This window comes from Haemaphysalis longicornis, unplaced genomic scaffold, assembly GCF_048455015.1.
Source record: "Haemaphysalis longicornis isolate Haplotype H1 unplaced genomic scaffold, Haemaphysalis longicornis Haplotype H1 scaffold_2, whole genome shotgun sequence".
Lineage (NCBI taxonomy): Eukaryota > Metazoa > Arthropoda > Arachnida > Ixodida > Ixodidae > Haemaphysalis > Haemaphysalis longicornis.
In genome coordinates this window covers 64,609,280-64,730,325 of record NW_027526295.1, presented here as the reverse complement: position 1 = coordinate 64,730,325, position 121,046 = coordinate 64,609,280, and the positions used below count along the sequence as shown (strand labels likewise).

The 121,046-nt window shown below is 49.6% G+C and overlaps 1 protein-coding gene across 1 annotated transcript; it reads left to right on the top strand.

Moving 5' to 3' along the window:
- Nucleotides 1-8,595: 8,595 nt before the first annotated feature.
- LOC144168012 (calcium-activated chloride channel regulator 3A-1-like) lies at nucleotides 8,596-103,644 on the top strand. The gene is made up of 13 exons (XM_077697108.1): nucleotides 8,596-8,751; nucleotides 12,806-13,103; nucleotides 27,638-27,744; nucleotides 35,882-36,058; nucleotides 36,784-36,890; nucleotides 47,255-47,369; nucleotides 67,688-67,915; nucleotides 69,634-69,933; nucleotides 72,388-72,606; nucleotides 73,680-73,962; nucleotides 77,079-77,252; nucleotides 82,638-82,928; nucleotides 102,991-103,644. The coding sequence occupies exons 1-13, from the start codon at nucleotides 8,596-8,598 to the stop codon at nucleotides 103,476-103,478; spliced, it is 2,943 nt and encodes a 980-aa protein (XP_077553234.1). The 3' UTR covers nucleotides 103,479-103,644.
- The last annotated feature ends 17,402 nt before the right edge of the window (nucleotides 103,645-121,046 follow it).

Sequence of the window (121,046 nt, the reverse complement as noted above, 5' to 3'; positions counted from 1 at the left end):
TTTGTTGGAGTGGGATATTGTATGGGCTCAAATTGCGCGCACTGAGTGTCCCCTTCCGAAGGCGATGTTGGGAAAGTCATCCCCACCCCCCCCCCGCCCGCGATTAGGCAAATTTGTTTAGTGGTATTTTTTCCTAACCTAGGAAACTGGAGAACAGCGGGTCGACAAAAAAGGCGCGCGGCGGCTCGACGAGCCAGTCCCAGACTTTATCCTAAACGTGCAGGCACGACGGTCACCAGCCCTGCGACAGACAGACGGTGTCGCGACAGTGACAATTGACCCGGTGGCCATCTTCGACCTCGATCACAAATAAATCCCCTCCATTGCGTCCACGGCCGCTTTTTTTTCTGGACGGCGGCTGCCCAGAGCAGTGTATATTCAGGGGCCTGAGTCACAACAACAGCAATATGTCGCAAGGATAGAACCGCCCCTTGCTTTGAGAAGCTCATGTTCCAAGAACCAACACCCAAAAGAGGCCTCGAATTGTAAGTCATTTTCTTCCACTGATCAATCCTTGCACGATCACTGATGTCTTTTGACGATGGAGGTTGCATTGTGCGTTAAGTTGTGCGGTGTAGACCAACTGAATTGTTTGATATTTAAATAATATTCCTAATATTTATACGATGTCACAGCACCTTGTGCCCGCGAGCTGAAAGATGTGTATCTCGTTTTATTTCGAATGCAGTATTTGCGTTTCCATTCGTCGTTGAAATCCCCCACGGGGGTGCGGATAGGTAGCTTTTAATTAAAGAAACCGTAAATTCAACTCGTGTAAACGTCTAAATATTTTATTATGCACGAAGTTGGAGAAAAATAAATTTGTTCTGGCTGCAGTTTAATCTTTTGCTTTTACTGGGCGCAACTCCACGTGAGGTAGCCGTTGTCGCATGGTGTGCCCGTTATCGGGACTTTGTTACCGCGTTTCATACCGTCGTGTTCATCCACTGCTACACCCATTTTTAAAATCATCGTAGCAGCATGTGCAAATGAAGGACCTTCGTACTGGTGGCGAAGAAACGAATGTGCCTTTCTGGTAGAATTTTCCTTTAACTGTTCCTGGCTTTCTTTGAAGTTCTGTGGGGCGCAGGATTATCGTTCTTTCAATGCTCAATCGGTGTGGCATGACAACAGAATTTCATATTTCAATAAATAGGCTACAGACCACCAGCACAGCACGCCCCCCGCATCAGCACAGCACGCCCCCCCCCCCCCCCCCCCACATACGGTGCTCGCTGATGTGATTCATTCTGCCTGGATCCACAACTGCTACGTAACATGCGACATTCTAAAATGTCGCATGAAGGACATTTTGAGCAATCGTCAGCATTTCATAAGTAACCGAACTGACCGAGGAATTATCACGGTAAACAACTTTGCAATTTTTAACCAATCTATCACGTTCTAGCCTGAAACCATGCTTCTGTTTGAACATCACGGTCTCTGTCAACCAAGGGGATACTTTAACTGTGTCATTACTGTCCACTTCATGCTGAAGCATGTTAGTCTTTGGTCTTTCTGTATGCGGGGCCCAGCCAGTACGCATGTTCTCTTGGTACACTCCGGAAAACAAAATGCTGATTTGTTTCGGACATCGCACCATGCCCGAAGGTCATGCTGGCTCTGCACAGCTGCCCAATCCTCCGTTTTCTGGTGGACGAAGGAGATTCCCAAGAATCCCAAAATAATTTCTATTTCCCGCGTCTCTAACGAAAACTACAATCTCCTGTACGCCTTATAGACGGTATTCGTTGAAAATTTTAGCGGTCAATTTCTTCGCTTAGCAACACTGGAAACGGCCACAGACATGGCCGATGCGCCACGGATACGGCGCAGCCTGGGCCACTGCGGCCGCACGCCGAAGGAAAAAAAATACACCGGCGTACGACACCTGCTCCATTCCAATCCGATTCTAAACTGTGGCGCCAACAGAGATGTTATTAATCGCACTCACAGTGAACTCGACGCAATACTTTGTGTTCGGCAAAGAATACGTAACGTGAAACACAGCCATGTGTTTCACAGTCGTGCTTAGCACGGACAAGTGCCGCCATCCCGCGGAGCCCGACGTAACGAGTGACGGCGCACCGTGGCCTTCGCGATCGGCTACCGGCGGCGCGCCGCCGGCAGCAAATCGCGGACGCCACGGGCGCACTCACACGGTTGCATGGAGGAGAAGAGGGGTGCCTGATCTGCGGGCCGTGCACGCAACGTCGCCTAGCAACAGACGCTTGGCCACAGATATGGCGGCGCACACTTGGTTGCCTGCATACATTTCACGCCATTGAATACCGAGGATACATTCCACAGCCACCCATTCTCATGCACTGCAAATGTATATTTATCGTTTAGCTTTAAAACCGGCAGTGGGTACTCGGTTGAAAAATGGCATCCCACATGCCAGCTAAAAAAGTATGTCCCTTCATTAAAGTTTGAAACCAAAATAGTAGGACCTCATTATAACTCCTTTCACAGATCTCATGACAAAAATCAAAACGCAGCAATATTTTCCTCAACTTACACAGAACACACCCAAACGCAAGAGTAAGGTCAGACATCGCCGTCTTTGCGTTATTATTTTTTCTTGTTAAATTTAAAGTTCGATACAGCATTGAATGGTGAACTTTGCAGTGACTTGCTCTACCTTATCTGGGAGTGGTAACTACACCTAAATTGGGTGGCCGCTCCAAAAAAGTTACTGGATAGTGCACATCTCCAGGCAGACTCCAGAGCATTTATGCACAAAGCATTGAAAACTTGACAGAGAATAATGCAACTATTTGAGAACACCAAGCTCATTACAGCAGATTCGACATTTAGGCTGTGCCGAAATGTCAACCAGATTCACTATGTTACAAAGCACAAGCTTCTCATGTCCGCCCGGTGTCCTGATAGAAGCTAAGAGATGGACTGCGTTGAGACGCAAAAGCGAAGCGCAAATTTAAACTGGCATGACTTAACAAATACCGATGGCTGAATTATTCCGCTTTGCGTGTTGGCTAATCCTGCCATGTTCATGTAATTTTCGCCCTTAACAGCGCTGTTCTTGCGCGTGATGTCTGTGTGTTTAGGGTTGGTATTTGCTGAAAATATTGCTAATGATACTCGCTTCTTGTATGCGGAATTCATACTCTCTCGTTGTTTTTTTTTTTTAAGATAAGACCTGCGCTACACACAACGTAAGTGCATAGATTCGATGTATACTGAACAGAATGAGCTCCATTGGCCTTACACAGCTACTGTACGGGTGTTGAATTCTTATACGCAGAACATTTTCTTTTGCATTTTGGACATGAACAACTACTAAAAAATGTCATTCTTACGGCCTACGTCATTTTATTGCGGATGTCACACCCATCATACTCCACACGTTGAAATAAAGCAAGTAATCGCATGAAACTGGCCGTTTAATGCAATGCCTGCACAAGGTTCCCGTGCGTGCAATGTACGTCCCGTATCTCGGGCACAGATTTGCACCACGCGGTCTCCCGATTTTCGCCCAGTTTACAACTTTACCTGGCACAAATACAATCATAATCAACCCCAATATCATAAGAGAACCTCATAAGAGTCATATGAAGACAAAATACAACCTCGTTCAATTTTGATAAAGCTAGCATTTGGTAACTCACAAAGCTCGATTCCAATCACATACGTTTTTTCATCCAAAGCAATGCAACAAATGTCAAAAAGTTTCAAATTTAGCGCTGCAGGGATGTAATATCGGAAGGAGTGATTTATATATATATATATATATATATATATATATATATATATATATATATATATATATATATATATATATATATATATATATATATATATATATATATATATGTATATATATATATATATATATATATATATATATATATATATAGTATAACTAAAGAGTCGGATACACAGCAAGAACAATAACAAACAATGTTTACTTACGTAGCGGCAACGGGACTTGCCTTCATCAGAGTAAAGTTACATGATTTTGCAAAATCATGTAATCATGTAATTTCGCAAAATCATGTAACTTTACTCTGATTAAGGCAAGTCCCGTTGCCGCTACGTAAGTAAACATTGCTTGTTATTGTTCTTGCTGTGTATCCGACTCTTTAGTTATACTATTTCTGCACGCTTTGTGAGTTTATTTTTCTCTAGATTTATATATATATATATATATATACATATATATATATATATATATATATATATATATATATATATATATATATATATATATATATATATATATATATATATATACATATATCCCAGACCTAAAACGTAGTTATGAGATTATGAGAGTGTTAACTGCATGTTAGAATTCAGATAAGATCAATGCAGGACCCTCTACAATCACGCAATCATGTTCCTTGGCGGTGACTTTGGTCGTTGGGCGCCAATCGTACAAACAATATCCTGTGACGTCATAGTGAAATTGCCGCCGGAAAGTGAGCGGGGATTCGCCACTGCTTCAAATGTTTAATTTCATATATCGATTATTCCTTTACAGCTTGCGATAAAACTGGTATCATTGTTATCAGGGCAAGGCAGTCTTTTCAATGAACCAAACATGTATTTTATCTTCATAGCCTTTAAGGGCGCTACAGCGCTTTTTTTTTCTTTCGGGGGGGGGGGAGAGACAAACCTTAGCCCCCCCCCCGAACAAAACTCCTGGCTACGCGCCTGGTCTTGGGGTCGGCGGGCTAGTGTTGGACCCAATGTAAGGCCGGTACATACCCCACTCGCTTTCCAAGAAAAGAGATAATTGAGCGGAAACATACCTTGCTATGTAGGTCTCAGTTATATCACCAATTATCATGGTGAATTTACTAATGTTGGCCTCAGTACTTGTCTTGAAAATAAGTAGAGGGACCCTAAGCATTCACTACATCCACCGTCATTTACCCAGTGCCATCGAGCTGTTGTGGCGTTGGAGAAGCGTGGTCGCCTTGCGCTCCCAAAGTCCTAAGTTTCATTCCCAGCAAAACCTAAATTTAGCCTACTTTGTTTTCGGCACAATTTACCTTGTACGCAGGCGTTTCTTCTACCCGACCATTATTTGAGCAGAGTTTGAGCTCTCTGTTCTGTCAGCCATTCTGACTGCCATATCTCCGCAAAGATGTCGCCGGATTCTCAACTCGTGGAACAATACAACTGTTTCGCATTAATAAGTACGGACACCCCAAAAGGTCGCAATAATGTAGTAACTTGCAACGCTTCTGTGAGCGTGTATCAGTGGTGTCGTTCATTTGTGGGAAGGTGATAGTGGATACATTGCGATATCCTGCATTGATATTGAGGGCCATCAAACTCGAGTAAATCTTATCAGCGAACTTCGTGACGAGTCGCTGCTGTGCCGCAGATATCGAACGAGTACTTCCTGTTGCCGGGAAAAAATGTTATCGATGCTTTGTTGTTCGCGCTATATCACCTAACCCCGGCCGAACGTTTAATTAGTCACGTGCGCTGTAATATTAATGCCGGGGGCCATATTAAAGCGACAATGGGGTGTGCATAGTGAGGCCCGTTATCATCAAGCGCTAATAAAGGTGAAAAAAGAAACGGGCAGCGGTGTCAAAAAAGCGTTCACCCGAATTGCCGTGTGCTTACAGCGAGGAGTAAAAAACAGTGGTGCGAAGGGGCCTATAAGCATTGGAAAGGTAAGAATGCCGAAGCTTTGTTCTGTTGCACGAAACTACTTTTCCTCCGACCGTCTCCGTCACCATGCAAAATAATGAGCTTTTACCGTAACCCCTGCTACGATTATTTAAATTATTGAATCCACATGTTTTTGTGTGTGTGTATGTATGTATGTATGTATGTATGTAGGTATGTATGTATGAATCGATGGATGAATAGATGAATAGACGAATGGGTGGATATAATTAAGAATAATGAGTGGCTGGGTGGAAAACCACCATAGCAAATGTCGGCAGTTAAGAAAAATGATTGAGATGTTTAAAAGTTAGGGACTCAACTGACGACCTGAGGAGGACGCGTCAGATGCCTTAACAACTCGGCTACGGCTACTTAACTCTGCATTCTCCACCACCTTCCAGGCACTTACGTTAATTCTTATCTATATGCTTGTGGGTGGTAGCCAACGGCGTTATGCCTAGTCCGCATGAATGGAACCTTGTTTTAAACCCCCGTTCTCTGACTCCATCGTCTACAGCCTGTCAAGAGCAGTCACATGGCGGGAAAGCCAAGATTGCCAATGCCTAAACCGAAGCCTTGCATGTATATTGTCAATAATTAGTAATGAGGGAGCTCATTAAATGAACCCAAGAAGGAAAGCGGGAAACCAAATATTGGAGGGAATTGGGACTAGGAAAAGCAGCTCGTACATTTTTCTTGCAAAAATGTTAGTTTTTCAAGTATTTGAAAGAAAAAAATAGAGTGGATCAAAACGTGCACACAGGGTGTGGACAAAACCACGACATTCTAAAAACGTGACCAGTGTGTATCTGTGTGAGTGAGTGCGTCAGTGCGTGCGTGCGCACGCGTGCGTGTGCGTGCATGTGTGTGCGTGCGTGAGCGCGCGTGTGTGTGTGCGCATGTGCGTGCGTGCACGCGTGCGCTTACGCGCTTGTGTGTGTGCGTGTTCATGTGTGTGTGCGCACGTGTGCGTGTGTGTGCGCGCATGTGCGTGTTCGTGTGCGCGCGCACGTGTGCGTGCGTGTGTGTGCGCGCGTGTGCGTGCGCGCGCGTGTGCATGTATGTGTTCGTTCGTGTGTGCGCGTGCGTGTGTGTGTGCATGTGTGCGCGTGCGTGTGTGTGTGTGCGTGCGCCTGCGTGTGAGTGCGCGTGCGTGTTTGTGCGTGTGTGTGCGTGCGCCCGCGTGTGAGTGTGTGTGCCTGTGTGTGCGTGTGTGTGCGTGCGTGTGTGCGTTTGCGTGTGCCTGTGCGCGCGTGTGTGCGTGGGCGTGGGCGTGCGTGCGGGCGTGCGTGCGGGCGCGCAAATTGTCATACAAATAGTCTCTTTGAGAAATGTGGAAAAGTTGGGTGAGGCATTTTAACTATTCCATTATAGTTTTCTTTTTTACCGAACTTTAAAAGCGGGTATGGCTCTCGAAAGCAACTTATATGCAGTGCTCAAACTGTGACGACCGTCAGAACTGAAGAAAAAAATCGAATATCCAAAGGTCGAATCGAATCGAATATCTCTGAGAATCCGTGAGCATCTCGTCCCTCTACCTCGCGAACTCGGAGACTCGGAAAAATAAACACGCCTTACCCCTACTTCCGGCACGTCCCTCGCAAACCGTGCCAACCGTGCTTGGCGCTCTAGCCATCTCAGTGGTCACGTTTGCATGCTTCAGGAGCAACCTTACCGGCGCAGTACTGCTTTTTTTTTGCATTTGGCAGCCATTGTTCCCATTCCTTCTTGTTTTGCATCACTGTATTGGCTATAATATGGGTACTGCAATGCGTTCGGACAGAGGTCGAGTGTCCAAGCGTAGTAATGCTGCCTCAAGGTTCTTTCGCTTACTAGGGTAGTTTGGACAAGCACTAAGCAAATCTCCGACAGTCTCAGGACAACCGCACAGAAGGGAGTGCGGGATGTCGTCGCGTCCGATTGTGTGGCGATACTTCCGGGTCAATGCTAGATTTTGGGCACGTGGGTTTACAACAGGAAACGAAGCCTAGCCGTTAAAGCCCTGATTATATTTCTTAGAGACTCTCTCTGGAGTCTCGGCTCAGGTTGCGACAAAATTGCGACAAACAGACTGCGGAATAATGTCTCAATTTTTTTATGGAGAATAATCATGTGCTGGAAAGTAGGCTGTATTCATCTGATTCGGCGCCCCGTTGTATGTGCGACATTTATTGGTTTCACTGCTTGTAAATAGTTCATTTGTGGATTTCATTGTCATTCCTCATACTTTCCCTATTCATTTCTTCCTCGTTTTGTCCCCAGCACCCTCCCCCAGAGGGAAGTAGCAGAAGGAGCAAGGTCAGTTTCTCTCTCTCTCTCTCTCTCTCTCTCTCTCTCTCTCTCTCTCTCTCTCTGCACTCTATGACTATGTTCTTTCTCTCACTGACTGTGTTACATAGCAACGCCGATCGACGCAAAAATTTTCCTTACATCCCCTATTTATTGTTCACGCAATAAAAATAGATTCCTAATTAATGAACGCACAAATACCAGACCCGTAAATTATTTATAATTTAAGTGAATCGATAGCCGGATTTCGACATTTTCACAAAAGTCATTTATTAATTCTTGATATTCTAGATACGTGAAAGGCTACTGCGTAACACAGTTGTCAAAAACTGGCAAGTTAGTCATTACTGGTGTATTATTACTTTGTCAACGGCTTTCAACCAGCGAACAAATGGCCACCTCTTTCTTGAATACGTACATAACCAATCAATAAATATATAAAACAATTGAACTAACTGATTGCATTCGTTGATCCCGGTCACAGCTGAATGCATTTTTAGCTTCCGTTTCAATAAAACAACACGACCGCTCAGAAGAATCTTTTATTACAACCGTAAATAGTTATTTCAACATTGCATGTCTACCACTCTTTCGGATGGCCTGTATTTATCACTTCCGTCTCGATGCCAGTTTCCTCCCAGGCTCGGGACAATGGGAAGGATGCTGCCCACTGCGGGTGCACTGCTGTGTCTGCTAAGTGCTGCTGCATCCGTTCACATCGACACGAAAGACGGTGGCTACAAGGACATCAGGGTCTCCATCAGTAAGGATGTTCCTTACGACGAGTCCATCCTTGATAACATCAAGGTCAGGAGACATTTTCCCTTCGTGGCCTGTATTGCGACACGTGGCATTTTAGCTGCGAAGGCTCCACATTTTCAGACATTAGCGCATCCACCGGGCCAGCGCAAAGGTTTCAGTCGCTCTAACGAGGACATGAACGAGTTTGAAGCGCTCAGCGCTACACACCCACATCACATGCCAAAGCTTTATTTGATTTGTGTTCAACCTCTTACAAAAGGGTATTCGCGCCTTCATGCATGTTTCCCATTTTTTTGCGTTAAGGCATACGAAGTTGTAACAGAACTGATTGTAGCAGTTGCTGGCTTATTTGGCCCATAGAACTAAAATGTTGGACCTCATATACTGCGGACTGGGCGGATTTTGATCTTTTTAAAGTCGATTGCCTCAAGCGCAGCTCTTCTCATAATTTGTTCCTATAACATTCCTAGCTGATCTTCCTCAACCTGTCGATCGTGTTGGACGCTCGTTTTTCTGTAAACTTTATTTTTGCTGTTTCAGCACCAAAGTTTTAAATATCTTCATAAAACGCACTTCAGCCCTTAGTACGCTTGCTGATAGGCCGATACACGCATTGAATGTTTTCCCTGCCTGTTGCAGACATGCAGAAAGCTATATAGTTAGCTGGTTACACCAAGGGTTTTTCGTATTAGCTTGTTTCAACCAATGCCTCCTTCGTTTTCTGTATTGCTTCTGTTGCGATTCTTTTAAACTGGCTACCGAATGCGCTTACTGGCGCAACGGAAATCAAGTGGGTCAATAAAAACTATAATAACTGTGTGACGTACCCCACGAAGCTAAGCACCGCGAATACTTCGAAGAATAACGGGAAAGCAAAATATTTGGGGTGAGTTTCTGTCATATAATTTGGCTACAGCGTCGATGTTTCCCAAGGCTATTACGTGGCCACCGAATAAAAGTGCTCTATTCTCTTAATGACCACTTTGTAAAAGCATTGCAGTTGCTTCACATAGTTGGTAAAAGCGTGCAAAGGGCAATTTAACGCATCCAGCTTTGGCCCATAGCTGCTCCTTCCTATACTTCATGTCCTCTTTCAAAGATTCAGCTCGTTATTGGCACCTTTTTTGCAAGGGTAAAATGGGCATGTTCGTCTCCTTTATGTAACACAACACAGGAGCGCGAATCTTGGAGGTGACCCGCCGCGGTGGCTCAGTGGCTAAGGCGTTGCGCTGCTGAGCACAAGGTCGCGGGTTCGTTTCCCGGCCGCGGCGGCCGCTTTTCTGATGGAGGCGAAAAGCAAAAACGCCGGTGTGTGCGAGATTTCGGCGCACGATAAAGATCCCCAGGTGGTCGAAATTAATCCGGAGCCCTCCACTACGGCGCGCCTCATCGCCTGCGTTGCGTCGGCGCGTTAAACCCCACAATCAATCAAAATCAAAATCAACGAATCTTGGAAGTGTAAAATAAAGAAATATAAAGCTGATTAGTGCAGACGAAATAGAATTTCAGCTCTCCAAGAGGCGGTAGAATCGTGTGTAGGTGGCAGCTGGAGCTGAAAATAGCTTCAATTTGTGTGCCAAGGGAAGCGCGTGTTCCATTCTTTCTTTCTATGCCGCCTGTGTTATCTCTTCTGATAGGGAGAGCATTCCGAACTTACGTGAACAGCCTAGAATAATCTTCTTTGTTCTGGATGTAAATCGACGGTTCGAGAAACACTCGCGCCGAAAGATAAAAGCCTGCAGAGCAGACGCCGCGGCTTTAATTCCGATCGTCGACGCTCGCCCGCACACGTCACTTTGTTGACTGCTGCTTCGCCGCCTGTGTATTTTAAATGCAGAGCATTTCTTAGCCTCGCCTCTTCCTGCGTCGGACGGCGTCCACAGCTCCGCGTCCGCAGCAGGTGCGCCTCTCCTCCTTCCCTCCTATCTCTCAACAGCAGCTGGCGCGCGCATTCGTCGTAGTCAGCCCGTTCGCTCCGTCGCGGTCTCGGCGTAACAGGTGCGTGATAGCAGCGCGGTGGGGCGTGGAAGGGCGCGCGCTGCTTGCGCATGCGCGCTCTCCTCCCGTACTGCTCTCCCTCTACTGCGTGCGCTGCAAATATAAAGCGGCTAGCGGTCGCTCGTGCTTCAGTCACTTCGTTGCTCCTTCCTTCCTTGGTTGACGCTCACTCCACCCTAACGCGACTTTACTCTCCTCTCTCTACCCCAAACCAACACCAACGCAACTACGACCCAACTACCCACCCTAACGCGACTTTACGCGGCGTTAACGACCCCCAATGTTCTGCATTTACTCGTGTTCCCCTCGCGGGAAGGCGCGGGAATTTTTTTTAATGCGGAGCATTTCAGTAACTCACGATGTCACCCGCGTTGACGTCCGTAGTCCGCATCGCTCCCCCTACACTATATAAAAAATAATACTTACCGGCGCCAGGTTTCTAAACCACGACTCTGCGGGCGGAACGCAAGGTACATGGTACTCTACCCACTGCGCCAGAAAGCCGACACAGAATGGAAGGTTACGAACACGCCTTATATATCCTTGACTCATTCAACCGTCGGCCACAGGTGAGCCCTCTCCCCCGCGTCCTCCTCGCCTTCTCTCCGCTCGCAACGCCCTCTCTCGCCGCGTTCGGTTCGGGCGCACAACAGGTGGGGACGTGCGCAACACCCTCTCTCGCCGCGTTGGGTTCGCGCTGAGCAACAGTCGGTTCGCGTGCAAGAACAGGTGGGGGCGCTCGCATCGCGCTCTCTCACCGCGGTCGGTTCGCGCTTAAACCACATATGTCGTTCGCGCGCGCTCCGGTCGCTAACATCTGTGGCGTGATCGTGACGTCAACATCACGCGTTCGTGTGGTGGCGCGATTTCGGCGCTATAACACTCTCTCGCGAGGGGCATTGGATTGGATTGGCTTGGATTGGCTTGGCTTGTCTTGGATTGGATTGGTTTGGATTGGATTGGACTAAAGTGGATTGTGTTGGATTGTGTTGCGTCATAGCCGCGCCACGTTGCGTCATAGCCGCTCCACGTTGCGTCATAGCCGCGGCAGGGGGTTCACGGCACGTTTCATGTTTCACCATCGACTTCATCGACAATGTCTACGCTGGAAGACAACAATTACAACAACCAATACGTAATCCACACGACTTGCAGGCGCGCCCCCCGCGGAAATGCTCTGCATTTGATCGTGTCCCTCGCGAGGGGGATGTTTTTTTTATTTTCAGAGCGGTCCCACGTCCATCTATCTGTCCGGGGAAGCTTTCGTCGCTTGTCATTGGCCCGACCGGTGACGTCACGCGGCCGTGACGTGTCTGCCCCCTCGTCCCAGCAGGGGACCTCCACTGGCTGCTGTAGACACCGCTCAATGCCTCGTTATTGGATGGTTTGTTTTAGGCTCGGCGCGTGTGACGACGCGGAAGGTCTGGTGCTCCCCTTTGACGGGCCAGCGAGACCGCAGCGCGCCCCTTGGCGCAATCGTAGACGGGAGCGGCGCTTGCCACGCCCCCTTCGCGAGCGTGCGCTGTGGCAGGAACTGGTCCGACGAAGAGAGTCTACGAGAGCCAGTGCCAACGATTGCCGACAATCCTCGAGCTTTTTTTAGTATAATTTGCCCACGGTTTTTACGTCGGAAAGCGAACGTTTGTTGAGGCTTATAACCAGGGGTGCAGTCGCGTGGAGCCCGCACTTCATGAAATCCTCAATGAGAAACGGATTTGCGTAGCTCCTGGAAGTGCGAACAAAGTTGTTTAGTTGCTAGGGGAGCACAAGTTCGCTCCAATAAACGTGTTTTCCTTCAAGACAACTGCGTCGTCTCTGGCTTCGTGACAATATTCATGCTTGCTATATACTGCTCATGACTTCTGACGCATTCAGTCATTGAGCCTTCCAGGGGCCGTATTCTTTGTCATTTTTTTTCTCTTGTGCTTGGTTGGAAAGGCGATCTGTGGCCGCTTCATTGGCCGCCAGGGCAGCTGTGTTTTTTGTGCGTTGTGTGGACCACAAAGTGCTTCCAGGTAGCTTAAGAAAACTTGATACCCTCGATTACCGTGCTATTCCGCACATATATGCTCCTGTTCTGAAATGATTTGGAAACACGCAGTCGCTGTTCCGGTCTTCCTCCGAGTTCCTCCACCGGGCCACCAACGGGCGCGTATACTTCAAGCAAGTAACCATCGAGGTCCCGCACACGTGGCCCATGAGGGACAGCGCCCGACCGCTGTCCCTCACCAGGTTCGACAGGAGCGACGTACGCGTCGACGTCCCCACCGAAGCACAAGGCGACATGCCGTTCACGCAGCAACTGATGCCCTGCGGCCAACCCGGGGATTTTATCCAACTTACACCAGGATTTTTGGCCCTGACACAAAATGCGACGGCTCAGGAGGCGCTGAACCCGGGTAAGTTGTAATTTCTTTGCCTTCATCATTTTTAATGACTGCAATCTTTCTTGGACTCCTTAGAACCCAAACATTTGGTGTCTGTCTGTCTGTCTGTCTGTCTGTCTGTCTGTCTGTCTGTCTGTCTGTCTGTCTGTCTGTCTGTCTGTCTGTCCTTCAATTGAGTAGTCTGACCAAAAGTTAAAGGAATACTTGAACGAAAGGTTTGTACAGGCAAACCTTTTCCAAACCCCTAAATCTGAAAACAGCACTTCATAGTTGTCAACTATGTTCAGCAAAAAGAAAGCATTCAGCTTAGTGAGGCAAAAGATCAATGCATAAGCGGTATTCGCCGTGTTCTTTCAATTGAAAATAGATGTATGCTTGATATTTGCGACAGCAAAATAAAAAAAGGCGTACGCGTTGAAAACCATCTGTGACGAAAAAAATACAAAAAGGGTTAGCGCTAGAGGTCGGGCCTCGTGGCGGTATCCCAATTACAGCAGTAACAGAAGGTTCCAAGAAATGACTCGCGAGCAGTGGAACTCAGGAAAGTTGAATTTACTTGAGCGAACCTCCACCATGTTTATCGTGGGAGAAACGATACGGGGGGAGCGTGAGAGGGGGGGGTGTAATATGAGGAGCGTTTTTGTGGCCGGAATGCCAGAATACTATCGTCCATCGACGGCATTTGCAGCCGAGTGAGCAAATACACTGTCACAGAATTGAGAGGTAATTGGCCGATGCTTCGGACGGGAGGAGCGACGAACAACTCCCCCGTATGTGCGAATTCGATGAGGTGGTTCGGACCTGCTAACCGGCGATAGGTCCACGCCTGATTGGCCGCTGGCGTGAGGCACGAGACGGGGCACGGGATAACCGTTTGAAAACAAAACACATTTACTTTCTCCACATACACAGGAAATCAAGAACAGGCTGACACAGAGGGTATGACGACTAAACAACTTACTGAAGTTGACACCCCGTTGGGGTCAGAGCTTCCAAGAAACCGACCCAGAGTACATTGATCACAATGAAGGAAACGGTACCCGCCGTTACGAGCCCAAGAAGGAGACGACACTAGATGAAGGGGATAGTAAAGTGCACAATAGGCGGGTTTGAAGGCTTCCCCCAGCTGCTAACAAAGGCCCGCGAGGACTGAAGGAGGCGGATAGAGAGGCCCGTGCAGTCCACTTAGAGAAGTACATCAGATAAGACGATTAGAAAGAGTCCGAAGAAGGGGGTGGTGGTGGTGGTGAAAACATTTATTGATCATTTGTTAGCCGAAGAGCAGCCTCTATGAGTGGGGTCCTCAGTCCAGGACTCCAATGGCGGACGCTATCCGGCGGGCCCGCTCGATCAGCCGTTGTTGGTCTTGCGGGGCAGTGCTGGACAGAGCAGCCTCCCAAGAGGAGAGGGTGGGGATGCTTATAGGGGTGAGCCCGTCTGGTGGACGCGGACACTCCCATACAGAGTGGTAGAGGGTGGGAGTGGGGCTCTGGCAAGCCGGGCAGTTGCCAGCGTATTGGGTGGGGTAGAAGAGGTGTTTGTGGTGTAAGTTTGGGAACGTGTGTGTCTGGAGCTGCCGCCATGACGTGGCGTCGGCGCGGGATAGGGAGTGGTGGGGTGGAGGTAGTGTTTTTCTTTGTGTGCGGTAGTAGGCGAGTGTGAGTGTATAGTTGAGAGGTTCGTGGGATGGGATGATGGAAGCTGATGTCTTGGAGCCACCCCGGATCTGTCTGTCCGCTTCCTCTGACGCCCGGTGGGTCATTTCTCGGGCGAGCGCGTGTGCGTGCTCATTTCCAGGAAGGGAGGCATGGCCAGGGGTCCAGACGATACGGATGAAGGGAAGCTTGGATGGATCGGAGTGTCGAAGAATGTTGTTTGCTTGGATGGAGAGGATTCCAGAAGAATATGCCCGGCAGGCGGCTTGCGAGTCTGTTATAATTGCCCAGGTTTCGTCGTCGTCAGCTTCCGCGGGTCGAGCGGTGGTGATGTGGGACACAGCCAATGCTATGGCTGTTTCCTCGGCCACCCTGATGGAATCGGTGCGTACAGAGCAAGTTGTTTGCGCATTGCCAGCAACTGCAGAGGCCACTGCCACTTTAGCGTTGGGGTTGGCTGGATAACTGGCTGCGTCGGTGTAAATCACATGTGGGTCCTGACCGTACCGGCGGGCTAGCGCTTCGACTCGGGCGCGGCGTCGGCCCTGGTTGGTTTCCGCGTGCATGTTCTTGGGGAGCGGGGCAACTTGTAAACGTGCACGAAGGACAGGGGCGAGAGCCACAGGGTTTGGTGGGAGAGGTGACGACGGCTCGGGGTATCCCAGGCTGGCGAGCACGTGACGACCGGTGCGGGTGGTGCTAAGGCAGATAAGCTGACCAGCTCGTTGTGCCTCAATAATTTCCTCTATCGTGTTGTGGACACCCAATTGAAGGAGACGTTGTGTAGAAGTGTAGGGGGGAAGACCCAGGGCTGCTTTGATTCCCGTCCGTAAGGCAGTGTTGAGGCGCTGGAGTTCGGAGCGCAGCAAATTGTGAAAGAGGACGTGGTAGGCAAGGCGGCTGATGAGTAAGGAATGAACTATGCGGAGGGTGTCTTCTTCCTTGAGGCCGGCCCGTCTATTGGAGATGCGACGGATCATGTGCGTGATTTGCGTGATTTGAGTTTTGAGGAGGTGAACTGTGTGCGTGGCGCGGCCGTTAGACTGTAGATGGAGTCCTAGGATTCGGACTCGGGTGACGCACGGGATCAAATTACTGGTAAGGTAAACGGATATTTCTGGCTTGGTTACTGGTCGCATGCGGGGAGGCAACACAAGAAGGCCGGACTTCTCCGCTGCGCAAGGCAGGCCCCCCAGAGAGGCATAGTTCAGAACTACATCTGCTGCCTCTTGCAGGGCGTCCTGTATTTGGCCGTCCGATCCGCGTGTTGCCCACATGGTCACATCGTCCGCGTACAGCGCGTGGCGAAGCTCCGGAATTGCGTTTAGTAGAGGAGGCAGCTTAGCCATGGCCACATTGAAGAGTATTGGGGATAGAACTGAGCCCTGGGGCGTTCCTCTTCCAGTCATTTGAAAGGGTGGTGAGCGGTGCTCACCTAACCCTATGGTGGCTGTCCTATCAGCCAGAAAGGCTCTGACGTAATTGTATGTGCGTTCTCCACAATTTGATGATGCCAGATTGTCAAGAATGAGGTCGTGTGCGACGTTATCAAACGCACCTTTTAGGTCGAGTGTCAGGACGGCGCGTGTTTGGGCTCTGTTGGGATGATCCAGGATGTCGTGCTTGAGTTGGAGGAGCACATCCTGTGTGGCCAGGTGGGAACGAAAACCGAACATTGTGTCGGGGAAAAAGTGGGTGGCTTCGAGATGTGGTTGCAGCCTAGCAAGGATTATATGTTCGAGAAGCTTGCCCAGACACGACGTAAGTGAGATGGGGCGGAGGTTGCCAAATGAAAGAGGTTTGCCCGGTTTGGGTATCAGGATGATGTCTGCGTGCTTCCATTCCTGTGGTAGAGTGCCCTTGCGCCACGCATCGTTGTAGTAAGTCGTCAACTGGGTTATGGCGCGGTCGTCCAGGTTGCGAAGTAACTTATATTGGATGCCGTTCGCTCCCGGTGCAGTGCTTTTTGTGAGGTGTTGAAGGGCCGCTCTCACTTCTGCCTCTGTGATGTCAGCATCGAGCAGGACATTCGTGTCAGAGGTGTCTGGGTAAGGCCGATACTGGAGGCGGGGACCGACGCTGATATAGCGCTGTTTCAGTGTAGCGAGAAGGGTATCTTTGTCAAGGTTTTCCCTGTGCAGTAATGTACGGATGGCTTTCGTGGTTTCTGTTTTGGTCTGCTTGGGGTCGAGGAGACTGCGTAGCAGCGACCATGTCTTTTCTGTTCCAAGTGTTCCTTGTCCCCGCACGGGGCACCTTGAGCAATCTTGGTGACGGTACTGGCGATACCGCGGACCCCCAGCCCCCATACTCACGCTGTATCCTACCGTGGCTAGGAGTTTTAAGGTGAAGGGTAGAAACCACAAACGGTGGCTGTCGGAGCCGTGGTCAAGCTCCGGCGGATGGGCTCCCTGTCTGTTTACCAGGCAGGGAGCTCCGGGACCTCTCTCGGCATCAGGGTAAACCGAGCGAAGGAAGTACCCCCGTTCCCTGCTTTTTTTCCATGCTGCATGGTTCTTTCAAAATTTTCTAAACCCATTGATCGGCCCCCCAAAAGGGGCCGCACCGAAGCGGACTTTCCCCCATTGCCTGCCCTATCGTTCCAAATACCTGACAACTTTCCCCGGTTCTTGATCATTGCATCCGAAGACAATCCAAAGCCAGTGACATCTACATCCGTTTTCTTAATAGCTAAGTGCATTGAACGTGTTGTGGGAAAACACTACAAAGCCAAGAAACTGACCTCTGGAGAGATCCTTGTAGAAGTAAACAACCCGGCACAATCAAAAAAGCTTTTTGAACAAACCCTCATTGGCGACCTGAAAGTCAAGGTCACTCCCCACCGAACGCTAAATACATCCCAAGGTGGAATATCCGAATCTGATCTCTGCAATGAAACTGACTCTGACATCCTCGAGGGCCTGCGCGACCAGGGCGTCATTGCAGTAAGGAGGATCACTATGCGTCGAGAAAATCAGGAAATCAAAACCAAACACGTTGTCCTCACCTTTGACCGCAGTACCTTACCCGAATTTGTGAATGCAGGCTTTCTTCGATGTACCGTCCGACCATATATCCCCAACCCGCGTCGGTGCTTTAAGTGCCAACGTTATGGGCAGAGTACTAACAACTGCCGTGGGCGTTTAACGTGTGCGAAGTGCTCAGAGCACGACCACGCCAAAGAGAATTGCAACAGCACTTTGATTAAGTGTCCGAACTGCAGTGGCCCGCACACAGCGTACTCAAGGACGTGTGAAACATTCAAACTTGAGAAGAAAATGCTCAGTCTTAAAGTCAGCGAGAACATCTCTTACCTAGAAGCGCGTAAAAGGCTCAGCGCCTTTGCTTCTGCGAAGTATGCCGACGCAGCTCGCCGGGGGGCGGAGCGGCGTCTTGTCACTGCGGCCACCCAGTACTGCGAAGCAGACTTGGTGCCGCCCCAGCCCCCCAAGGGGCTACCTAAGGCAGCCCAACCAGCTGACACAACACCTGTGGCACCCGCAAGTGTTGCGTCGGCCACGAACGCCAGGAGTGACGGCTCTGCCGTTGGTCCCCTTCTTCCGGCTACCAGACCTCAGGTGGCCACGGATGTAGATGTGGCGGGTCCTTCGACCGCCTCTGCGTCCAACACGCAACAAACGATGGTGGGAGGAAATCCTTCCACCACTTCGAACATATTCCGTGTCGGGGGCCGCAAGGACTCCATCTCGTCGCTGTCCCAGCACTCAGACGAGGACATGGACATGACACCGTCTCGGCCAGCACCAAAGGTGGTGAAAGAACAGCGCTCCATGGCGGGGCGGGGAAAAAAGCCAGCAGCCCCCCGTGTCACTGGCCCAGATCATACCTGAGTGTGGTAGGTGATACATCCATCCCTAGTCTTCACCAGCCAAAATCTTCTTTAAACATTTATGGTAGCACAAATAGTTACGCAGTGGAACTGTAGAGGATTAATTAAAAACCTAGATGATATATATGAAATCCTACACAAAACTCAAACAACTGTCCTGTGTTTACAAGAGACTCACTTGAACTCTAAGCATACCAACTTCCTAAACCAATACTCAGTATTTAGAAAAGACAGAGACAGCTGCTCGCACTGCTCTGGTGGCGTGGCAATAGTTATACAAAAAGCTGTCCCTTGTCAATCTATCCATTTGCGCACCGGCCTAGAAGCGGTTGCTGTTCGGGCAATTATCTTCAATAAGTTAACAACAATTTGCTCACTGTACATTCCCCCTGAATATCGTCTGTCCAGTTACGAATTTGAGTCCCTTATAGATCAACTGCCAGAACCGTTTTTACTAGTTGGTGACCTTAATGCGCACAGCCCACTATGGGGATCGGAACGCACAGATTCCCGGGGCCGGTTGATAGAAAACTTTCTCTTGTCATCCGGAGCTTGTCTCTTTAACAAAAAGCAGCCGACATACTACAATATAGCACACCACACATATTCACACATTGATCTTGCTATAGGCTCCCCCGTTCTTTTTCCATCCATCGAATGGGAAGTGGGTACGAATCCCTACGGGACCGACCACTTCCCTGTCACCCTCAGATATTTAGAAAAATGCCCCTACAGTTACACTTCACATGAAAAGTTTAAAGAAGCTGGTGCCGACTGGGCAACGTTTAAAGAGATGTCGAAACTTACTTACACATCAATAACACACTTAGGTATTGGTGAAGCGTGCTTCTTCATCACAGCACATATACTTGATGCTGCTAGCGTTTCTATTACCCAGACCTCCGGTACCACACGTAATCTTCAGAGGCCCTGGTGGAATGACGATTGCAAGAAGGCCAGAAATGCTCAGAATAAGGCCTGGGGGGTCCTCCGCAGGTATCCTACTACAGAAAACCTAATTTCCTTCAAGCGCGCAAAAGCCATGGGACGGCGAATCCGACGTCAGGCAAAAACAGATAGTTGGAGGTCTTTTCTATCATCAATAAATTCCTACACAGATGCGCGCAAAGTTTGGAACAGGATACGGAAACTGCAGGGGCAGAAAACATATGTCACACCTCTTGTCAGCTCCACTGGCGATACACTTGAAGACCAAGCAAACACCCTGGGGCAGCACTTTGAACATATTTCCAGCTCCTCCCACTACACTGAGACATTCCTGCGATACAAAGAATCTATTGAAAGAAAGCCTACTCGTGACAACAAGAAATCGAATGACGGGTATAACTCTCCTTTTTCGCTGCGGGAACTTATGGTAGCCCTCAACACATGCCGTGCTTCGGCGCCAGGAGCTGATAAAATAACATACACAATGATTCAGCACCTGCACATGGATACCCTCAATACTCTTCTCTTCTTGTACAACAAGATATGGTGTGCTGGGTACTTTCCTCATGCTTGGAAAGAGGCAATTGTGTTTGCTGTATTGAAAGAGGGGAAAGATGCCTCTTCTGTGGCAAGCTATCGCCCTATTGCTTTGACAAGCTGCTTGAGCAAGCTCTTTGAAAAGATGATCAATAGACGGCTTATCTATTTCTTGGAATATCATGGTGTCCTTGATAGCTGCCAGGCAGGCTTTCGCTTGGGCAGGACAACAACTGACAATCTTATAGCTGTTGAATCTTATGTTAAAGAAGCTTTTGCCCATAAGCAACACTGTATATCTGTATTTTTTGACATCGAAAAGGCCTATGACACCACTTGGCGGTATGGCATCCTGCATGACCTTAAATCTTTCGGCATTTGTGGAAACATGTTAAACACAATGGAAAGCTACTTATCAGATAGAACATTCCGGGTACGAGTTGGTGCAGCATTATCCAGGACGTATACACAAGAAAATGGCGTTCCCCAGGGTGGAGTACTTAGCTGCACACTTTTCATTGTAAAAATGGATACGTTAGGGAGAGCACTGCCACCCACCATTTTTTATTCAATCTATGTAGACGATGTTCACATCAGCTTCAGGTCATGCAACTCCTCTATCTGTGAACGGCAGATCCAAGTTGCAGTGAACAGACTAGCCAAGTGGGCAGACAAAAATGGTTTTATCCTAAATCCGCAGAAAAGCACTTGTGTTCTCTTTTCCAGGAAGCGTGGGATCCATCTGCAACCAACCATACAACTTAAGGGAGTTGACATACCCGTAAAAAGAGAACACAAGTTTCTTGGAGTAGTTTTAGATGATAAACTTACATTCATCCCACACATTAAACAACTTAAAATGAAATGCATGAAGACTATGAACATCTTAAAAGTCCTTTCCCGCCAGTCATACGGTGCAGATACAACATGCCTTTTACGTGTTTTTAACAGTCTTGTCAGGTCCCGTATAGACTATGGAAGTGTAGTGTATGGGTCTGCCTCAAAAACAGCTCTAAAAATGCTGGACACAGTGCTGCACTTGGGGCTCCGCCTGGCGTCCGGGGCTTTCCGGTCAAGTCCTATTGAAAGCCTCTATGCAGAAACGGATCAGTGGTGCTTAGAGCACCAGCGTACATACATGGCACTTTTGTACTGCGTAAGGGCAACATCCTTAAATAGTCATCCGCTAAATGCTATTCTTGAAAACAAAGCGTCCGAAAGGCTGTTTTTGAGCCGTCCGTCGCTTCCTCTGCCTTTCTCTATCCGAGTGAAGGTGGATGCGGAGGAACTTGGGGTTATTTTATCAGAATCTTACAAAGCTGACTTCGTTGAGTTCATGCCGCCTTGGCAACTGCGCCCTGTCACCTGTGACATGTCGTTCAAGGAAATTTACAAAAAACATTCACCCGCAGACTCATCCGACAACACTTCCTGCACTTGCAAAACAAATTCCCGTACACTGCCTTTTACACAGATGCCTCCAAAACTGCCACTGCTGTGGCATGTGCTGCACACGGTCCCAACTTTGCCAGCACAAGGACACTAAACAGAAACACAAGTATATTTACGGCTGAGGCACATGCTATATTAATTACGCTAGAACACATATTACAAACAAAGACACAACAATCCATTATATACACAGACTCATTGAGTGTTGTGACAGCACTGCATTATGGAAAACCTAGTAGGAACATTGTGCTGAACAGATTAGTTAAAGAGATAATGGCAGCCTACGCTTTAAAACAGGTCATAGTCGTGTGTTGGGTGCCTGGACACAGTGGCATTCCTGGTAATGAACTCGCAGACCAGAGCGCCGCTGCGGCAGCACTTCGCTGCAGCGTCGACGTTCAGCAGCTTCCCTATCTTGACTGGAAACCATTCATTCGAAGGGCAATCCGACAACGCTGGCAGCAACACTGGGACACTCAGACAGATAACAAACTCCACACTATAAAACCCCAATTAGGCAGCTACTACACAGAAAAACACAACTGAACAACGGAAGTATACATGTGCAGATTACGAATAGGTCATACATACGCTACTCACTCGCACCTTCTGCAGGGCAAACCACCGCCACAATGCGACAGGTGCGGACATCGCCTATCCGTCAGCCATGTCTTAGTTGAGTGTGGGTACTTCCACAAGGCAAGGAAAAAGCACTTCCGGGAACTTTACACTCACATGATTCCTCTTCATCCCTCGATGTTTTTAGCTGATCAACCCTTAATTCCAAGTAAACGCCTTTTTGCTTACCTGGGAGACATTGGCTTTTTAAACCGCATATCATACCACGTGTAACCTCGGGACCCCTCAGAGTGGGAGGACGCTATGAGTGTCTATTTATTTTTTACATTCTTACCCTGCCATTCCCATTTCCCCAATTTTATTGTTGTTTTAAATGAGGGGCTGTATACACCCCCCCCCACTAACCTCTTTTAAAATCGTCACATTTACAGCACCATTTTATTAAAACATCATTAAAAATGATCAACCATTGCATTGGCGCTCTTTGGCCATCGTTGCCCTTGCGCCATAAAACAAACAGATACAGAAGTGTTCCTTGTAGCTGGTTGCAGAAATTTTGCCAGTTGGCCCGTGTCAACTCTGCTGCGTAGCGTTCGGCTTCGGCGGTGAGCAAGGCGATCCGTTTACGAAGTTTCCGATTGTGCCTTTGCCCTCGCCATCGTTTGCTGAGGCTACGGCGGGCATCCAAAATATGAAGAAGGTGGCTGTCCACGTCTGGCATGTGAGCTGTTGTTTGTACGGTTCTAGTAGTGTCTGCCAGATCACTTTGAATTTGTTTAATCCACTCTGGGAGGGAAGGAAGAGGCGATTGCTCGGGGTCTCCAGTAGTTGACGCAGGGTCAGTGTCGGGTGAGCTATCGCCACTCGGTTGGGCACGACGCTTTCGGAAGGTGACCCAGCCGGTGATTGCGACCGATCTGTTGGAAACCTTGGCGCCGAAGTCCGCTATCTCAGTGAAGAGGATGCAGTGATCACTGCCGAGTGTCTCCCCAAGGTTAGACCACCTGTGGCTGCTGAGGCCATGGGTTAGAGTGAGGTCCGGACATGTATCCCGTGTAACGCTGTTACCCATGCGAGTGGGCTGGCCAGGTTCTGTAAGAACCGTAAGATGGCACCTGGCTATTGTCAGTGCTAGCTTTCGTCCCTTGGGAGTTTCTGTCATGTAGCCCCAAGTAGGGTGTGCCGCGTTGAAGTCGCCCACTATAAGCACGGGGCTGTTGGTCCGTTTTGCTAAAGAGAGGGTGCTGTCGAAGAGGTGGTCAAATGTGTCTCGTCTGGCCTGGGGCGTACTGTAAATGTTAAGGACCTATACACTTGTTTGCTTGGAGGTATTCGGGATGATTTCTAGTAATACGTGCGGGATGTGATGGGGACTGCTTGGAGAGTGATCAATGACTGCAATCCTCTTGTCTGCAAATGTCGTCACTAGAGGCGCCTGGTCGTCATTTCTGGAGTTCGAGTACGGAGAGTAGCCTGGTAGGGTGGGATCGCTTATGACTTCTTGAAGAGCAATTACGTCCGGCGAATTTGAGTGCGTGGCTATATATTGCAAAAGTGACCCTTTCTTGCGGCGGTAGCCTCTACAATTCCATTGCCAAATGCGCAGGGGTTCAGGCGTATGACGGGTGTGTGGCTTTGGTGGTCTCGACTTGCTAGCCGTGTTGAGGGGGTGGCTGGGCGTAGTTTAGAGCATTGCCGGGGCGATCCGTCGAGGGTGTGAGGCAGGGGTGGACGCGGCGTAAGTCTCGGTGATCTCTGTCTACTCCATGCGTGTCTACGGGCAGAGTAAGTGGGAGAATCGGCTGGGGTTGAGCTTGTTTGAGCACCTCGCGGATGGCATCAGTTACGAGGGTTCGGAGTTCGTTCTGAAGGGACTCGTGATGCTTCCGCAGCTGGCTCCGGATTTCATCAATGGTGGCGGTGTAGTGCTGTAAGGCTCGTGTGTGTTGTTGACGGAGCTCGTCGACGTCTGCCTGCAGTTTTTGTATGGTGGCCGTGAATTGGGCCTGGAGATCGGTTCGCATCGCCTGGAGCGCATCGGGTATTGGGGGTGCGTGTGTGGGTGTGGGGCACGGTGTTGTGATGGGGTGGGACGAGGAGGTGTAGTTAGAAGGGAGGGGAGGAAACTGCTCTGTCCAGCTCACCTTGAGGTTGGTGCTCTGCGGCCGGAAGTTAGGTGGAGCTTGGTTTCCGCGGCTGTCGCTGGCCTCCCGGCTGCACCCTGGTACCCTGGATTGGCCGTGGCTCGCTGACCGGCCTCGGTCCCCGCGTCTCCGGTCGTGACTGTTGCTGTGACCGCACGAACGGGAATCCGTGGACGGTAGCTCCGAATCGGCAAGCGGGCGCTCGGTGGTTGCACAGGACTGCAGGGATCCCTGGGTTTGATGGGCAACAGTTTCACCGGTACAGTCAGTGGTGTTACACTGTTGGGTAGTGGCGGGAGGGAAAAATGGTGGCGAGCGGTTTGTCGATGCCAAGGATCGAAGAACATGCGTCTTGTTGTAAGGGCGTCGTTGGCGGACCGGGCAGCGGGGATCCGTGGCCGGGTGGTCTGCATGGCAGTTGGCGCAGCGGGGAACGCACACGTGATCTGGCACTGGGTTCACCGTCCCACAAGCGCTGCACCTGTGCGTGTCCGGACTCGGGCAGACGTCACCTCGGTGGCCGAGCTTAAGGCATATCCGGCATACCTGGTGGCGAGGTTGAAATACGCGGCAACGGTATTCTCCCCCGTAATAGTTGACGTAATGAGGCACACGAAGACCCGCGAAGGTGAGAAGGGCGGTGGTAGATTTTCCCATCATCCTGGCGTGGATTATTTCAGCGTTTGGTGACCGCAGATGCTCTAAAGTTCGTCGGTGGTTGTGTTGGCCGCAATTCCCGTGATTATGCCTTTGCTTGAGTTGTCTGGGACAGCAATGTAAGCGGTGACTTCATACTGCTTGCTCTCCATGTTAAGGGTGGTGATTTGCTGGATTTTCTTAGCGATGTCCAGGTCCGGGGTACTCACTACGACCAGGTTTTGGTCCCTTCGGATGCGAAAAGTGATGCGGTCTTGTGTTGCGTCGGATATCTGCGCTGCGGCACTTATTGCGTTGGTGACACACTGAATGAGCCACTGGGCAAGGATGAGGCCAGTACGGGGTCGAATGACCACTTTGTAATCCTCAAGCGGGAGAGGTGGCAGTCGCGGTTGGTGGGGTAGGCGCTTGTCCGTTCGGGAATGATGCTGCGGAGTGGTGCAATTCGGTAAGGATCCGTGTTGCTGGTGGGAGGGTTGACCAACAAGATGGGACTGCTGTTGTCGGAGGCGCCTCTGGTTGTTACGGCTTACGACTTCGGTTCACGTGGGAGCTATACGTGCCGGCCGATCTTCAATACCAGCGGGGTCATCGGATAAAATATGAGGATCAGAATTTCCGTGCTCAGTTTCCATTTCCGCAGGGCGCTGGGCGTCGGAGGAGGTCCCGCGGAGCGCGCGGACGGGAAGGCCGCGCGGGGGAGCCTGCTCGACCGGTTGGGTCACTGACCCTGACGGAGGGGACGGAGTGGGCACCGCCGTCGCCGCGCCCGGTGGGGTTGTGGAATGCGCCGAGGCTCCGTCGGCTCCGTCGGTAGAGCCGATGTCGTGGGTAGGCTTAAGGGAAGCGGCGGCACACTCACACTTGTTGCAGGTAAAACGCCGCTGTCCAGACACCAGCATGGCCAGCTCTTCATCTGGCCAGGTCACACACTTTACATGCACTCGACTTTCACAGTCGGCACATCGGAGAAACTTTTGTTTCCAGTAAAAACACTTCGAGCACAGGGAACACGCATCCGTGCTCGGCGCCATCTGGCGGGCGCTCCTTCGAAGAAGGGTGGAGATGGGGAGGACATCTTAGCTGCGGTCCGGCTGATGATCTCGCCGGGGTGACGAAGGCTGTCGGCCGTCTGTGGTGGGGCGCCGCTCATCAGCGACGCAATTTGGGCGAACTTCGGCAGTGCAGTTTCACCTTCGGGGGCCCGGAGTTCACCGCCGTCGTCGCTCGGCCTCCCCAGCGCAGCCCTCAAGGCCGACGCCGCGTCCCGGCCGTCCGTCCGGCCACCGCCAGTTACCCCGCGCTGCATCGTGCACACAGTCCCTCGGGCCGCGCGTCTTCCGAGAATCCGCGGGGCGTAGGCTTCCGTTGGCCGCGGCATCCTCGCCTACGTCTCTTTCCGAAACACATGGCCAGCCGACCCGGGTGCGGCAATGGAGGCGAAAACACTCGTTTGCTACGCCGTACGCCTCCCCTCGGCCCAAAAATGGCGAGCGGTAAGAAAACCAGTCAAAGAGGGACATGAATTTCGCGACATACACAGCCATTTTTTTCTTTTTTTCATCTTCGACTTCATAAGCTTGGGCGCGCAATCGTTTGCTTCTTCCGCCTAAAAAAAATAAGTTTTCTTTTTTTCTAAAAAAAATTTTCTAAAAAAAAAAGTTTTCTTTTTGGGAGTGCGTGTTCACAGGGAAACATTTTTGTCTAAACACAGACGGCCGCGGCGGCCGCTTTTCTGATGGAGGCGAAAAGCAAAAACGCCCGTGTGTGCGAGATTTCGGCGCACGATAAAGATCCCCAGGTGGTCAAAATTAATCCGGAGCCCTCCACTACGGCGCGCCTCATCGCCTGCGTTGCGTCGGCGCGTTAAACCCCACAATCAATCAATTGTCTAAACACAGCTTTGATATTTTCCAGCCTTACTATGCCTCGAAAAAAAAAAACAACTACTGCGGCGTGATGAAGTCTAAGCCCGCCCCTTCTGCCCCCAATATTTTTGTAGTTTGTGTTGGCAGTTTTCAGATGTAACTGGTTGAATTTGAATTCGCTGTTATAGGCAAGTGAATTGCGCACTGTACGTGCTCCGTCCACGCGTTAACTTTGCAATTTCGGCGGCATTCTTCGTTTACAAATATATGCCAATCGCAGCTTGCTTCACGGTTCATTAACTCATAAGCTGCCAACGCGTATGTCACACGAGTAAAGCAACGAATTGGGCGAGTTGGTGTAAGTTCATATCGTACAGCAGCGCAAACACACACGGACGGAAGCAAGGAAAGACACACGAGCGCTTTCCCTTCTTTCATCCGTTGGTGTTTGCGCATGCGTACGGTTTTTGCGTGGTTTTAAAGGAACAAAGATACTCTATCTCGTTAATTTGTGTTAAAGCCCCTAATTTCCGTATTAGCTTGGTAGGAGAATTTTAAAGATTTTTAAGATTAGTAGTTTTTATTCTTAGATACCAAATGTCCTTTTACTTAACATATAATTTTTCTTGGCGCTGTTTTATTCAGCTATTCACATGCCGAAGTCAAATGACTTGCCGAAAAATGCGAAGACCTTCTCCAGTTCAACGTCGGAGTCTACCGCTGAAAAGCTTGAAGATGTGTATAGGGACGCACGCTTCACAGGTTTTAGCTAAGCACGTTCTTTTTCGAGAAAATAAGGTGTCGCTAGCTAGACGTCAGTGCAATGCTACGCTTGACACAGCACTTCATCTTACAGCTTACGTGTTCGTCCAAGAATGGGCCCACTTCCGGTACGGAGTGTTCGATGAATACGGAAGCCTCGAGGACAAGAGGTATCCGCTCACCTATTGTCACAAGGGCATGGTGAGTAAAACCTGTGCTCCGAGTGCGTTAGCGGAATGCAAAACGCGCCTGCCATACAAGTAATTATTTGAAGAAAAAATCAAATTCCCCCTCTCATTTTCTTAGACCCACTCCTCAGCGGAAAGAACTAAAATATGTCACAAATACCATTGGGACGAAAAACCAATGTTTCGTGAGAGATAACAGGTCTGTGTGAATAGAAAGAAAAAAAAACGCGCCAGCAAAGCAAAGTGTCTGGTAACTTTAAAGTTATGTTATCAACTACGTACTCCGCATTAAGGGAGAAAGTAGATTACACGCTGCACAGATCAGTGCACTTGCAAAATAGTTGAGTGAAGCCTTGTAGGAGCCGCCTTTATGAAACTTTTATGTGCACGCAGACAAAATGGTGGGCGGGAAACTTCATATGATGGAAAAATGTGTTGCGGTTTCGTTGTGTGGCACGGATGCACGAAACAAAACACTACTTATGCGCGGTAAGTGGAGAACTTGTGCAAAATAAGTGCACGAAGCTCCGGGGTCTTGCCGGCTGGCGGCGTCCACGTGACTGGCGGAGGGAGCAGCTGTGTCACGTTCGACACCACGCTCTACCCTCCCTCGAATTTCCGCTCGCCCTCCGCCGTGCTCTCTGCGCGGCTGCAATCGAGGGTCAGTTATCGGCTTGGTATTTTCCCTTCTTTTTAAGGCTAAAAGGTGCAAATTTGGTGACCAAAGGTGCAAATTAGGTCACCATAATTGGTCGTTCAGCAGTGTTGCGGTGAAGCCCACCTGCGGCGATTTTGAGGTGTTTTTAGATGCGACGCTGAGAGCATCTCTTGTCGGCGGCCCTGTGTTACTTCCGCCAAATAGGCATTTTGTGCAAATGCAGGGCGTTCCACGGTTCGCCATTTTCGCTATTTTTATACGTATCTTGAACGTTTTTTTTTTGGATGACCTTCTTCGTTCATTCTTCGGTTTTGGGGGTAGATGTATAATATGCATATTTTTTATTTTGTCAGATTGGTTTTTGTTGAAATTTTATATTTCATTATTCTTTATTTTTCAAAATGTTGTCGGACCCATTATCCCTAATTACGCAATCATGATTAAAATCTTCCTTTCGTGAAATCTGCGTTTTTGTGGAAATCCAGGGCAACACCGTCCTGGCTCTCTGGATTGATTTGCAAAAGAAATTACGCCCACCTCCCCTCGCGGGAACCCTGGTGTGATGCGACGCTGAAGGGGTTCCATTGTGCGTTTCCGTTGGGTCGATTACTCGAATTACGTGAGCAATCGTCGGGTAATATATATATATATATATATATATATATATATATATATATATATATATATATATATAGAGAGAGAGAGAGAGAGAGAGAGAGAGCAAGCGTAGCGCGGACGGCCGTCGACTGAGAGACCGGCCGGAGTGCGGCACTCCGCTTATATGCGCAGCGCGTCCGAAGGAGAGGAGACCGCTGAGAGAGAGGGCGCTGAACATGCGCACAGCGCGCTTGCGCCGCGCGCAGCGCCGCCCACCGGCGGAGTGAGAGAGCCGGTGTGCCGCTCTCCGGCGGCCTTTCGGTCGACGGTTGCTCTCCGCTTGCGCTTGAACCCCCCTCAGCGTCGCATCACACCAGGGTTCCCGCGAGGGGAGGTGGGCGTAATTTTTTTTTCTGTCTGTATTCCTCAAGTTCTAGCTGCTTTCCACCACTTCAAAGGGAAAGCTTGCGGGACTGAATGGGCAATAATTTGCCGCAAAGAGCGCGCGAGGAGAGAACATTGACTTATTGTAAATGATTAAAAAAGAAACCGCATTTCGTTACCTATTTTTTCGTTCTACCTTCACGAACGTTTGCGCGAAGTTCGAAACACGGAGAGCTGTAAGAAGTTCCATGAATAAAACAACTGGAACTTAACGATTATAAAAGATCTTTTTATTTCTCTTCCAACGGGAAGGATCGCTGGCTGACACTCCGTAGCCTGTAGTGAACTTGCGGTAGTCAAGGTCAGATAGGAATCGCTGTTTCGGCGTCAGTTCAGGGGCAACAGATAGGGTGCTTAACGTGAAGAAACGAATGACAGCCTCGCAAGCGCCCGGGGAGGCACTTGCTAAGCGCGTGCATCCGAGTTGTACCAGTTGTACACGTTTTGCACGCACGCAGATCTGAGCTGTAGACTGAACACACACACTGCGCAAGTCAGGCGCAAGGGCTTCGACACTTTCTAGCACACTTAAAAAAAAGTCGAAACCAAAACTGAACTACGCACTTACTCTTTCTTCGCTAATTAAAGCTTAATTACACTCAAAGTTTTTTTTATAGAGCTAGTTTTAATTACTGCGGCAATTATTTGTAAATATTTTTCTTCAGTTCTTTGTTTTAGTTAAATAATTACGGAACAACTTTTTAGAGGGCTGAATACAATTGATCTGGCAACCGGAGTAATTGTATCATGTCAGCGCCCACGATTCGTATGGTCTCGGAGCTCGCTTTACCCCCCTGGGGACATTCCTCGTTGTTGCAACACAGAATTTGAAGGAGACATTGAGTTGCAGAAGAGTTTGGTGCCATTTCTAACCTGCCGCAGACAGGCCTGGCCTGATGCAGCGCTGTGTTTCAAATATCGCGCTTCCAAAAACGCGCTTCTCGATACCATAGTATCGATAAGCGCGTTCGCAGGATACCTTACCGATGAAGCGAACGCCGACGCCGCGCAAGGCGCTAGCGGAAGCTCAACTAGACTAGTACACTCTATAGCTCAATTGCACTCTTTCGCCATACAGAATTCTATGCCTTCGTTGGGATGCTTCCCTTCTACCTACCTCCCTTTTTCTCCTTGCGCCCCCTCCGTGATCACCGTCACCCATTCTCCCCCGCGCTCCCCATTCGCTCGGTTACGACGCCGCTCAACAACATGAACTGGCGCTTCAGATCAGTATTGCGGAGTTACCATTCCGGAATTGAAATGACGCCGGAATCATTCACCCCTTTTCGCAACCCCGAAACTGAATGGGAATGGAGTGGTGAGAATGCTTGGAGGAATGAAATGGGAATGGAATTAGGCGCCTTTTGCGCGGAATAGGATGGAGATGGAATGGGCTCCGAAGTTGCTCCACACTCCTCTCTCGCTTCTTGTGGCCGCGGCCCAACTCCGCTGGTCTCCGACGTGCGGAAATACCGCTGTAGGGTGCTCCCCCTCCTACGCTTCACCAGCGGTAGCAGACGCCAGCACATCTTGGTGGGTGGTGGTTTTTTGTGTTCATTGCGAGTTTTCCCAGCACTAGTTCGCTCTGGGGATTACCATGTTCCATATTTCACGTTCTCACGTTCTCAGATAATGAATGGCACCCTGCCATTGTCCCTGAAGAAGAAAGTGTATAACAGCTGCATCTTACCGGTACTCGCCTACGGGGCAGAGACTTGGAGGCTGACTAAACGGATTCAAATTAAATTGAGAACGACTCAGCGATCAATGGAGCGGAAGATGGTAGGTGCAACATTAAGGGACAAGAAGAGAGCGGAGTAAGCCAGGGAACAAACGCGTGTTAAGGACATACTGGTAGAAATTAAGAAGAAATGGGCAGGGCATGTAATGCGAAGGCAAGATAACCGCTGGTCATTAAGGGTAACAGAGTGGATCCCTAGAGAAGGCAAGCGTTGCAGGGGGCGGCAGAAAGTTAGATGGGCAGATTAGATCAAGAAGATTGCGGGAATAAATTGACCGCAGTTAGCACGGGACCGGGACAATTGGAGATCTATGGGAGAGGCCTTTGCCCTGCAGTGGGCGCAGACAAGCTGATGATGATGTGGCTCCGCGCCGTCTTAACTTCTCCCCTCCTTCCCTCTAGGCTCACGTGTCTTCACCTCGTAGTCCGGCGACGAAGGTCGTATCCCGCACAGCTTGCTGTGGTGCGGTGCACGGTTTACTTCGCCCTCTCCCTCCATACATAGAGGCTCATTGGCTCGGAAGTCACCAGAAGAACGTTACTGCAACCAGGACGGCGCCCCCCCCTCCCCCGATTCCCGCTGAAAGAACAAATTCCGCGTTCGTTCTGTTCGACGGAGATCTGTTGTCCTGGCTGCGACACGGGGTAACCATGCCAGTTGTCTGGCACTCGTGATGATATCTGTAGAAAAAAAAGATTGCATGCAAGCAACATCGCTCCAGGCACAAGGACGCGAGTTCGATTCCCGGCCGCGGCGGCCGCTTTTCTGATGGAGGTGCAAAGCGAAAACGCCCGTGTGTTCGAGTTGTCGGCGCACGTTACAGATCCCCAGGTGGTTTAAATTAATCCGGAGCGCCCTCCACTACGGCCGGCCTCCTCACGTACCTGTGTGGAATCCGCGCGGTAAACCTCATAACCAATCAGTCATCAACATCGCCTCAGTGCCAGAGGTGCGCGGATAAACACAACGAATTGCTGATGAAGCCTCTACTCGCCGGCTTGAAAGTTGGGTCACCACCGCTATATAGGACGGAAATCCTTATTTTCCAATTTTGATCAGGTACTGGTCAACATTCGACCACTACCTGGTACTCGTTCGTGTGGGCGAACTGCCTGACCATATGTATCTTTTTGCCAGGGCACACACACCGAAAGGGTTCTGTCAAAATGAACGTTGTGGCTGACGCATAAATGAGTTTTAGAACACCTGACGCAACCGCTTCAGAGCGTGCGTGCCGAAATGAACATCCGGAAGTCCGAGTAGGCTTGTGGTATTTAATTAGTTTTCGTTATGAAAAAAAAAACGAAAGCTGTGCATCATCTCTGAAAACGTTCCCTGGGGGCTCGCGGCATGCATCTTGTACAGTATTGCATGAATCTAGAAGACACACGCAAGAAAATTAGCCGACTTGTGCCAGTGTAACGAGAGCGGCCGTAATTGAACGGCCAGTGTTACTTCAAACAAACAAGCAAAATGAGGTACCGCTGTGTGCGGACGCGAAAAATTTTCCGAAACTAGCCATAGACTGCTTGGCTGTAAAAAGGCAACATTTTCCTTTATCTTGATTGAAAAAAGAAGACAAATGGTGCTAACTCGCAACTGCTAGTTTCGAGTTAAAACTAGGAGGGAACTAGCATAATTGCGAGTTAGCGCCGTTTTGTCTGCCTGTTCTTTCATCTGTGTTGTTGAGCACTTTTTCTATCAAGTAGAATCGATACTTCATTCGGTGTGGTAAGGGTACGTAATGCGAAGGCAAGATAACCGTTGGTCATTAAGGGTGGATCAGAAGGCAAGCGTGGCATGGGGTGGTAGAAAGTTTGGTGGGCAGATGAGATCAAGAAGTTAACGGGGATAAATTGGTCGCAGTTAGCACAGGACCGGAATAATTGGAGATCTATGCGAGAGGCCTTTGCCCTGCAGTGGGCGTACACAGGCTGATGATGATCGGTATTTTGATTCAGGCACGAAAATCAGCTTCTACATTGAGGAATTAGAGGAATGGAACTGAACTGCCAGGTGATTTTAGGGTGAAAATGTGGAAGGTTTTGGTATTCTTGGAAATTGAAAGGAAGGAAATTCCGGCAAGTTCTCTTTTCAGAATCGAAGTGTAATGGAATAGGGCTGCCCATTCCGCGCCACTGTTTCAGAGCTCCTCCCAAAAATGTCACCTCACAATTGTACTCGTCACGCCCGCAACTGTACTACCGATTCATTCATAGCTTTATCAATCTTGCGGCTGGGCCTAGTTGTTTCATAGCAACCGCCATAAAAGTTAGCGCAGATTTCTATAAAGTACAGGAGAGGCGGGAAGAACTGGCGTCAGTTCCGCTCGTCTTGTTTTTGTCGGCATATTACCTCTCATTGCGAATTCACAAATCCCCTTATGAGTAAGATTCCCATAAGGGCCGGCGAATTCCTTTAAAGGGGCACTGACACAAACATTTTGCATCTTGTTTTTTTTTTTTTTTTGCAATAAGTAGCTAGTGACCTACTTATAACCTGTAGAAACCTTATTTGCTTCAGCGTGCGACAGTTGTTTAATTAGAGGCATTTTCAATGCGGCCAGTCGCAGTTTCGGTTTCAGCGAGTGCCGCGAAACGATGGATTTTGTGGATTTTGTGTGAACAAAGCTGACCACGTGACCGTCGGAGGGATATCACAGAGCAGAGCCGCCGTACCACTGTCGAATCCGCATAGACGGCACTTTCTGCGAATGCCGCCACGTACTGATCTCGTGAGGCGCCTAATTAAAAAGCGACCGTGGATGTGACGCAGGCGCTGCGAGTGCAAATGCTACCGCGTCTAAAGAACGACGCGCGACGCTCGAGACGGTGGGTGGCAAGACGCACGCTGGGCGCAGCCGGCCGGTCTGCCTACAGGTCCGCCTACAGATGTGTTCGGCTTAGCACTGCGGCGGATATTCGAGTGCCTCTCTCGTAAGCGGTGCAGATGACAATTTTTAATGCAACCCGCCATCGCATCATTAACTCATTTCTCATGTAAGCCACCATGGTCGGGACTTGGGGACAATTTCGTGCAGCGGTAACAAGCTATCACTCGAGCTACCTGCGCCGGCCTGGGCCACTTCGCGGCCGTGGCCGCCGTCTGCACAGCGACCGTGCGGCTAGCTCAGTGGGCTTTTCGTGCCTTCGGCGCGTTTTCGCATCCAATGGTAATGAACAGTAATAGAAACAGAGTGCCTGGAATCGCTGTAGAACTTTGGTCGCAGCTGCCCGATGAGCTGACGAAATCACGGCGCCTCCGCCGCCAACGATCGGGTCGTTCGTTCTTGAGAGCAGAAGCTCCGCCCTCCGGCCCTCCGATTGGAGCGGCGAGCCGGGCGAGCCGGCGAAAAACGCCGGCAGTGCGGAAGCGGCAAACACAAACTCGTGACGTAATTTGGATGTTGTTTATTTACACCATATCCCCGGGATGTCGATTGCGCGTGGTCCTCTGCTGGCTGCTCGGTTGCGTTTCGCGCACTTTAAAATTGATTTTAAATATGTTCTAGGCTGTATTCACCGATTGATATTTTGCAGATGATGTAAATGTGTTCCCACCAATCTATCTCCGAAGTTGTCTCGCCTTCAAAATTTTGTGTCAGTGCCCCTTTAAGCTCAAGCGTCGATCTTCAACTTTCGGCCCCGTCATTCAGAACTGAGCGAAGATGTTAACGATGTCGCCGACACTGGTGCTAAACAGGCAAGGTCTCAAAATATGCTCTGAACGTAAACTGCGCGAGAAAGGGAGTATCTTTAGGGCATGAAGAATTTTTCCGCACTCATATTTGCCCTCCAACAATGTGTGCACCTTTTAAAGACGATAGTCTTTCATCGGCTACTTAAACGCAGAAATTTTGGTCTTTCTGCCAGTCTTGAAAAAAATCCTGGTATCAACGATACAACGTAACAACCAGAAACAATTAAACAAGTGCAATGCCTGTTGCTACAAAGCTAAAAGAGCCCGAAGGCTCCCAGCTACAGACACTTACAGAAACACACAAAGTTTCAAGTTGATTGCAGACCAAAGATGAACATACAAACAATTTAGAGTCTGCCTGTCTGTGACTCGATTCTGCCACCCTGTCAAAGTGAAACAGAAGCTGCGCAATAGTTTTATATACTCACAGCCAAATCTAAACATCTAAGTCAGGTGGAAATGTTCATACTTGTCAACATTGTTGAACAAGAACAAGACATTACGCAAATATAAGGCATAAAATCAATACACAAGGGATATTTGCGGTGTTCCTTCATTAAAAATTTATAGATGCTTGGTTTTTGCGATAGCAGATGAGATACTACATCAACTGCATGAAAAAATTCACTCCGTCGCCTGCTGTTACCCGCGCTACTATACCTCCTGGTGGCATTGTAAGGAATCGTACTACAACAGTAACGAAAGGTTTTACTATATAGGTTCCATGTTCCGCTTGGAACGCTCGTGGAGTAGGGCAACATGGTTTTATAAACGTATACTAGTGTGCCTCGACTCACGCGCGTCTCCTCTAGCATGTTTACCTCAAGAGGAAGGAGACGGGAGAGGAACGGCACGAGCGGAGAGCGGGAAAGAGAAGGGAGGCATTTACTTGGCAGGGGCGCCAGTCGACTATCGTCTTTCGTCGACATTTGCAACCGGAGGAGCGGATACGCGGCCATTTTTTATTTCCGTGCGTAGTGACGTATTCAACTGTTTACTTCTCCCCTCAGGTTAAACTCAACGCCTGCTCGGAGAGGATGGCTTTCGTGGCTCGCTCGCCCACCGGCGGAAGGTGCAGGATCGACAGTAAATGTCGGCTCGAAAAAGACTGCGTGGTCACCTTCCGTCGACAACCTGGAGATCAGTCAGTGGAGTCTTCTGTCATGTCCATGCCGTACATCGCAAACGTGCGTTGCCTCTTTTTTGCTTCCACTTGCCAAGAGTGAGCGTGAAATTTATGTCTGCATTGTATTGTAATTCAGTCCCATATATTTCAATGAACAAATGTCGTTACACTGTATTTTCTCATCCGTATGTGCTATCACGTGCTTTTCTATATATGGTAGTCCTTTATACGATCTTTTAAACGAAGCGTATTTTTTTTTTCTCTATTGTTGTAGTGCAACCATTTACGGTAAGTTCAAAGTGCTGCCGTGTGGTGTTGTTTCCTTATGTATCAGGGCCAGGGGCTTAGCCAGGAAAGGGGGGGTGGAGTGTTTTGGTGTCAGAACACGCCCTGAAATTTTCTGAGCGGTACATTCCCCCTCTATCCCATCCTCATTTCGGCCTTTTATTCGTTCACGCTGTTCATACTCCACATCGCTATATTGATATGTGAAAATAAATAAGAAAAGAAGATAAGAAAACGAAAATGCAATTGCGTGCAGGCTGCCTTTCCTTGTAGGTTTTTTTTTTTGTTGTTGTTGCCGGCGGCTTGCGTTGTTGTTGCCGGGGGGTTGCGTACAGCTTCACTACCTTCTTCAAGTCTTACGCGTCAGTGTGAGCTTCCTTTATTTTCTTTTTTTTTTTTCTCAAGGACAACAATTGGGACTATTCATTACTTACTTATCATTTGAACACTCTGATTGGCTGTGAAGTTTTAGTTTCTTCTGTGGCTTTGCTGTCTCGGCAGGTAAGCCAGCTCTGTCGCCACAATCCACTGGCACCTAACAAGCAGAACGCCCTCTGCAACGAGAGGTCAACGTGGGAGGTGATCAGCTCGAACGCTGACTTCAGAAGGTAAGCGGGCATCAGTGCGGTACTTAACTACCAGTTGTCACAATGAACAATTAAAGCGAAGTTTCAGTGACTGGAACATTAGATCGATGCTGGCCTTTTTAGAAAAACAACTTGCTGCGCGGCCAGCAAGCACGGAGAGCAAAACATGCAATGACTCTCGTACTTTTTTCCGCCCGGCAGAGTGCCAAGAGATGTTACGATGCCTTAATAGTGTAGGTGCAAGAGGACAGCAGTACCAGTAAAATAAATAAAATCCTTTTCTTATAATACACAGTTCTGTCTGACCGTTTTCGACGGTCCGCTCCGGTACCGGCGGAGCACTCAGGGCAACCGGAGCCAATGCGTTCGCGGCCAAGCGCGCCGCGCATGCGCAACGGCGCTCCCTCTTGTTATCGGAGCTGAGGTGTCCGTGAAAAATGGTCACCTAAACTTGCTATTTGATTGAGCAGAACGGGACGGCAGTTTTCACGGTGCGTTTGTGTGCATGTGCGTGTGCGTGTGTGCGGGAGCGCGTGAAGATCTCGGTTGGTATGTGCTTCGGGGTACCGAAGAAAGAAACGTAATGCTGTGAAAGTTTAAACAGTCGGCGACGATTGCTGCAGGCCTAGACAAGGCACAAGCAACCAATGTTGCGCAAACGTTTATTGATAGTTGCATTCTATGGCAGTCACCAATTTGAAACTGGCGAAATTAGGGTGCGACAGATACCTGCTGACTAGGATGACTCGATGTAAGTTTGAAAAAACTTTTCGCCCTCGCTGCTTTTAGTAGTCGTTCCCGCCAACTACCATGGAAAAACCTTGTTTCGCGTGGTGCTTAGGTCGAGTTGTTTGACAGTAACGCCTCTTGCTGGACAATCGCGGCCCTTCGTCACTAGCGCCCCAGATTTAGGCATGGACTACGTACGCGGGGCTCTGAAGGCCACGGCAGCGCTGATTCGCGGCGGCATCAGTGCACAGTCCCTTCTTTTTAAAGCAAAGCTTTATTAAAGAGAAGATGAAGAGGTTTTAGAATTAAAAGAAAAGTTGACCAGCAGCAAGTATACATAGAATAGTTCCCCAGTACAAAATATTTTCGCAATACCTGCAATAGAAGCGGCGCAATACGCAAAGAAAAGTGGCCCGAAGCTCCGCCCCCATCTCGCCGCGCGATGCCGGAAGACAGAAAAGCGGAGGCGAAAACTGGCCGGGAAACGTCATAGCTGAACTTCCGGCCGGAGCGGCCATCTGTGTCACGCTCTTTTCGCCGTGTTTCCTCAAGAGGCTCGCTACAGGGAGAATGCCATTCGGGTTTTTTTTTTTTTTTTTTTTCCTCGATAGTGCTTACTTGGGCAATTTTTGTGTTCAAAAAGTATGCACGAATGCCAAAGCAGACCTCCGTTACCGCGCCGTGTTCCTTAGGGGAATACTACCATGCCGGGATGTTTCATAACATAACAAAGCGACAGCCGAGGTGGTGATTCTTGATGACAAAGAATATAGTACTACCCTACGTTGGATGCCTTGTAAAACGCTCTAATGCGTTTTTTTTTTTTTGACAGCGACGGACATGAATGTTCGTATCTGATAGATATAGGAAGGATGGTGAATACTGCTGTACTTTGTTCCGGGATTGATTGATTGATTGTGGGGTTTAACGCGCCGACGCAACGCAGGCGATGAGGAGCGCCGTAGTGGAGGGCTCCGGATTAATTTTGACCACCTGGGGATCTTTAACGTGCGCCGAAATCTCGTACACACGGGCGTTTTTGCTTTTCGCCTCCATCGGAAAAGCAGCCGCCGCGGCCGGGAACCGAACCCGCGACCTCGTGCTCAGCAGCGCAACGCCTTAGCCACTGAGTTTGTTCCGGGATGTTTCATTTTCCAGAAAAAACGTCATATTTGTTCACGAAATGTTTGTTTCTTTGGACACGTCGGTTGTCTTTCGCTGTGGGACTAAGAACAGAGCTCAAAAACCCAACGCTTAGCAAAACTAACACAAGGCTCCAATCGTGATAGAAATTCTCTTCCGGCTAATAGGTAAATAGTATTCCTCCAAAGTAAAAGAACCAGGAAGACGGAAGTATACATGCTGCAAAAAGATCTTTGTCTGGAATGGGAAAACACCACTCCGAACCACCTAAGTACCATAATACTCGAGTGGCTAAGGGTGCCTAATTCTTTGAACAAGGTGCGCTGCTGTGTCTTTGGGGCTATTCATTCTGTGTGCCTGGATATTATAACCTGACAGCAACTCGTTGCCGTTGAAGTTCGCATGTGCTTCAGCGATATTCGTTGATAGTAAGCACCCCAAAGCAAAATAGCCCAGAAATCACGATGAGACTAAAAAAAGTAGGAGCGAAGAGTGAATACAAGGCCTTCGTCCGATTAGTGGTTAATGCTTACACATAACAACGGTGCAACAAGCCAGGGATTTATTATCACAAACCTTTGGTGATTGTTACCAAAAGTTACCCAACTACAATCTAACTGCTTAGTCCGGCTGAAATGTTATAACGAGGTGGCCGTATTATATAATAGCAGAGTGCGCAACACACATGCGAAAATCCAGCCCCACTATAGCCGCTAATTCTACGGAGGCACCAGTATGCTACAAGATTAGGAGAACGAATGCACGGCAAACAGGAAGGTGCAACTGACCGAACCAGGGCAGGGATTGCGGTACGTAGCGCCGCTGCCAAAATCGCGCGCGCACGCCCGCATGCATGTGTGAGAGGGAAGGGTAAGGGAGGGACAACAAACAGAGGAAATTGGGAACCAGAGACCGCTTATTAGCTTAAGCATGTATTGGTAACATAATGCTGCCCCCCATACAGGTTAACAGCGCATCAAAGCTACATTGTTGCGCAGGGCCCGTACCTGCTCTTTGCTGGTACATTTTATATACGCTACCTATGCTTAAATTTAAATGGTTTCTTAGATACGAATAAACAGTTGAGGCAGTACGTAATGTTAGCCTAAGCATTAGACACGCCCTATGTAGGTTGCCCAGTTCGGAAATGTTCTGACGGAACCCTCCCGCCGACGTACAAAGTCGCTGTTTTGGGGTTATTGGCCGTGTACAGCAAATTCAAGCTCCAAGATACTTAAACCAACAGGTCGGGGAGTTATCAAAAAAACTTGAAGACATGTACAAACACTGAACTGCAAGATAAATCGCGGAAAAGGAAAGCGCCGCTACCACGCGATCTTTCCGAATGCTTACGACAGCCCGCGCGGCCGAAGGGTGTCCTCCTTTGACGTCATGAAGCGCGCGACCAATTCGAGTCGTCAAAAACGAACAGCGCGCGTCTTTAAAACGGGAGCGCGCGTTTTGCAAGATAAATTACGGTTGGACTCATGTATGATAAAATTCAATGTGATATTCGGAGTCAGCATGCGAGGAACTATATAAACCCGCCTCTAACTCAATTTTTTTGAAAAGCGCTTCAGCTTCCCTTTAACCCAGCTGAGCCGTTTCGCCATCGTCAGCAATTTGACCTTTATTTGACCGCAGCTGCGCCGTTTCCTTGGCAACGCCTCACGTGACTCGCCGCACCGAGCTTCGCCGCCGCCACTGCGGCGAGGTTTGGCGCATGCGCGGCGCATGTGCAACGGTGGTTTGGCGTATGCGCTATTCGCAGTTGGGTCGCCTCCTGACCACCTGACTCGCTCGCCTAGTCAGTGCGAGTTTGGCCATGGATAAGCGCGTGGCCGGGCCGTCTTCTCTGGGGGTTTCGCGGGAGCGGGAGGCTTCGAGCCGTTGACGGCAAGGGGCGTCTGACCACCCCGGATATCACCCGGAGAGCTGCTTCACTGGAGGGCGTCCGGAATTCCAAGCCCGCGAAGCTAGCGTCGGAGACTTGGGAAGAGCGCAAAGCGTCGGAAGTGAATCAGGCTAAACCTGGCGTCCGTTTTGCATCTCCAGGGTTGGCTGAGCTAAGCCACAGTATTTTTCTTTTTTTTTTGCCACTTCCATATTGCCGCCTACGTCGTGAGCCGGGTGGACATTAGTTACACCGAATGTATTCACGATAGGGGACGCGGGATCTCATTCCCGCCGAAAATCTTCAAGCTGTGCAATTTTTGCGCGGACAAGGGGAAAGACAACCGTAGCAAATGCAAAGCCAATACCAGGAGTGTATGTCGCGTCTTGATTCCAGGAATCAAATCAAGAGATTTCTGCGCTCTTTCTTCAATTTCAGAAAATATTTCAAGCAGGCGCTCTGCTGCTCACTTTTTCAACTTTGCACGCCTCCAGGGGGCCCTAAATAAGTCGCTATTTCAAGCGCACTATCACTAGATAACATGTTCTTTCCTTGTTTACGTGTGAATCTTCGTCACCATTCCAGGAAGCATTTCGCGTGGGACGCAGCCTCTATGGCCCTGCTAACGCCAAAGACTACGGCCCTATGGCGCCTCTTTTGCCGGGTTTCAGCAAAATGCCGCAGCCAATCAGAGTTTCTCGCTCATGGGGAAGCCGCCGGTGGTTTCGGCGGTTCGGGCGGCGTCTACGCGAGCGACACCGGTGACACTCCGGCGGCGTTGGGACGAATGTCCCTCGTCGCAATCTGTCACACGAGCTTAGCTGAGCTTGTTGATATAGCGCTTCGTTTACAAGATATAAATAACGCTGAAAAGCATGGGGCGTGTTCTAAAGGCGGAAAGGCTACGCGCTTGACTGCGGCAAGCATCTGCTTGCACGGGGCGACATGGACCGCGCACGAATCCCCATTTGGCACACACCGCAGCAGCTAAAACTCGTCACCGCCTGCCAGTGCAGGACTATTGCTGAAAATTACTTTACAAATACGTGACAGGGGTTGATATTGCGGTGCAAGATGGCGCTGGGGATCGTCGTCGGCGTGGCTTCATAAAGCGGTGGCCGAATAACTGAGGCGATGCTAAGCTTTTTCTGCGCGACAACACCTCGGAGGAACCTGTTCGCCGCGACAGCTTCCCATACAGGAAACGCAAGCGGGCCACCAGTCATTGGTGCAGATCTTCAATTATTACCATGAGCGAGCATGTTGGGTTCAGTGCCCCCCATCTGGCTTTTTAACGCTCGTTTCCTCTTTTCTAGACATGACGTGCCGATGTATAGCAAGGCCGATCCGAAAACCAGTGTGGCGCAGCCAGTACACTCTAAGAACTCGAGGAGTGCTGGGCACTCTGTCTAGGAGTAAAAACTTTTGTCCCATATTTCACTCCCTTTGGAAGCATTGGGCGACTCTTCCGAGGAGTAGCGCGTGGCGGCAGAACGAGAGGCGAAACACTCCCCGTGGGATTTACTTGCCGCTTTCGAAGCGGAGTACTTGAACCCTGTGTGGGAATTGCAATGCCACCTCCAAGGCAGCGTTCCGTCACTCCCTTTAGGCGTAAATAAGCTCTATTGGCGGCGTTCTCGGATACTCTCTCTTGGAAAGCATCTCGTGACGCCTCAAAAGCGTTATGCTATTCCCCGCGAGGCAGCGTGCTTTCGCTCCGCCTGCTACTAGACCCCCCCCCCCTTCCCCACGATGGTACTATAGGCAGTTACAAGCAAACAAAACAGGACAAGCTATTTTGAAACATGGAAAAGAAGAAAAAACAAGCTCAGACTTTATTTTTCAAAATACCACAACAATCGGTTCATTCTGCAATTTAACACAAAATGCAATTTATTGGGAAATAAAATATCACGGCATAAAAACGGTTCCTACTCCACATGCCCACAGAAGACGTAGCGCCTATTTAGGATACATCCAAGAAAAATTCAAATAAAAATGCAGCAAAGCAATTGAGAACACTGAAATACAAACATTAAATTATGACGATAAAATGACATTAACATCCACAAATAAAAAGGTACTGGCATTAGCACGAAAAGCGTCAGTAGAAATACAGCAGTGGGAGAATAGTTAACAGTATTAACATAAAACAAAATGGCCTTAGTACATCAGCGAGTGCTTCACATGGACTGGAAAAGCCAGCTCTTATTTAGCACACATAAAAAAATTTACAAATAAATTTTGCGAAAGAAAAATCTGGGACTAAAACAATTCAGCGTGGATTACTATTAACGCATAACAAGGTGCAATAAACACAAAGATACAAAGCCATTGACACGGCAACTTTGCAACAGATATATTTTGGTGGTACAATAGGAAACCGCAGGAAACATTCCACTGGGTTTTTTAGGCGGGCGGTTCTCAAATGAGGATGCGCTAGTAAGATTTAAAAAGGCATAACTTGGTATTAAAAACAAACACGTTCGAGCTGACTGCTTCATAATGTTGGTGGCGGCCTTCAGAACAGTACCGACCAGGGCACCGTGCTTGAGCCAAAGTAACGTCTACAGAAGCAAGAAGGTGCGCTTCGCCTTTGAAGCGTATTACACAATGAACAGCCAAAACACAGACAGCAGCAATGTGAACCCATCCACGATGTCCAAGGGTGTGAGGAGAAGTGTCTTGAATGCGACGGCCACTGCTGCTGACGCCTCGGGGATCTCTCCCTCTCTCTCGAAAAACAAAAAAAAATCTTCGGGCAAGTAGCGTCTTCCCGTGGTTCTTACATAGACAGAAAGAGGGGGACAGCAAAGATAAGTTCTACAATGAAAAAAATATTAACGAGTTTGACAACGTTAAATGAAGTTTATTGGGTGATAGATTAGTTTTTGCGCCGAGAGCACGCACTGAACCCGTATTGGAATGCCATACTGCTTGGCGCAGTAACCAGTCTAGATGCGAATGTGGTGACCTTGGATGCCACCACGCTCATTGTACCACTTGGCCAATGTCATGTCAGACAGCGCGCCCTACAGCTGTCTGCCTACGCACTGCGCCTCAAACCCATTAGTGCTTACGTGTCCGTAGCTTCAACTGTTTACCCCGCTATCGTTCCTGGTATAAAAACATTGCACAACATTTAAGGAAACATAACTCTTTTTGTAAGGTTATAATCCCTGAATAATTTGCATTGGATTTTGTCCTCAGCCGACTGCAACGTATGGCCAATTATACGTTCACAAGACTAGCGTGGAAAAGTTGCTAATGGGTCATATAGCTACTGTTTTCTTCATTCTCGAGTACGCTTCGTTGCATGCACGCTGCAGATCGCAACATTTGATTAGAACCAATAGGCTCGTTATTGAACGATCAGAACGCTCGAGCGACGGCGACAACCGACGCGAAAAAAGTAATGTAATGGGTACAACAAACAGTGTGGGCGACAGCGACAAACGAAAAAAAGTAATGCATTGCTGCCAATGCCCTTCGTCGTCGTTGCTGCCGCTCGCTTGTGGGCTGCTTCTGTCCGGGAATAAACCCGCGACGGCGACGGCCCGTCGCCTGCCGCTGTCGCCGCCGTCAGCGGCCTGTGTAAAAAAATTTCGCTTGTCTGTGTCGCACACAATACCTGTTTGCCGTACACACTGAGTGAGGTTTATCGCGTCGCTCATCGCCTTAGACGCATGTAATTACCCCTTAACAGTGCGGTGAGTACGCCCCGAAAAGTCCCATTTCCGTCCATCCTGCCCTCAAGCAAAACGTAAAAAAACTTGTCTGAACAGCATTTCAGTCTGCTGCTGTACGCGCGGCGGTCACTAAAATTATTGTAATTTAGTGACTACCACCCGCTAGAAGCGCTCCTATCATTCAGCCTATTGTACGCAATTCTTTGGAGCCGCGCAGGCAGCCACAGCTACTGCACGGCCGCCACTCTAACCCTAGCCGCCGAGCTAAGAGTACAGCGTAGCGCTGCGAGTACTCGCGCGACCATGCTTCCTACCTGCGAAAACATTCCGCAAGGATACCAACACTTCACGAATCAAAGGGATTGAAACGGTGCAAGAATCGACGCTGTTTGCACACGGGTACAAAAGCCGCCCTTCAAAACTAAGCAACGGTCAAAATCAGTCACGAAAACGTTAGGACTAACCGCTTCCGCGGACCGAAGTACCGAGAGTAACTCTGCTTCGTTAAATACACAAGACAAGAATACGAGGTTAACTAATGGCTTACCTCTACTTCCCGCCAGCGTTTCTTCGTCCGGTAGATAAATCCAAGGTCGTAATAGCTGCGAAAGATCCCAAGCTCAAGGCGCGAAGCCTGCGACGGCCGCGGATACAGTCCGGCCATAGCGCGCGCATCGCTACACAGTGCGCATAGTTCCGAAATCGGCCTCAGCGCTGTCGCCGCTGTGATGTTCGTCCGAAAGAAAAACTAGTACCACGCACGCACGCACGCACGCACAAATGAACGAATACACGACTTGCTCGCGTGTGCATGATGTCGCGCTGACGCACAAGCGGCCAGCAGTTAGCCAACACGCGTCGTATACTGTGTCGAAGCAAGTATGACGATAAGGGCAGGTCCAACTTCCCATGTTGCACGAAGCATCTGCTTGAAAGCCCACTTCGTTCGCAGCACATTGACATCACGGTCTGGCGCGGCCTGTAAGTCGCCCGTCCGGCCTTGGCGGGTTCACCGCCTGTGTAGGTTGAGGCAGAACACGCGCACTTCGTGGCTCGCTGATGGTGCCTTTCTCGCGCTTGCTCGGGCGGTTCGCGTTACCTGATCCCCCGGATGTATGACGCGTTACGTATCGTCATCCACGCCTGCGCCGCCGCGGGGGGGGGGGGGGGGTCATCATTTTTTAACAAAGGCGCTTGAGTTCCAGCAGCCCCATATTGCTGTTAATACCCGTTATGTATACGGATTTCATTTATTTAACCTAATAAAAGCTATCGTATGTACATGCCTATCTCGGCGACACTAGCCACGGTTGTTGGGTCGGGTTTGTGTTGCGCTTGCAGCTTGAGCTATCAGAAGAGCGCGGACTTCACTTCTTGCAACACCATTTTTCTGAATCGATCTCAGATTTACAATCCGTTTTTTTTTAGCTCGACTAGGCGCGGGACAAGCGTACGTCTATCAAACTCTTTCAGACCGACCGTTTGCAGCGGTCCATAGATTAGTTCCTTCGGTTTGCCGCCTGCCGCCACTGAACGCTGCGAGCAATCGTTACACGAATTCATATTCTTGCACGTTTAGAATACGCGGCAGAAGTAATCGGGCGCTTTTTACACAACCGCTTTATATAATATATTCGTATGCAAATAAAACATCGCTGATGAGTTGGTGTGCGCAGATGGCAGGAGTGCATCTCCATGCTTACTCCCGCACTGGACAAGAATGAAATTGCAATTCTACTCTTCGTACTGGAGATGGGAGACGATGCGCAGGTTTACTCTTCACTGGTGCGGGAGCAGAACTGGGGCTGCACTCCGCGGCGCACGAGAAGAGTACGCGGTCAGTTTTGCTCTCCTCCTCATGGGGAGCGAGCATTGCATCCAATTCCCCGCAGCTTTCGAGGGGAGTCCACCAACGCTTGCAAGAGTACAATGACGGTTGGACTCTTCAACTGCTCCCCCGATTTCTTAGAGTGTAGTAGGCGGAGCATGCGCGTAGGATGCTTAAAAAAGCCGTACACCACCATCGAATGGAGCTAATGGCTGCGCGAATCTTGGAGCGCACGACCCGTGGCAAGTGTCTTTAGGTTGTCTTGCTCACAGTTTATCAGCTCGTAGCATCCACAGCGCTTTGAGGCGCGAGGAAAGAGCGAAAACTCAAGGCCTATTTAGAGTCAGGAACCCTATTTAGAGTCAGTTTAAACTCGTAAGCGACTACTGTTTGAGATGACTGGTGATAATTGATTGAATATCGGTGGTGCTAATGTCTGTAAAGAAAATTCATGCAGTTTTAAAGGAGCCATGGAGACAAAATACAAGTTGGGTTTATTAGAAAGACTGCTTAGTCCCGATAACAATGATGCCAATATCATCGCAATCTTCGAACAAATAACGGAGGTATGAAAGAAAACGTGTGAAGCAATCGCGACCCCCTAGCCAATTTCCCGCAACTTTTCTATGACGTCACGGAACCTTGTTTGTGCGATTGGCGGCCGCCTAACTGACCTGCCGCGACGACACATGACTGGACGTCTGTAATGGGGCCTCTAGTTCCATTTGACCGCATCACTTGAATGCTAACGTGCAGTTAACGCACTGAAAATTATGTTTTATTGTTGGCCCGTATGACGTCATTCTTGCTCATAACATGTCACTGTGGCGCAAAATTTGAAAGTTTTTGAATACTTCTTGCTTTTTTTTCGTTAAAAAAACAATTTTTGTGGCTGTAATGAAGCTGAGTGAGATACTGAATTCTAGTTTTTTTCAAATTAAACAAAGTTGTATTTTCTCTTCATGGCTCCTTTAAGGATGGCCCTCAAGCGTTCCAAAGCGCTCTTCCGTTCTCTTTGTATAACAGGTAGAATTAAAGTGCTGTTAATTTATAGGCCGCTGACACTGCGACCGCCGGCGTCTTTATATCTTCATCCTTTCAGCATAGCCAGTCCCAATATCTCAAAGCGCATCGAAGTTACATTCCAGGAGGAACAGCGGAAGAACGACCTCCCCCAGAGCGTCGTACTCGTTCTGGATGTCTCGGTAAGCATGAAAGTAAGTGTTACTTTAACAGTACATTAGCAATGTTTATCATGTATGCATGGAATCATGTACAAGAAATGTTCACATGCAAAGAGGAGGGGGGAAATGAAGCCAGACTTTAATAAAATTCCCCCGCATTTCCCCGAGGGGGAGAATGTGAAAGTGCGAATGCACGGTTGTCGGCCCGCTTGCGGCGCTTGCGCTCGGCCCCCGCAGCCCACCGCCTCGCCGCCTTCTCTTCCATCTCTTCCATCGGGTTTGTAGTATCACGTGTACACCACGCAGTTATCAAGCCGCTATAACGCCGCTGAGTCGCCAACGCACGCCGCTGACGACGTAGTTTGAATGCGTTAAAGATATAAGGCGCGTTACTCACACTGATATCAGCGTGGCTTCCGTGGCTTAGTCGGTAGCGCGTCGCGCTGCGGCCGCAAAGTCCTCGGATCGAAACCTGGCGCCGGATGCTGTTTCTTTCTTAAATATAGAGGAGCACTGCGGACGCCGCCGACGCCGCCGCCGCCGCCGGCGGTGGATGGTTTGGGGTCGCTTATAAAGTGCATTCGCACTTAAAAATGCTTTCCTGTATTGTAAGCCGCAGATATCGGCCAAGTTGTTACACGTTACCCTCTAGCTCGTGTCTGGGTAGCGCCTCTTATCTCATCCTGTCCGATACTGCATGAACATTCTAACTTCAGAACTATGGAACACCAAACCCACTCGCGATAAGATGACAAGGCGCGGGCGCGCAGTTTAGATTGAGCAGCAAAGCCGGCAATTCTACTTGGTTTTATTTATTTATTTTTTAATGAGCGAAACGCTTGCAATGGCGGCTGCAGACAACGCATGTATTTCGGTTTGGCCTTCCACTGCTTCATGTGAAAATCGACTTCCATTGAACACCGCGGAGTTACGTCAGATTTTTCGGAGCTCTGAAGCAACGCTTCGCAGTAGTTTCGCCGCAGTAGTTTGGGGTCGCTTATAAAGTGCATTCGCACTTAAAACGAGAACATCAAAGATTCTAATGAATATTCAATTGTATACTCCAGTCTGGGATTACATATTCTGCCTTTGAAGATGCAAATATTTCAGCCGCATCAAAGAAAAAAAGCGATGAATTCTATAGGTGCATCCCATATTAAAACAAGCATTGAATAATTTCACCAGCGATGTAAACATTAATCAGAATGTGTCTTTATGTGCTTAGGTCACTTCTTGCACCTGTAGAGAACTGGCTCAGACAAATGCGGTTGGGAAAGTATTTCTGATTTCAAGAACCACTTGCGTGCTTCGCATAGCTGACGCAACGGAACTTCATCAAAAATGCCTGGGGACACGTAAGCACTCTTTACGAGTTTTGAATGAGAAAGCGTTAAGAAGGGCCGACCACATGGGCGCGTAATAACGACGTGCTCGCGCATAGACGTAGCTCGGCCGCAGCGCGCGTAAAATCGGCGCACTCCGGCGTACGGCGAATGCATTGCTACGCGCTTGTTGCGCCGAAGTCTATACTCCGTTTCATAAATCAAGAGCAACGCTGTCAAAGCTAGCGCTCTTGTTTGCGCTGTGTACTTCCGCGACCATGTCCGCGACCAAATACTGCGTTGCTTGCGGTGAGCCTGAAACAATAAATGGTTCGCGGCAACTTTCAAGCATAAATATTTATGATCAGCTTGACAAAAAAAGTCCGTCTTGCCGAAAAAAGAATCGAATTATCGAGTTTGCATTTTATGTTTGTCGCTTTCGTATCAGATTTTCGCTCTCCGTGCGACCTTGGCCGCTGTGTTTTGTTTACTATTTGGGGCAGCGTTGAAGAAATGGCGTCCAGCTCTGCGGCTTCGACCACCTCTCCTCTCCTGTACGCATTTTTTTCGAGTGTTTGCACATCAAAGTTGTCAAAAAACGCCAAGCAAGTAATTGCAAATGTCCGTACCAGGATGCGTTTCCCGGATAAATCTGTGCTGGAAGTACTGAGTGTTTTGAGCGAGGACACCGGAGAGAAAGAGAGAGAGAGAGAGAGAACAACTTTATTTTGTGCCCGGTGGGAAAAGGAAGAGGTTGGAGATCCTCCTAGGTCCTCTTCCCTCTTTTAGGCGGCAGCCAGGAGTCCTTGGACCTCGGCGGCGTCTTCAGCCATCCGGACGAGTTCGACTTGCACTTCGGGATCGGAGCTGAGCAGCGCGGTCTCCCACTGCTCCACTGTTCTAATGTCTAAGAGAGGGCGTCCTTTCTGCTGTACCTGTTAACTGTTGATGGGACACGACCAAACCATGTGCTGGAGGTTCGCTCTGCCTTTACAAATTTTGCATTCAGCTGTGTACAGCCCCGGGTAACAGCGGCTGTAGGCTACAGGGTTAGGGAACGTGTTGGTCTGGAGCAAACGCAAAGCCACCGATTGCCACTTAGTTAAAGTTCTGTGTGGTGGAAGAGTTAAAGTTCTGTGTGATGGAGGGTATCTCGCTCTTTCAAGGCTGTAATGATCTAGTATGTCCCAATAAGATACCAGCCTGTCCCGCCCCGACCGGCGAAACAAGTGCGCGTCGACGGTGGAATCGTCGGAGTCGGCTCGGTTGGTTAGACCTCGAGCCGCGGCGTGCACGTTCTCGTTCTCCGGGAGACCGCAGTGGGCCGGCACCCAGACTATTTGGACCCCTCTGACCCGATCGCCGCAGAAACCAGCCAGCAGGATTTTAAGCGCTTCCGACGACACGCGCCCTCTCGAGAAATTAAGGATGGCCGACTTGGACACCGGAGTATCTCCCCGTACCGTGGCGAAATTGAAGGCGCTCCGGGCGTCTGCGTTGCCCTTTGGTGTCTCGAAAGAAAAGACCTCGCGACGCGAAGATTTTAAGCTCGCGAACCGTCAAACAATAAAGCTTCACAGTCCATGTCATCCGTCTGAAAGTGCAGAGCATGTACGCCAAGAGGGAGATCCAAGCACTGGACAGTGTGCGAAAGGCTGTCAACGAAGACGACGACTTGCCCAACTTCACGAAAACCACCTTGTAGAGGTTAATGAAGGACATCGGCTCCACCTTTTATAAGAGGAAGCAGAACCATAGGTGTGCAGACATACGCGGACTGCTCGTGCACGCATCGCGTTCTGAAACCAGCTCCGCTCGAACGTCCGAGTGGACGGTTGGTTGGACGACGCAGTCGAAAGCGAAAACGGGGCTCGGCGAATTCCGTACGCGTTTCTTACCAGGCTAAAATTGGGTTGTCATGTAATAGAAACAGATCTTTAGGCCCTCCTGTGAAACTCTATCCTGTTTCATCTCTCGCGGCTGAAGCAAGGTTTCGCAGTTTTTAATGTCCAAGGAGAGTACTGAGAGGTGGTATCACGTGCTTTGTCAGCTACGCTTATTTAGCTCATAGTTGGTATCCACGGTTGTGAGTCCTGTCAGTGCGAACCTACAGTTAACCAGCATCAGATGTAGAATACCCCAGCTTACCGTTTATTTACAGGCGCCGGTCTCACCTTTTCCGGTTTTTGTGCTCTTTCAAGCAAAAGCGCAACCACCGATCTTTTTTGCTTGCATTGCCACGGTTCTTCTGTTACTAGAAAATATTACCTAGCCGCTGCAATTCAACGCCTTGGCCTAAGTCTTTCGATGCCTGTCCGGCTTTCGTTCGGGGCCACATCCCTGGGATTCTTTCACAAAGGGTGGTTCACTGCTCACTGTTCTTCACTCGGTCCACTACTATTGTCCTGCATACTTTACCAGTACAAAAGTTGGTTCCTTCGCTATTCTTGTAACCGATGACGCAACCCGACAACTGAACGGTCGTTTCTTACCTTCAAATATACCCACCTAGTAGTGTGTGAAGTAGGAGCATTAACGCTGAAAGGATAGCTCGCTTATTGACTAATGCTCCACTTAGGCACTGTGAGTAAGGGAACAACATCGACTAGCCTGGGTAGAGTAAATTAGAACATGGAGTGGTCCAAACGAGTAGCCAAAAATGAAGCAAGAACAGGGTAACAAAAAAAGAATCCCCTGAAGTCTTGCGATCGTCTCCCCGCCACGCGGTGCTCAGTGGCCATTTCAGCTTCTACGTGGATAATTTACAAACAAACAAACAAACAAACAATAACAAACCAATAATTAAAATACGTAAAGTATGAATAAAACATAATTACGTAAGTAAATAGGCGCATTTTATTATTACCACTGAGAATCTGAAGGAGAATTCCCTGAGCTCTTGCGAGGGCGGCGGCCGGCAAAAACTCGCGTCGTCTGCTACACGAACTTCATCGGCGCGGAGCTCATGCATGGAAGTCAACAGACCCAATTGCTTGAAGACAGCGCCTAAATGGTAGAAACCGGGCCTGAAGCGAGTAGTCCTCTCGCCTACAATGTGCACCAGTAACGCAGCAGTTCGCCAAGTATATACGTGTTTCTTCCCCTAATGTGCCCACGATTTTTCACGTTTGGTGAAAAGCGCTGGCTAGCTATAAATTAGCCCCCATCTGCATGAACACGCACATACGAGGCGACGATTCAGCCAATGTGACGTTGTGGCGTAGAACAAAAGCATGTACAGCTAGGTATATATGTATATATGGCGTATGCGGTGCTACGAAAAGTATTTTTCTTATATTCGCAAACTACAAATTTTCTCGTTGTTGGATGTTCCAAAGCAGCACGTTTATTGATGTGAAGGTGAGAATATGACTATAGACCTTTTGCAAAAAGGCGGACAACACTGAGAATTCAGCGGTGGTAACACTGGTGGTGAACGCGACGACGCCATTAGAAAGGAAGCAGGTCGTAGCAACGCCGTTGCGGTTGCACGTTTTCGCCCACGGCTTCACGAGTCTGTTGCCCCATCGCCGTAGTCACATTTCTCTCCTAAAGTGGTGTTTTGCGCTACCTTTGGAAGATTAACGCTGGTCAAATCGCTTCCGCTTATCTACCCCGCTGCACAACGGCTCGTCTGGAGAGAGTCGAGACGTGCCCTTCTTTTCTCCTATTTCTTCTGTGCTTGTTCCTTCCTCTGAGTTCCTCTCAAGGTCGACTGCCTCTGCTCGCTGCTGACGCACGCGTGCGACCTATCGCTCCCGCATTAGCACCGCATTCACCGACGGAAAAATTAAGCGCCGCAAGTACAGAGGCGGTGAATCGCAAACATGACCTCTAGCAGAGGCATCGAAATCAGTTTCATTATGCATGCTTTGGTCATTTTTGCGAATAGTTTTGAAAGTTTGAACATACGCAAAGTGAGCGCCCAGCAGAGACGGACCCTTCATAGCCCATTCATAGCGGCCAGCCACCGCTGCCACGGGGCAAGGGCGCATCGATTAAACACAATTAAAACTCGACAACCAAACAAGGAGGCAGCGCTAAGGCTATTCTTTATTAGCAACAAATCCTACCTTTGCTTGCTGCTGTTTGTCAACACTGACGATGGCGTAACGTAGGACTCCACGCCGACGTATGATCGCTCGTACTCGTAGGACCTTTCAGTGGTCGACCTCGAAGATTAAAAATCCTGAATATGCCGCTCTTCTATCGAAGGAAGGGCGGAAAAGTTATTTTCCCATCCTGCAGTGGGAAACACCACTTCGCGGGACGCGTATGCAATTGCGTGGACGATGGACGGTAGCTACTCCATAGAAACTCTGTGCTCGCAGCCTTTTCGCTTCCTTTCTAATGACGGCGCAGCGGGTGCACAGTGTTGCCAGAGTGGCTTGCTGCTTTTCGGCCAACGATTTGGGCATTTTGCAAAAGGTCTATTACACGTTGTGCCGAACAGAAAATGAATTCTAAAAGGAAATATAGTAAACCTTATGACGTAGTTTCCCAAGTTTTCGCAGAAATTATAAGAGAAAAACTAAAGGAAAAAGAAAGATGTAGCACTACCGCACTGGTGGGAATCGAATATCGGTATTTTGCGTGTAAAGCGAATATTTTACCCCTGCGCCACATTTTGAAGTCTTACATTTTTTTCCACTTTATTGCTGGCCTTCGACAGTAACACAAGACATCAGGTACAATGAAAAATAAAAATGGCCGTGCATCTGCTCCTTTGGTTGCAAATGTCGGCGAAAGACGATAGTCGACTAGCGCCCCCGCCAAGTAAAGGCCTCCCTTCTCTTTACCTATCACCTCCAATGCCGTTCCTCTTCAGTCTCGTTTCTCCCAAGATAACACGCTAGAGGTTTGCCCAAGTCATTTTAAATTTACCGCGTTCCACTGCTCCAATTCGGTTGTCGCGATGCCAACGCTGCTGTGCAGTGCAGACGCGCGTGAATTGAGGCACCCTGCTACAACGTTTATAGAAACACGTTGCTCTACTCCACGAGCGTTCCAAGCGGAATGTGGATCCTATCTAGTGGAACCTTTCGTTGGGGTTGTCGTTTGAGTCCTTAAATGCCGCCTGGAGGTGGCGCGGGCAACAGCAGGCGACGGTTTTCTCCCGTTGATGTAGTATTTCATTTGCCATCGCAAAAACCAAGCATCCACGAATTTTTTAATAAAGGAACACTGCAAATATCACTTGTGTATTGATTTTCTGCCTTATATTTGCGTAATGTCTTGTTCTTGTTCAACAATGTTGACAAGTATGAACATTGGCACTGGACTTAGACATTTAGATTCGGCTGTGGGTATATAAAGCTATTAAGGAACTTCTACTTCACCTTGGCCGGGTGGCTGAATCGAGTCACAGACAGACAGACCAAAATTTCTGCGTTTGTCAAAGGAAGTCGTACATGCAACACAATTTGTATGTTCGCGTTTTTCCATGGAGTATTTGACTTCAGTGTCGAAGAAGAAGTTGTACAAAGATCTCGTTGAAATCTGCTTTCCTGTGCCAATATACAGATCCATGTTTCGAAGTGGACCAGGACAAAATGTTTTGAAACGTGTAAAAGCAATGGTTGTTCCGCCGGGTGTTAAAACGTTTTTCTTTAAGCTTCATGTTGGTGTGCTCCCGGTTAAAACGTGGATGCTTGAGAAGGGTTTGTTCGTGCCCTGGGGAGCAGACTGCTGGCTATGCAAGAAGCCGGAAACTGTTGAACATGTATTTTTGGACTGTTGGGATGCGGTGTTTTTGTGGGATGTACTTCAGAGAACTTTGAAAAAGGAACTCCCCTTGGATCCTCATGGTATACGGTTTCTGGCAGTTGAGAACGATAATGGAGTGCCTTACGACCTATTGATGTTGCTGGTCCTCCACGGAATATGGAGGTCTCGATTGGCAGCTCGTTACTCGGACGTTGATGGACGGCCCGCGAGGCAGTATTTCTGTGAAAGCGTTCATCGCATTGTAGAAATGTGGAAGGGTCAACCTTGTACACCCGAGTGGCTGCAGGAAGTAGAGAAAGTGTTGTCTATGCCCCATTTCTAGACATAACACGCGGGCTTAGGCAAAGCTAGCGTTGGTTATCTGTAGCACGTTTTTGTGATGTCTGAAACCGGTAATAAAGAAAAAAAAAAAGTAGCCCAAGAAAGACTATCGTCTTTAAAATTAGCAGTAATGCCGCCATGGTACCAAGGGCCGGTGTTGTTTTTTAAAATCTTCTATGCGCAGTTACGGGTTCAATTTTGGACAACCACTCTGGTGAAGAGTTCTTCGCTCTTTGAACTCCCACGAACTAGATACACTTTCCCGAAAATGCTGTCGCGTTGGTCGCGCGTCTTCATCACAATGGAGCCAGGCCCTTCGCGAACGCCAAATACTGTACAGGCCTAACAACATGACACTGTCAAATGTCACACTGTCCTCTATATTAATACAGAGTAAACGTATGCCGTATGGGCTGAGTGGAAAACCTTTCCGAAGTGTCCTTTGGAAGACACCCCAAGGGGCACTGCGGTCCAAAAATGAATAAAGACATGCTCCATAGTGTTGGGTTGTTTGTAAATGGAACAGTCAGTTCCCCATGCCACTGAGAGCCCCCTTTCTTTCATCGAAGCTGTGACTGAAAGTGTAGCAGTGTGAAACTTAAAGAAGAAAGACTTTGCTCCAGGTGACACTTCAATTCGCTTCACCGGTTTTAACAGGTCTTCTCCTGGTCTGTTACTGTATAGAGATCTATACAATGGCACTAGAAATACTACCTCACATACAACCTTACATATTTTTTTCTGGTTACACTGGCCAGATAGTTCATCGGAAAACGGGATGCCGAAAATCGGAATTACAAAACAATCCCTTTAAAATGTCCATAAACACCACCTGGTATTAAACTTGAAGAAACGACAAGTTCTGGCAAAGCACGCATTACCTGAAGTTGCATTACAGGGCGCAGAAAAGGGTCCTGTAGATTGCGCCAAAACAAAACAAAAAAGAAATGGCACCAATCCACGCTGTGAAGTTGGTTGGAAAGCAAAGCTTTAAACGACGCCCACAACAATTGCCCATGCGACGTCACTTGAATTCACACACGTGGCTCTGCAAACAATGAAACGAGAAATTCTGCAGCCGTCACCTGGAATTCGCGGGGGCGGATTCCCGAACGCAGCAGCGTCGGCCACGGCCGGGCTAGAGCGGTGGGCACCGCCGCCGTTGCCCGGCCATGAGTCAGGAGAACGAAAACGGAGAGGAGCGTCTGTCGAAGGGTGAGACAGCGGAACCTAGCCATCCTGATGTGCTAGCTCAGGGCTACACTACTGCGCTACACAAGCGTAGACACCGAAACAATTCGGCATGTGAGCTTAGTGATTCCCATTCATACCGATTCAAACTAATTAGTTAATTAAGTTTTATATTTGCGAAAAAGCAGAGGGAACTTTTATAATCGCTATTTATCAGTACCAGTCGCTCCTTTCGCCTTTTGTAATACCTCTTAAAACACAACCGAATTGGTATTCATCAGTTTAGAAAACAGACCCATTCGTGACAAGCAGTGCGCAAAGGTAGCGTTTCTCTAGGGCCCAGATGTCTGTATGCGGTCTTTACATTTCGTTTTCCCGCCCTTCAAAACCAATCCTTAACGTATCTTTGCCGTACGACCACTCAATTCCGTCGGGTCCGGGTTACCGAGGAGGTGCTGTTGAACAAGTTAATCAAGCCGTGTGAAGGAAGCGCGCAATGTACGTGAAGCTGCGCCAAAACAGGCCCAAAACAACCGTCGCTAAAGCAGACGACAAAGCCGTCCCGCCGGCGCGCCCGCCCGTGAGCACGCATCTCCGCGCGGGGAACCCTGGGTAAACTCACCGCTCCATCTACAGTGAACTCCGTGAGTGAAACCCCCCGCCTCCATCCCTCCCTCACCCCTGCCGCCGCCTCCGCCGCGTTGGGAGGTTATTGTCCCGCACGCCTCGAAATAACCGTTGGCTGGTAGAGGTAGAAAGCTTTGCTTTAACATCGGTTCTCGAGCTACCGTACAAACAGGGAAGCCAGCCCTAAATCACGCTCACGGCTTCGCCGAAACAAATTCGTCTTACTGCTCCTCTCCCAAGTGGACCCCCACATAAAAGCAGTAAATGCTCGATGTAAGCTTCTGGACATTCAAATGTGAACAATGGAATACCTGCATCACAAACCAAAGCTTTGCTACAAAGAAAGTATTACAAGTCCTGGCTCTCGGGAACACTGACAGCCCAGTTGCTTTCAATTTTTCCGCCTTCTCCCTCACTGCTTGCACCTTCCCCCGCCAGTGGGCTCTCTGACGTGATAATATTAGAGTGGGGTTCCCGAGTACTAGGATGGTGACGTAACTTACATTGTCAAACGTCACTGGCGTTGACAGCCATTCACCGTGCCAAAACCCCAGGCATTTTCCCCAATTCACTAGACACCCCGTGACCTCTCCCGAATGCTTCGTTGTGTCTACGGGAAACCCAACGCTTGAATTCTTTGTGCGAACAAACAACGGCAACGCCATCAGCATAGGCGAGCAGTTTTAGCTCTCTCTCCTGCAGTTTAAATCCGCTAATTGTTCTATTATGAATGATGCTCAGGCACAGAGCTTCGATATATACACAAACAATAAAGGCTTGAGGGGGCAGCCCTGGTGTACCGAACGCTGCACTTCGATGACTTTCAATTTCTTATTCACTATCAACTGTGTAGTGCAGTTCCATTACGCCAGCGCCACTCCCAGTGTAATAACCGAACCAATGTTGATGCATTACAAAGCATAAAACAGGGTCTTGTGAGAGACACACTCAAAGGCTTTCTCCAGGTCGAGCTGGAGAATCGCCACACCCATGTGCATTGCATCACAACATTCCAGCACGCACCTCGCTATGTGGATATTCGTAGATACGTTACGGCCCCTGATGCCACACGTCTGATGTGGCCAAACAATTCGCTGGATTATCATTTGCAACGTTTTCCCCAGAACCTTTTTAAAAATTTTGTAATCACCGTTTTTTAGCGAGATTGGTCAGTATGCCCTAACATCCCGTAATTTTGCATGTCGTCTGTTTTCGTAATTAATATTGTATGAGAGGTAGAAAAAGATGGTGAAAGCGCTTCAATATCGTAGGATTTATTGTACGTGTCGGCAAAAACAGGAGATGCAATACATTTCAGCTGTTTATAGAACGCCGCACCAAGTACGTAAGGACCCGGATTCAGGTTTTCGATGGCACACTCAACTTCCTCAGCCGAGAAGGGTTGTTTGACCCATTCCTTTGTTTCGTCATCCTAGCGAGTCAACGCGCCGATAAATTTTTAGCTCGCCTGAAAGCGAACAGTGCCTAATAGTACTAAAAAAATTCGCGCTCCACCTCCTATTTATCTGAAGTTACATAACCATTCGTTTGTATTTCTTTGATGGTATTCCGTCGGGCTTGCGTCTTTTCTGTTCCTAATCGCAGCGCCCCTACCGAATTTTTCCCGTGCTGTTGCTTCACTTTTGATGTATTAAAATTATTGGCGCTTCGACCACTCTTTGTTCTAGTTAGTGTAACCTGCCCGCGCGAACTGATTATGGTGAGGATGGCGGCAGAACATTGGCTCATACCCACCCAGAGGGGTTGGCCAAGAATGGAGCGCGCAACGATAGAAAATATGCTCGGGTACAATATAGCCATTTAGGGGACAATGAGAATATAAACAGAAATAGAAAACAAATAAACTTCCGAAAATGAGAAATGGCACGAGAAAGCATCAAAACGACTTTAAAATCGAAACTAAATAAAAAAGAAAGAAACGAAGGAAGAACAGCCGCGAAAAGTATCTAAAGAAATAAAAGAAGAGGAGAACGTGCTGAGGGAGAGGCACTGAGTTGGATGGCAGTAGTCGCTGGCAGGTTTTGATTTGTGGACAGGAGCAGGTGCAGTTCAGGCGACGCGCGAGGGGCTCGTGGAAAAACAGCGGTTACGAACTGGCCCTTCGGCACCAGCAGCATCGTTGTCTAGGGTGCCTGGCTTGAGACGATTTCACCCGGCATTCGTGGCGGAGTCCTCGGTGCACGACGGCTGCCGCAGTAGAGGTGCACACGTGCGAGGTCTCTTCACATCTGCAGAACGTCTCCAGTAGCTGCTTGGCAACGCGCTGCTTGTATTACCAGCCAACGAATGGAATGCCATCACCGAGAGTCCCGTATTCGCCATCCGAATACCCCGGGCCACACAGTCCCTGTGAATGATTCTTCGGTGGTGGCGGACGCGTCGCCGTTAGGCCAGTGCTGCCAGAACTGGGTCGAAGTGGGGCCGGAGCCCACCGCCGCTTCGTCATCGACCACGGAAGACAGCGACGAGCAGCCCGTCCAGCAGGCAGGATCCCCCGGACTGTCGGATGTACTCGGGTCTCCGCAGGCTACTCCGCCGTCCCCAGATTACTCCGGCGACGGCCCTGACCAGGCGGTAAGAGAGAGTGCAGACCGTAAAGGAAGCAAGGCTGTTGACAGGGGCTGCCGACGTGGAGGTCGCCCCACCGGTCTTGCCGGTTATCCCTCCTCGCTTGTCCCAGGAAGGCCCACCCACTGGCGCGGCGTGGCTCATCAGCAGCTGCCATGGATCCTCTCAGCAAGACGTAACGCACGCAAGCTGCTCGGCGACCGCCTGCCAACATCGGGACCTCGAGCCACCGGCCAGTAGTGATCTCGTGGGCTTCGATTCTCCTCTACGGGCTCCCTTCCCAACGAAGCCACGCTCGAGGAGGCCATTCCTCTGACTCAAGGTTCTGTCTTCGAGCTTGCCGAGGGGAACGCAACTGCGCCGTCACAGCCCGTTGCCCCGCCTACAATCAACACCGTTATGGCTAGCGGCGGACCGCGAAGGCACAATCACCAGTGTGCCGGCCTTACCTTGCCTTGCTTAGAGCCTGAGTTGGCTGCTGTCCCTGTAACATCTACTGCTGGACCATCAACACCGCCGAGCACAGAGGACGCTCCCACGTCACCGCCTCCCTTTCCACTTTTTCCTCCAGCGGACTTCCTGCTACTCATGCAGCTCGCTCCATCGTTTAAGGACTTCGTGGCGGCGTAGCCTCAGGCAGTCGCCTCCGTGGCCCTCCAGAGACAGGCGTGATGGTGCGCCCATGACCAAACGCACGCAGAGCATGTTTTATCGCGGCAAGCTTGCATGCTATTGCCGGCTCTCGTATATAATTGATATTTTTTGCCGCTCTGTATAGCTTGCAGCACTTCTGTCTTTTATGTCATATTTCTGATTGCGTAAATTAGCAATTTGTTGTTACAATACTATAGCTTATCCGCGATCTTTTTAGTAAAAATATCAACTGTATTGTATTTATTTGCTAATTCTCACTCCTATGGTATTTATTGCCAGTGAGAAAGATTTAGGTATCTGTATGTATGAATGAATGAATAAATGGATGACTGAAAGATTGATTTATTTATTGATTGATTGATTGATTGATTGATTGATTGATTGATTGATTGATTGATTGATTGATTGATTGATTGATTGATTGATTGATTGATTGATTGATTGATTGAGTGAGTGAGTGAGTGAGTGAGTGAGTGAGTGAGTGAGTGAGTGAGTGAGTGAGTGAGTGAGTGAGTGAGTGTAGGGTTTAACGCGCCGACGCAACGCAGGCGATGAGGCGCGCCATAGTGGAGGGCTGCGGAATAATTTCGACCGCCCGGGGATCTTTAACGTGTGCCGAAATCTCGTACACACGGGCGTTTTTGCATTTCGCCTCCATCAGAAAAGCGGCCACCGCAACCGGAAATCGAACCCACGACCTCGTGCTCTGTAGCGCACCGCCTTAGCCACTCAGTCAACTCGGTGGGTGAATAAATGAATGAATCAATCAATCAATCAATCAATCAATCAATCAATCAATCAATCAATCAATGCGTAACTGAATTGTAGCCCAGATGAGAAACGAGTATACCGAAGTCAGTAGCCACAACATCCACCCAATCAGATTTACAATGGTGGTCATAGCGGTCAACAAGGTGAGCTACGCGGAACCGATGTCAACGCTAGTCTCACGATCGCTGTTGGTGGTGCAGCAAGAATTTGCCCCTGCCCGTTCGAAACCATTTACGGTAGTTAGAAATCCATTACATTCTTAGTTAGAAACCCGTATCCGCTGTCGTGTTCAATCACCATTAAACAGGTGTCTTTATAGGTAACGTTTAACGCAATCTCCTCTTTGTAGTTACTGTAATAAAGAAGAGTCCGTCGACCATTACCTGATGGCCTGTCGACGTTTTCCTAGCATAAGATTTCAGCTTCTTGAAGCCTGGGGATTACATTATCTGCGCCTATAGTCTCATCTCGCTTGGGGCGTCCAATACCGGGTTCTGCCGCCGGGGCGTGTTCTGAGCACTTCTGAGCTTCATACAAAACTCTAATCGATTCCCGCTCTGATTGGATTCCTTTACGCTGGCAACTTACACAATTTACTTGAGGTGTTCCCAATTCTTTATTAACATTATTTTTTTATTCTTGGATTTTAGTCCCAAAAAGTATTGTCACCGTCTCTAAACTTCCTGTGTACAGGAGCCGGTGAATAAATATCATTTTTTCATACCCCTGATGTTTCCCCGGTCCTTTGTATGGGTATGTGCCATACCCAAGCAAAGACGCTGGCACATTTTGATTTGTAGACACGAGCCCGCGACGTTCGTGCACCACGTCTTCTTTGTCTTGCCCGCACGACTCCGCTGCAGGAAGGGCGAGGTGTTCGTGGGAGAAGTGGCGACGAGCTGGCTCTTCGGCTCAAACAGCTTTGTTCTCTCCGGCGCCTGGCTTGTGAAGCTTTCACCCAGCCTTTGCGGCAGCGTCCTCAATGCCCGCCGGCTGTTGCAGCCGAGGCGCCCACTCCATCCAGCACTGTGTACCAGGTGACGGCCTAGGCTTAACATCGTTGTCTGGGGCTGAAGAATGTCTCCAGCAGCTACTTCGCAAGCAACAGCTTGTCTTACCGACCAACCCTTACCGAGAGTCTGGTATTCGCCAACCGAATACCCCGTCCCACTCAGTCCCGGTGAATGGTTCTTGGGTGGTGGCGGACGCGTCATCGTTACGCCAATGCAGCCCGAACTCGGCCGAAATGGGGCCGGTGCCCACCGCCGGCTCGTCATCGACCGCGGAAGAGAGCGACGAGCAGCCCTTCCGGCAGGCAGGACCCCCTAAACTGCCGGATGTACTCGGGTCTCCGCACGCTACTCCGCCGTCTCCAGATTACTCCGGTGATGATGGTCCTGACCATGAGGCATGCGAGAGTCCCGACTGTAAGAACGTAAGGCGGTCATCAGAGGCTGCCGACGTGGAAGTCGCCCTACCAACCTTGCAGGTTATCCCGCCCAGCTTTTCCAAGGAAGTACCATCTACTGGCGCGGCCTAGCGCATCAGCGGCTGCTGCAAATCGATCCACGAGAACTCAAGGCACGCAAGCTTCTCGGCGAGCACGTGCCAGCATCGAGACATCGAACCGCCGGCCAGTGGAGATCTCGTCGGCTTCCCTTCTTCTCAGGGCCCCCTTCCCAGCGAAGTCACGCTCAAAAAAAAAAAAAAGACACGCCCCTAGTTAGTTATGTCTTCGAGCTTCCCCAGGTTAACGCAACAACGCCGTCACAGCTCGCTGATTCGCTTGCCATCAACAATTTATGGCTAGAGACGGGCCTCTAATGGAAAACCATCAAGATGCCGGCTCAACCTTCCATCGCCCAACGCCTGGGAAGGTTGCTGTCGCTGGACCACCAACCACTTGACCATCAGCGCTGCAGCCACACCCGGAAATCGTGGATCTTGGAACAGCTTATCGATCTGCAGCAAGGTCATAGCAACGATAAAAGCTCGTCTTCCAGCCCAGCAGTGCCACAAGTCCACCACCCGTACTTGCCGTCACCATCCATCCCATCACTTGGCGTACGCAGGCCATTAGTGCACAGTGCGTGAACCTGCCTCCTTACTGTCGCCACCAGCATAGTCGCCAGTGAACTCACAGCGTTACTCTCCACCTTTGGTTCCTCCACCGTACTTCCTGCTACACACGCAGCTCGCTCCACTGATTAACGACTCGGTGGCAGAATACCCTCCCACAACCGCGATCTTGGAGGCGGAAGAAGCCGGGGACTTCGACAAGCTTATTAACCTGTACGCGATGTTAGAAATTAGGCAGCATAAATAATCAAACTCTTTTATTCAACTAGCAGTTTTAATAAACAGCTTCACACGCTGTAATTGGCAGCAATCAGTATGGTCCTTCTTCAAACATCACTGCTGAAGGTTCAATAAAATGGTTAACGAAATGGATGACGAGTGAATCAGTTGCAGTCAATCAAACCATTTTAGTGGACCAAATATTTGTGAGAGTAATGCATCCAGCCCAAGGAAAAATTATCAGGCGCCGTGTGTGGCCGCACCCTCAATACAAATAATAAAGAAAGTGCTACGAGTTGTGCCGCGCCTCCGCCAGATGGCGCCACGGGTCCCGCGACCGAGAGAAGACGCAGTGAAACATCCCCCTCGCGAGAGGCACGATCAAATGCAGAGCATTTCCGGGGGCGCACGACGTTAAGTAGTTTGCGTTACGTTAATGTTGTTGCACTTGTGGCAACTGCTGACGAGAGAGCCCTCGTCAGCAGTAATTTGAATGAATCAACGATATAAGGCCCGTTCGTAGCGTCCCATTCTGTGTCGGCTCTGTGGCGTAGTGGGTAGAGCACCATGTACATTGCGTTCCGCACGCAGGGTCGAGGGATCGAAACCGGGCGCCGGATAGTATTTTTTTTTATATAGTAGGGAGGGGTGCGGTGCGGACTACGGACGTCAACGCGGGTGACATCGTGAGTTACTGAAATGCTCTGCATTTAAAAGAACTTGTGATACTGTGCGTGCATGATGTTTTCCGCAGTTTTGCGAAAATAGGCGATTCCGCCAACGCGCAAGTTATCTTTTCGGCCCCGCAAAAATTGACAAACTTTTGCAAAAATACGCATCTTTCCAAGAATGAGATCGCCAAGTGTGTTACTAGAGAGAGAGAGAGAGAGAGAGAGAGACTCTTTATTACAGAGAAAGCAGAGAGGTTTGCCAGCATAAATTCGCCGACATGCTACTCTTCGGGGAGGGGGGAGAAAGAAACAAAGGAAGTAGATGTAAGAAAAAGAGTAGGAGACAAGAAGAAAAGAATAAAAATTAAAAGGAATTTTAAGAAAGTAGCCAATTCCGCCAACGAGCAAGTTATCTTTACGGCCCCGCAAAAATTGACAAACGTTTGCATAAATACGCATCTTTCCAAGAATGAGATCGCCAAGTGTGTTACTAAAGAGAGAGAGAGGGGGGAGAGAGAGAGAGAGAGAGAGAGAGAGAGAGAGAGAGAGAGAGAGAGAGAGAGAGAGACTCTTTATTACAGAGAAAGCAGAAAGGTTTGCCAGCATGAATTTGCCGACATGCTAATTTGCGGGGAGAGGGGGAGAAGGAAACAAAGGAAGTAGATGGAAGAAGAAGAGTAGGAGACAAGAAGAAAAGAATAAAAATTTAAAAGAAATTTTAAGAAAGTAGGCGATTCCGCCAACGAGCAAGTTATCTTTTCGGCCCCGCAAAAATTGGCAAACGTTTGCAGAAATACGCATCTTTCCAAGAATGATATCGCCAAGTGTGTTATTAAAGAGAGAGGGAGAGAGAGAGAGACTCTTTATTACAGAGAAAGCAGAGAGGTTTGCCAGCATGAATTTGCCGACATGCTACTCTGCGGGGAGGGGGGGGAGAAGGAAACAAAGGAAGTAGATGGAAGAAGAAGAGTAGGAGACAAGAAGAAAAGAATAAAAATTAAAAAGAAAAGAATAAGCATAAAACGAAATTTGTGGCTCGCTCAACCTCCGTATAATCCACGAGGCCGTTGTCGTGTCGCAGGAAGTACTTCGGGCGGACGTGCGGGTGCCTGAACACAGGGTTTCGGGAGCACAAATGCAGTGTGTCCAACAGTTGCTCGGCCATTTGGGCCTGCGCTGTGGTGACTGGAAATGTGCTCCCTACTCTAACCAAAGCCAAGTCCTCCAGCCACACGAAGACCAGCTTTTCTGATGGAGGCGAAAAGCAAAAAAACCCGTGTGTACTAGATTTCGGCGCACGTTAAAGATCCCCAGGCGGTCAAAATTAATCCGGAGCCCTCCACTACGGCGCGCCTCATCGCCTGCGTTGCGTCGGCGCGTTGAACCCTACAATCAATCAATCAATCAATCACGCGAAGACCAGATGACGAAGAAAATTGTTGAAGCCATGCAAATAGCACGGTCAGATGATGCATTCGGGAGCACACCTTCGATAGCTTTGTCTCCCTCTATGCGACACTTGTGATGTAACCTAGAAACGCCATGAAAACGTGACGTATGGCACGTGGCCATGAAGGAAATCGCTGTCTTTAATTTTCTGTGTTTATTACTGTTCCCTGTCGCAAATTTGATCAAACAACCAACAAAAATTCCTTGCTGGCAAGGATGATGGTCATATCGGAAAGCTTGATTCACATAATGAAATGTAGGGGACAAAACTGGAAGGTGATGGTTGGCATGCTGCGCCATGACGGCAGATGTTGGCGTGATGGAATGAGTTTGCAGACGGGGACGTCATGGCAAGCTTGACTGCTAAATTGATGACCGAAAGGAATTTTCCGGGTGAATGATGGCAGCAAGGCACAATTCATTCGGTAGAAAAACGGTTGTAATATGAGAAACATATACTGAATTGACTGATTGACATGACATATTTCTGTAAAAAAAAAAATTAGTTGGAAGCGTTGTTCCTGTGTGCCTTTCTTTCGTTCTTGTGTTTTTTGGCGTGCAGTAGCTGATCATGTTAGAATAAAACCCGCGTTCAGCCTTTGTAAAGCAGTCAGGTTTGCGTCGGAAAAGCTGAACTGTTGTCTCAATACACCTAATGCGGAAACGTTCACCGTTATTACAGCTTTGACTTAATTGTGTTGCCGCGATGGACGCAATAACAAACCTGTGTCCGAGCAAGCGTGAAATGTCACCACCCTAGAACATGTGATACTAATTTCTCAACAGGGATGCTGTAGTGTAATGTCAAGTGTACATGGACCCTGCGCGGAGCGGAGTTCTGTCACTCCCAAACCGATGCGACTCAGCTTCCGCATGTGATTCGCCAATTTATTGATGTGGCCCCACTGCCCCGCGTAACATGCATCCAACGCATCGCACCACCAGGATCGCACAGACGTCAGAGCGAAAGCTATCTTCAAACGGTACGGCCATAACTCTACCGCAGTATACACAGACGCAGCCTCCCATGCCGGAAGGAGAGCTATGACCGCTGTTGTGACTACAGCTCAAGCCCTCCTCACAAGTGCATCCATTCCTACTACCCATGTACTACAGGCAGAAGAAGTGGCCATAGCCCCAGCAATTGCTCAAACCCCTGCAGAGATCATCATTACGGACTGCCAACAAGCATGCGGAACTTTCTCGAGCGGCTTCGTATCACCCCCCGCCACGCAAATTCTACTGCAGCATCCTCCACAAGACCGCGTAAGGATTATTTGGGCTCCAGCCCATGCCGGCGTGCCCGGCAACGAAGCTACCCACCAACATTCCCGAGATCTGACACGCCGGGCTAGTCAGGAATTCGGCAACCAGTGGCGTGTCTGTCCCTTCTCTTTCAAAAAAATCACGCAGAACTACCGCCTGCAGCCAAAAATGTACTCTCCTCCACACAAAAACCTCACAAAAGAACAAGAACGTCAGCTTTCAGTCATCCACACCAACATTTTTCCCCAATCAACTAGAGCCCACATTCTGCCGCCCACCCTGCACTCTTCACATGCCGCTTCTGCGAGGCTCCGGGCACGCTTTACCATAAATTGTGGGGCTGCGATAAGAACCCCAACCTACACCCCCCCCCCCCCTGCCCTTCCCATCGCCTGAGCACTGGGAGAGAGCCCACGAAGGGTACCTGGAATAAGGACTCTTCATATAGACGTTTATTCCTCCTCCTTGTACTACTGTCGAATCTGAGGAGGGTAAAACAAATAAATGAAATACTTTTCTTTATAGGATAACTGAACATAATAATTCTTCAAACGGGAAGTGTTGGACAACTGCAGTCACCATATAGCCGAGGTAAAGGACTTGAGAAATTCGAGATGGGACGCATAATGCATAATAATTCCGCTACTGCAGACGTTTTGGGGTGGTCCTCCCTTCATAATATGCAAACGTTGAAAACCTTGATGCCATCCAAGAAACTGTTTGCTGATATGTGTTTTCATGTTCACCTTGATGTTATGCCCCTCCTGCTTGGGCCCTTCAATGGGCCTGCAGTATGTAATAAATAAATAAATAAAACCGAAACGCGTAGTAGAGCCGGGGATGCAGGGGAGGCAATTTCTTTTCTGTTTGCACTTTGAGTGCTTCACAATAACTGAGTGGTTGCAATCAAATTGTCGGCCTCGTCTGTGTTCCTTGTACTATGCTTTTCACTCTAAATGCGCAATACCAAATCGCCCAATAACCCAACCATATCAGAAGCTATCGCACAACAGTTTTAGGAATGCGATTTTACGCATGAAGCATGCATTGTACCTTGAACACTAACCTCACTAGGGAAGACACGGTACGCCCACTCAGGCAGTCTCGACTACTAAAAGTAGAATTACTCACGCCATGTCAAACTACCTGGTCAGGGTGACACCGTACACAACGTTCGGCTTCAATGCGTATTGTGCGGGAAAACTTTGCCCAACACCCAAGAACTTTTAGGCAATTAGGCATGCAAGTAATATCGGCAGTGCAAGAACTCGATGCGCGAAACTTGCGCTTGAATTCAATACCCGACGTGGACAGTTTAGTTCCGCGGCATCAACAGCACGTAGGCAAGGAGTATTTCATTCTACGAGTCGTTACCAATGTACTCACGAAACTTCGGCTTCCATTCCTGACTGGCTGCGTGCTTACACTCTTTCTTTCTCTCTACCTCACACCCACTTTTATGGAGAATTACTACCTGCTCAAGTTCCTGAAACAGGCCGCGACCAGCTACATCCAAGGCATCCAAGACAGCTCGCAACGACTTGCCGTGGTTACCTTCAGTACGAAAGCACAAGTCGCCCACCCACTGCTGCTGGTCAATGCAAGCACACGACAAGGATTCCTGGATACGATAAACGGCCTAATACCTGATGGGAGAACCTGCATCGGGTGCGGCCTCACCGCAGCCCTGAAGGTGGGTTTCGAACTGGACAAGATTTTCCTCGGCATTCACCAGAGCACTGGCCTGACGCGCTATTTTACAACGAAGCTGTTCATGGCTATAGAGTTCAGTGCGTTTTTATTATGCGTGTGCAAGCCCCTGATCCTAAATTTAATGCAAAATGCGCTGATTCCATGCAAAAGCTTATGCGCCTAAATACTTGTATGTGCATTTTGAGTAGAATAGATATCAAAAGGCACCATATAAAGATTAGTACAGTTTAGGGTGCGCAATACAGGTTCCTCAAATATTCGCCGTAGTGCCTCCCGCGGCGGCCACGTATACGAACGCAGCGCCCCCTGTTTGCCGGCGTTCCAATCGCTTTGCGTGTCTATGTTCCTCTGCTCCTCGTGGGGGGCGTCATTCGCAACGCGTCTAGAATTTTTTGAACGTAGTATGACATTAGAAGAAAATTAAGTTCTTTTGGACTATTAAGTGGTGTGGACGTATACTCATGAAAACAACATTAAAATAGATTGAAAATGAAAGTACCTGTTCGCTCCTTCTTAGGATCAGCCCTGCGCAAGATCATCAGAAAAGTTGATCGAGTAGAAAATGTCTTTGCAAGAAAAATGGGCAAAAACTGGACGTACTTTTTTGTGAAGGAGTTATATTAAATACTCCTGAGTGTTTTGTTGAGAACCAAAACGCTTCGTAAAGGCATTCACGCCGGTTTTATATACATCAAAATTGGTCAAGCAACAGTTATAAAAATAGTTTATGTAGTCATAGCATGAAAGTGTTCCGGAATATTGTCCTAAAAGAAATTGGCTAAAAGCGGCGCAATGTATCTCTCTGAAATTCAACCCACTAAAGTATGCGCCCTCCGCCGCCGCCCCCCTCCTCCTCTTTCCCCGTTTATTACAGGTCAGCCGCCCCACAGAGGATATCAGGACCTGGACAATACATCTATTCAAGCTCTACAAAGAACTGAACATTTTCTGTGTTCGGCAGTAAAAGAGGCACAGCAATTAAAGGAACGACAATTTGTGAGCACTGTTTAATAAATGAATTTTGCTGTCAACTGAGGCTGGTACTTAAGCAAGGCTGCGCTGAAAGCTTGACGGCTGGTGGTTGCGCGCGAGCTCACTTTGATGTGGCTGCATTGGACCCAAAATGCTGGGTTTGTGCTGCTTCTGCACTGCGCGAATGAGTCATCTGCTTGCGCGACGTGCAGTGACCGGCCTCAGTACAGTTAACGTACTGTGGCTGAACTCCAATGCCCATAGCACGGCCGTATTTCCGGTAGCTTTAGTCCGGCTGGAGTCCGACGACCGCATCTCGGCTGTCCTCCGGCGGCCGTACTTCGGCCGTACACGGGTGGCTTTGGAATGGCCGGAGCCCTACGGCTGGAATCTGGCCGTATGACCGTAAGCCGGTCGACTGGCCGACGGACACTGGCCGTTGGACAGCCATGGGAGTACGGCCGTATACGGCCAAAAGGCCCACATTTGGACATGGGCCGAACATGGCTGCCGGAAAACAGCTGGACAGAAAATCACCGGCCAAAGTACACCGGCCTGTTTTAGGCCGAACAGTCCTGTGCTGCCTGGGACGGCTGATAACCGACTTTTCAGTTTAATGAACGCTAAAAGGGAGAAGCGACTTCTTAAGACAAAGACTGGAGTTATTGTAGATTTCTCAAAAAACATGATGACCTAATTCGGCGCATTTCCTTCAACTGGTTGCAGCTTCTGAACACAACAAGCGAGAGGTCAGAGGGGGCCGTCATCGTTCTCGTGAGCGACGGCAAGGAAAATGAAGACCCCGACATCCTCAGCGTGAAACCGGAGGTCGAGAAATCGGAAGTCACGGTCAACACGGTGGCACTGATGGCCGCGGCGGACCACCGACTCGAAGAGCTCGCAGTAGCCACCAAAGGGAAGGCCTACGCTTTCCAGCGGAGGCAGAAAAACGTTGCTTCGGAGTTGGAGACGGCCTTCGTTCAGGCCACAAGTACGCAGGCTGACCATACTCAGCGTGTGGAAACGGTATGCGCCCTTCAGGGCTACCAAATTAGATCTTCCAGTAACAATTGTGGAGTTGTTGAGGAGGATGCATTAGATTATCTTCAATTAAATTAAAAAAGGACGGAAGGAAAGTCTACATGGGTGGCTAAGAGCCGCTAGTTTCCAGGCAACTCCGGGTGATCTTCGTGGTGAACATCGCCAGGCTAACCCTGTTGTACAAACGAGTTGCGCTATTTAGCCACTCACTAATGGGTGTGCTCTAAACGCCCTTATGTGTACGTTGCCCACATGGGGGTCCATTCATTTTAAGGCGCTGAATTAAGGGAGATTTCATTTCAGTTAATACAGCGAAGTTTGCCTGGGCGCTTCTCCCGGGGCTGCTGCTGCTACTGTTGTTGATTTCTGACCAGTTCGCTGCTGGGTTTTACCTTACACTCCCGGAAAGCGACTGGCGGGGGGCTCCCAGGAAAGCTAAAGGAGATAACGCTGCCCTCTCCGCACCGCGCCCGAGGGTTCAGCAAGGGAAGCACTTGGACACTTGGGTGTCACATTCTCTCCGTTTGGATCTGGTGGTGTCTTCACCGAGGAGATACAGTAATCCCTCGTTATACCGAAATCGCTTTACTCGAAATATCGCTTTATTCGCAAATTATTCTGGTCCCAACCAAAGCACATGCATTTTAGGCCGCATTACTGGAAGAGGACGATGAGCTTGACCCGCTTAGATCGAAGTGGCCAGCGAGTCGTCGCCGAGCGGCGGTGACTCATCGCTGAGTCAGGCTGTCAACATGGCGGGTCAACGCAAACTGCTGTTTCCCGACGATTTTGTCGAGCCGGTCATGCTCGATTCGCACCATCCGACTTTGCACGAACGGTCCAAATGCGTGGCAGGGCCATTGAATTTTGTTCCTGAACATTGGTCAATGTCGTGGACGACATAGGGCACGAACACCGACAGTCGTTCCATAGAATCAGCAGTGAAGGAAGGGCGCCAAAAAAATGCTTGTGTCGCAAATTTAACGGCTGCACAGCTCGAGAAAAAATTGCCCAGTCATCATGCAAAGCCCCTAGTGTAGAACTAGTCGGTTTTTGTGATTGCACTGTGTACCCACAAACAGCGGTTAATTGTTTTTTGGCTCAGCAAATACAACCTCAAACTCAAGCCACTCGTAGCGTTCCGTGACGCCCTAACGCCCCATATAAAAGTGGCCACTGCCACTGCCACTTTTATTTGCGGCGACCGCAGCGTCTTGCAATGCCTTGCCAAATTGGAGCAGGAGTTGCTCGCGCCCAGGAAGAACTTGAAGCAGCCAAAGCTCACTGCCTTTTTTGCACCTGAATAAAGTTTTGCTTCACGGAATACATTGTGCTTTGATTCCTCACAGCTGTGGCGCCATTAAAGCTCGAATGCTTTAGCCTTTCTCGAGTTCTCGCTTACATCGAAACACTGCTTATAACAAATTTTTCGCCGTCCCGCTGGCTTCGTTATAACAGAGATTACTGTACGTTGAACGCACTGTCGGTTGCTCAACGTTCTGATAAATCAGCGTAAAAGCCAAGCACAACAATACACTCAAAAAATGTCAGACCCAAGTTCATTTTTCCCTAAGTATTCCATGATGAAATCTGGCGTTACGTCGTGTCCAACTCATGCGTCGTATCCGCCAATTTTGTTTTTTAAGTGCGAATGCACTTTATAAGCGACCCTGAATTCCGTTGACCGCCGTCCGTCCACACAGCAACAGCTGCGGGTGCGCGCGCTCCTCGTCTTCCTTGGCAACGGGGGGAGACGGGCGCGCGCTGCCTGGCCGCTGACATGGCACATACCCACGTAGGGGATTGGCCAGGAATCGGGTGTGAGAAGGGCTAATGCACCCGGTTAAAGGAGTACTGACACGAAATTTCAAAGCTGAGATCCGCTCTAGCAATCAAGTACAACGACAACACAAATAGGTGTCTGTGAATAAATGCATCTTTCTTTCTTTGTAGTTGTGTGTGTGTGTGTGATCTCTCTTTCGCGAACATTACCGAACCGCGCAAATTCAACTCGTGCATTCGCACTTTCACATTCTTCCCCTCGGGGAAATGCGGGGAATTTTTTCTTCTGGTGGACGCCCTATGAAACGCGTCGCAGCTATTTGGAATTGAGAGCGCGCTCATGGCAAGGTGTTCTGGGGACACTTTTTGGGGACACTTTTTACTTAGCTTGCACCCTTCTGTTGAACATTACCATCGACTTTTTCCTGTTTATTTTTAACTCTGCAGCTGAGCTTTCCGCGAAAATGATCCACTGTGCCTCTCCCATAATAAGGAGGATTACTCTTCTGATGATTGCAACGGAGCACATAGTAACCGGGAATACCAACTAGGAAGAGGGCCTCTTGGTTCGTATAGGTTAGAAGAAACATTGCCTGAAGTCGCACAGCCGAGGCATATCACCTAACCAGTTCTCGTGCGTCATTTCTGCCCTCACAGTTGGTGGACTTTGCGGAGGTCTTCAAGAAGAAGTTTGAAAGGCAATTCCACATCGATGCCGGAGTGGGCAACAACACCGTGGTTTTCATTAAACGTAACTACCCTGAGAGATTGGATCTGAAGTCGTGGCTGGTGGATCCCAGCGGGGACAGGTGCCAAGCGTGCAAGGAAACCCACGACAGTGCCGGCACCATCATCTCCATTCCAAGCCCCGCCCAGGTAACGTAAACCGCTATGCACTCCTGCTGCGAGAACTTGGAACGATTTCCAACACCGCTAAACTCATCTCGCCGCGTTTGGCCGCTGGTGAGTACGCTCGGAGACGTTGGTTGATGTTGATTTTTTTCACCAACCCAAATCGACAGCGTTAAAGGCGCAACCAACCGCTTTTGGTGGAGGGCAGGTCCTCTAGCTCGTATAAAAGACAGCGTTTTCTCTAGAGGAGTAACAACAATTACTTTCTGAATAAACTGTTAAAAGTAATTTTAATTTGACACTAAACTTTCTGAAACTGGAAAGGTAGTGCCATGCAGTGCCTAAATGTGCCTCTACCGACCGTATAGCTTGTATTCACTGGAGAGGCACGCATGCAGGCAACCATGTGAGTGCACCGTTACTGGTTACGTCGGGCTCCGCGAGATGGCGTTACTTGCCCGTGTTAAGCACATGATTTGTGTTGGACGTTCCAAACTCTACCCCACCGAACGCAAAGCAATGCTTCAACTCCAATGTGAGTGCAATTAATAATCTATCTGTTGACACTACCGTTGAGAATCGGGTCGAAACGGAGCAGACGACGCACGCCGGTGTTTGTTTTTCTGCTGTGTGCGGCCGCAGTGGCACAAGCCGCGCCATGTCCGTGGCGCTTCAGGCACGCCCGTGGCTGTTTTCAGTGTTACCAAGCGAACAAATTGAGAGTTAAACTTTTCAATGAATACCACCTATACAAACAGCTCCGTTCGTTTCGATGCGTCATTCACAACCCACATAACGGAATAGGGAAGACTGCGTTTTATAGTTGTTTTAGCTAGGGACAAGTTTTTAAGTACCTCTTTTCATTTCCCGTAATGTTAAAAGTTTTTTAGCGGGTGACTCACTGCCATGGTGGCCAACATTCGTTTCGGCAGCCGATTTAGACTAGTAGAACTAAGAAGTTCGGCTTCTGTCGTTGTAGGCCCCTATCAGGAAACAGTTTTGGTTCAAGGTGCTTTAAGTGATGCCCTTTTATTTGGGATAGAGAGCATATACTACGCAGAAATCGGTTGGCTGTCCATTTAACGAACTCGTTACAGGTTGGGGCTTGGACGCTCCACCTCGAGACGTACCGCACGGCGGAAACTGCCGTGAGCGTTCATATCAAGTCCCAAGCCAGAAGTGTCGGTGGCGAGCCGATTCTTGCCACTTGCGAGGTCGGCTACAAACTCGTGGAGCGACCGGAGGAAGCTGTCGTCTACGCGAAAGTCGCCTCGGGAAAGCGAGCGGTCTTGAACGCCGTTGTTGAAGCCGAGGTCACCGGCCCCGACGTGTCTGGCCAGCCTTACCAGACGACGTTCCTGCTGCATGACGATGGACAAGGTGAGGCATCGTAGCTTGGTGCTCAATAATAAGCCGACGTTAAAGCAGCGATGAATACCAAACAAAGTTTTGTTCAATTTGGTAACTCACAAGCTCTGTTCCAGCAACCAAATACGTCTTTAACTGAAAAAAAAAAATTCTGCAGAAATTCAGAGAATTATCTACTAATGCGTAGTATTCTTATTTTGCTTGTCTTGAGTGTGAGTTTTTTCCAGCCAAGTTTTTTGGGTTTTTTTTTTTTTTTGTAAATCCTGTCCGGCCAATTATGTCCGTTTGCGCTATTATACCGATTACAAGCGAAACTTTCGCGAAATCTGCATTTTAGTGGAAATTCTATGCGTTATACGTTTTGCCATTTTTGGTAAATTCTAGACATTTTTTCTTATTTCTTAGTTCTTCAAAAATTCGTCCGATTTGTTATTATAAGGATTACATTTAGAAATTCCGCAAAATCTGCATTATTGTGGAAATGCAGGGCGTTACATGGCCATGGCTGTGGGGGCACTCGGCAAAAATGCTACGCATTTAAAAAATCCAAGAAACATTGAAAAGCTTTCAAATTTCGCGCTACGTTGATGATATGGACAGCAGTATATGTGGGCCAGCACTAAAATCATAGTTACCAGTGTGTTAACTGCGCGGTAGCATTCACTTTATACGATGAAACGGAACTAGGGACACCCTGCAGTCGCCCGGTCATGATTCTTGACGGTGGCTTAGGTCTGTGGCTGCCAATCGCACAAACAATACCACGTGACGGCACGGAAACATCGCCGGAAGATGGTTGAGGAATCGCCACAGCTTGATATGTTTTCTTCGTTATCTCGATCATTCGTTTGAAATTTGAGGTAAAAATTGGCATCACTATTATCGAGACCCCAGTGTTTTTAACGAACCAAACTTGTATTTTGTCTTGATGGACTCTTCAAGCGTAAGAATGGAATGACTGGAGGACCACTAGTACCTCACACTGGCCTTGGAAACCACAAATGCTATTGGTTTTTGGAAACAGCGCTTCGCACAAATAACGCCAGTGATAATTTCCTTTACCTACGTGATTCGCGCCGTGACAAAAAGAATGTTTATAGCTTGCGTTGCCAAGGTTCACACTGTAAAACGATGGATCCCTGGAAATTTCCACCTTTATTCGTTGGCTTTTTCTTTCACGCAAGCCTACCGGTTGTCTTTCTAAGGCAGTCGTGTCTTCAACACCACTGAGGAGAGAGAGAGAGAGAGAGAGAGAGAGAGAGAGAGAGAGAGCTCAATATTAGATGAAAGCAGCGGGGTGACCAGCATGTTCCCGCCTGCATGCTACTCTGCGAGGATGGGGAGAAGAGAATAAGGGTTGTAAACGAAGTAGGGCAAAAGAGAGAGAGAAAAAAAGGAGAGGTAAAAAAATGAACTCGAAGCTTTGCGTGGGTGACGTTAAAGTCCACATGATCTCACAGGTGAGGATATGAAGTGCTAGATTGTCTCTGCGACGCCGATTTCGTGCAGATATTCAAATAAGGCAACCAGCACTTTTCGCTGAGATGGTGCAGAGGGCCCAGGGCCAAGAGCTTTTAAAGGAGAGCTTTCAAAGATATAGATCCGCAGTTGAGGCACTCGATCTTTTGTGCGAGGTGATCTCTTTCCTGCATGTATGTCGCACACTCCAGCACGAGCACAAGCAAAAAAACCAAACCGGCGGTCTCTGGTGACTAGCGTATTTAAGTTCCGCTCTTACGCGTCATTGTGGAGGTTGCGAACACAAGGTGGTGTGTGGGAGCTGCACAATCTCGCAGCGCTTGCTTGTCGTACTCCTTTTCGAAGTTGCCTGTATCGCGCTGAAAATGTCAGCATAAATTGAATTCAGTTCATAGCTCTTTCTTTTTTTATGGTTCGATATGCACCGAGAAACAAAACCTATCTGAACGGCTTCGTCTTGACACTCACACTTGACACGCACCTTGTGGTCATGTGGGTTTGAACATACCCTCGACTTAACTCTCTGCTGTTCTCAAACTGCTGTTAATGCGGAGCCTTCGTAAAATGTATGTGACCATTGCAAATTATAACGCTGCTAATCGTTTTGTTATACAACCAGTAAAGCTCATAAAATTGGCTTCATGCACTTCTTCAAACTAAAATAAAAACGCTCTATACCGCTGCTATAGTGCCGACATAGGAATCAACGCTAAAGAAAATTCACCTACATAGTTATCCCTGAAATCTCAATTCCCAAAAGTAACCATGCTGGGAATCGTAATCCGAAATTCACTAGGTGGATACAGTGTGGGATAAAAGCTAGCCGAAGACTTATTCGTATGCAACAGCAGCGAAAAAACTAACGTATTCACCTATTTAGAAAATGGTTTTTGGTGAGCTTTCAACTTTTTCAAGCGAAGCTTGTATTGTTTGGCTTGCGCCGTCAGTGGCGTTCTAAAAGCATCTCCCCTTCTTCCTCGCCCGCATCTGTGGCGCGCCAAATCACGCCACGATGTCTTGTGCCGTCGGTGACGTAGCGCTTTACCCTGCTCTTTGGAATTCCCCTCTCTCTCTCTCTCTCTCTCTCTCTCTCTCTCTCTCTCTCTCTCTCTCTCTCTCTCTCTCTCTCTCTCTCTCTCTCTCTCTCTCTCTCTCTCTCTCTCCTTGCTCGCAACTGTCGCTCCTCGGCGCAGCTGGCGGGGGCGCGCACTATGCGCGGCGCATCACGCCACATCGCAAGTGCGCTCCGGAGAAGGCGCGTCAGCCTGATCACCATCTGCTGCGGCATGGGTAGGCCGCGCTTCGTTCGCTGCGCCAAGAATTCGGGCAAAGCTCAGCGAAAGAAAACAGTTTCGTAGTGGTCGGCCAATAGTTATCCGTTTTGATTTCTGTAGTTGCAGGTTTAGATTTTCGCAGAAGGAATTCGTTTTCGTTTTCACTGAGGCCAAGCTTCGCGTTTCTGGCAACCCCTGTTTCCGGAGGAAAGTGGTTCGTTAATTTTTTCGATATACGCGGTAGCCAACAGATTGTATTCTTAGTGTGTTCCTACGCGTCAGCACGGTTGCTACCTAAAAAACGTGTTGTAAATGTTTAAAACCGACGGCATACTGACGTATTCGCCTTCCCACCCGTTGATCCTGATTCACTAGCACCGGACAACCACGCCAACGACGGGACGTACAGTGGATACTTTTCTCGGCTCATGGGCAAGGGAAGATACGCTGTCTACGCCCGTGTATCGAATCAGAATGGAACTCGAGTCGCTGACCCCTTGGAATGTTCAGGACGCTTCTTCAGCACAGCAATGTTTACGCTGAGTACAGGTGAGTTGGAACAAATGCAACTACATCGCTAGTAGCACATAAGCAGTTACTGTTAACGCCCGTTCGCACTTGCGACGAAGCGAAGCGATTTTTGTAGCGGCGACAAACGACAAAAACGATCGCCGAACGACAAAGCGGCAGAAATTACGTCGCTTTCGCTCGCTTTCGTCGCAAGTGTGAACGGGCCCTATACGTATACTCTCACAACCCACGAGATGTTTCAGTTGTCTCAGATGGGCATAAGCGAGCTCATTCGGCGTCATCAGACAACCAGGTGTAACCCAAGTGGATTATAATTTACGAAAGAAAGAACGCGAACTGAGTCGAAGTACGAGTACTTTATGTTACCATTCTTGCTTTCAGAATCAGAAAATGAGTTTAATAAAAATTTCATTCATTCATTCATTCATTTGTTCATTGATAATGTATACATGAGTGACAATAGAGAAGGAGGTCCCAGAGCTTTGTCCTCGTTAATTTGTGTTATCAGATAAATTGGTCTTTATAACAGCTTTATTGCGTTTGCCAACGGTTTTTCTAGCGCCTACCGCCCGCATTTTCTGTTTTGTGCTTGCGCCGCAAAGGGAGGAGGCGGCGTGATAAACGGCAGACAATCCGACATACGTTGGCCCAACGGAAAGCTTTGAGGTCTACCGACGTTAGCCGTTCCCCGGCGCTTGACGTGCACTGATTTTGGTGGTTTTTTTTGTTTGTTTGTTTGTTTCATGCTTAGGCCGCATAGCGAAGGGATGCGCGGGACAACCTGAAGTTAGGCCTAACGCAAGGCTTCGAGGTCATGCATTGTATTACCGATACCCGCAGCGTGATGTATGAATTTGGCGTTGTTTGGAACTCGTTAGGCTCAAAGTTATGGGTACTGTTAAGCCTAAAAAGCGCTGCGGCACATACCCGCGGACGTGTATTGGCCAACGCTTACCCGCGCGATTTTTCGCCTGTGTGATTCCTAACACTCGCCCAGTGTTACACACTCACAGAGCAACGCACAAAACAGCAGAGCTGTATTGGCCAACGCGTACATCCTAGTTTCATTTGTTTCGTACGGGTCCCAAAACTCACACAGTGTTTCTAACTGGAGAATTGGAGTAGTTTCATGTTAATATAACATGGTTGAACCACCTTCGAACCGTCGATTTGCCCGCCATTTTATTTTTATTTCAGCGAGCTATGAGGTGCTTACTTCAAGGAATGAACTCAGTCAGACTTCAGCTTCTATAAATAACGCCGTTAGCAATCTCCTGCTAATGTTCATCTCAAGTAAAGCTTCATCATCAACATCATCATAATCGCCATCGCCATCAGAGAGTCTATGCCCACCGTGAGAAAAATGCCCCTCTCATAGACCTGTAATTACTTTTACCCTGCGTTATCCGCGCCCGTTCTTCGTGTCGGAATTTTTCAAAGTGAGCCGGAGCTTTCTTGGTGGGGCCGACGGCGTCCTCTGAAAAAACTAACGCATTTCCTTACACAGTAGAACCCCGCTCGTACGTTCCCTGAGTGCTGCGCTTTTCCGGCTGCTACGTTGTTTTTGTCTAGTCCCGGCGCAGCTCACAGAGTCCCATGTATTAAAATCCTCACTGTTGCATCATGACTCAGAGTACGTTCCCCGATCATTCGTCGCAATCTGACACTCCGAACCCGCCCAGGCAACATGTGCGGACCGCCATTTTGACGTTTGATGAGCCTTGGCCATGCTTGGCTACGGAACTGACTGCATGAAGCCGCACGCGGGTGCGATTCGTCACCACTAGATGGAGATGGCCCTACTCTATGCTATCACCATCATCACTGCGCTTACAACGGAAGTTTGACTTCGTAATTCCGGAAGTGCGTGTTTGCCATAAAGGCGCCGCCGCGAGAATAGCACGCGCTCTCCTCGTCATCGTGCGCTTCAAGCTTTGAGAACACCGTTGAACTTGCACCTGCGAACTTTGCCGTGCCTTGTTGGCGTAGCGAAAACGGGAGGCGCTTTCCCTTTCAGGAAGAGTTTCATGTACTAAACACAGTAGACAAGCAGCCAGCGCGGAAGAGAGTCGACATCGCTAGGGACCTTTCATTGCCACGCGTGGTGTTTTCCAGCGATCGCAGAGAGCGGCAATCATATACATTCTCGAGTTTGCTAAGGTTCGGAAGCCAAAGTTGCAGCTTTTTGCGATTGCCGGAAAACACCACGCGTGGCAATGAAAGGTCCCTAGCGATGTTGACTCTCTTCCGCGCTGGCTGCTTGTCTACTGGGTTTAGTAGACGTGAAACTTCTTCTGAAGGCAAAGCGCCTCCCTTTTTTGCGACGCCAACAAGGCACGACAAAGATCGTGGTTGCAAGTTCAACGGCGTTCTCAAAGCTTCAAGAGCACGATGATGACGAGGGCGCGTGCTATTCTAGCTGTGGGGCTTTATGGCAAACACGCACTTCCGGCATTCTGAAGTGAAACTTTCGTTGTAAGCGCAGTGATGATGGTGATAGCATAGAATGACAGAGGGCCATCTAGTGGTGACGAATCGCGTCCGCGTGTGGCTTCATGCACTCAGTTCCGTAGCCAAGCCTAGGCAAGGCTCGTCAAACGTCAAAATGGCCGTCCGCGCATGTTGCCCGGAGGGGTTCGGACTGTCAGATTGCGATGAATCATCTGGGAACGTACGCTGAACCGCGACGTAACAATGGGGATTTTAATACATGAGACTCTGTGTTAGCGGCGCGGGGACTAGTCAAAAACAACGTAGCAGTCGGGAAAACGTAGCACTAAGGAACGTAACAACGGGTTTCTACTGTATAGGGACCGGGCAGCTGGACGGGTGGTGCCACCACTCGGCGCTCTCCTCGTCAGTGGAATGAGCCGGTGCATTGGACTACACAGTCTCACGTTGTTTTTGTCGTGTTTGCTTCGGTGCTTTGTATGTTTTGGTGGCGTTGTGAGCAGACATGTGAGATGAAACGAAGTCTAGACAGATGTGTTGGGTTCTTAGATGCAGTAATGACTACGTAAACTTGTCGGACGCGTCCAAAGTTGGGTATTGGCTGCAATGGCGTGAGCGCTTTTTGCAGCGATCTGCGCTTGACTCCACCCGTTCTGAGTACGAATAAAACTACTATTATTAGTATTATTTTCTCCTTAAATTGACTAACGGCTACGCAAACTTATTGGATGCTTGTAAGGTTGGGGAAGGGCTACATTGACACGAGCGCTTTTTGTAGCGCTCTGCGCCTGGCTCCGCGCGATCTGAGTAGGAATAAAACTATTAGCAATATTAGAATTCATTTCTATCACTTTAAATTATCTTCACTGGTTTCAATGACTACGGTTTCCACGCCAGCCTTAGCGCTAGGATACCTCGATACGTGTGCTTTAAATAGAAAGGCACCTGCATACGAGGTGGATTACCGTGTAGCCGTAGAAATGTTGCGGTAGTTTACACTTTATGTAACCGTGAGCTTTGAACCTTCGGTTTTGGTGAGCGACACTGTGACAGCAAGGGAGCCTGAAAGCCGAAGTGGAAATCCCACGTTTGTGGTGGTCATTTTATCAAGAGCCAAAGTTATTCACTCACCCGACAGCCCAAGCTACAAATTATCCCTCCTCCCCTTACCGTTTTACCACCTGCGTAGAATAAAGGCTGGCACCGATAGTTAAAAAATGTGGCAGTGTTAACGTCAGCCGGTGTTTTTTAATGCTTAAGTATTCTTTACGGAGTACCTAAAAAAATCGTGTAATGCCTGGTGAAGACACCAAAAACGCGCGATTAGTTGCCTCAAATATGAGTGCATGAGCCCGAGTCCACCTCAACAGACGCATTTCCGACACGCTGGAAAAAGTTTAGATTTGGAGAGGGGGCATGGAAGTTCAAAATTAAACAGCAAAGTCATCTAGACCTCCGTCTAATGATTATGATGGTTGAACACAAAGCTTTCTTCGTGCGAAATCGAATGGGAAATGGTCAAAATCAAAGACGCCGCGATCAAGAGACCAAACTGCGTGCTGGTCAAATTCGACGCTTAACTAGTCAAAGTTTAAATCCAGAAGGCAACCAAGGAAACCCATACGATAGAGCTTTGCACTAAACCATCATCGTCGTTAGACGGAGGTGTGCATGATTTTTCAAGCGTAGGTGGCAGCTTCTAAACCGACCGCAGCAATCAGTTGTGAAGCTGAGTACAGGTTTCGGGCACCCTACTGTCTGGCGTCCTTCAGCCACGCAGGAATTGGTTCTTGAAAACCCATTTACCAACTAGCCAGCAACCATTGGAATTCTTGTAAAGCAATGCTTCTCCACGACAAGCAATAACGTTCTACTATCATGCGGTATTTATTCTATCAACGATTACCGATGGCTGTAGTAAGAGCATTTCTGTGAAATTAAACACGTTTCAGCCGTAGGTAATGAAGTTACGGAAGCGTGGTCTGTCACAATTTCTGTTTTGAGGTAAATCTTCGAAGACACCCCCAACTTTGTCTTTCGCTTGTGCACGACGTCGACGCCGTTTCGTCATCAACTGCCAAATGCCAGCGCCGCAGCATTCCTAGATTGGTTGCACACACCGGCTTTGTGGGAGCATTTAGCGGCAATATACTTCTCGATTCGCGAAACTGCTTGCAGGCATGAAAAAATTGCATGAAGCAACGAACTTTCACTTCCAGCTTGACCTCCAGCTTGGCGCATTGAGCATCGTCTGCTATTTGTAAATACTGAGTATGGGCGTAAATAACAAACATGGCATGCCTCGTAAACGTCACATCCACGCTCAAGATTTACCCATCTGAAAAATGCACGTGGGGTTACGTACGCTTTGCAAGCCACACCGCAGAAAAACGACAAAAAGCCATGCACAACTACGCTGCGCTAACCGCCACCGGCATTCCACTGACGAGCGGTTCGCCACGGGCGGCGCTGTTCGCTGAAACGACGGTGGTGCCATACAACGGCCGCCCGGTCCCTATATCAAGCCCAACTCATAAGATCAATATATTAATATATTAGGTTTAAACAAGGTCCCCAATTAAATAAAACGGCATATCTAATCTCTAGAAGGGCGTAAAAACAGTGCTTTCGAAAAGGCGGCCAGCACAGTGCTGATCTCATTTGGTCGTCGCTATGTCGTCTCGTTGCCGTGTCCTCGCGCTGTCTTCGTAATCATGAGTGTTTGCTAAACATGCCCAACTGCACATCGTGATGGCTGAAAAAAAAAACATTTTTCTAAAGAGATATAACCATTTGCCTAGTAATGTTACCAACAGGAAGAATTTGTTCAACGAGCAAAAGGAGTGCAACTTTTCGCTAACTTTTCACTTGTTGAGTGTACCTTGTTGAGACTTGAAAGAGATGTGTTCTGTTTTTCTTTCCTGGTGTGACCAACCTTTTTTACAACACCAGCGCCGAGCCCTGGGGCTGCATCCGAGTATCCCATGGATGACTTCATCATTGTCAACCCAACCTCCGACGACGCAAAGGGTGCGGCGGGTGACGTGTTGGACACCGTGGAGCCTTTCCAGAGGGCCGCACACTGCGGGTCCTTCCAGGTCAACGTGGACATTGTGGAAGAACAGGTGCCTCCTGGAGACATCCGAGACCTGACCGTGGCTGACGTGCAAGTGGAGGGTAACGACACGCTCCTTGTGCAACTCACCTGGACCTGGCCCGGAGCTCACTTGACGGAAGGGACAGGTGAGCGTCGAATGAACGTGCACAAGCACCTGATATCGGGGTAACGAATAAGCAAATACCGGCTGAAAGCTACATTAAAGGAATAATATTGTCACTCATCGAATGCGGTTAGTAAGCGACTTCTGTAAGGAGAAAAGCAAAAATACCCGCGTGTTCGAGATTTCTGCGCACGTTCAAGATCCCCAGGTGGTAAAAATTAATCCGGAGCGCTCCACTACGGCGCGCCTCATCTCCGCGTTGCGTCGGCGCGTTGAACCCTACAATCGACCCTACGAGCAACTTCTGTAATATTCTGCACATTTGTTTGGGACTGAAGTTGATGCGTTGGTGCAAGTAAGGTTCATAGCAACTAACAAATGACGAACAAATTTTGTAGTGAGTGCCGGGTAATTGTTTATTGTAACCGGCGCGCAGAAGTTATCGGCGTGTAGCATGTTTATTCCGCATGCTGTCGCCGAGCCCACGGCGCACGCGCACAGCGGAGCTGAGCGGCGCGGCTACGAAGAAACGCCGCCACGTACAGTCGTCCAAACTGTTAACAACAACAAAACACGAGGTGCCTGCCTGCGCACAGAGTGGCAGCTCACGATAGCTACAGCCGCACCTTTGGCGCCTGGTTATCAGCACTCACGATGCTGCTCTACTGCCCTCGGGTGTTTCAGCGCATGCGCACAGCCTGGCTTAGCAGCCCGAGTGCTATCGTAAGCTGCCGCTCTGTGCATACGCTGGCACCTCGTTCTTTGTTGTTGTTAACAGTTTTGACGACTGTACGTTCAGTTAGTGGAGTGTTCGCCTGACGTAGGAGTAAACAAAGGAGTCACGCTTCCCGCTGGTCGCTGTCTTCTGTAGCTGCTGTTATCTCATACGGCAAATAATGATATGAGCAGTCTGAGTACTACCGTGGCGCTTATCGCTCCGGGGGACGGCCCTCTTGCCGATCGAGTTGGCCTTGCTTGCCAGGGAGTTTACGACGCGCAAGCAGCCTGTCGGTCGAGTGAGTCGCACCACGTGATGTGAATTCGTCAATCGCGTTGTCCGCTGATGGCAAATAACCTCGACGGGCCCAGCAGTCGTCTTTGTTGCTTCTTTGTATATAAGCGAACAGGTGTGGCTGCGGTGTTGGATGAGCGCGTAGCAGTCTTTTTACTTCAAATTTCATTGTGGTGGTGTGAACATTTATACAGGACGAGGCGTACGATGGCTACCCGTTCCGTCGAGGCAGCGTGACTGGCAAGCGGCTTGTAGGAGAGTTGTCTCCGTTCCTACGACGAAGAACCAAAGCCCAACCTAAACGGTTTGAACATGGCGGGTAGAGCAAAAACGATGATACAGTTGCACACCGGCGTACCAAAATGATGAGAACTCGAACGGGCAGAGTAGCGACATCGAACTCTGTCCCAAACGCACTGATCCGCTCGCCCAAAGGCGCGGGCTTGCAACGGTAAAAATGAGTCTCAACAAGTTTCGAAGCAGAGTGAAAGCTCCGCAACTAACCTCCGCGTCAGGCCCGCACATGCGCAGGAGGGTTCTTGGGCCATGCCGCAATCTCGAGGTGCCTGCGCGGCGGGGCATGTACGGCCCTGCAGGGTTCTTTTGATATAACAGCTTCGCCGCACACCATTGAGCCTCCGCGGGAAAGTGCGACGGGGAGTGGCTAAGTGCGCTGTTGAAACCCTGGCGCCGCATCAGCACGCACCACAGTCGATTCGTAACAAAAAGCAAGACAGCTCTCGTCGTAGTCTGTTATGTGCAAATAACTTAATGTTTCGAGTGCGTTTTATTTACAAATGTATTCGTATGTATTGTAAGCCATGAGAAATGGCGAAAGCAACATTTCAGACAGTCCTCTAGTGCCCCACGGAACTCCGTGCATATTTTCTATGTCGGCGGAAATGCAATGTTCATCCAAGTTAAGTGTTAAACAAATGATCCGGTATCGCTTATCGCTAATCATTATGGGTTCTCGTGTATAGCTTCGTTTGCCATTTTTATGCTTAGAGAGAGAGAGAGAAAATTCTTTAATGAGACCGAAGAGGTCAGCACTGCATAATGCTGGGCTTGCTACTTCAGATGGTTGGTGAACATGTGATGAGGGTTATATTAGAGAGTTCACTCTAGTTATATGCTTACATGACTAATACAAATAAGAAAAAAAAAGAAAAAAAAAACGAAAGAAACTCCACCAGACAGACACATTAACACACAAAAAAGAACAGGAACACGATGCGGCTGTTGCCATTAAAGGTTGTAATATTGCCCAGGCTAAGCGGAGTGCCTAAGTACAGTTCATGTTTATTTAATATACAAGCCTAGTAATTGCGTCAGTTTAGCCCTACTCGTTACTACCTGTTGAAGTGCTGAAACTTGGAGGCCCCTAACATATTTTCTTACACCAAGCAGGGTAAGCAGACGGCTATCTACAAAGCAAATAAAATAGTCATGTTGACACTTATAAAGGCGGAACAAGCACTTTTCCCAGTACAGCGTCAAATTAGGCCGTCTGAAGATGCTGATTTTTGGAACGCGTTTTCATTGGTTACTGTCGAGAAATAAAACAGACCAATGGGAAATCGAAGAATAACTGCTGGCTCACCCAGTCGAGGTAAAACTACTGGACGCGTTTTTCCTTGGTAAAACCCGTCTCCTTTCTGACATCGTGAACCTTTTGTTTAAAGGAGTACTGACATATATATTTTAATGTACCATTTCATTGCTGTTAGTGATGCTTAATGGCTTAGCAATGCCGAAACAGAAGTTGAAATATTTGAGCGCGGGATATTTAGTTAGCTAGAACGGCCTGAAAATCCGGTTCGGGTTCCATTTCTTTGAGCCCGGAGTGTGCACACGGCCGAAACACGCCTTGACCTCACCGTTTTGCGGGGACATCATAGCACTACGGAGGCCGGCGCCAGCGTTGGTTGTCCCCTCAAACAGCACTCCAGTGGCTCCCTGCCCATTGCGGGATAACTGGAAATGTGAAGGCGGGCGTTGCAGGATCCACAGTGCATGACCAACGTGGATCGAAAATACCAGTGTCATTTTGTCGGAAAGATACTGCAGCACTTGCATCCAGTGTGGCATGGAGCATGCACCGATCGATTTGGGCCGACGCATGCCGCCATTACGCGTCCCTATACTCTATCGACCCACACTTTAATTATAAGATGCCACCTGGACTATCCAAGCATGATTAAGCCGTACTCCACCGCATGCAGTTGAATGTCGCTTACACGCGATACTTCTGTTACAATATCAACCAATACACCTCGCCTCTGTGCCCACAATGTGATGTGCTGTGCGTGAAGATCTGCAACACCTCATTTGTGACTGGGCGCGCTTTAGTACACAAGCAGTGTCTCTGGGCCGGCGGCTCTCCGTAGGACTAGAACGTAGGGACGTATTAGGTCCCTGAAATTCTTCCAAACGGGCCGCTCGTGCTACGAAAGCCTCATTGGCGTACCTAAAAGACACAAGTCTTGATCAGACTTTGTAAATATAGTTAAAATTATATGTGTTCCTGTTCGCCATTATGAGCGTCATCGCATTCATCTGGCGTAGCAAGCCAGACAGGTTAGGCCTGCTGGCGTCGCTGTTTCATTTAAGATCGTTCACTGTCTCTCTTTCTCTCCCTAAGCTGCGCTTCCTGAAGGCGTTAGGCCTACCACCACAGTGGACTCGTATTTAATGATTCCTTCATTTTCCATCCTTTGAGATGAGGGAGGCAAGGAAAAAAAGCTGTATGAACAGCTTGACTAGCTCCCGCCCCCAATGCGATGTACAATATGACACGTTCAAGTTTTAGGCAGCGTACAGTCACACATGAAAGAGCGCAAGTAAAAGAAAGAAACATTACAAATAAGAGGAAAACAAACAACCATCACATGACCGCTGCCAATAGAGTCGCGGATGGCGACTTTTCTTGCGATTGCCGGCTATATCATCAGCTCCTGCCCATGGGCGTCCGGAAGGGAGGGCAAGGGGGGGCAACTGCCCCCCCCCCCCCTTGGAAATTGGGATTATTTTTATGCACTACAAAAAAGCTGCACAGCTTCGTTTGTTCATAATTAAAATAACTTTGCCCTGAAGGACGGAAGAGAGGAGAAAACGACACCGACGTTCTCTCCTTTGTCCCTTCCTTTAGCGCAAAGTTTGGAACCAACTAGCGCAACAATCCACGCTACTCAAATGATTAGCACACTCAGGTCCTGCGTATCCGTATGGAACGCCCTTCAGGACTGCGGTCAACATTGCACTGTAGACACTGACTAACATTGCCGGTAATATGACGGCAGCGAAACAGACTGCTGTGCTGGCTATTGAAGATAGCGAACAATTCTGAAAGGTTTGGCGTTTTAGATGCGACGCATCTCTTGCTCTCGGGTATGTCCCTTCATTGTTGTCGTTGTCGCGGCGTTGTCCGCACGCTCACTGCACATGCGCAACTCTCCTCCGTTCTTCTCTCCGACAGCTGTGCGCAACACTCTCACTCCGCCTCATTATCATAACAACAGTTGCACGTGTGCGCTTCGCTGCTCTGGGTGCGCGCATGTGTGCGCACTCTCATTCCGTCTCATTATCATAACAACAGCTGCGCGTGTGCGCTTCGCTGCTCTGGGTGCGCGCATGTGTGCGCATGCGCGCTACTCTCCCCCCCCCGGCTCCTCTCCTTTGAAAAGCGGGAATATAAGCGGGGGAGCGCACGGCGCCGGATCAGTCCAGCGCTCGCTCTCGCACTTGACTTGACTTTGCATAACGATACCTCCGTGCAAGATCTTCCGATGAAGACGTGATGGAAGCGACAGTCCCTTCAGCGAGTGGACTGACGCAATCCAATACCAGCGTCAGTCCAAACGCTCCCCCCTGATGCGTCGCATCACCTCAGGGTTCTCTCGCGGGAAGATGGGCGTAATATTTTTCTTTTGTTTTGTTTCCTAAACTCTAGATTTATGCAGTGTTACCGCAAGAACTTCAGTTTTCGGACAAAGTTGCAGCTATATCTAGCAAAAAATCTTCACCGCTACAGGAGGGAGAGTGTAACATCCTCCCGTGACATCCCATCACTTTGTACACCCTTTCCTTCGAAATTGTGAAATGTCGGCACCACCCAAGCCCCGAAAACAAACCTATAAATCAGCCCCTCAAAACGCTTGTACGCCTGTACTGCATTGAAAGCCAGGGTGGCGGGAAGTATCTTTATTGCGTGAGCCATTTCAACACACTTCATCACACATGTGATCTCGCAATTTGCCCAGAAAAACCCGAGGCGTCTGCAGCTGCTATTCAAGGAAGATTGACGGAGTGCAGTTCTATGTATGTGAATGTGTTGTGCTGTGTGCTGGTGATCAGTTGGCGTGAGTGGAGAACCCTCACACAGCGAGACTGGCCACTCTTTACAAAGTGACAGTAACTTCTCGCATTTTCTTTGTTAACTTTATTTCTTTGTTCGGTAACAAAATCCAATGTATATCCTCCAAGTCTGGTTCTAATTCGCTGTTTGTACTTTTTGTAACCACAAATAGCGCCTTTTTGGTGGTGTCCAACCATACCCCCCCCCCTCGCTAAGGGATGCCCCCCCCCCCCCCCCCTTGCAAAACTTTCTGCGGAAGCCCTTGCTCGGAGTCCTGCCACACATGTGCAGCTTCTGTTTCGCCAAGAGCGCCATTTCGGCGGCCGGTGAGTCCTGCGTTCACCACTTCGTCAGCGGTGCCAGCGCATGGCTGCCGCTCGCCGAGCAGCTGTGCGAGTGAAGTGGCGTCACGAGTAGAATCTCGGATCGTTGCCCATAGTCTCCTTTACACGCCTGCCCACCTGCCCAGAGCAGCTTTCGTCAGTTCCTAGACAGCCCAAAACTGGGACAAATAAAACACGGAGCTGGTTTGGGACACAAGCCTCCAGTTCCGTATACCACATGGTGACGTCGTGCTGTTGTCTAGTCGGTGCGCGCCACTCCCTGACTTGTTTCGTCGGCACGATATGTATTTATTGCACAAAAACAAGAAAGGAAGGTCCACCAACAGGCGTAAATTGTCTCGCCTAGGGGCGGACACCATAATAAGTCAATTTAAAATATGTTCCACGCGCCACAGACCATCCACACATCTGTCAGGGTATTCTGTTGAGTAAAGGAGGCGAACTGTGTAATAATATTAACCCTGAAGTATCGTGTACGTCCTTATCGCTCACCGCTAACATCAGCCGCTTTTTTTTCTCCGCGAGTGTTCATCGTCCTCGTATACGTAGGAACCAAAACAGTATTACCAATCACTGTAGGCAAAACAACCACAACTGCTCTATTGGGCCCCGATACAATAAATAAATATGTGTGCCAAAAATGTTGGTCTGATGAGCTAAAACAGAACTAATTAGCCTGCCCGATCGCACTTTCCAGCGAATATAGGTGGCGCGACGGGGTATCCAAAATGGAGGACGGGACGATGATCGGGACGTCTCGTAAGCGCGCGCGTCTGACGGAAAAAGCCGATCCGGGCCCATTAGTGCCTCTTCACACCATCTTTTCCATTGCCGATGAGACACGAAGGTGCTTTTTCGAAGGCGAATCAGTTTATAACGACAGTCACACAGTGTTTTGCGGCATAAGGGAGGTCACCAATGGCATCCTGAGCATCGAGGGATTGTGCCTGCAACCGAATGGCGTCCCCAGCCAACCGCACTGCGTGAACGTTTGTTGGCACTGCAGGTTCTATAAAGGATGTTACACTTCCATCCATGCTCGTAAAACTGTTCAAGCACACTTTAAGAATATTTATTAGGCGCCAAGCAGAGCTCGGTAGACGCAACCGAGCACAGCGTTTTGTTATTGCCACCTTCGCAATTGTGTCGGGTTAAGTGCGAATAATGCGAGTAAATTATGATTTTGTTGGCTGTTTTTACAAGGAAAGATCCCATGGCGTTTGTGCAGGTTACAGGTAATAGTAAAAATACCTAAACTAAAATATCAAACGCTGACGCCTCTACGGCAGGGTCTGTTACATCAGCTGTGCTGTGCTTTGATGCCGCAGTAACAAGTTTATTTATTTATTACAAATACCGACGTCGTCCATTCCTGTGGGGGGTTTGAGAAAGAAAATAAAGCGGACGGCGAGAGGCACGTGCGAAAACAATAAACATCCCCCTCGCGAGGGGCACGGTCAAATGCAGAGCATTTTCGGGGGGCGCACATACCCGATTTTATCTGGTTGGAAAGAAATTAACAGCGAGAGCGAACGCCGAGAACCGCCCCATCACGGCACGACCGCGCCACGACCACGTCACGACTACGTCACGATCACGCCACAACTGTTGTTGCTCCCGCGCCAAACTACGACGCATGCGCGCCCCACCTGTTGCTGAACGCGATCCGAGCACGCAGAGAACAACGGAGGAGCAGCGGAGAGCAGGCGAGGAGGAGTGGGGGAGAGGGCGCACCTGGAACGGCTGTTGCGGGCGCCGAGCCACGCCAACGCCGGGTGACATCGTGAGTTAAAGAAATGCTCTGCATTTAAAAAAGCAGCAAATTCAAAACGGTAATCACACATACTGCTAAAAAAGAGAGCGAAGCACAAACAACCCAACAAAGCACAAAATGCAACTGGAATGCAGCATTTATTAAAAGAAACCAGCACGTTAATGAAAAAACAATGACGTTCTCCTGTTGGTTCTTGGCTTCACTTTCTTCTCGTGCGTGCGCATAGGAATGTTATGTGGCGGCATGGCGTCATTCTTCAAAAGCTGTTTCAGTGGCTGCAGACCATCTATTAATAAACAACACACTCAACTTGCAAGAAAAACACACCATCAATAACGCGGGAGTGAGCTGAACTTACGGATATTGCTCCAGAAGAAGTCAGCTTTCGTGAAGTGGCTACTGCAAACCCCATTGTGTTGCTGACACCTTTTACAATGAGGAGTTTAGTTATCCAAACCTTTCGAGGTATTTTTATCTCCAGGAAAGGTATGAACACAGGCTTTTCCCGGCACAGCGATTTATATACTGTGGTACACAGCACATTCGATTGCTCTTTGGTTTTGCGTTCTCAATCCCGACGCTTCCGAACGCTCCGGCTGCCTTCGCCCGGGACGGCGACCATCTACAAACAGCTTCGGAAAAAAGGCGCGCGGCGGCGCCACCGTTGCTGGAAAGTGCTTGTATGTTTTTCACCGCAATGTCGGTTCAGCGTCGGTTCAGCGCCTCCGCGCTACAGTGCCTAGAATAGTATATTCTAGGCACTGTATCCGCGCGATGTGTATGCTATATGTGATAAGCTGTGCAGCGAGGGTCTGTGTGTGGTACGACGGGAGAAGCTGTGTGTGAAGCGGTGAGGTGCGCTCCGTGGTGCCCTGGCCGCGGTTCCCGTGCCTGGGTGTGCTGCGGACCAGGCCGGCGAGGAGCTAGGCCTAACCAGCAGACCTATCGGCGACGGTCACGTCCGTATCCCGCGACGAAGAGGTGGCGCAGCGGCAGACGGGTGGTGACACCAGTTCCCTGACATGGCGAGAAGCAAGAAGCGCAGACAGAATACAGATGACATACAGGTGCAGTGCGACGAATGTTCCAGGTGGGCCTATCTCGAGGAAACACACTTCAAAACACAGCAGGAGGCAGACGAGCCTACGCAGTTTGTGTGCACTCTGTGCACGCTTCGGGCAGCGCTAAGGGCCGAGATTGAGGAGACACGGATGGAGACCACCGGACTCCGCGAGCAGACACAGCGCCTCCAGAAGGAATTGGCGCAGCAAAAAGCTCAGTCTGATCAGAGCCGAACGGAACGCGACCAACAGTGGCAGGCCGAACAAGAAGAGGCTTGTGCAGAGACTGCCGCCCTGCGCGATCTGGCGCATAGCCTCCAAGAACAACTTGCGCTGCTGAAGGCGAGGGGGGAACAGGGGCCGGCTGAGGGTGGCCAACAATGTCTCGTCGCCCCCTCACTGAGCCGAGCGGCAGACCAGAACCTGAACCAGGGCCCGGGTCAAAGCTCACCCCGGCTCGAAACCCAAGACTCCAGCAGCGAGGCCAAACGGGAAGTTACACATCGCAACCTGAAGCCTACCGCAGGCGTCAAGAAGCATCGTAAGCGACGGAACGATCAGACCGCAGCAAAGGAAATCCTCGTCTGCGGAGACGGGAACGCAGCACGCATAGCCAAGGCGCTACGTCACCAACTTAAAGGCGAGCTCAGCGTGAAAACCCGGTTCCGAAGAGGGGCAACGATCGCTACGGCTCAACGTTTACTTCAGCGTTACTGCGACGAGGCGGGCAAGAGCGAGAGACTAGTGATTCTGCAGGCGGGCGTGAGTGATGTCACCAAGAGTGCCCAACCAGATGAGGTGGCCAAGATCGTACGCGATCAGATAATCCCATATGCGCAGGAACTGGTGATATGCTCCGTCCCAGAAGTTACGTCACGGGGCAAAGAAACACATGCGCAAGCGATGATGTTGAATACAGAGCTGAAAAAGCTTGGCATGAGTGAGACAACATTTCTGGACCTGTCGGAAGCAGTACGGGGGGAAGGCCGGTTGGCTCGAGACGGTATCCACTATCTTGCCAAGACCAGCCGAGATGTAGCCACGGAAGTGGTAGAGCACATTCGCCCTTTTTTAGGGGACGTGAAAAGGGGGCGAAGGAGCAATCGGAGGCAAGGCAAACAGGACGAGACAGGAGGCCAGGGACGACCGATGCCCACGACAACAACCAACACCACAACGGTGGAAACGGGGTTGAACCAGTCTGGAGACTGGGGAACACCCACACAGGGACCGCCGGCAGGGATCCCGTTACCCGAACGATTTCTACGGATGCGACACGCACAAGAAATTATTTCACAGCTTCCTCCTGCGCCAATGCACGCTGGTATCCAGGCCAGCCCCGGTTATCCCCCGGTAGCCGGAGCCCAATACTGGGGTTACCGACACGGCCTACCAGTGGGGCCAGTGCAATGTGCCACACCGTCCCCGGCTTCAATGGTGCAACCGCTGAACCACTACCCGGGCACCGACCTGTTCCACGTGGTGGGCGACTGTGTCCGACATCATATGTCCCTCCAAAGGCCTCTACAACAATAGCAGTAGAAAGTGGACAGAATAGACCCAGGCGGCATAAACGTAAGCGGAGAGTGGACGTCAAGATCGGCTTCTTTAATATGAACGGAGCTCGACACGAAGCAAAATGGGAGGAGCTGTACCGTACACTGAGCTCAGAGCAGATATCAATATATGCGGTGGCCGAAACACATCTCAGAGACTTGGAGGAGCCTCCTATACATCCAGAGTGGTGTTGGGCGGGCACGAACAGGGACAGCAGTAGCCGAAAAGGTGGAGGCGTCGGAGTCCTGTGGAGACGATCTATGTGCTGGCAACGCGACATGGGAAACTGCGCCGAACATGTGTGGATAACTGGAGAGCTGCTGGGCGTTCCCACAGCAATAGGTGTAGTGTATTTCTCAGTACACAAAGCACGAGGGGAAGAGAACAGCCAGCTGGTTGACTGCCTATGTGGGGACATCAAACGAATGGCAAACGACAAGGAGCTCCTTATAGTAGGTGACTTCAATGGCCACCTCTCTGAGTCGGACGGATATACAGACACAAATGGCAACCATCTCAGAAGTCTTGCCGAGCGCCTGGATGTCCGAATTGCCAACCTGGATCCACGCTGTCATGGACAGTACACATGGTGCGCCCGGGACAGCACTTCATGCATCGACTATGCCTTAGTGTCCCCCCGTCTAGCAAACCTAATGCAATGCTTGGATATTGACGAGGAGGGCAAACATAGCCTGGGAAGTGACCACAACCGCCTACGCATGGACTTCAGCCGGGCTCTGCGCAAAGCAATGGAACAGCCTGGGCTCCCAAGGTGTGGCAAGTTCCTCCCAAACAGGTCGGTTGAGCTTGTGGCCAAGGAGTTTGAGCAGAGTGGAGAGCGGCGCGAGGCAGAGTCTTATGAGGAATATGTGTCGGTGCTCAGTGGGATCATGCGACGCCACATGGTACAGGGTCGGGAGACACGAAGAAGAAGCGGATGGTGGGACAGAGAGGTGGCCGAGGCATTGCGTGCGAGACGCAAGGCAAACCGAGCACATCGACGAGCACTCAAAACCGGGGAGGCAGAGTCCTCTGAAATTACCTGGAGGCTCTACCTACACTGCAAGCGGGAAATGCAGGCAATGGTGCAGGTTAAACTGGCGGAAGCGAGCAGGCGCCAAATGAGATCCTCCGGGAAGACGGCAAATCGACGGCACAGAGTTTCTGGCGATATGTTCGGTCCTTGGACAGTCAGAACCAACCCTCGGTGCAGATAACGGATGCAACTGACCAGCCCGTAGCAGACCTCAAGGAATGTGTAACCCACCACCTTGAGGGGCTCTACAGGTCTAATGCAGCGGAGCCTCCATGTACGACTCGGCAACCAGAACTGGTTAACCAAGACAAAGACAGCGGGGAAGCAAAATGGGAGTTTGCGCTGTGCACCATTGATCGTGCAATAGCACGCATCCGCACCCAAACAGCGTCTGGCCAGGACGGCATCTCGGCCCGCCTCGTGAAAAGCCTTGGACCCAACTCGAGGGAACAGCTCGCCACTCTATTCACAGGAATCCTCACTGGAAATGTGATACCCAGTGACTGGCGCCAGGACAGAGTGTCCCTCGTTCTGAAGAATGGAGGGAAGGCGGATAAGATCAGAGACTACCGATCCGTAACAGTAACCAGCGTCCTCTATAGGGTCTTCGTACAGGCTTTGAAGGGATGGATTGAAGGCTGGGCAGAATCTGAGCGTCACCTCACAGAGCTACAGAACGGCTTCCGACGAGGTAGGCGCTTGGAAGACAGCATCTTTGTCATCACCCAGTGTGCAGAAATAGCGAGAAAGGAAGGCCGGTCCCTGGTTTGCTGTGCGTTGGACGTAGAGAAGGCTTACGATAGTGTGCCTCATTCTGACCTCTTCGAACGCCTAGCAGTTCTGGGCCTCCCCGCGAAACTGCTATGCACCATACAACGTTTGTACTCCGACAACGTAGTGGCTGCCAGATTCGGCACTATAGAGACTGGGAAGACCAGGGTGAATAGAGGACCGCGTCAAGGTTGCCCCATGTCACCGCTCCTGTACCTACTGTACGTGGCGGGGGTTGAGAGAGCCCTCCTGCAATCTGGCCTGGGCTTTGGTCTGAGATACACGACAAGCGGTATTGACGATGACCGTCGGATCCCAGGCCTGGCATACGCAGATGATCTTATGTTGATGGCAGACTCTCCTCGCGACCTACAGAGCCTACTGGGCATCTGTGCAGCGGAGATGAAGGGGCTTGGCCTCCGATTCAATGCTCAGAAAACCACAGTTGTTCAGTTGGCCGGGAAGATGGCAGAAGGCACGGTACTAAAATTGGAGGAGGAGGTTCTGCAAATTGCCTCATCAGTTAAGTACCTTGGAGTGACCCTGTTCGGGCTGCATGAAGAGAGAGTGGGGAAAACTGCTCTTAGAGCGCAACGCATATTGCGACGCAGGTGCCTATGGGGGTGCAACCGCTTTGTAATGATCAAAGACTTGTGGAAACTGGTTCAGGTTCTTGCCCTGACATTTGCAAACGCGGTGGTGTGCCTGTCGGCGAGAGGCTGCGATGTACTTGAGAGACGACAACGAGAAGTCGGCCGAATGGCCGTCGGATGCCATGGCAGGGTGGCTAACGAAGCTGTCGAAGGGGACTTAGGGTGGTCCAGCTTTGCTGCTCGGGAGGCCTCAAGCAAGCTGGCCTTCTACAACCGCCTGTTGAACATGCACCGGGACAGATGGGCGAGGAGAGTCTTTGACTACTTGTCGGCAACCTGTCTTCGCACGCAATGGACTCGGCGGATCTACCACCTGGAGCAAAAGTTCGGCATCATACGAGACCCCATCCTGGCGCAATCAGTCGGAGCATACGCCAAGGCAGTGCAACAAAGAGTCCGAGAGGTGGAAGACGAGACATGGCAGCTAGCACTGACCGATAAGGAGACTCTGTCCCTCTACCGTGAATACAAGAACTCCATCAAAGCGGTCCGCCTGTACGATAATAGCGTCGGGAGCGTCCTGCTTTTCGAGGCTAGAGCAGGGGCGCTGCGCACCCTGAAGCGGCAACAGGTGTTCGACACGACAGTGACGTGTGTGCTGTGCCGTGCGTGTGGGAACTCCGAGGAAACGATCGAACATCTGGTGCTTCAGTGCGACGAACTTGGCGAGTCTGTGCCTCAGACAGCACTAGCAGTAGCGCTTGGCTTCGAGGACTCGGCGGGGGAAGTGCAGGCTGCGGCAGTTTCCCGAACTAAGCGACGCCTTGAACAGTGGAGGGCAGCATGCAACACTGCAAAGTAGCTCGCGAACAGCGTCAGTGAGAGACTGAGGAAAAGGTGTCCATGACAATGGGGGGGGGGGGGGGGGAGACGGCGTTGAGGGGGCAAAGCCAGCCTCTTCCGGGACGGCACCTGAGTAGTTCTCTTGTAATTGTGTGAATTTGTTTTTTGTTTTTTTTTTTTTGCCAGGCCGTCTCTGTAACGGCCGCCCGTTTCAAAGGGAAAGGCACCACGGCATCGTCATCATCAGTGCGAATACTTGGTGCACGGCTGCCGAACAAAGCTGCCGGCCGCTGCGTCGGGCTTTATCTAGGAGAAGGAAGACGTCGCTGGCGGGTTCGCATGCCCCATATTAGCCTTGTGCGGACCACTGTTGCAGTAGCTGCGTAAATGAGCGTCCGCCTGCTAGCGATTTTGGTCTCTTTATGCTCGCAAGTAATGAGACGCGTTAAAGCTGCGGCACTCCGGAGGCCATACTGCCTGTTTTACTTTGAGTGCCCACGCTTTTCGTCGGAAAGAAGGCACCTCTCCTGAACAGGCATTCTCCGCCAGCCAGAGACAAGGCAACAAAGCGCCCATGCGCTTCCTGAAAACGGCGGTTTTGCCCAAAATCTGCAACATAAAAGACTCTAGTGATACCCACTGAACTCTAACGTCTAGTGTCAACGTAACGATGGGCACACCTCTCTACGTTATGTCGTTACCTTTATCCGATTCTTTTCCTGTTGCATTCTTCTTTCATTTTCCTTTCCCCAAGTGTAGGATAGTGTTATATACTGATGGTTGCTGATTGAATGAGGGACACCGGACAGCTTTACAGTTGGGTTTCACAGGCCGCCATCGTGTGTGTCTCTGCCGACGCTAGGCCTGTCTTTATTGACAAAAGAACCGGCACCCAGAGGGCGCTAGTGATGATACATATATAACATGCCACCACACAAGTAATAAAAACAAACAGTTAATGACTGACAGGATCTTAGTACAAAAATCTTGACGGAACTCTCACAGATCTTCCTGAACGAGTCTGGCGCTGCTGTGCTTGCAGTGGCAAGTCTCTTGGGTTTGACTGACTGGGGGAGTCACTGGAAATGAGCGAAAAGTCTAGAGGATAGTAGTCCTCAACCGTCAGTTGGGGGTTTCTCGAGTCTACTTCCTGGTTCCGCTCGGCCTTGGGCTCTCCTGAGCATGTTCTTATTCGGAGGTGATGGCGGTTGCGTGCGTAGCTCTGGCCATCAGATGATGTCACCTTGTATCTCCGTGGTGCTGGACCCACTTGGGTCACAACTGCTTGTCTCCAGCTTTTCCCATGCCAGAACCATACTGGCTGTTTCTTGTGCAGAGGAGGCAGCTCTTGCGCATGCTGATCCCCATGCTTATGTTGTGCACGCTGCCTAGCTTGAAGCTGCTTGGAGAATGACTTGTATGGATAGTGTGGTAGCAAGGTGCTTGGGGAGGCTGGTATTAGAGTCCTTATCCTTCTTCCCATCAGCATTTCTGCTGGGGATGGAAGGCCGTTACTTGGGGTTGCTCTATAGGTCATCAGTACCAGTGCCAAGTCCTTTCCTTCAGAGAGTGCCTTGGTCATTGTGGCCTTGATGGTTTGTATTGTCCTCTCTGCCTGTCCATTGGACCTTGGAAAGAGTGGTGAACTTGGATTGTGGACAATGTCCCATTCCTTGTTGAAACTTCTGTACTCCGCAGAGTCAAATGGAGGGCCTTGATCACTCACGATTTCATTTGGTATGCCGTGACGTGCATACAGATCCTTGAGCACAGCTATAAGAGCAGATGCTGTTGTAGTCGGCATTTTCTCAACTTCCACAAACTTTGAGTAGTAATCGACTACAAGCAAATAAGTGGTGCCGCTGTGGTGGAAGAAATCCATGGCCACTTTCTCCCATGGACGTGTTGGTAGGTCTCGGTCGAGAAGTGGTTCTTTCTGATTTGCTCTTTGATGTCGTTGGCAAACTTCACAGCCGCTGATCAGCTCCTCGATGTCCTGGTTTAACCTGGGCCAGAAGACACTTTGAGAGGCCAGGTTCTTGCATGCAACGATGCCACGATGGGTGATGTGGAGTCTTGAGAGGACATCCTTCTGGCATGCTTGTGGAACTACTAGTCGTTCACCATAACAGACGAAGCCATCTGTTACGTAGAGTTCACTTCTTCTTGAGTAGAAGGGCTTGACCGATGGGTGAACCTTCGAGATTTTGTTTGGCCAACCGTGCTCGATGTAGGTCATTACACGCTTCAGGACGTCATCTGCTGCCGTGCTAGCTTGGATTTCAGCCAGCTTTGCCGTGGATGCTCGAACCAAGGTGCAGACCAGGACACCATGTTCTTCATCAGCTGTGCTGATGCTCTGTGCTGGGTCAGGCGTGCGAGAGAGTGCATCGGCAACTGCCAATAGTTTTCCAGGTATATGAACCAACTTCAGAGTGAAACGCTGAATGCGAAGAAGCAATCTCTGAAGTCTGGGGGAAACCTTGTGGAAGTCTTTTTTGTGTAATCCAATGAGGGGTTTGTGGTCTGTCTCAACAACGATGCTGCGACCACAGATATAGTAGTAAAACTGTTCACAAGCAAACACTACGGCCAACAGTTCCTTTTCAATTTGTGCATAGCGCTGCTGTGCTGGCGTCAGTGCTGCTGATGCATATGCCACTGGGAATCCGTTCTGGAGAAGGACGCTGCCAATTCCATACGAGCTAGCATCGGTCGATATGACAATTGGTTGAGCTGGATCGAAGTAGTGCAGCACTGGTGCAGTTGTCAGGCTGCCTTTGATTTCGTTGAATGCATCTGACATCTCACGGGTCCAATGCCACGCGACGTCAGACTTCAGGAGCTCACGCAAAGGTTGCGTCTTTGATGAAAAGTTTGGAACGAACTTCATTAGGTATGTTGCCATCCCAAGGAATCGAAGGAGCTCTGCCTTTTCAGTTGGTGGTTGTATGGCATTGATTGCCTTTACCTTGTCGGGGTCAGGGGCAATGCCGTCTTGGGTAAGCTGGTGTCCAAGGTAGGTTACTGAAGACAATCCCAGCTTGAGCTTGTCTTTGTTCAGCTTGAGGTTGTTGTTGCGTGCTGTCATAAGCACCTTTCGCAGATGGGTTGTGTGCTCACTCGATGTTCTGGAAGCTACCAAGATGTCGTCGAAGTACGGCATCACGATTGTTTGACGCTCAAAGACTCTGTCGATGGCTTGTTGAAAAAGCTCTGGGGCTGTGCTGAGGCCAAAAGGTACTCTCCGGAATCTGTAGCGACCCCAAGGCGTGGCGAATGTGCACAGGTACGAACTCTCTTCATCAAGAGCTAGCTGCCAAAAGGCGCTCTTTGCATCAAGCACCGAGAACACAGTGCACCCAGATAGTTGTGCAAAGAGTTCTTCTGGAACTGGGATGCGGTAGTGGTGCCGCTTGATCGCTGCGTTCAGGTTTCTTGGATCCAGACAGATTCGCACAGTTCCATCCTTCTTTGTGATGATGACGATGGGATGGACCCAATCTGTTGGTTCTGTCACAGCCGTGATGATGCCATTGTGTTCCATTTGTGCAAGCTCAGCCTTAACAGTCTCTTCAAGAGCACTTGGCACTCGGCGAGGGGCAGTCACTGTAGGCTTTACGTCAGGCTTGAGGTGAATGCTGTATTCTCCTGGTAGTCTACCGATGCCCTTGAATACATCTGGAAATTCTTGAAGGACGTCTTCAAAGTCTGATGCAGGGTGAGGGGCCTTCTTCGTTGCCTCGACGAGCCTCACTCGATGCAACAGGTCTAAGGCTGTGCACGCAGATGCTCCAAGTATAGGCTTCAAATTTCCTTTTACAAGCAAAAACTTGAGGTTGGATTGGGTGTTCTTCACAGTGCAAAGGAACTGGCACTCATTCTCGATGTCGAGTTGCTCTCCTAGGTAGGTCGTGACCTTTGCTTTAGTTTTCTTGACCGCTGGATGGGGCTTCCATTTGGACACAAGTTGCTCTGGGAGAATGTTGACATCGGATCCCGTGTCCAGCTTGAACGTCACTGGGTTGCCGCTGACGTTGACAGTCTCAAGCCAGTCCGAGAGCGACTCTTCTGTGATGTCGTTTACAGTCAGGCTGCCCAGTCCAAAATCTTGAACAGCTACATCTTCCTCCATGTCTAACATTCGGACGTGCCGCGGTGCTGCTCGCTGTTTCTGTCGGCAAACGTTTTGAAAATGCCCGAACTTCCCACAGGCGTAGCAGGTTGTGCCATATGCAGGGCACTGTCGGGGCAGGTGGGTGGTTCCACACCTACCACAACTTTTCTGGGGCTTGGCTTCTGAATGTTGAGGCTGGTTGCTTCTTTGTTGAAACCGGGGCTGTCTTTTCGGCTGTTGCCTGTTCTGCTGTCGATGTGGCTGCCTTCCGCGGTTCAGGTTGTCGACCACCACTTCTTGTTTGTCAAGAGTCGTCGCCAGGGAAGACACGTGCTGTTTCGAGATCTCAGCCGCTCTGCATGTCGTGATGATCTTTTCTAAAGTCAAGTCCCTCTCCCGAAACAGGCGTTCTCGCAGAGCTGCGTCGCGGATTCCGATGATAATCCTGTCGCCTAGAAGGCGGTCGTGCTGGTCGCCAAAATCGCACTTTCTCGACTGACACTGCAGCTCAGCTATGAAGTCGTCAACTGGCTGATTTTCCTTTTGGTACATGCAGTTGAAAACAGCTGCCGCCTGCGTAACGTTTTTGTACGGCAGGTACTTTTCATCAAACTTCGCAAAAATGGCAGCGACGGTGTCGGTAATTGGCTCACCGCTTGCTGGGGCTGTAAAGCTGAAGGTGTCGACGATTTTCCGTGCAGCGGGGCCGATAACGTGTAGTAGTAGTGCTCTCCTTGTTGCTGGTGGCTTTGTTGTGTACTCACACGCTGCTTCGTAGAGTTCGTAAGCCGTCTTCCATTCCGACCACGTTTCGGCGGGATTGCTGCCCGGCTCGAACGGCTTCGGCGGTTGGATCAGGGGAAATGCCATCACAATTTCCTCGTTGCTCTACTGTAGTTGCTTTGTAGAGTTGCTCCGTTGCGAAATTTTAACTTCTGACACCATGTTATATACTGATGGTTGCTGATTGAATGAGGGACACCGGACAGCTTTACAGTTGGGTTTCACAGGCCGCCATCGTGTGTGTCTCTGCCGACGCTAGGCCTGTCTTTATTGACAAAAGAACCGGCACCCAGAGGGCGCTAGTGATGATACATATATAACAGATAGCAAACTAAGCCAAAGAATGATTGAATTCCTGCCTTTCGTTTACCTTTGTCCTTTCTTCCTTGGCGATTAACCCGTACACACTCGGTGTCGAACAATTGATCGAACAACAATTCAACCAATTTAACTGCGAGGCGTACGTCATGGATTCCTTAACCAAGTGGTTCAATAAGCAATCAACGTTTTTTTTTTTTTTTTTTTTTTCGCAGACGGTACACTCGACGCCTTTCCGAAGTGTCAGACATGTGCGTGAATGCGTTCCCACTTCTAAGGAAGCCTGCTGTTTTTTCTTCCTCATGTGTTACTGTTTAACAGCAGAGCTGTTGAAGCTTTTAGTTCCGCCGTCCACCGTTATCAGAAAAAAAAATGCCATGAAAAAATAGCGAGCGCACGTGAGCGTGCGCCTCGTGCCGGCGTGGGCCAGGCTTGCGCGTGGGCTTGTGCCGCGTGAGGAGCGTCCGGCGTGGGCCAGCTCGACCTTCGAGAACACTCTGTGCGGCGTCCGTGGCGTGATCTCTCGCGTGCTGTTCTCCTCGCCGGTTCACCTGCGTTCGCCCTGAAGTGGGGAGCACAGTCGCCGAGTTCGCAGAGCCGGTTGCCGCGGGTTCTAGCGCGCGCTAGCGCGGTCTCCTTTGAGAGAGATGTGAAAGGCTGCGGACAAAACCATCCGGGCCTGCCATTCTTGGAGAACTTTCAGCGGCAAGTTCGCAAATCCATGTGAGGTTCAACAGCCGGGTCTACGACGAAGGGAGAGTGGCCGCCAGCTCTGCTGCTCCTGCAGCCTTGCACCACGAGTGCCAGCTGCGCCATTTTTTTTTCTTCAGTTCTACATATACCTTTCTCATCTTATTGAATGCGAACGAACGCGCTTCATTTGATCCCACCTCGTTTATTGCGTGCGGTGTTTCAAAAGCAGCAGCTTGTGTTTTCGCTTGTTAAAACCCAAGCAGTGTTCAGTAATATAGCTAAACCAAAACGCACATTCAAAAATTGTTTTAAGCGATTATCAAATCAACAGGTTCTTTTGGTGCGATATCTGTTGTTGTAATGTTATCCTTAGGTGCATCTTATAGCAGTGACGTAGCCATAAATATCTTTAGAAATGTGTTTTATACCACTGGTAAAAACATAGAAACAAAGCATGTGCCCAAACAATACGTTTGTCGTTCTTATCATCGCATATATTTTAATTTTTTTTTACATTTTTGTAGATAGCATGAAGGGAGGGCGGTGGAGGGGAGGAGGGGTGCGGCGCTCTTAAAATTTCTGGTGTTGTTGCCCATTCGGGCCTTTAGGGTATGTAAATAAATAAATAAAATACCAACCCCCCCCCCCCCCCCCCCCATCCGCCACCACCACCACCAACCTGGATACACCCCTCTATCCTAGTATAGAACTTAATTAATGGAGGCAATATTAACAGTTTAGGGATAAAAATAAAGACGTCCACGAATGAATTGTCCTGGTAAAACGGCGAGCGATGCCTTACCTGGGTTCTTGTTTTCTTTGCAGCTGCAGCCGTTGACATTCGAGCAAGCACGGATTACGAAAGACTGAAGTCAAACTTCGGCAACCAGACAGAGATCACCAACGCCAGTGTTGTGGTGGGCAACCTTTTCCCGCTTCGGTCTGGTGACAAGCACGTAGTCACAGTTGCCCTGCCCGCCATCTTCGCAACACATCGAGACGACGGCGCCCGCGAATGGAGTGCATACCTGGCGGCTCGCGTCTCAAACAGCGACGGCCTGACTTCCAACAACTCAAACACTGTACTTGCCTTCTACGCGCCTGCGTCCGCCAAAACTGCGGCGGCTACTACGACCACACCGGCGGCCGATGGAGGAGATGGCCAGTCGCCTGTCTTGGTCCTGTCACTCGAGGCGTGCATCCTAATTGCGGCTGCCGCTGCAGTTGTGCTCTGTGTCATTGTGGTTACAATGCTGATCAGGAGGAGTTCGATAAAGCGCAAAATTTACCACGTTGTACCGACTATGGGATGAGAAGACATGCAGTGGCCCCCGTTCTGTGCACGTTCAAGAGAGGGACATTCGCTCTTTACTGACAGCTGTAACGAGCCTGTGTTCGTGCGCTTAGTTGAAAACAAAATGTAGGTCTAGTGTGTTCGTTAAGGGATATCTTGATCAATAAAGAAAGAGAAAATCAAAACTCGCTTGCGCAAAGAGCATCAACATTCTTTAGGGCCTTTTTCAAAGCCCCTTGACGTCACTGCATGCCCGACCGTAATTTTGTCGAATACAAAATCCACCAAGTTGCAGGTGATACCATAGTTTTCCCGTTCAGCTAGTCTTTGAATGACCACCCGGTTTCGATGGAGACCGTAAGCGATTGTGTAACTTCCCAGATCCCCTGTCCTTATTTAGTGCCGAATCTGGGTAACTTAAACCCTTAAACCGTAAGAATTCCCTAACTTTGTATTTAAACTATCCTTGAGTAGCCTTAGAATCCTCCGGGGCCATAAGTTGTTGCTTATACAGCGTGGTAACTACAGGAAAGATTATTTAAGTAATTAAAAAAAAATAGGCTCTCGGAGGTAAAATTGTTTTTCGTGCGCGAAGTGGTCAGAGGTCGGGGAGGACGCAATAAAACGAGTTCCAAGTTCCATTGACCTATATAATTAACGATAATTTGTTAATTACCTTTCTAATTATTGTAATTAGGGGTTTGATTGCAATGAAGAACTTGAAGAGGACCATAAAGCGGACCGATAACCATCACTACATTCGCGAAATCGCTGTTGCGTGCAGAGCTACAGCGCTGGTACCTCAGCTCTCCAGATGAGCGCCACGGGCTCCGTGCGGCGGCTGAGCGCCGCAACACCACGCCGGCGCACTCATGTCACTCGGAGCTGTGCACGTCACACTCCCACTACGCTTTGTCTTCACACGCAACGGCGGTCACGGCGGAACGCTTTCCGCTCGAGCCGAAGACAAAGCGTGGTGGGAGTGTGACGTGCACAGCTCCGAGTGACATGAGTGCGCCGGCGTGGTGTTGCGGCGCTCAGCCGCCGCACGGAGCCCGTGGCGCTCATCTGGAGAGCTGAGGTACCAGCGCTGTAGCTCTGCACACAATAGCAATTTCGCGAATGTAGTGATGGTTATCGGTCCGCTTTATGGTCCTCTTCAAGTTCTTCATTGCAATCAAACCCCTAATTACAATAATTAGAAAGGTAATTAACAAATTATCTTTTACAAATTATATTTTACAATTATCTTTTGCATCTTTTACAGAAAAAGGCTTTAAGGATAATTTACAATTTACCGAGGGATCACCCAACGGCAGAACTTTTTCACGTTTCCAACGTACCGAATATATTTTGTATGAATCAACTGCGACACGCATTACGCTATAAGCACGCAGTAAAAAATAACCTGTTTTCTCTGTGAGCAAGCTGAGCTGGAAGCGCATTCCCCAACGAATACCTTGCGCCACAATAAAAAATTCGACATAACGACGCCTAGAACCAATTGCGGCGTTCAAATGTTGCGTCACACCCTACCTTCGCTTTTAGACAGCTTAGCCAGAACTGGATTAGATATTCACTCATGCTCCCTATCACACCTGCGTACTTTTTGCTTAAACTTGAAGCCATAACGAAATGTATTCACCTCTTTTTTTGTTGCTTCTCGAGAACGCTGTTTCATTGCGTGTATTTTTTTCTGCTTTTTATTGTTGCATCTGATTGAATTGAATTTGAATTGCTAGCATGTGTACTTGAATTGTTGCACTTTTTTAATGTTACTCTTCGAAAACGCTGCTGCATTACATGTATTTGCGCTATCACGCTTGTCCCTGTTGTGCTCATTTATGTGCTTTGTTTATGTAAAGGCGTGTACAAATTAACAGTGTAATATGTTATACCGATCAGTTCTTTTTCTTCAACATTGTGTAAATGATTTACTACTTTGCTTTCTAACAATTCCGTGTACCATTCTTTTTTTGCAACACAGGGAGGATTGTGATTGCATTATTGTAAATGCATGCTGCCGTACTCTGTTTGGCTCGGGAACATTGTCAAGCTCGCTGGAGCTTTATTTCCGAGCCCACTGCTTCTTGGAGTGGAAATAAACAAATTGAAATTGAAATATAGTTAATTATATAGGTAAATGGAACTTGGAACTCGTTTTATTGCGTCCTGCCCGACCTCTGACCACTTCGCTCAAGAAGATGCTGTAAGGCCCTAGGATAAATTAAGAATTATTTCCTGACCACTATGGATGGTATCCCGTCCTACAGGACAGCGTCAACTTCATTTTTTTGCCACCTACAGTGGTAGATATCAATATCCGGCATTTAGTTCTGCACCACTGCGACTTTAACGTGCAAGTAAAATGATTGGGCACAAATAATTTCGAGTAGGCCATGAAATCAGTTCCAGTGAGATGCGCATGCGCAGCGGTCGCGAATCACTGCCACCGTGTATCCTCCCCCCTCCCCACCGGGAAGTTGTCTGTTGAAACTGTCTGCTTTAAATGCAGCACCTCTCCAGCGAGTGCCAGCACAGTTGGAGTAAATGACAGTGAGCAGCTAGGTACCACATTTAAGACGCAATGCCTCTCACTAGAGGCAATGTCATAATTGAATTCAGGGCATAGAGTAGCACACAAATAAAGGCACCATACAGGGTGTTACAGGGGAAGACTAAGTAATTTAAAAAAAAATAGGATTTTCGGTGTAAAGTCTTCCCTGTAACAGGAAAGACTTTGGGTAATTAAAAAAAGGCTTTCGGGGGTAAAGTCTTCCCTGTAACACCCCGTATGGTGCCTTTATTTGTGTGAAACTCTACGTCCTGAATTGAATGCAGGTGGTGATGGAAATCAGGTCCATGCATGGGGCTTTGATGCATTGCGTAGGTGGGGTTCTTGCGCCCCACGTCCGGGCTAGAAGACGAGCTTTATCGTCGCGTTCATCTTGCTGCAGTTCTACAAGTCGTTCCAGATCTGAGAAGTCTGAGTGTGGGTGCAGCATTGATGGTCAGCGAGAGTAACCATCTCGGGCTCTGGACGAGGGAAGGTTGAGCCGGCACCCTGATGGATTTGAGGTTCGCCACTAGCGATAGCTGCGTTGAGGGCAAGCGAAGCAACTGGCTGTGACGGCGCTGTTGCGTTCACCTGGGTACGCTCGAAGAAATAACTTAGTCGGGAGCGCGGTTTCCGGGAGCGTGGCGTCGCTGGGAAGGGGTTCCGTTGAGTAATGGAAGCCAACGAGATCACTACTCGCCGGTGGCTCGAGGCCTCGACACCGGTAGGCGCTCACCGTGCAGCTTGCGTGATTTGCGTCCTGTCGGGACGATCTGTGGCAGCTGCGCCACGCCGCGCCAGAGGATGGGTCTTCCTGGAAAAGGCCGGGCGGGATAACTGGCAAGACCGGTGGGGCGACCTCCACGTGGGCAGCCTCTGTTGACAGCCTGACTTCCTCACGGTCGGGACTCTCGCTTGCCCCTTGGTCAGGGCCGTCTTAGGAGTAATCAGGGGACGGCAGTGTTGCGTGCGCAGATCGGGGAAAATTCGACAGTCTCCTGCTTACTGGAAGGGCTGCTCGTCACCTCCTCTTGTGGTCGATGACGGGGAGGCGGTGGTTGACTCCAGCCCTATTTCTGCCGATTTCTAGATGCATTTGCGGAACGGTGACGCGTACGCCACAGCCGAAGAACCATTCACCGGGACTGTGTCGCTTGGGGAATTCGGATGGCGAATACCGGACTATCGGTGAGGGTTGGCCGGCAACACAACCAGTGGCTGCGGCCCCAGAGAACAATGCTAGGCCTAGTCCGTTACCTGGAACGTTTTGCTGCATGGAGTGTGCGCCTGGGCTGCAGGGGCCGTCCTGTACTGAGGACGCTATAGGTGCGAAGGCTGGTTCAAAGCTTCGCAAGCCATGCGAGCAGGGCCCGTAGAGAACGACTTGGGGGCGCTGCGGTCGCCGAGGTGAGCGAACGTGTTCTAATCGGCTCCGTCTTTCATGCCCAAATACGCAGTGCTAATTAGCTCCAACCTTGGATATATCGTTACTAATGTGTCCGTGAAGGTGTGTGGCATCGACCTATACCAATTATACTACGAAAGGTGCGTTTTTCGCCAATTTATTGGACTTTTCCCGTTTCAACGCCACGAGGACTCGCTAAGCCTAAGCGAACCCAGGGCTCGCTGGGCCTAGCCCCGCGCTCTTCGCCCATAACATGGATGTTTCCGCCGCATCGACGCCTGGAACATCGTTCTCCCAAATGTGCATGCAAGTGCAGGGCGAGCATATTTCGCTCGAGGAGTACCACAAGGAAGCCGGATCGTCCAAGGCCGGCGAACGTATGTCAAGGCTTCGGCAACGTGCTTCGAGCGATGAGTCTTCTCATTGAGACGTTATTCAGAGCTCTTCGAAGCGAAGTCTACCAAGAGCGCTCGCGTTTCGGCGATATGTGCGGCGCGCATGCCCGCCATGCCAAGGGAAGAAATCAAGGTTGTAGTGAGACCGAGAGGCGGTCTTGATGTTCTCAAGGCCGGTACCACCAACGTGGCAGCAGCCATCGTGGCGGCGGCTGGAATCGAGAACGTGGCGGGGACTCAAGGTAGGATATGCCCGAACACCCAGCAGAATATGGTTGTAAGCACTCCTAGCAAAGAGAGAGCGGCGAAATATACCCGAATCCAGTCGATTAAAGTACAAGGCAGGCTTCACGAAGTCGGCGCTTACCGCACGGCACCCCACGACACTGTGAAGGGTGTGATACGTGGCATACCGACAGAGAGCGCCGACGAAATAGACCGAAACATTGTGAACGATCGTACCGCGCTTGCGGTAGGAGCCAAGCGCATCGGCAGCACATCGACGGTAATCGTAGTGTTTCAAGGCGCCGAGGTTCCGCGATTCGTGCGCTACGGCGTAGCCCTGATCCCATGCTATAGGGTGTATTCACAGGGCTTTGGGCCGCGCGGTGGCGCTACCTCCGCTGCGGCGACGACGCCATATTTGAGGTTGCACTCCGCCGCGCGGGCAGCGCGTTTCCCGACGCGAAACGTGGTTTGCAGCGTGCTGCTGGCAAGAAGTTCGTGTGAGCGGTGTTTTTCCTGCGTGATTGGTGGGTTTGCGAATGCCTCGTCCTACCGAGTAGCTAGCATTGTTCTCGCTTCGAAAATCCGGACTGCGCTGGTCTCCTACAACCGCAGACCCGAAGCAGGCCGCACGACAAAATAAAAAAAAGCGCGCCGTGTATTTTTTTTTCCTTTCGCTGTTTCGAAGCGACGGCTAGGGCAGTGCTTGAAGGCTGTTTGTCTTCATTCGACGAATTCCCAAAGAAGTTATCGATAATATGGCTAGTCAATATCGAATCTGTTGGAATCCGTTTCATCCAGGTGGGTCCCGGGACGATGGGCGCCGGAGCTTTCACCTCGCACCTCGTCACGTTTGAAACATTCGCATGCCTAAAATGTTCACAAATTAAGGTAGCCGGCGTACTTTATGGATGAGACGAACCATACTGGCCTCCCAGCCTCAACATGGGCTATACTTCGAGTGTTGAGGTGAACGCACGCGTACATGCAATATCGCTTCCCAGGTAATTGTGGGCATCCAAATTGATCCAATTCTTCTTCGTCGCCTTCGACGGTTCTCTAATGACCAAGCGTGTTACGTGATCAGACACTAAAGCTTGACGCTGGTTACACAGTTTGACTACTTCAAAAAAATCGAAGAGGCTAAAACGTTAACGTATGCAGGGACAAACTAGAGCTGCCTTTGTCACTTGTCTCTGCGCTGCTTTCGAAGTAGGCAAAGCGTACGTGTTCCGTAATCTTGTTCTGCTTATAATTTCTCTTCGTCTTTACCGAAAGGAAAAGACTTGAAAACCATCGGTGGGATCTTTGTCGTCGCCACCATACCTAGTTTTATCACGTACTTACCTCGCGATGGTTTCCCCCCAGACCCTGTGCGTAATTGTTTCGCTTCATTATGAGCTCAAATGGGCGACCTTCGTGCGTTCAACGCACAGAACACTGTCGCCAGAGCACCTCACTGTCTCTCATACTCCTCAAGAAGGGCGCAACATGCCTGGGTGGCACTGTAAAACCAGCTCCTCTCTCACACGCCACCACCACATCAAATATCCTCGCAGCCTTGGGTGAAGAAATTTTCTCAACTCGCGCCACGGTCGCTTCAAGCAACGGGGGAAATAATGAAATCGGCGCACGGAGATGACACCGAGATAGCGCGAAATCGCCAAAACGGACCGGGTTATGCACGCCGCTGGCCGCGCCTGTCAAACCATCGGACAGTTGCATTCGTCGCGCGAAATCATACCGTCTTCAAGCCCTGGACTGGTGCCCTGGCCTTCGCTTCGAAACAACAACAATAACAACAACAACAACAACAAAAACAAAACAAAAAAAAACGGCGCGCTTGCTTTCGTTGTTCGGCCTGCTTCGGGTCTGCGGTTGTAGACGTGAACAGCGCACCCGGAATTTCGCAGCGAAAACAATGCTGGCTACTCGCTACGACCAGGCATTCTCAAACACACGGATCACGCAGAGAAAAACACCGTCCACACGAACGTGTGGACACAGCACCATGCCGCAAACAACGTTTCGCGTCGGGAAACGCGCTGTTCGCGCGGCGGAGTGCAACCTCAAATATGGCGTCACCGCCGCCGCGCAGGTAGCGCCGCCGCGCGGTCCAAGGCTCTGTGAATACACCCTATAGGGACCGGGCAGCTGGACGGGTGGCTTGAGCGCTTCTTGCAGCGATCTGCGCTTGGCTCCACCCGTTCTGAGTACGAATAAAACTACTACTATTAGTATTATTTTCTTCTTAAATGCACTAACGGCTACGCAAACTTATTGGATGCTTGTAAGGTTGGGGAAGGGCTACATTGACACGAGCGCTTTTTGCAGCGCTCTGCGCTTGCCTCCGTGCTATCTGAGTAGGAATAAAACTATTAGCAATATTAGAATTCATTTCTACCACTTTAAATTATCTTCACTGGTTTCTACGCCAGCCTTAGCGCTGGAATACCTCGATACGTGTGCTTTAAATAGAAAGGCACCTGCATACGAGATGGATTACCGTGTAGCCGTAGAAATGTTGCGGTAGTTTACACTGTCTGTAACCGTGAGCTTTGTACTTTCGGTTTTAGTGAGCGACACTGTGACAGCATGGGAGCCTGAAAGCCGAAATGGAAATCCCACGTTTGTGGTGGTCATTTTATCAAGAGCCAAAGTTATTCACCAACTCAACAGCCCAAGCTACAAACCATCCCTCCTCCCCTTCCCGTTTTACCACCTGCGTAGAATAAAGGCTGGCACCGATAGTTAAAAAATGTGGCACTGTTAACGTCAGCCGGTCTTTTTTAATGCTTAAGTATTCTTCACAGAGTACCTAAAAAAATCGTGTAATGCCTGGTGAAGACACCAGAAACGCGCGATTAGTTGCCTCAAATATGGGTGCATGAGCCCGAGTCCTCCACCGCAGACACATTTCCGACACGCTGGAAAAAGTTAGATTTGGAGAGGGGGCATGGCAGTTCAAAATTAAACAGCAAAATCATCTAGCCCTCCGTCTAATGATTATGATGGTTGAACACAAAGCTTTCTTCGTGCGAAATCGAATGGGAAATGGTCAAAGTCAAAGACGCTGCGATCAAAAGACCAAACTGCGTGCTGGTCAAATTCGACGCTTAACTAGTCAAAGTTTAAATCCTGAAGGCAAGCAAGGAAACCCATACGATAGAGCTTTGCGATAAACCATCATCGTCGTTAGACGGAGGTGTGCATGATTTTTCAAGCGTAGGTGGCAGCTTGTAAACCAACCGCAGCATTCAGTTGTGAAGCTGAGTACGGGTCTTGCGTCCTTCAGGCACGCAGGAATTGGTTTTTGAAAAACCATTTACCAACTAGCCAGCAACCATTGCAATTCTTGTAAAGCAATGCTTCTCCACGACAAGCAATAACATTCTACTATCGTGCGGTATTTATTCTATCAACGATTCCCGATAACTGTAGCAAGAGCATTTCTGTGAAATTAAGCACGTTTCAGCCGTAGGTAATGAAGATACGGAAGCGTCGTCCGTCACAATTTCTGTTTTGAGGTAAATCTTCGAAGACACCCTCCAACATTTGTCTTTCACTTGTGCACGACGTCGGCGCCGTTTCGTCATCAACTACCGTACCAAAGGCCAGCGCCGCAGCATTCCTAGATCGGTTGCACACACCGGCTTTGTGGGAGCATTTAGCGGCAATAAACTCCTCGATTCGCGAAACTGCATGCAGGCATGAAAAAATTGCATGAAGCAACGAACTTTCACTTCCAGCTTGACTTCCAGCTTGGCGCATTGAGCGTCGTCTGCTATTTGTAAATACTGAGTATGGGCGTAAATAACACACATGGCATACCTCGTAAACGTCACATCCACACTCAAGATTTACCGATCTGAAAAATGCACGTGGGGTTACGTTCGCTTTGCAAGCCGCACCGCAGAAAAACGACAGAAAGCCATGCACAACTACGCTGCGCTGACCGCCACCGGCATTCCACTGACGAGCGGTTCGCCACGGGCGGCGCTGTTCGCTGAAACGACGGTGGTGCCATACAACGGCCGCCCGGTCCCTATAGGGACCGGGCAGCTCATAGAGTTAATACTACTGGGCAGCTGGACGGGTGGCGCCACCACTCGGCGCTCCCCTCGTCAGTGGAATGAGCCGGTGCATTGGACTACACAGCCTCCCGTTGTTTTTGTCGTGTTTGATTCGGTGCTTTGTATGTTTTGGTGGCGTTGTGAGCAGACATGTGAGATGAAACGAAGTCTAGACAGATGTGTTGGGTTCTTAGATGCAGTAATGACTACGTAAACTTGTCGGACGAGTCTAAAGTTGGGTATCGGCTGCAATGGCATGAGCGCTTCTTGCAGCGATCTGCGCTTGGCTCCACCCGTTCTGAGTACGAATAAAACTACTACTATTAGTATTATTTTCTTCTTAAATGCACTAACGGCTACGCAAACTTATTGGATGCTTGTAAGGTTGGGGAAGGGCTACATTGACACGAGCGCTTTTTGCAGCGCTCTGCGCTTGGCTCCGTGCTATCTGAGTAGGAATAAAACTATTAGCAATATTAGAATTCATTTCTACCACTTTAAATTATCTTCACTGGTTTCTACGCCAGCCTTAGCGCTGGAATACCTCGATACGTGTGCTTTAAATAGAAAGGCACCTGCATACGAGATGGATTACCGTGTAGCCGTAGAAATGTTGCGGTAGTTTACACTGTCTGTAACCGTGAGCTTTGTACTTTCGGTTTTAGTGAGCGACACTGTGACAGCATGGGAGCCTGAAAGCCGAAGTGGAAATCCCACGTTTGTGGTGGTCATTTTATCAAGAGCCAAAGTTATTCACCAACTCAACAGCCCAAGCTACAAACCATCCCTCCTCCCCTTCCCGTTTTACCACCTGCGTAGAATAAAGGCTGGCACCGATAGTTAAAAAATGTGGCACTGTTAACGTCAGCCGGTCTTTTTTAATGCTTAAGTATTCTTCACAGAGTACCTAAAAAAATCGTGTAATGCCTGGTGAAGACACCAGAAACGCGCGATTAGTTGCCTCAAATATGGGTGCATGAGCCCGAGTCCTCCACCGCAGACACATTTCCGACACGCTGGAAAAAGTTAGATTTGGAGAGGGGGCATGGCAGTTCAAAATTAAACAGCAAAATCATCTAGCCCTCCGTCTAATGATTATGATGGTTGAACACAAAGCTTTCTTCGTGCGAAATCGAATGGGAAATGGTCAAAGTCAAAGACGCTGCGATCAAAAGACCAAACTGCGTGCTGGTCAAATTCGACGCTTAACTAGTCAAAGTTTAAATCCTGAAGGCAAGCAAGGAAACCCATACGATAGAGCTTTGCGATAAACCATCATCGTCGTTAGACGGAGGTGTGCATGATTTTTCAAGCGTAGGTGGCAGCTTGTAAACCGAGAGCAGCATGCAGTTGTGAAGCTGAGTACAGGTTTCGGGCACCCTCCTGTCTTGCGTCCTTCAGCCACGCAGGAATTGGTTTTTGAAAAACCATGTACCAACTAGCCAGCAACCATTGCAATTCTTGTAAAGCAATGCTTCTCCACGACAAGCAAAAACGTTCTACTATCATGCGGTATTTATTCTATCAACGGTTCCCGATTACTGTAGTAAGAGCACATCTGTGAAATTAAGCACGTTTCAGCCGTAGGTAATGAAGTTACGGAAGCGTCGTCCGTCACAATTTCTGTTTTGAGGTAAATCTTCGAAGACACTACCCCAACTTTGTCTTTCTTGTGCACGACGTCGATGCCGTTTCGCCATCAACTGTCAAAGCCCATCGCCGCAGCATTCCTAGATCGGTTGCACACACCGGCTTTGTGGAAGCATTTAGCGGCAATATACTCCTCGATTCGCGAAACTGCATGCAGGCATGAAAAAATTGCATCAAGCAACGAACTTTCACTTCCAGCTTGACTTCCAGCTTTGGCGCATTGAGCGTCGTCTGCTATTTGTAAATACTGAGTATGGGCGTAAAAGACACATGGCATGCCTCGTAAACGTGACATCCACGCTCAAGATTTACGATCTGAAAAATGCACGTGGGGTTACGTACGCTTTGCAAGCCGCAGCGTAGAAAAACGACAGAAAACCATGCACAACTACGCTGCGCTGATCGCCACCGCCATTCCACTGACGAACGGTTCGCCACGGGCGGCGCTGTTCGCTGAAACGACGGTGGTGCCATACAACGCCGCCCGGTCCCTATACAGAAAGCAGATCGACGCAACGCCGAGGAGCAGCAACAGCTACCCTCGGCAGGCTCGTTCCCGCGGCTGGGAAGGCCAACCGCAGACGTGACTCAACAAGAAGAAAAAATTCCCCCGCATTTCCCCGAGGGGGAGAATGTGAAAGTGCGAATGCACGGTTGTCGGCCCGCTTGCGGCGCTTGCGCTCGGCCCCCGCAGCCCACCGCCTCGCCGCCTTCTCTTCCATCTCTTCCATCGGGTTTGTAGTATCACGTGTACACCACGCAGTTATCAAGCCGGTATAACGCCGCTGAGTCGCCAACGCACGCCGCTGACGACGTAGTTTGAATGCGTTAAAGATATAAGGCGCGTTACTGACAATATCAGCGTCGCGTCCGTGGCTTATTCGGTAGAGCGTCGGGCTGCGGCCCGCAAAGTCCTCAGATCGAAACCTGGCGCCGGATTTAAATATAGAGGAGCACTGCGGACGCCGCCGCCGCCGCCGCCGGCGGTGGATGGTTTGGGGTCGCTTATAAAGTGCACTTAAAAGCAGCCGTGACAAGAGCAAGCAGAGCAGCAGCCGCAAAAGGTCGCCATCAAGCGATCGCGTGAGCTGGGCTGACGTGGCGATGAACGACAGCAGCAGCGCTAGCAGCGGCAGGAGCATGCCGAATGCACCGCGACCTAGGAGACATAACAACAACGAAGAAATGGATCGCCTCAAGGCAACAAATGAGACGTTGAAAGCAACGAACGAATCACTGCGAAAGTGAAACACCGAGCTTGAAACCTCGATCAACAACCTGACCAAAGAAATAACAGAAATACGAAAAATGCTCGTAGCACCAAGACCAGCCACCGCTAAAACTCCGTGATCATGGCCGCGCCGGCCCCGGCTGCGATATCTACAGCACCGCAGACTGAGACGTCAGCACCGCAAACTATACCTGAAACAGAAATGTCGACAGACGAACCCCAAGAAGAAACGGCGGCCGAGCCAGCGCCCAAGAAACGCGCGCTCGAGTCGATCGAAACGGGAAGTGAAATCGCTCAGTTAGAGGCAAGACTCGAAGCCCGAATAGACACCCGATTCACCAAACTGGAGGCGCTGATTGCAGCGACCGATGCACGGCTCGGTAAACTCGAGCAACGCACATCCTTCCAGAAAGTTGAAGCCAAATTCGAATTCATCGAACAGACGTTACTCCCAATAGTGAGACACCCGACGTTCGCACCAATACCCAAGAGCAGCAACAGCCTTTTACACTAGCCCAATCATGGACGCCAACCACACAGCAACAACAGTAAAGCCACGGTCAGACCTTACGGTCTTGCAGTGGAATTGCCACAGCTACAACAAGAGGGCGGTGTTACAACAGCATGTAGCAGCGGTCAACAAGAAACCGGATCTAATTATGCTCCAAGAAACGGTCACGAAGGCCCCATCACTTCCCGGGTACAAAGCACACATCAGTCCCTAGAGGGACGGGGTGTGTGCACCCTTCTCCGCAAAGGGCTCACCTTCGTGGAACATAAAGTCAAGCAAGAAAGAATCAAGGCCCAATACACCTTCATTGAAATTATCCCGAACAAGCAACGCAATTGCAGCCTATTCCTGCTCAACATCTACAGTAACCCCAAGCACTCACTTCAGAAGTTTCGCTCGCTGTTTCATCAAGCAAGCACGCGTGCCAAAGGCAGCATGCTCGTGATAGGCGGGGACTTCAACGCACCGCACACGGTGTGGGGAAATGTCCGCGACTCGTTCAAAGGAAGAGATTTGTTGCAAAGCGCCCTAGACAATAACTGCGCTCTCATCACGGACCCAGCTAGCCAACCCCACCAGGATCAGCAACTCCGTAGCACGAGATACAACACCAGATCTTACTTTTGCGAAGAACGATCCTTTGGGAAAGATCACGTGGAAGAACACGGGAGTCGACCTGGGGAGCGACCACTACATCGTGGAAATCACGATATCCGGCCAGCTCCGGGGTAACACCACGCAACACAAGTGGACGGACTGGGACAGTTTCCGCCAGAACCAGCCCAAGGAACGTCGCGCTATTAAAGACAGGCGAGTGGACCACCGAGCTCCGCGAAGCTGTGCAATCGGCAACCAAGACGATCGAAACGAACGAGGAGGTCGTCGCCATGGACAGCCGCCTCCTACGACTCCAACGATCATCCTACGACTGTTGCCGCTGTACAGCGCCTGCAACATGCTTTGGACACATTCACGGCCCTTCTCATACCCACTGGCATGGAGGTGTCAGCAACAAAAACAAATTACTTAGCTGTGCGCGGCAAAGCCACTAATCGTGAGCGCATTCGTTTAACTATCGCAGGGCAACCCATCCAGCCAGCTCCAGATGGTTGGATCCGCATACTAGGTGTTCCGTTTCATGAAAACGGGTGAGCTCAAGAGTGGCTGAGACAGCTCAAACCATTGTGGCGACGTCTCCTACACATAATACGTCGCATCTCTGGCACTTTCGGTGGTGCTTCGCAAGATATCGCTCGACGCTTAGTACAGGCAGTGCTGTTATCTATGACGGTCTACGGCGCCATATGTGTTACGATCTCACGAAGTACCAACTTCACCAGCTAGAGGTTTTGTATCGGGAGGCGCTACGGGATATTACTGGCCTGCCCCGTCACACTCGCGTCGAAGAGCTGAACCGTTATGCTGGTTTGCCCACGCTTGGGGATTCCCTCTCTGCGCGCATAGCAGGCGCCAACGACCGTCGCCACTTGACACTGCAGGGACGCCGCCTGCTACGTCACGACGGTGAGCGACTACTAGATGAGCCGCCCATCCCTCCACACGTTCGCCCATGGGAGGATGTGCTGATCACAGAACGGCGACCAGCACCCCGGAAAACTGCTTGGGCTACTTATGCGGCGCAACGTGCCACACTGGTGCAGACCACCGCAGCCACCGACGCTGCGGATCCGTGGACATTACGTGTGTACGTGGACGCCTCCTGGCAACCTCGCACGGCTGCTGTGGCACTTGCAGCTGTAGCGGCAGACAGCAATGAACGCAGCGTTACAGCTTACATCGTCGACTCCATTCCGGACGCCACCACCCTTGAGCTGCGCGCTATTGAACAAGGCCTACACCTAGCACGTTCCGTTCTGCAGGCATGCAATCAGCGCATGTACCACCGTGTGCACATTTTCACGGACTGTGCCGAGGCCTTACGTTCCCTTATAGAACTTCCACAGAAACACTCTGCAACACACTGCATTAAACGATCATGCAGCTCTCTGCACAACACCTTCCACACGCCCGTAACAGTACGGTGGATCCTCGGCCGTGGGGGGCATCCCGGTAATGAAAGCGCCCACAGGCCGGCGAGCGAGGCATCTTCGTCGTACCGCCGTCAGCCCGGGGAGACCATAGCCAGCAGAGCCCACTTCGATCCTGACGAGGAGCGCCAGCGTCACCGACATGCCCGGCACCTTCACCTCCAGTCATCAGTACCCCAGAACCCGCATCCTCTGCCTCCTGGCTTATCTCGCGGCGCCCAGGTTTTTCTCAACCGGGCCCGTTCTGGCTTCGCCATAACCGCTGACATCGTCGCACGGTGGCGAGGACGGCACACTCACTTTGACCCTTCGGGCAATGAATCCCAACAAGGCAACAACATACCGCCGGCAGGTTCTCCGACGTCAACATCGGCGGGAAACTCCCATTCTGTAGACCTCGCAGGACCTGCACAGACCGGATCAGCTCCCAGTTCCTCCCCTTCTCTCTTGGACCCCAATGTGCTCTGCTACGCATGCCATGGCACAACGAAGCCTGACCTTCCGCACCTCGTCTGGTCTTGCCCGGGCCTTGCCGTGCTTCGCGCCCAACACGGCCCGGCGTGGGTTCACTCCTACGAAGAGTGGATTCGGCCCTCTTGGCGTGTCAAGGACACCTTGACAGCACTCTGGAGCTTTGTCTGTGTGGCGTCGATGGCTGGACATTACTAGCGTCCTTCCTGCCCTCCCCCTTCCCCTGCGGCTTCGGGCCATCCTTTCTGAATAAAGTTTTCTTCCTTCCTTCCTTCCCCTTCTCATCCATGTGTGTGGGCAACCTCCTCCATCCTGGTGAGGTCGAGGAGGCGGAGAACTGAACACGGAAGTGTAAGAGCGTGTGTTCGGCATCAAAGGTAGTCTTATGCAGCCATTCGTGTGGCCAATGGGTCACTTGGGAGTAGGGCGGGTGATGACGGGGCTGGGCAGTTTATGCGACAGGAAGTCAGCCCGTTCATTGCCTACAGTATTGAGGTGGCCAGGCACCCATGACACAAGCACCTTTGATGACATCTTGCTGTGGAGCTGGTGGGTATTTTGGCAGATGATGGGAGTCAGCACAACCTGCTTGAGATAAGAGATCACCTGCTTAGAATCTGTACGAACAGTTATGGTTGGCAAGCTGCACATGGCAGGGTGTCGTGTATAGCCTGCTATTCCAGCATTATTGGGCTGCATGTTAGAGATGCGCAGGAATTACTGCCTTCTGTACTTGGGAGAGTGTGGTTGGTACACATTGTTGCTCTACATGTTCCTCGCTGTGCACGCATCATTGGTATATTATAAAAGACAGAGCTCGGTGCGCTTGAGTGCAGGTAGCAGCATGAGCCTCATCGTCCCTTTCTGGGGACTCGTGGCCAGTAAACTGGATCATGTGTAGTTCGGGTATATTCTTTTGGTTTGCAGGAGTATACCCAGAGCGGCTTGAGGTATTCTGCCCTTGAGGGAGGTAGTCGCAGCAGGCAGCTTGTGAATCAGTATTTATGGTGATAAATTTTTTTTGGCTGTAGCAGCTAGGACTATCGGTATTTTTGGGTGAAGCTTAGGGCTAAGGCTGTTGGTGTCTCCTGTCGTCGCCGTCGTCGTAATCGACGTTTCATGTAGTCACGGTACTAAAACACCGGGAAACTCGTTTACACCTCGTGCTAGAACGTAACGCGCACTAGAAAAACATGGGGAAACTCGTTTATGCCTCACGCTGGAATGCTTCGTAACCCGTACCAAAAAAACTCTGTTACACTCGTTCACACCTTGTGCTAGAGAGCTTCGTGCTTCAAAGACAGGAGACTTTTACAGCAAAGCTGAAGACCTCTGCGCCCCAATGGTTTAATCTCCATTGGCAAAAACGCCAAGGCGCCAAGAATACACATATACACTGCATGCTTCGCCCCACCCCAGGTTTCACGTTAGTGGAGATGGCCCGGGATTTTATGCTGTATCAATATTGGTGTGTGCCATCAATGCGGTGGTCTTCGTGCATCAAGGGCTGGCCACACTTGCTGCATGTGCATGCTGCTTCAACACAAGCTTGTGAAGCATCCGTGTAGAGAGTACTTGCCATGCGGTGAATGATGGGGACTTTGACTTTGTGTCACTCCTTGTAATATCTGGAACGCGTACTGTGTGGGGTGAACGTGATCAAAACATGATGTTCAGGATGTGGCATAGCATACGACGGAGTGCGTCTCTTCATGCGGCGCGAGTTTGAGGCGATAAATGTGCAAGGGGTGTTATTACAAATCTTTCACTTACTCGGACTCCTTGTGAATGCCAGACTGCAGAAGCGTTTTAAAAGGTGTCCTCATGGGGAGTCCTAGTCATTTTTGTGTGTGTGGGCTTTTCGCTGTCCCCAAATCTTGCCTTGCAATATTTGCAGGTCCCCACTATATGTCGGTTTTTGCAGTACTTCTTCCACAAAAAGCTATGCGCATCAACATGTGGTGCAGATGACAGATCTATAATGGAGGCAACAGAGCAAAATTAAAATTTTCAGATGGTCTGGCTGTACCAATCGGAGGAAATTATGCAAAAGCAGCACGCATTCCTACTTATAAATCATAGTCATCAATCTTAACAGCAGGCATGTGCTGGACTGTGAGTACTTAATACTTCGGTCGGCTTCAGAGAACAAGTCCATATTGTTTACTTTCTCCAAGAATAAACAAGTTGTGAGGATACTAAAAACATCAAATCTTTAGAATAAAAGAAATCTATTTTTTATTCAGGGCTCCTTTAATGAGGTTGCTAGCTGAGGGTCACTCAAGAGCCCATTGTTCGGAGCGGCTTCTTATTTAGGACGCTTGAATGAAGAACGAGTGAGCAGACACCATGATCATGAGTATTTACAGAGATGAGGACAAAGCACTGGCAGGTTTGCGAATGAGGATGATAATGCACAGATGAAGAGGAAGCACTGGAGGCAGTCCTGAGAGTTCCCGCACCAAGAGTGGCAACGCCAACCACCATTGGTAGATTGACCCAGGGTACTTACAATAATACATTTATTAATAGCAGAGCTGTTTAAGCTTTTAGTTCCACCGTCAAGTGTTACCAGAAAACTCAGCCCAGCCAAGCTCACGTAAGCATGCCTCGTGAGGAGAGCCCGGCGTTGTCCAGGCTTGTGTGTGGGCTTGCACCACACGAGGAGCTTGCAAAAAATACCAAGAAAAACATCCTGGGCCATCTCCACTAACGTGAAACCTGAGTGAAGCATGAAGTGTATAAGTGCGGTGCCTTTTTTGTCAACGGAGATGAAACCGTTGGGGGTAGAGGTATGCAGCTTTGCTGTATAAGTCTTGTGTCTTTCAAGCCCGAAACATTCTAGCGCGAGGCGTAAACGAGTGTCCCAGTGTTTGTTTAGTACGCGTTACGTTCTAGTGCGAGGCATAAATGAGTGTCCGGGTGTTTTAGTACCGTGACTACATGGGACGTTGGTTACGACGACGACACGAGACGCCAACAGCCCCAGGCCTTAAAGGGGCTTCGCCCTTAAAAATACCA

Bases quoted from the DNA above. Each gene is read 5' to 3' on its own strand.
- LOC144168012 (XM_077697108.1), top strand. From the start codon at position 8,596: ATGGGAAGGATGCTGCCCACTGCGGGTGCACTGCTGTGTCTGCTAAGT. The intron at 13,104-27,637 runs GTAAGTTGTAAT...TTCATCTTACAG, and splicing joins TCAGGAGGCGCTGAACCCGG to CTTACGTGTTCGTCCAAGAA. The intron at 27,745-35,881 runs GTGAGTAAAACC...TTCTCCCCTCAG, and splicing joins CCTATTGTCACAAGGGCATG to GTTAAACTCAACGCCTGCTC.